The sequence below is a fragment of the Hemiscyllium ocellatum genome, chromosome 8 (genome assembly GCF_020745735.1).
Source record: "Hemiscyllium ocellatum isolate sHemOce1 chromosome 8, sHemOce1.pat.X.cur, whole genome shotgun sequence".
NCBI classification, from domain to species: Eukaryota; Metazoa; Chordata; class Chondrichthyes; order Orectolobiformes; family Hemiscylliidae; genus Hemiscyllium; species Hemiscyllium ocellatum.
In genome coordinates this window covers 104,334,058-104,448,202 of record NC_083408.1, presented here as the reverse complement: position 1 = coordinate 104,448,202, position 114,145 = coordinate 104,334,058, and the positions used below count along the sequence as shown (strand labels likewise).

At 40.3% G+C, this 114,145-nt stretch overlaps 1 protein-coding gene across 4 annotated transcripts; it reads right to left on the bottom strand.

Annotated features, from left to right (window-relative positions):
• Window positions 1-9,792: 9,792 nt before the first annotated feature.
• LOC132818412 (poly(A) polymerase type 3) lies at window positions 9,793-108,514 on the bottom strand. Of its 4 annotated transcripts, XM_060829420.1 has the most exons (23): window positions 108,163-108,514; window positions 82,035-82,205; window positions 78,969-79,035; window positions 76,180-76,261; window positions 67,677-67,786; window positions 67,535-67,588; window positions 66,438-66,549; window positions 65,181-65,270; window positions 53,901-54,039; window positions 51,525-51,597; window positions 50,627-50,747; window positions 50,322-50,406; window positions 38,707-38,760; window positions 37,566-37,685; window positions 37,264-37,373; window positions 32,627-32,748; window positions 31,469-31,590; window positions 26,850-26,959; window positions 25,640-25,845; window positions 24,523-24,624; window positions 20,472-20,546; window positions 20,185-20,241; window positions 9,793-14,484 (listed from the first exon to the last, which is right to left on the bottom strand). In XM_060829420.1, the coding sequence occupies exons 1-23, from the start codon at window positions 108,168-108,170 to the stop codon at window positions 14,389-14,391; spliced, it is 2,286 nt and encodes a 761-aa protein (XP_060685403.1). In that variant the 5' UTR covers window positions 108,171-108,514; the 3' UTR covers window positions 9,793-14,388. The 4 variants fall into 4 exon arrangements, with proteins under 4 accessions (XP_060685403.1, XP_060685404.1, XP_060685405.1 ...); XM_060829421.1 differs by lacking the exon at window positions 65,181-65,270; XM_060829422.1 differs by lacking the exons at window positions 9,793-14,484; window positions 20,185-20,241; window positions 20,472-20,546; ... (6 more) ...; window positions 37,566-37,685; window positions 38,707-38,760 and having other exon boundaries at window positions 49,947-50,406.
• Between the last annotated feature and the right edge of the window lie 5,631 nt (window positions 108,515-114,145).

The window sequence follows — 114,145 nt, the reverse complement described above, 5'->3', positions numbered from 1 at the left end:
TTGAACTTGTGCCTCACAAACCTGGACAAATAAGATCTATGAAATAAAAGCCTTTGAAATGTGGGTGCCAAGAGTATACTAAAAATTCGATATTCAAATCGTAACACAAAGTTGCTTTAGATTACTACAGCAATATAAAAACTATCCTTTCATCTTTCCGTTGTTTTGATTGCAAACTGAAATTGGAAAATAATGGTTTAAAAACAGAATTTAAGAATTAATTTTTAAAAGGAATAACCAATGCATCACTCATTCTAAGTGCTGTTTACACAGCCAATTGTTCTAATACAGGAAACCTATTTTGTAGGCATGTTAGAGCCAAGGACTGTGGACAAATGCAACTTTGGCTGGCAACAAGACTAGTGACCAGTTATTGATGACTGCTGCAAATGTGTTGAGGAGGAGCGCCTCATCTTCCGCCTGGGAACCCTCCAACCACAAGGTATGAATTCAGATTTCTCCAGCTTCCTCATTTCCCCTCCCCCCACCTTGTCTCAGTCGGTTCCCTCAACTCAGCACCGCCCTCCTAACCTGCAATCCTCTTCCTGACCTCTCCGCCCCCACCCCACTCCAGCCTATCACCCTCACCTTGACCTCCTTCCACCTATCCCACCTCCATCGCCCCTCCCCCTAGTCCCTCCTCCCTACCTTTTATCTCAGCCTGCTTGGCGCTCTCTCTCTCTTATTCCTGATGAAGGGCTTATGCTCGAAACGTCGAATTCTCTATTCCTGAGATGCTGCCTAACCTGCTGTGCTTTGACCAGCAACACATTTGCAGCTGTGATCTCCAGCATCTGCAGACCTCATTTTTTACTCGAAGTTATTGATGACTCCCAGCTAGCTGAACAGCTTGGGGATGTGAATTATTTTTGGCAGAAACCACCAGATGTCTGGAAGAGGAGGAGGAGTTGCTTTTAACTGTACAGCAAAAACAACTAAAACTGAAGATAACCAGTTTCACATTTCCCTCCCCTCAGTAGTTGCTGCAAGCTGTGGCTCCTCAACAATAAGCCAGAAATTCTAAGTATAAACCAGCCACATTGTGTCTTCTACAAGTGAAAGTATCTCGAGAACATTCAAGGACCAACATGTCTGACAAGCGAAAATAACCTCCTCAGTACACTCTATGAAAAGACGGCACAGCAGTTAGCACTGCTGCCTCACAGTGCCAGTGGGTTCAATTCCTGCCTCAGGCAACTGTCTGCGTGGAGTTTGCACATTCTCCCAGTGTCTGTGTGGGTTTCCTTTGGGTGCTCCGGTTTCCTCCCACAGTCCAAAAAATGTGCAGGTTAGGTGAATTGGCTATGCTAAATTACCCGTAGTTTTAGGTGAAGGGTAAATGTAGGGGTATGGGTCTGGGTGGGTTATTCTTCAGATGTTGGTGTGGACTGGTTGGGCCGAAGAGCCTGTTTCCACCCTGTAGGGAATCTAATCTATCAAGCAACCTTGCAAAAGTGTGGACTGCAGATGCTGGAGATGAGTCAAGATTAGAGTGGCGCTAGTAAAGCACAGCAGGTCAGGCAGCATTCAAGGAGCTGGAAAAATCGACGTTTCAGGCAAATGCCCTTCATCAGGAAGGACTGAAATGCTAACTGAAATGGGAAAACAATGATTTTTAAAAAATTAATACTTTTTAAAAACAAGTAACCTTCCTGATGAAGGGCTCCTGTCTGAAACGTCTATTTTCCTGCTCCATGGATGCTGCCTGACCTGCTGTCCTTTCCCAGCACCACTAATGCTATCAAACAACTTTCCCAGTCTTTTCCTCTGTCCATGACATTCCTTTTTCTTTTCTTCAGTTTGTGTCTATATAGAGGGGAAGTGTTGAAAAGGCATCATATTTTAACCAGTAGATTTATATGTCAAAGGTTCATAATTATTTAACTGTAGCTAGACTCTACTCACTTTAATAAAATGTCATTCTTATTAAGTACGGAAATTTTCTGGATGCTTTGCGAACTTGGATCTAAAAGTCAGGTAAATAAGGGATCCCATTCCCTCCTCTTCCTGGACAGCATTCAGAAAGAACCATTCCCTCCGGGACACCTTCACTCTTTCTCCATTCTGCTAACGAATGCAATCACAGGTGTAATAGCTAACCATCTACTGCCTGCCTCCTCAAGGCCCCAGAAACAGCATCTAGATGAAACTATGTTCATGGTGCGGTCTCCTCTCCACTAGGGAGAAGAACAGACTGGGTGACCTTTTTTGCAAAACACAGCAAAAATGACCTGAGCTATCAGGCTTCAAGAGAAGAACACTAATGAGATGTGGGGATTGTTCAAGGAGCAGCTACTGCGTGTCCTCGATAGGTATGTACCAGTCAGGCATGGTGTAAAGGGCCTTGTGAGGCAGCCGTGGTTTAGTAAGGAATTGGAGTCCCTTGTGAAAGGGAAGAAGGCGGCATATGTAAAGATGAGGCGTGAAGGTTCAGTAGGGGCGATTGAGAGTTATAAGGTAGCCAGGAAGGAGCTAAAGAGGGAGCTAAGAGAAGCGAGAAGGGGACATGAAAAGTCTTTAGCTGGTAGGATTAGGGAAAACCCAAAGGCTTTCTATAGGTATGTCAAGAATAAAAGGATGACTAGGGTAGGTATCGGTCCAGTCAAGGATAGTAGTGGGAAGTTGTGTGTGGAGGCGGAGGAGATTGGAGAGACATTAAATCAGTACTTTTCATCAGTATTCACTCAGGAACAGGACACTGTTGCTGATGTGAATATGGAATCACAAATAATTAGAATGGATGCCCTGGAAATATGCAGGGAAGAGGTTTTGGGAATATTGGAAAGGATGAATATAGACAAGTCTCCTGGGCCTGATGGCATTTACCCCAGGATCCTATGGGAAGCTAGGGAGGAGATAGCAGAGCCATTGGCCTGGATTTTTATGTTGTCATTGTCAACGGGAATAGTACCAGAGGACTGGAGGATAGCGAATGTGGTCCCATTGTTCAAGAAAGGGAGTAGGGATAGCCCTAGTAACTATAGGCCAGTGAGTCTGACTTCAGTGGTGGGCAAAGTCTTAGAGAGAATGGTAAGGGATAAGATTTATGAACATCTGGGTAGGAATAACGTGATCAGGGATAGCCAGCATGGTTTTGTGAAGGGCAGGTTGTGCCTCACAAACCTTATTGAGTTCTTTGAGAAGGTGACTAAGGAAGTGGACGAGGGTAAAGCAGTAGATGTTGTGTATATGGATTTTAGTAAGGCGTTCGATAAGGTTCCCCATGGTAGGCTAATGCTAAAACTACGGAGGTATGGCATTGAGGATACATTAGAGGTTTGGATTAGGAATTGGCTGGCTGGAAGGAGACAGAGGGTAGTAGTTGATGGATTATGTTCATCTTGGAGCGCAGTTACTAGCGGTGTACCACAAGGATCTGTTTTGGGACCATTGCTTTTTGTTATCTTTATAAATGATCTAGAGGAAGGACTTGAAAGCTGGGTAAGCAAGTTTGCGGATGACACAAAAGTCGGTGGAGTTGTGGATAGTGAGGAAGGAAGTGGTAGGTTACAGCGAGATATAGATAAGTTGCAGAGCTGGGCGGAAATGTGGCAAATGGAATTCAATGTAGCTAAGTGCGAAGTCGTTCACTTTGGTAGGAATAACAAGATGATGGATTACTGGGCTAATGGTAGGCTACTTGGTAGTGTGGATGAGCAGAGGGATCTTGGTGTCCATGTACACAGATCTCTGAAAGTTGCCACCCAGGTAAATAGTGCTGTGAGGAAGGCATATGGTGTACTGGGCTTTATTGGCAGAGGAATTGAGTTCCGGAGTCCTGAGGTCATGTTGCAGTTGTATAAGACTCTGGTGAGGCCTCATCTGGAGTATTGTGTGCAGTTTTGGTCGCCATACTATAGGAAGGATGTGGAAGCTTTAGAACGAGTGCAGAGGAGGTTTACCAGGATGTTGCCTGGAATGGTAGGAAAATCTTATGAGGAAAGGCTGAGGCACTTGGGGCTGTTCTCATTGGAGAAGAAAAGGTTTAGGGGAGATCTGATAGAAGTGTATAAGATGATTAGGGGTTTAGATAGGGTAGATACTAAGAACCTTTTACCGCTAATGGAGTCAGGTGTTACTAGGGGACATAGCTTTAAATTAAGGGGTGGTAGGTATAGGACAGATGTTAGGGGTAGATTCTTCACACAGCGGGTTGTGAGTTCATGGAATGCCCTGCCCGTATCAGTGGTGAACTCTCCTTCTTTATGGTCATTTAAGCGGGCATTGGATAGGCATTTGGAAGTTATTGGGCTAGTATAGGTTAGGTAGGATTCGGTCGGCGCAACATCGAGGGCCGAAGGGCCTGTACTGCGCTGTATCCTTCTATGTTCTATGTTCTAGTTGTCACCATTTCAATACACCACCATGCCCCTTGGCCAACATTTCTGTCACAGGGCTGATGCAGTGCTCCAACGAGCCTTGGTGCAAGCTTGAACATGTTTTCCACTTGGGGGACCTTGCAGCCTTTCAGATTCAAAATAGAGGTCAATAACTGGAGCCTGATTCCATCCTTCCATGTTATTTTTTTAAAAACCCATGCACACCCAGTCCTGTTATGACATGGGTTGCTTTTAGCACAGTCACCCATTCTTAAGTACACCATTATCACATTACATGGTTTGCATTTAGTACAGCCCACCCATTTTCTCTCACTCTTAGCTCATCACTTATTCAGCTTTTCTTCGGTCCTGGCCTGCTATCTGAAATCTCCTCCTTTACATGCCTCTTTCATCTCTCCCTGGTCTCCATCTCCACTTACCTGCTCACACACCACCACCTCTCATATCAGCTTCAACATAAATACCATTTTTTCCTAGCTGCCAACAGGTCTGAAGAGTCACCAGACTCAAATGTTAACTCTGCTCTCTCCAAGGATGCTACCACATCTGCTGCATTTCTACAGCAATTTGGTTTTGTGTCAAATCTCCAGCATCCGTGGTCCGCTATTTTGTTTTAGGTAAACACGGGATATTGAATACTTTTCAAAATCTTTAATGACAACACTGGGAACAGTAGGGCTTTATTTCCAGCACACTGCTCCAAGACGTATAACAGCAAGAACACTAATCAGAAAATATAGTATCAGCATTTCTGCTTTTAGATAACAGCTGAAAAACTAGCACTCTTAGAGCGCAAAAAAAAATGGAATAAGCACAGTTGGTGACTGATGTTACAGACAATGCACGGGGATGGCCCAAGACAAGTGCTGCTGCAAGCTGCAGTGAAATATAGCCAAGACCTTAGTGCTATAATGGTTCATACATTATGGGTAAACATGGACAAGAGGAGCTGGATGGTTCCCTTCTGCGGTGCATCATTCCTATGATTAGGCATGGCATATAGAACTAGATGCAAAGAAACACTGATTCCCAAATGTTTCAGAGTACCAAGATGGATTCTAAAAGTTTATTTTTGAAATGAAAGGGACATTTATATAAACAAGTTATATCACATTCTAACCACAACTCCGTCAGTCACATCATGCGTACCATCTACAAGATACACTGCAGAAATTCACCTAAGATCTTAGGCAGCACCTTCCAAACTCTAAATCACTTCCAATTAGAAGAATAAGCACAGCACCAGCTGCAAGTCTAGAGGGGAATGGTCAGAGGGTCAATGTAAACTCAATGGGCCAAATGGTCTCCTTGTACATTGGACAGCTTCTATAAGAGCGTAATACTGAGAACAATAGCCCTTCACTTGAATTTTGAATCAACCATATTTAAAGTTGACTAATAGTGAATTAGTTGTGTGTACTTTGTTGTGACCACTCAGAGAATACAAAATGAATTGGTTCAAGTCAAAACTTGCATTTCACAACCTCAGTATTTTTCAAAGCATCTTATCATTGTAATGTAGGTAACAGGGTAAAGACATCAGTAACCAGAATGACTGTAAATTGGGCATGCTCTTACTTGGGAAGAGTTTGTTCTTTACTCTTCCATGAGAAATGGATATCATGAACCAATCAAGCATTTTTTAAAAAGTCTTCAAAAACGGTGGTGACAGCTGACTTCCACCCAGCAAGAGTTAAGGTGGGGAGAGAGAATATGATTGTTGCTTAGGTTCTAAAGGGACAAAATCATGAAGACACTCCGAACTGAATTTGTTGCACCTATAGAAGCAGTAGAACTGAAGAAAACAATCCAAGCTTGAAGGTATAAAGAGAGCTCTTGTGAGCAATCTCTGTATCTGGCTGAGTCCCACAGAAGTAATAGGATTGATTTGTTCAAAAAGGTAGCATGCATAAATCAGCTGTGATAGCGGTGTCTCTTCACGATGACAATAAAAATAGCTTGCTTGAGGGGATCAGGTGCATTTGAGTGAAATCTATTCACCACGAGATTGATAAAGCAACCTCACATCTGGATTCATCATGAACTAACTGAGATTGGCCAAAAACCAATAGGAAATTAATTGCTGGGGAATAATGGAGGTGATAGCAATGTAGAATATTGTCTCTTTTGGGGAAGAACAAAATTAAAGGCTATCAAGGTAATCATAAAAACATTCAGAAAAAAACCAAGCAGCTAAATGGTGATAATATAGAACAATCTACAATAGAGGCAACTGTTGAAGAAATGATATTTTGTCGATTACAAGAAACTAAAACTAAGTAGACAAGCCAATGGAGAGGGTAGAATAGACTATTACAACGCCAGATTTATATGAGAAAAAAATATACAAAAGTGGCTCACACCAAGTATAAATACCGGAATGGATTGTTTTAGGCCAAATAGTCTATTTTTTGGGATCAGACTCTATAAAACCTGTTGCATCATGTACAACAGGGTGGTAAAGGACAAAAGATAGATTTTATCTTTGTCTTGCAACTACCATGTTCCCAATTAGTTTTTGTTTGACCTCTAATGCATTACAAGAGCTTCAAAGTACAACTGTGGCCCCTGGTGGTAGTGAATAAAAAGTACAGTGGACCTTTTCATTCCCTTGATTAATCTTCACACTGCTTAAAGAAAAATGCAGCCTCTATCTCAGCCAGTCAGAACAGCAAAGAGACTTGTCCGCCTACATTTAAACAGCAGATCTCAAAAGGTGAAAAAACACAATGAACAAGCTTCCAGGAATCTCAAGGTACAGCATGTGAGCACCAGATTGAAAACATTTAGTCCTATTTCAGAATGGGACAAATTCAAACAATTCAAAATCATAAAATACAATGGACTATGTTCTATAGGTAAACTCTTATCTGGAAGAAAAAGAAATTATTAGTTTGTAATGGATTAGATTCCCTACAGTGTGAAAACAGGCCCTTTGGCCCAAGTCCACATTGACCCTCCAAGGAGTAATCCACTCAGACCCATTCCCTTCTGACTAATGCATCTAACAGTACGGGCAATTTAGCACAGCCAACACACCTGACCTGCACATCGCTGGACTGTGGGAGGAAACCCACAAAGACCTGGGGAGAACATGCAAACTCCACACAGACCATTGCCTGAGGCTGGAATTGAACCAGGGTCCCTAGCACTGAAGGGCAACAGTGCGAACCACTGAGCTACTGTGCCACCCCAGAATCTGTATTTAAAAATATAGATTCTGGCAAACTCTATTGTAACTGAGATACCAAGAACTTGAGATGCTTATATTCAGTCATAAGAAATCGCAAGACTGCATAACAAAATAGATTCAAACACTAAGCAGAGAGAGTTTAACACTAATGAGCAGGATGTAACGTAATTCATCCATCTGTGGAAACCCTAGACTTAAGTGAAAATGAATTGTCCATCCACTTTTAAAATATGGACACTGTAGCGTATCTACAGACAGCAGACAAATTTATAATTTGGACACTGCTCACTGAATCTGAATGAAATACTGATGCCTCTTAACAGTCTACAGCAGATGGCTTCAACAAAATGTAACGGTGTGATTTAATTCAGGTGTTTAAAATTAAGGATTGACAAAGGTGGTGAAATGGTTTCCACTGGCTCAAGAGGTGGTAGCCACAGGGGACAGGTTTAAGCTAATTGGTAGAAGTGTACGGCCAGAGCTGGTAAACTCTACATAGGAGTTTGTAGGCTGTAAAGCAATGCCTCAATTGCAGAGTCAATGGTCATTTGTAAGAGAAATGAATAAAAACATGAAAAACCTGCAGAGCAATAGGGAAAGACAATGGCATGGGATTTTCAAACAGGCAGCACAAGGTTATGAAGGTTGACAAAGTATTTGGAAATTTGTGCTCTACCTTGGATAGAACTATGTTAAGCTCAAAGCGTTTTTGTATCATGTTTTAAGAGGGGGAAATATGGTCTTAATTAAACTTTCAGTGCGGAGTGTTATTTGGAAACATTTTTACATTCACATGCATGACTTTTTAAAACTCCGAGAATTAAACAGTTCAGTCCTTTGGAAGACAGACAGAAAAGAGTTGTTTAGAAAACGACGAGTATGCCAGTGAGGTTCCTTTCAGAGAGAAGCAGGTCATTCAGAGAGAAAAAAAAAGGTCCGTAATAGTAGCTGTGCAGTTTAAGTATCTAAACAGATACGTTAGGAAATAAAAATAACCATAATGACTTAAGGTGAGCAAGAAAAAAGGCCAGAAAAAGAATGGTGTGATGGGGAGTTTATGGAACTATGCTAAGAATACACCAGCTCTCTTAGCAGCTTGTTTAGTTAATGTCTCTTTCCCAGATATTTAAAGGGAAAGCATCAAGGGAAATCAAAGTTTGACAAAAATAAATCAATTAAAGGCAACTCCTTAGAGAGGAGTCATACTGGTGTTAAAACATGAAATATTCTCTCCATAGATGCTGCCAGACCTATTCATTTACTCCATTTTCGGTGGAGTTTCAGATTTCCAACATCTGCAGTATTTTACTTTTATTTGATTTGAAGATAGTTTGACACATTCGGTACAGAACACTCAGTCTTCAACTTAGTATTGAAAAAAGTCCCCACCTTGTTTCCTTTGAAGGTGTGTCATAACTGAAGTGTAGGAGGAAGTGAGGTCTGCAGATGCTGGAGATTGGAGTCAAAGGTGTGTTGTGGGAAAAGTACGGTCAGGCAGCATCAGAGGAGCAGGAGAATCGATGTTTCGGGTCGGAGCCCTTCATCAGGAATGAGCATAACTGAAGTGTAGAAGATCCTCGACAATGTAAATGTAGAAAATTTTTTTTTAATCTAATGACCAAGTCCAGAAATATTTGAAAATTAGAGGTCACCCTGTTCAGGTGAATGATAAGAATTTTTTCCCACAAGCATTTTGCAAATTTGATACATTGCTTAAAAATGATGGAAACTGTCACTGAACATTTTTAAAGCAATAGTGAAAAGACTCATTAGGCACAGAAAACAAATGTTAATAGGGAAATGTGGAACGCCAAATATAATAGCCATAATACTATTGAATGACGAGATACGCTCAAGGGGCAAAACAGCCCACTTCTGCTCTAATAGTTGTTATAATGACTTTAAACATAATTATATCAAAATGGAAAATATTCCTATTCAGTGGAATTAGGCAAATGAGAAACACCGCTTCCAGTTATAGTAATACAATGTTGACAAATTCCAACACAATTTAAGCCAGATGAAGCATGCCTGAATTAGTCACTGTCCAAATGCAGAAGTGACAGAAACTAAAATGCATATAGCAAGATTCCCCAAACGTCAGTTTACTACGTTGTATTTCTTTTAAAGTGCTGGACTTGGTGTGCGGATATAGATTGTGTGTTCAAATCTCTAGAATAGGGCTTAAATCCATAAACTCTCCCAAATAAGCCATGCTTGACACTACTGAATCTTGAACGCAAAACACATGTCACACAATTTTGTGCTGCATTTTTATTTTCTTTATTTTAAATGAAGAAATACATCTCTATACAAAATAGCTTCTGAAAATTACTAGTGTACAGACACTATGAAAAAAACAGAACTCCATCTGTGAGCCGCAGAGTACAGCCTGCGAAAGCAACAGTTAAACTGTGAGGAAGGGAAAACTATGACGAGTTCACCAACAGTGAAAAAATAAAATAGTTTAGCACTCATCTTGGCAGAATGATGTTGTATTCACATAGAAGCTTTTCCAATTCTTGCTTGTCCACAAATAACCCACCCAATTACAATTTGTGACAGTTTGATTTCACAGTCAGGCAGGTAAACAAATGTTTTGATTCCTGAAGAGTGACAACTGTGAAACCTTTTGATGTTTAAAAACTTTGATTCATTAAAAGCCAGTTAATGATTACCCTGCTAAATGGGAACAGGTCAGTCCAGCACCAATTCATTCAAATGAAATTTTTTTCTTTTTAAAAACGCTGGTTTATAGAAAGAACTGTTTCACAACCATTATTCATGCAGTGTGACAATGGAACCATCAGCAGACAAAAGCATTCAAAACAGAAGCAACACACGTACAAAGGTTTCATTAAACATAGTTGGCTTAAACACACTGAAACAGAGCACTCATGAAAGCCTGGGCAGATATTATATCTAGCACCACTGAAAACTTCCATATAATTTGTTGCTGCCATATTAAAAGGACCCAGTGTTACCAAATTTAATAGGCAATCTGCCACCTGGTCACCTACTGCAAACCTAAAAATGGGTTATGTCATCAGCACATACAAGAAATATTCTGGTTATCCAGGAAAGGCAGATATCTAACTAATATTTTCTTAGTAGGAATGTTTGGAAAAAATGTTGAAGTTATTTGGCCAGGGTTGGGGAGTATAGAAAGAGTTCCATTTGGCTCTATTTTAAACGCATCCAAGAGGGAGTAAACTTAAAAAGTATGTTATTAATGAATGGGAAGGGTAAATCAACCTTCTCTAATATCAATATATAAATCAGCAAGTACGAAAACTCGGTTCCTGGACCAGGCAATGCAAACACGCATATACATTGGAACTGCCACTCATAACTCAAATGGGGGGCGGGGGGGGGGGAAATGCATCAACTGCAAAATATTACTCCCTACTATATGCTGTATATCTTAGTTGTGTTGAAAGTGTTTCTTCCTCAACCCAATTTCTAAGAATATTGGCAATAAAATTCATAGTCTCCCCCAAAGCCTTAAAAATTGGCTTTACATAAAATTTATGGCAAAAAGTAACCCAAATCAGACATTATATATAGTACAGTCAACTATGCAAACACTTTCAAGGTCAGAGTATACATTTCATTTCTCCCATCTAAAATTTGGATAATTTCCTCTCTACTACAGACATGCAATTATTTCCTTGAATGGGAAAGGCCAGGATCAATATTTTTCCTTCCAATGCTCTAAAGCACGAAACCTCTGGATTTATTCTGTGTAAAATCCATTCAAAAGAATGGTTCCAATCTCTGCAATGGCAAAACTTCCATAACATTTAATAGTTTGTTGCAAAAAATCAAAACCACTGTAGTTCCCAGGACAATGATGAAAGAAAGACAAAAATTGAGGAACTCCATTTCACTGGAAGAGGGAATTGCAACTCTCTTTATCCTTCTCCCTACTTTTCTTTCTAACAGACTTATTGAAAAGGAATAAAACCTAAGATTTTTCTTTAAATGGTTAGCACTTTTTTTCAAACATGCAAGCAGAATAATTTATGAAGCTGAAGTTGAAGTGCTGGTCAGTAGACATATCCAATAATTTGATATCCAAATTTGTGAAAGCAAGGCACTCAAACTGCAAGCACATCTGTAGGTGGAGCCTACATTGGTGATCAGCACTTAAGTTTTAATGGTTCTTTCCCATTTTCCCTCGAGTGTCAAATATTTTGCTTTATTATGCATATCATACGTATCAAAAGTGTGTAAAAATCAGAAATTTACATGACAGCACAATTAAAAGTGAAAGCCTGGAACTTTCAGGGACATCCTCTTCAGAAAGGATTTGATAAGATGATTTGTTAACAGTCTTTTACCACTTGCAGTACACCTAAAATTAAAATACCTGAAAATAAACTCCTGTAAAACTTAACAGTGAGGACAGCCAACTGAATTTATGTATTTTACAAAGATACATAGTTAGCTGTGCGAGAGGGAGTCAACCACCTCAAATCAGAAATATTTCCTTGGCAGGAAAAAGTACAGGTTGCCGAAAGGACAAGGGAGAATTGAAGCATGCTTGTTCACTTCATCTAAAAAGTTATTTCAAATGAGGCTCTGCTCTTTTTCAAATTTCAACAGGTCACAGTTAGCAGATCCAATGACCATACTACAAACTAATAGAATTTGAAAATTTCACCTGTTCAGCTCATGGTAAAGTTTTAGACTGCCTGCAATGTTGTGTTTTGGAAGAGCATTTGGGAAGCAAACAATTTAAATCTAATAAATTAAAACTATAAAATACAATCTGTATGTTTGGAAGGACTTTCCCAATGCCAACAAGTTTACAATGTCACAATGCAACAGATGAAAAAAATACTGAGAAATTGTTTAAACTTATGCAAGCACAATTCACAGAGGAAATCCTCTGCTATCTCATTAAAAATTAACGACTGAAGTTATTCAATGGACAGCCACAAAATACTGATCCCTATCCACCAATAGCTGATATGCCTGATTTAGTTCTGGCTCCAAGTGAAATGGTCACGGACTGAGCCAACAGCCTGTTCATATTAACAAGCTCAGGTTCAAACACGGCAACACTTGAATCACGTTCTTTTTCTACATTTTCCTTTAAATAAATGCACATGACTGATTTACAGAACCTGCTTGCCCAGCCCAGAAAGTAGCTCCATAAGTTTGGTTCCGTAAGCAAGCACTAGCTGGACTGACCAAAAGGTTATGTAAAACTTATCATTTCTGACCTGGTCAAATGCATTAAATCTAAGGAAGAGTTTGCTTTTCAATCATGTTGCCAGATCATGCAGATCTCAGGTTGTCATAACACATCCCAAATCATAAAAGCAGCAATAAGATATTTCATCATTTAATTTGGTGGCAAAAGTGTACATTAGTTGGCTCGTTGTACAGAGATTTCAAGTTACTTGACATCACATACCTGGAGAATATTCATTTCACACATCTGTTCTAGAGGGATTGAGAAGTGACATATAGTGGAGGACCAGCAAACTAAAAAGTGCTTTTGCATTGATCCAAAGGAGGTTTTAGTTTTAAAATGTATTGCTAATAGTAGCATTTATGGAAAGGAACTTACTTGCTTGTGCACTGGGGATATTTGAATGAAAAATGTTAGCCCAATGAGAATGCCGATTTTCCAGGGTCAAATGGATTAATGTAGACAAAAGTGAAAGACAAACACCAGTTTCTTGGTTAAACAAGAGGGGGCACATGCTTCAGGGATGCATAACAGCCATGCAGTCTGCAAACCCATGAGCCATGCAAAGCACAAAAGCCTGCTTTTCCCAAGCAGGAGCAAATCACTATGGAGTTTCATTCATTGTAAATACAGATGAGTTCAATCAATGTCAAATATGGAGGAGTTTTACATGGTATTTCAAATTGACAAGGAACTGGTAAAGCAGTGACTCATCCCAGTGGCAGCAGATATTAAATCCCACCCACTAAGACTTGATTTGAAATCAACTCCAATAGGAAACATCCAGTGTCCAAATATGACATCCACCATCCTTAATTTAGCTGAAGCAAAATAAGTCCCAAACAGTCCCTGATAGTGGCATAAACAGGAATTAAATAGTCAAATTAATATCTAATTTGTCAAGAAAGCAGCACAAAAACAATGGAAGCAACTGGGGGGAAAAAAAACTCACAGAAGCTACCGCCCCCTTTCCAGGTCGTACGATGCCCCAGAAACAAAGTTCCGAATTTTTAGTTGCTACTAGGAAGAAAAGAAATAGGGGGATGATATAGAATAAGTGCCCTGAAATCAATAACAGCATGGTCTGATGCAAGAATCCATCAATATTAAATCTTTCTCAATACCATCACTAACCTAAATTCACAAATAATGCCCATATGACTAAACAATTGGTCAACAAAAAAATTAAAAACTTTTTCACAATTGCAAGGGCGTTTAAGAGCAAAGATAATAGGAAAAGAAAAAAGGTTTTCAGAAAAAGTTTCAACTAACGTAACTGTTGCCAACACATTAGCAGTACTCCGCCATGATGCACTCTCTGCATGACCAGTCAGCCCGCAGTGCATCGTTTTTACTGGTTGAGTTCTACTAGACTCCAGATTCAACAATGATCAAGTCTTATAGGACATGTTTTTAAAAAAAATCTACAGCCTTTATCGTCCAACTTCACCATTTATCACAATCACCTGCATTCAAAAAACTTTTAAAATGTTTCCATGGAGGAAGCTGTAGCCAGTGATCAGATGACTCTTCCTGTAGATGTTTTGTTTCCATGTATATGCGCATGTATGTCTGTGTCTGTGTTTCTGTCTGTCTGTCTTTGTCTGTCCTGGTTATTTTTTATTTCTATGGCCCCGGGAGTGGTAGCATGTCTACCGATTCAACCTCAGCTTTATCGAATTTTTAACTACTGGAACAGGATTTACAGGAAGGGAAGAGACATCAGAAAGTTCTGTGCTCGTTGGTTCCTATGTAAAAAGAAAGAATAATTTGCGTGTCAGTTTAAGAGAAAATTACGGATGACTGGACTACCACGAACTTTAAACATTGGCAACCAAGTATTCAAAAGGCATATAGTTAATGTATAGAACTGAATAAAACAAGCCTCATGGTATTACCTCTAGATTGTTAAACCATAAACCCAGTTACTATTCTGCAGACCTGGGTTCAAATCCTGCCATGGCAGATATTGCAATGTGAATTCAATAAAAAATTAAGAACTTGAGAATCAAGATTCTAATAATGACCATGAAGCCTTGTTGATTATCAGAAAAACCCAACCGGTTCACTAATGTCTTTAAGGAAGGAAACTGCCTTTATTAGCTGGTCTGGCCTACATGTGACTCAAGATCATAAGAAATAGGAGTGGAAGGAAGGCCATTCGGCCCACTGACTCCACTTCACCATTCAATCATGGATGATGGGTATTTCAACACCATTTACCTACACTCTCCTCATAGCCCTTAATTCCTTGCGAGATTAAGAATTTATCAATCCCTGCCTTGAAGACACTTAACGTCCTGACCTCCACTGCACTCTGTGGTAGTGAATTCCACAGGCCCACCACACTCTGACGGAAGAAATATCTCATTTCCTTTTTAAATTGAACCCCTCTAATTTTAAGGCTGTGCTCATGAGTCCTAGTATCCCCACCTGACAAATTTCCCAATGTCCACCCTTTCTCAGCCAAGCATTATCTTGTAAGGTTCTATTAGATCTCCTCTCAGCCTTCTGAACTCTAATGAATACAATCCCAGTATCCCCAGCCGCTCATCGTATGTTAGGCCTACCATTCCAGGGATCATTCATGTGAATCTCCACTTGACACGCTCTAGTGCCAGTATGTCCTTCATGAGCTGTGGGGCCCAAAACTGGACACAGTATTCTAAATGGGGCCTAACCAGAGCTTTATAAAGTCTTAGTAGCACCTCCCTGCTTTTACATTCCAGCTCTCTTCAAATAAATGACATTACATTTGCTTTCTTAACCACAGACTCAACTTGCAAGTCAACCTTCAGAGAATCCTGTACTAGCACTCCCAAGATCCCTTTATACTTTGGCATTAGGAATTTTCTCTGTTTATAAAATAGTCCATGCCTGTGTTCTTTTTTCCAAAGTGCAAGACCGCGCATTTGCTCACATTGAATTTCATAGGCCATTTCCTGGACCACTCTCCTAAACTGTCCAAATCTTTCTTTAGCCTCCCCGCCTCCTCAGAACTACCTGCCTGTCCATCTAACTTCGTATCATATCGTGCTCCTCCTGATTTGTATTTGTGAGATTTAGGTTTGCAGAATTTATCAAGAACAATGACTTTTCAAGAAGGCAGAAGGAGAAGGATGTAGTGGGAAAAAAGTTCATCTTGAAATGAATGGAAAATAGTAGAGGGTTTGTGCCTTATAGCATAGCACTGAAACAAAGGCTGACTTCAGTATTAAGAGCGGAATAGTACCAGTTAATGGTGTCAGTCAGAAGAGGACTAGGACAGCAGTGTAACATAACTCAGTCATAGAGATGTACAGCACAGAAACAGACTCTTTGGTCCAACTCGTCCATGCCGACCAGACATCGCAACCCAATCTAGTCCCACTTGCCATAACCCAGCCCATATCTCTCCAAATCCTTCCCATTCATATACCCATCTAGATGCCTTTTAAATGTTGCAAATGTTCCACCACCTCCTCTGGCAGCACATTCCATACATGTACCACTCTTTGCATGAAAAAGTTGCCCCTTAGGTCCCTTTTATATCTTTCCCCTCTCACCCTAAACCAAGACTTTGTCTATTTATCCTATCCAAGCCCCTCATGATTTTATAAACCTAAGGTCACACCTCAGCCTCTGACTCTCAAGGGAAAACATCCCCAGCCTAAGTCAACCTCTTCCTGTAGCTCAAATCCTTCAACCCTAGCAACATCCTCAAATCTTTTCTCAACCCTTTCAAGTTTCACGACATCTTTCTGATAGAAAGGAGACCAGAACTGCACACAATATTCTAAAAGTGGCCTAACCAATGTACTGTACAGCCACAACATGACCTCCCAACTCCTGTACTAAATGTTCTGACCAATAAAGGGAAGCATACCAAACGCCTTCTTCACTATCCTATCTACCTGCAACTCCACTTTCAAGGAGCTATGAACCTGCACTCCAAGGCCTCTCTGTTCAGCAACACTCCCTAGGACCTTACCATTAAGTGTATAAGTCCTGCTAAGACTTGCTTTCCCAAAATGCAGCACCTCGCATTTATCTGAATTAAACTCCATCTGCCACTCCTCAGCCCATTGGCCCATCTGATCAAGATCCCATTGTAATCTGAGGTAACCTTCTTCACTGTCCACTACACCTCCAATTTTGGTGTCATCTGCAAACTTAATCACTATACTTCTTATGCTCATATCCAAATCATTTATATAAATGATGAAAAGTTGTGGAGGCAGCACCAATCCTTGTGGCACTCCATTGGTCACAGGCCTCCAGTCTGAAAAACAACCCTCCACCACCACCCTTTGAGCCAGTTCTGAATCCAAATGGCGAGTGCTCTCTGTATTCCACGAGATCTAATTTTGCTAACCTGTCTCCCATAGGGAACCTTGTTGAATGCCTTACTGAAGTCCATATAGTTCACATCCACCGCTCTGCCCTCATCAATTGTCTTACTTGGTCAAAAAACTCAATCAAGTTTGTGAGACACGATTTCCCACGCACAAAGCCATGTTGAAAATCCTTAACCAGTCCTTGCCTCTCCCAATACATGTACATCCTGTCGCTAAGGATTCTCTCCAACAACTTGCCACTACCGATATCAGGCTCACCAGTCTATCGTTCCCTGGTTTGTCCTTTCCACCCTTCTTAAGCAGTGGCACCACGTTAGCCAGCCTCCAAGTCTTCTGGCACCTCACCTGTGACTACTGATGATACAAATATCTCAAAGGGACCAGCAATCACTTCCCTAACTTCCCAAAGAGCTCAAGGGTACACCTGATCAGATGCTAGGGATTTATCCACTTTTGTGTGTTCAAGACAGCCAGCACTTCCTCTAATATGGACATTTTTTCAAGATATCACAATCCATTTCCCTACATTCTATATCTTCCATGTCCTTTTCCATAGCAAACACTGATGCAGAATACTCGTTTAGTATCTCCCTCCCCCATCTCCTGCGATTCCACACAAGAGCAGCCTTGCTGATCTTTGAGGGGCCCTATTCTCTCCCCAGTTACCCTTTTGTCCTTAATGTATTTATAAAAATACTTTGGATTCTCCTTAACTCTATTTACTAAAGCTATCTTATGACCCCTTTTTGCCCTCCTGATTTCCTTAAGTTACTTCTACTGCCTTTATACTCAAATGATTCATTTAATTTCTTGTCTGTACCTGAAATATGTTTCCTTCTTTTTCTTAACCAAACCTTCAATTTCTTTAGTCATCCAGCATTCCCTACACCTACCAGCCTGCCTGCTGCCTTATTTCTCAAGAGTAGGTCAAGTCTTGCACCTTCTCTAGTGGGTACATCCACCTATTGAATCAGAAAAGTTTATTGTACACACTTAAATTCCTCTCCATCTAAACCCTTAACACAATGGCAGTTCCAGTCTATGTTTGGAAAGTTAAAATCCCCTACCAGAACTACCCTATTCTTCCTACAGATAATTGAGATGGCCTTACAAATTTGTTTCTCAATTTCCCTGACTATTAGGGGGTCTTAATACAATCCCAATAAGGTGATCATTCCTTTCTTATTTCTCAGTTCTACCCAAATAACTTCCCTGGATGTATTCCGGGAATATCCTCCCTCAGTACAGCTGTCATGGCATCCCTTATCAAAAACAACACTCCCCCTCCTCTCTTGCCTCCCTTTCTATCCTTCCTGTAACGTTTGTACCCTGGAACATTAAGCTGCCAGTCCTGGCTATCCATAAGCCAAATTTTTCTAATTGCTAAGATATTCCAGCCCCATGTTCCTAACCATACCCTGAGGTTCACCTGCCTGCCGTTAGGCCTCTTGCACTTAAATAAATGCAGTTTATCAGTCCTCTGCTTGGTCCCTGCCTGTCCTGTTTGACTCACTTCTTTTCTCAATTGTACCAGTCTCAGATTGATCTCCTTTCTCACTATCTTCCTGGGTCACACCCACCCACCTTAAATAATTTAAATCCTCCTGAACAGCTCTACCAAATCTCCCTGCCAGCATAATAGTCCCCTTCCTATACAGGTGCAATTCGTCCTTCTTCTCCCCCAAAAGAGATTCCAATGATCCAAAAATGTGAATCTTTCTCCCATACACTAGCTCCTCAGCCATACATTAATCCGCTCTATTCTCCTATTTCTACCCTTACTAGCTCGAAGCACGAGTAATCCAGATATGACTATTCCAGGGTCTCCTTTTTAAATTCCTTCCTAACTCTATATGACAAAATAGATAATCCACCAAACTGACTCCCTAAAATTTTGCTTCGCAACTAGCAACTATCTTAATCCTCGAGCAGAGGAGCCTATGCACTTCCAATGAATGTGAAAAGATAAAGCTCTGGACCACTGTTTCAGCAGTTGTAAAAGTCTCAAGCAAGGGTCTAGTTAGCAAGTAACCCACTATTTGACACTTGGTCAGAGTAAAGAGAGATTAAAAGAAAAATCATCTCCAAAGTTGAAGAATCTCTGCTTGGGTTGCTAGATTGACATCTGGCTTGACACTGTACAAATCAAGAACTTGGCAGCGCTGGGTTTGACTCTTGGTATGATCTCAGTTAGGATAGAAAATGACAATTGGCCTCCACATTCCTGAATTCTTCGTGGAGTTTATTATAAGAAAATGAGGACACCAGATGCTGGAGATCAGAGTAGAAGAGTGTGGTACTGGAAAAGCACAGCCAGTCAGGCAGTATCCGAAGAACAGGAGAATCAACGTTTCAGGCATAAGCCCTCCATCAGGAATAAGGCTTGTGCGCCAAGGGGGCTGAGAGATAGTTCGAGGAGAGTGGGGTGGGGTGGAGTTGGGTAAAGGTAGCTGGGAACGTGATAGTTTAGATGAAAGTGGCTTAAAGTGATAGGACAGAGGAGGGTGGACCGGATAGGTGGGAATGAAGATGCACAGGGATGACTGTTGAAGAGGGCAGTGCCAAATTGGAAGGTTGGGACTGGGATAAGGGGAGGGGAAATGGGGGAACTGGTGAAATTCACACTGATCCCTTGTGTTTGGAGGATATCAAGGCAGAAGATGAGGGGTCCTTCTTCCAGGGTCGGATGGTTAGGGTTTGGCGGTGGAGGCAGCCCCAGACCTGCATGCCCTTGGCAGAGTTGCAGGGGAAGTTGAAGGGTTTGGCCACAGGGCAGTGGGGTTGGTCAGTGTGGGTGTTCCACAGATGTTCTCTGAAACGATCTGCAAGTTGGCATCCTGTCTCCCCAATATAGAGGAGACCACATTGGGTGCTTAGTACTCAATGATAAATGAGCAGTTTATCTTTGTTTCAAAGCACGGCTGCGATTTTGCTCCCAAAGCCATGGATACCTATTGCATATAACCATAAATGAAGAACTGTCACTTATGAGATACCGATGGGTGGCCAGTAACTGTGGAGCTGTACTCCCAAGTGGAGAATCAGGAGAGATTCATTAAAGCAGGTGCTTATCTGATTGCAGCCCAGCTGGTACACATCACAAATACTTACCTGTGAGGCAGGAGCCTTAGATGTGACTGGCACCAGCTTTTCTTCAGACTCAACGTCCTGCACAAAAAGGAAAACCAAATGCAGATTACAATTTTACTCCATTAAAAATATATTATCACCTTGACCAGACTGCACAAGATTAAACTTTATTGCAAGATCCTTACATAACTGTCAAAGATGACGAAGAACTTCCATAAAACTTCCAAATTAATGCAGTTGAGAGAATTGTTTTCCACACACCTGGTACTAAAATTGAAATGCTGACAGCATACTCAAACATTTCTTACCTTCATATTTTCATCAATTTTTTTCTCATTAACAGGACTTGAACAGTCACCTTGTTCCTTCACACAACCGGATCCCTATTAAACAAGAAACATAACAAAGTTGCAGATTGTTTCATGGTTTTACCATGCACTCCAAATTTTATAAAGAGCCTAAAAATGAAATGGGGAACTAGGATTTTAAATATTGGACAATTTTTGTCTTTATTTAGTTTAAAAAATACATTTATATTTTGAAGCAGCCAAACAAGGAAATGTTCTCAAGGGGAGAATGAACAAAGTGCACTTGTCAATGGAAAAATGAGAGCTAGCAATGTCAGGTGACTTAAAGTTTCAAAGAGTAAGGGTGTATTGACTGTGTCAACGATAACAGAGAACCTGACAACAGGTAGGAGAGATGGTAGCCGAATAGTAACATTACTGGACTACTGATCCAAATACCTGGAGTCAAGTTGCCATAGTCTTACCAGACCAAAGGGCTATTCTTTCAGAGAGAGACGACAGATGGTGACTTAACTGGAGGGCCACCATACCAGAGGTGTGGGGAGAGGTTGAGAAGTGGAATCCTTTATGGTAACTTCCGCCAGCATGGGAACTGAACCCACTCTTTTTACATCATACTGCTTTGGAAACCAATCGTCCAACCAACCAAACTAAATCAACCAGAGTGCCCTACGGACGAGCACTCGAATTCCACACAGCAGCCAGGTGAATTTAAATTTATTTAACTAGTACACCTTGAGCAAATCATTAGTCTCATTCATGATCATGAAAGTGAATTTCAGGGAAAGAAATAAGCCCTCTGATCCAGTTCAGTCAATATGATTCTGGATCCACAGCAACTTTGCCATATTCTAAAACAGCCTAGCAAGCCTCTCAACAATATCAAAACACTACAGAAAAGTTAAGAAGAAAGCTGAATAGACCAATTAATGAACTTAAGATACCAAAACATGACAGGCCCAATCGACCATGCAAACCCTTCATTAACATTCAGCAGCTTTGTGCTAACATCGTGAGAAACATCCCAAAGATTAGTCAAGCAACAAGAGTCATTTTTACTGAATCAACCTTACCTAGACTTGTCCATCACTATCTCTGAGCATATCAAGACTGAGTTCGAGGATAGACTCACCAGGAATGATGGCACAATGGTTTACAGCTTGAAGGGAACCCTCAACCTGGACACCAGACCTCAAAGTCTCGTGGCATCAGGTCAAACTTGGTTTAGAAAGCTGCATGATAATCTACAGGCTTACTTTATCTTAGACACTGCTTGGAAGAAACACGCAGGGTAGCAAGGATGCTGTATGTATCCTGGATGGGAGGCTTCAACATGCATCCCCAGGAATAGCTCAGTATTACCATTAAAAGGCCAAAGTGGCCAAGTCACGAGGGCTGGAGTGGGCTTGTTGTGAGAACACCAACAAGAGGAGAAAACCTACTAGACCTTGTCCTTACCAATCTACCTGTCGCAGATGCCATCTGTTCATGATAGAATTGGTAGGAGTGAGCACCGGACAGTCCTCGTGGAGACAAAGTCCCGTCTTCACGCCGAGCACACCATCCGCCATGCAGTGTGGTACTATTACCTAAATGGGATAGATTTAGAAAGATCTAGCAGCTTAAAACTAGAAGTCTATGAGGTGCTGTGGTTCATTAAGAGAGCAGAATTGCATTCAACCACAATCTGTTTGTGGTTCAGCATATCCCTTAGTATACCATTTGCCTCAAATCAAGGGATCAACCCTGGCTCACAAGTAATGCTGGTGTACACAGTAGAAGCAGCATACCTAAAAATGAGCTTCCATCCTGTTAAAGCAACATTGCAGGAGTACATGCACGGTGGCTCAGTGGTTAGCACTGACGCCTCACGGTGCCAGGGACCCGGGTTCAATTCCCACCTCGGGCAACTGTCTGTGTGGAGTTTGCACATTCTCCCCATGTCAGTGTGGGTTTACTCCAGTTTCCTCCCACAGTCCAAAGATGTGCAGGTTAGGTGAACTGGCCATGCTAAACTGCCCGCATGTTAAGTGCATTAGTCAGGGGTGAATGTAGGGGAATGCGTCTGGGTGGGTTGATCTTCGGAGGGTCGGTGTGGACTTGCTGGGCCAAAGGGCCTGTTTCCACACTGTAGTGAATCTAATCCAAATCTAACCTAAATGGCAAAAGCAGAAAAGTGATTCCCACAATCAATGGACCAGATCATAGCTCTGCAGTCCTACTTGATTTGATCACGAATGGTGGTGAACAATTAACTAACCAGAGTACCCACTTCAGCACACAACTGACAAATGCAAAAGATGAGCATAGGGAGTATCTTCAGCCAGAAGTGCCAAGTGAATGATACGCACATCAGTGTCCTCCTGAGCTCCTAAGCATCACAGACAAATGAATTCACTTTGCACAAGAAAGGAAAGCAGCCGATAGTCAATGTTACAGGCCCTGACAACATCTCAGCAGTACTACTGAAGATTTGTTAGCTGCACACCTAGCCAAATTCCAAAAAACCAGAACACTGGACCTAACAGTGTGGAAACATGTCCAATCCAAAGTTCAAACCAACCAACAATTGCTCCATTTGTCTACTCTTCAATGTTAGCAAAGAAATGGAAGGTGTCACTGAAAGTACTATCAAGAGACACTTACATAACACAACCTGTTCAGCATGATCAGTTTGGGTCCAAATGTGGACACAAGAATAATTCTAGCAGGGATGGGAGAGTAACTGCACTTGACATCAAAGTTTGGGAGAAGATTTGTAGCTCGGGTGCTCGTTGTTGTGGTTCTGTTTGCCAAGCTGGGAATTTGTGTTCCAGACGTTTTGTCCCGTCTAGGTGACATCCTCTGTGCTTGGGAGCCACCTGTGAAGCTTCACAGGAGGCTCCCAAGCACCGACAGGGGACGAAACGCTTGCAACACAAATTCCCAGCTCGGCGAACAGAACCACAACAACTTGACATCAAGACAGCATTTAATGAAGCATGGCATCAGGAACCCAAGAAAAATTCAAGTCAATTTTGGGGATATTTTTCACTAGTTGAAGTCATACCTGGCACAAAAGAAGGTGCTACGGTTGTTGGAGATTGATAACCTCAGTCATAGGACATTATTGCAGACAGGGCAACATCATTTAGATGCTTCAATGACCTTGCTACCAGAGGGTCTGAGATAGTGATGTTCACTGATGACTACAGTGCTCAGTAAAATCCACAACGTCTTAAATACTAAATCAATCTGTGCACTCATTTGTCTGGACCTGAACAACATTCAGGCTTTAGTTAATTCACCACATTGGAGATGATCATCCCCTTGATCAATGAGAGAGAAACTTAACCACCTTCCCACATATCAGCCGCCCTTCCAACAATCTTGACAGTCAACACCAACCAGTAAGTTACTTGAAAAACATAAATTTTGTGGCTATATGAAGTCAGAAGCTAGGAATTCTGAAGTGTAACTCACCTATTGTTTGCTTGGTGCCTGTCCACCATCTACAAGTGGAAGTTAAGAATGCAATAGAACACTCTTCACAAACCTGGATGAGTACAGATGCAGCTCCAATATTCAAGGAGATCATCCAGGATAAAGTAGCCCATTTAATAGGTGCTCCATTCACCACCTTAAACATGCACCCCACCCTGCAATTCACAGACGTAGTCAATGCAGCAACTTGCTCAGGCTTTTTCAACAGTACCTTCCTAATCTGCAATTTCTACCATCTACAGCAGCAAAGGCAGCATACATATGGGAACTGCAACACCTGTATGTTCAAGTTACACACTATCTTGACTCGGAATTACATCTCTGTACCGTCACAACCAGTTCTTGATTCAAAAGCTGGAATTCCTTCCGTGACAATCCTGTGGGTGTCCCATAATCACTTGGACTGCAGCTGTTTATGAAGGTGGCTTACTATACTACTCAAACACAATTAGAAGTCGGCAATAAATGCTCAGTCAACCAGAAAAGTTGCCACCCCATAGCCAACTAAAAAAGGACAGAATATATGCGGATAAATTTAGTGACTTGTAACGAGAATCAGTTTACTTACATCTAGCTTCTTTCTCTTTGGTGAAATTTCAGATGTTGGTGTAGATACTCTCAAGTTTTGTGATGGATTTTGATCAATAGTCACACCATTTGTCGAAGGTTCCTGAGCAATTACCAGAAAACAAAGAGCAGTCTGTTGACTGTTATTCCTTTAAGAGCCACCATTTGTTGGTGGTCTTATATGTCAAAAAATAAAAATGTATGACTGATAACAAAATAGATATTCCTATGTTACAACAGTAGAATTAATTGCGTATAATCGGTACAATGGAGATCAAAACTAACAGTGGACGACCATTTGGTCCCTCAAGCCTAATGCATCATTCAATACAAGATAGGTGATCTGCTTCAACTCTATTTTCGCAAACATAAAAAAGCTATGCATCAAGAATTATGGTGAATCGAAATTAGAGGATACAGGGATCAGAAAATAAATGCAAATCTTAGAAATCACTGCCGCAACACACAAAGATTGGACACTATCATCTTGGCCTTTGGATTAACTTGCTAGCAGTATTGTCTCAGCAACGTAAATAAACCTCACTTTAACCACTGAAAAACGCAGAGAACAGCTTCATTTACAGTCAATGACCAGGCACTCTTTTCTTGGGGAACAAGATTTTATTTGGCATAGTCAAAGGGCTGCAAGAATCATGGTGCATGCACAGCCTGCATGAGTTTGCTGGACTAAATCCAAGGTTACAAACATATCACTAAAGTTCTCATTTTGCCAAACTCAATGATCCCATCCGTCAACATTTAAATGGAAAAAAAATCCTAGCTCCTACATAGTAATGTGACATGGAAGGTAGATTAAGTCCAATTAGGGGATTGTTCATTACCCAAACAGAAAACAATGTCCTCAACAGCACACTTCTGGAGGGTGTCCACCACTGACTACGTAAGAACCAGCTCAGTTTAACTTTTGTTAGAACTGCTTCCCTTTTCTTTTCATCCCTAAAAAGATGGCAAATTAAACTCCCTGCAAGTTAACCAGCAAAATGTCAAAAAAAAACACTAGAGCAGAAACAAATTTAAGTTATAATAATTGAAAAAGTACAGTTTTGAGATAGTCAACTATAGGAAACAGAAGAAACATGCACAAAAAGTTCACACACCTCCTTCTTTGCAGATTCATTTGTCGTTGGTGATGCTGGTCTCTTTCTCCCAGAGGTAACAGGGTTGGATTCTTTCGTGGGTGCATTTGGGGGCTGACTGCTGACACATGTAGACAAAAGCCGGCTGACTACTGACTTTGGTTGTGTGACAGAAGTAGGTACGGAAGAGGCCTGAGGAATGTGTTCACTGGTTGACGAAGATGAGCCTATAAAACATAAGAAAAAAAATCCACAAGTTATCTAGCAGTTCACATGAACAGACCTTAAATATTGCATAGTGGAACCATCAATTTTGATTTCTCTCACCCTGTCACAAAAGCTAAAAGTGAAGTAACCAGAGTTTCATGCCTTTCAGGTATGATCCTTCCTATCTTTATGCCAGTTCAATAGTCTATCACTATGATCATCTTTATTATTTGAAGCAAACCTCCACATACAATTAGGACAATGCTGCCCTCAGAAGGAAAAATCCTGTGCCTTTAAGCAATCACAGACAAATCAAGGAATTTGCTCCTCTCTGCATTCAAGATCTGATCTGAGATCCAAGTGTTCACTTACACCTTAGATGGAGAGCAACTTCCCTCAAAGTTGTGTAGATGTGCAGTCACCCAAGGAACAAACAGGCTGCATATAGGCATTTGCTTTCTGATTACCTAAGCTTCTCATCAAGAGAACAGCTCCTCTGACATATTATGGCCCTTTAAGATACATGCTTGCATGGCTGAGAGTCAAACTTAGAGGGAGCGTGCAATGCAACAACAAAGGCTCAGACAACAAAATGAAACCAGAGGGAACAATGGCTGAGATGGAATTTAATTCTGAGAGATTACCTACAATAATCAAAACTGCAAAATAGCTAGGTTACCATATATCACTTACTCCATTAATCAGAAAGTAGAAAATATAACATTATTTTATAAACCTGGAGACTACTGAAAAAACTATATTGAGGGGTGGGTCTAGACCGAAAGATAGCAACATAATTTTATTTCAAAATATACCTTGTAAATGCACTGAAAGACAAAGTTCAGAGTTATGGCAGACCCTACTGAGCCTAGGTAGAGCAAGGATAAGCAAAAGATGCGGCTTAAGTTAAAAAGTACTCCAGTAGAACAGTGGTATGTGCCCTTTTAAAAGAAAATTTAGACTCACTCCCAAGAACACATTCTTTCATTTAATTTCTACTCACCCTGAAAGGGTTGCTACTTACCCCCTGAGCTGGGAATGGAATTTCTTTTTGAAGGACTAGTCTCCGATTCCAGCTGTGTTTCTGAATTCTGAACAATGCTTGCATTCACTGACAATGCTGCAGCAACAGGACTATACCAAGAAAGAAAAGCAAAGTTAATGAACAGCACACTTACAGCGACTCTCAGAACTGTCACAGAACAAAGACAGCCATTTGGACTGGAATGTTTGCACCAACTCTCCAAATGAGCAAGTGCTAATTCAACATTTTTCATCCATCCATCCCTACAGTCTTCTTTCTGTACCATGTAAACTCTTTAACAGATGATATTCTAATTCCTCCTTCAAGGCCTTAATTGAATTGGTCATCAGCAAACAAAGTATGCTCGATCTGAATTGCATGAATGTATTTCTCACCACTCCATTTAACTACAATCTTTGTCCTATCATTTTTGATCTTTCCAACAGTTTTTCATTGCCTGCTTTATCCAAGCCCCTCATCTCCTTGGTCAAAAGGCAGCAAGAATAATTCATAAGGGATCACATGCTTTTAAAGCATCACTTCAGACTTAGTAAATTTCATGGATCTTAATTCAACCAGAAATTGTTATGTGGTGCTTCAGGAGGTAGAGGATTGGGTTATCCTACAAGATTTTCTTTTTAGAAATTTTCAATTACCATGTCTCCACGTTATCTTTTGAAACTCCAATAGAGTAATTGATCTTTCAGTCATGCATCCAACAGATCAATGCATCAGTGACAAGAATTAACATTTTTGCTCTCATGTAGTAATCTGCTCTTCGTTTCAGGCTGTAGCACTGGTTATCAGCAAAGCAAAAGAGAAAGTCAATAGGTATAAGCCTCTCCCAGTCAGTGTACACAACGTCATCCACAACTGTGCTCTGCCTCATGGAAATATACAGAAACAGGTTCTTTCATGGCCTCAGTCTACCTCAGAAGAGGTTGAGTCCTCAGACAGTGTGCAAGCCCACCAGAATGTGGACAAAGGTATTCTTGAAGTAAACCCACAGCTGCAGCACAACTCTGCCTGAAAGAGTTGAAAGCTGGAGAAAACTCTGCCAAGGAAAGTCTGAACTGGAGACCAAAGGGAGAGTGATATTGAAATCTGTCATCTTTCCAACAACTTTTGCAAGAGGTCAGCATCAGACGCAGTGCTTTGTATTTCTTTTGACTCAACTGGAGAGGTTGAGAAGGGGGCCTCACATTTAGACAATTAAAGATCTTGGTATATTTTGCACAGGTTTATCCCAAGGTCACTGCAGTTTCATTGCAGAACATTAACATATAGGATACAGGAAAATAATATGCCTGACTCGACTAATGTAGAGAATAGGGGTTCTGCCTGTCTTTGATGGTGGGAGAGATTAAGCACCATTGGTCAGCCACTGTACCAGAGTTTGACAACTCTTTAGTATGGTGCTGACCTGGATAGCCCAGCTTCTTCACTGGGTGCTTCAAGTGGATAGAATCCATTGCACTAGACAAATAAACCAACAAAAGAAAGATGCCAGCTATTTATCTGGCAGCTGGAAAGTCAGAAGCGCAGGTAAAGGATTGGTGGATAACTTGCAACTGGTGAACAATGCACAGAAAATAATGGTTTGTGCATCATGACAAATGGCTTTTCTGCCTTGGATCCAGACTCACAAATATAATGGAAGGGGCAGATACTCCTTGAAATTTGTTGCTGTGTGCTTTGTAATCTTTCAGGACAAGATTAACATAATAGGTCACTGGCAGCAGGATCATCAGACTTAACACTGATCAGACAACTTTCATATAGTGATATAAGGTAACACCCGGTGTACTTCAGGGTTAGGATGCAATCCTTAAAATTGTTTCAAAGCAAACATGAAGGTACAAAGTCAGCAACACTGCTTACCCAAAAACATGAAACAACTCCTTGATTCAACTTAACACGCACTTGTGACATTCCAATACTAGACTATGAAATTAAAATTAACATACTTCAGAACATCTACAATATTGTACTTTCAATATATGAGAAGCAAAAGCAGAACAATTCCAAGTGTTTCAAAAAGTTAACACCACAACAGAAACAAACAAACAAACAGTCATTGAAGCCAAACAGTCTACACCAATGACAACAGATCTGAGCAAGACAGTAGATGAAGAGCTGCTTCAAGTCCAACAGGCTGAATTCACCAAGCATTGGAAGCCACTACTCCTGCAGCATCATGTGAAGACTGTGGTCTTATAAACACAAACAAATACAAAAAATAGGGAATTTCCTGAGCATTACTGCAAAGGTATTTGCCCAGGCTGTCTTTGTTGACTGTAAATCCTAGCTGAACACAATTGCCTGAAAGCCTGCATGTTTTCAGAACTAGGTCTTCTCAGACTGGTAGCTGCAAGAGAAATACAAATTCCTCAATCTTATTATGGCATTACTTCTGAAATGATTCAATCTACTTAAAAGCTGGCTGACAGTCAAAACTGCTAAATGCAATCCCCTCATTACATGGATAAGGATAACTAAAATGGGAAACAGAATCCCTAAGTGTGGGAGCATCGAGTCCACACTGATCCTCCAACAAGCATCCAACCCAAATGCAAAACTCTATTTCTCTCTAGAGATGTTGCCAGCAAGTTCTGTTTTTATTTTAGATTTCCACCATCCACTGTTCCTTGGTTGGTTTTGAAATTACCACAACCTTAACTTTGCAAACACTGCGACTCTGAAGTTGTAGCAACAACCTAACGAAGTACCAAACTCCAGATCAGCTAAGCCTGATTTCTAAGCACATCTTATTTAAATATATTAGCCAAGAGAAAAGGTTCAACAGTTACCATTTTCATTGTCTGACACATTCTGGCATCGTAGGTCAAGGTCACAAGAGCGCAACTCCTGGATAATACTGATTTTATCAGCATATACCTATTGCTAAGCCAACAGCAACTGTATTGCCTTAACTGGGTCCACTGGATGGATGAAACAAAGACATTCTGTATGGTAAACTAGCCAGGGGGTCACAACCTTCTGGGTGTCCTTATCTGTGCGACAAGGACAGTTGTAAGCAACGGTTGTGGACATTGACAACTGGGAGACTTTAGCTACCAGCCATCATCTCTAGAAAGCTGACTGTTCAGAAAAACTTTGGAAGAAACAGGCAGAGACAACTCAGGAGGAGGATTGAGCAAACAGAGGCCAAAATTGTGCACCTTCTCATCCCTCAATCTTCCATTTCAATTAATGTTGCATAGAAAAGTATAGCACAGAACAGGCCCTTCAGCCCATGCTGGTGTGCCAAGGATTAATTTTAATCTAAAATAAAATAACCTAATCTACACACCCCTCAATTCACTGCTGTCTATTTGCATGCCCAGCAATCACACGTTTCCACCACCACTGCTGGCAACGCATTCCATGCATTCACAACCCACCTCTGCCATCTCCTCCACACCTTCCTCCTAACAACTTAAAAACTATGACCCCTCATGGCAGTCATTCTACCCTGGGGAAAAGTCTCTGGCTATCAACTCTACCTATGCCTCTCATTACTTGTACACCTCGGTCAGATCACTTCTCTTGCTCTGCAGCAAACCTCATGGCTCTTAAACTCGATCCCCCTCTTAATGAAAGCCAAAACACCATATGCTTTCTTAACAACCCTATCCACTTAGGTGGCAACTTTGAGAGATCTATGCACTTTAACATCAAGATCCTGCTATTCTTCCACACTGTCAAGAATCCTGCCTTTAATCTTATATTCAGCATTTAAGTTCAACCTGCCAAAATGCATCACTTCCCATTTATCCAGGTTGAACTCCATCTGCCATTTCTCAGCCAGCTCTGCATCCTGTCAATGTGCTGCAGCCTGCAACAGCCCTTGATACTACCAACTGCACCTACCTACTATCAAGCTTTGTGTCATCGACAAATTTACTAACCCACCCCTCAACTTCCTCATCCAAGTCATTTATAAAAACTAAAAAAATAGTAGAGGCCCAAGTTCAGAGCCCTGTGGGACACCACTCACCACTGACCTCCAGGCAGAATACTTTCCATCTACAAACACCCTCTGCCTTCTGTCAGCCAGACAGCCAAATCTCCCTGCATCCCATACCTCCTGACTATATGAATAAAGTACCATGGGTAGCCTTATCAAATGCCTTGCTTAAGTCCATATACACCACATCCATTGCTCGACCTTAGTCAACCTGTCTAGTCACCTCCTCAAACAATTCAATAAGATTCGTGAGGCATGACCCGCTCCTCACAAAGTCAGGCTGACCACCTTTAATCATGTTACACTTTTCCAAATAGTCATAATCCTATCCCTCAATTCTTGCCAAAACCTTGCTGACCAAGATATAAGACTGACTAGTGTATAATTGCCAGGGATTTCCTTATTACCCTCCTCACAATGAGGAACAACATTCGCCTCTCTCCAATCCTCCGGCACGACCCCCATGGAGAGTGAGGAAGCAAAGATCTTCGCCATCATTTGCTGATGCTATCTGGCTTGCTATGTTCTTCCAGCTTCCTGCCTGTCTATTTTAAATTGCAAAGCCATATTCCGGATATGATGCGAAGACAACAGATTTACAAAGAAACTTTTGTTTAAAAACAAATGCAAAAAACAACTTCTATGTTACCTCTGTGGGCTGTTGGCATTCTGTAGTGGACTAGAAGGCACTAGCAGGCTGTGGTCACTGTCCAGAGAAGCCTCCATGCTATTTTCATCGTCACAGTTGGCTTTGCTCCCCTCTAACGAATGCTTTGGATGAAAAAAATATTTGTGGCAAAGTTAGACAGCAAATTCAGAATCTGCATTTCTTGGTACATTTTGTGAAACACTACATTCATAGTGGTAAAAAAAATGTAAAGAAGAGAATTAAGTTTGATAACCTTGGCTTTACCAACACATCAACTTCCCTTTCAAAAAAGTGATAGAATTATCTGGCAAGATATATAAATAAAAACAAATTAAAAAGAAACTAAACCATAAGCCAGTTCTTACAACAAGACAACCAACTTCAAATCTGTTTTATTTGACTAGTATCATAATCTTAGCCAAGTCTATAAGAATATAACCATACATCCAATGATTCATAATAAGCCAAGGGATATGGTTGCTTCAACAATCAAAATTGTATCATAAAATTTGGTGCAATATCTGGGGAACTCTATTCCTCCCAGTGTTGAGACTTATGGGGCAGCAAATTCCTTGATACTTCCAATTTGCAACTGAAAGTTTTCATTCTTTATCCCTAATCACCTCTGCACGCTTTTTCCTCTTTCACTGTAAGGAAGAATCAGTGCTCTAGTGGAGCCTGATAATGCAACAGCAAATTCCATCAACGCAGAGAATTTAACATATCCTCCTGCTAGATACTTAAATAAATCTTAATCCTGCTCATAATTATAATTATCAAACACCAAAAAAAGAGAGCATATACTAACTGGCCAGTGGCTTGATAGACAGAACAGAAACAAAAATACACTAACTTCTAATAATGATCAATTAAAATAGAATCGTTTCCACAGCAGAACTACAGATAATAAGCATATCAATAGACAGAAATAAAAACTAATTATTATTGCAATTGAACAAAAGCACTATTTACAAAAGATGATAGAATATGAGAGCTAATAAATGCAACCCCGGCCAAAGATTTAATTTACCTCATTATTATTTGTTCTTTAACATGTGCACTAATTTAGCAGATGCTTTTTCCTAACTAACAGACAAAAGTCAAATTACTCAATTTACAGACCAGCTCGATTTCAAAATAGATTACATGATAGGTTACCTTTTTCTTTCTTTGCTGGACATAACTCGGTAAAAGCAGATGGAGCTGTTTCCTTTTCACGTGCATTGCGGCAATTCTCATATCTGCTTCAAACATTTTGCTGTTCATTGCTTGTCTATAAACTGTAATGGTAGGTGATATTAATTTTCTGCTACTAGATTATTTTACAATTAACACTGATCAAAAGGTCTCATCCTTGTCCAAGGTTCCTATGGAGAGGTACCAAAAGCATGATTTTTCTCTTAAATGTTTAAAAAGCAAATAGGAAAGTATAGGAACCATCACCACAGAAAATGGAGCTTAGTTGACATATGTTCAGGCATCGTTGAGATCATTATACCCACTTAACTATGTTTGGCAGGAAATGACATTTTAAACACATGGTACTGTGAATTTCTCTGCATGCAGCATCTTAACTAGGCTTACATGATAGATACAGTTGATAATAGTTGTCTTGTCACTCGGATGGAGAATTTCAAAACTAGCGGGCACATTTTTAAGATGAGAGGAGAAAGATTTTAAAAAGATTTACGCAGAGGATGGTTCATGTGTGGTATGAACATCCTGAGGAACTGGTGGATTCATTTACGATTACAATGTTTAAAAGACATTTGGATGAATTCATGAAGTGGAAAGGTTTGGAGGGATAGGGTTTCAAAGGAGCCAGGAGCAGGCAGTTGGGACTAGCTCAGTTTGGGATTATGTTTAGCATGGCTTGGTTGGACCAAAGGGTCTGTTTCAATGCTGTATGACTATCTATCTACGTGCTCATGAATATTTGGGCTCCTGTGCTATTAACATGAAACAGACACAAAAATCATGATAGCCATTGTTATGTCGCATTGGCATAACATGTGGACGTCAACCCAGGCTGTCACAAAAACTTTAAAAGTTTTAATCCAAATACACAAAATCCCCATTTCACTCAGGATAACAAAACAGTCTAAGTTTCTGTACTTAGCATGAACAGTTATTACAAGTCAATACATACTTTGATTAGGCCACAGTTGGATTACCTTGTACAGTTCTGGTCACCACACTACAGCGTGGATGTAATTGCACTGGAGGGGTGCAGAGGAGATTCACCAGGGGGTTACCTGGGATGGAGCATTTCAACAATAAAGATAAACTCAAGTTGTTTCTTTGCAGCAGAGAAGGTAGAGGGGGACCTGAGAGAGGCATATAAGATGACAGACATGAACAGAGTGAACAGAAAGTAGCTGTTCCTCTTAGTCGCTGGATCAATTCTAAAAAGCATAATTTTAAAATGAAAGGGAGAAGGTTGAGGGGGGAGTTGAGGAAGAAGAAGTTCTTTTTAAAACAGAGGGGGCCTGGAATGCACTGCCTAGGAGGGTAGTGGAGGCTGATAATCTTAGCTTTTAAAAAGTACTTCAATGAAGACTTGAAGTGTCATAACATTCAAGGCTATGTGCCTAGTGAGAGAAAATGGGACTCATTTCATAAGTGTATTTTTTGAATAGTAGAATAGACTCAAATGGGCCAAAAGACTTCTTCTGTGCAGTATGATGCTTACCACAGATAAACATATCAACATATAATTTGGATGGTTGATGTTTGAATAGTCAAGGTTCTACTTGTAAATTCTTTTTGAGCAAGCAAGGATGATGAAAGGAAAGCCAAGCCCCAAAACACACTGAAGGCGTCAGGTGTGCCTGTGACTAAGGATGCAGCTGCTGCTCCCTCAGCAGCCAAGAAAGAGGAACCTACGCAGCAGATCATCACTGAAGAACTCGGGGCGATCAGGGGGATGATCAAAGAGTTGATGAAGACAATCGTACTGGAGCTGGTTTTGGTCATGCTAGAAAAGCACGAGGAGGAGTTGGAAAGGTTCAGGAAGCAAGTTGAAGAGATTGAACAGTGGACCACGGCTTCAGAGACCAAGGTCGAGTCCTCGGTGGGGCTGATCCAGGCCCTCGACTAACAGGTCCAGGCCTTCTCTGAACAGGTTGATGACCTGGAAAATCGAGGTAGGAGGGAAAATATCCAGGTCGCTGGGCTGCAGGAGGGAGTGGAAGGTAGGCAGCTAGCAAGCGTTTTTGAAGACTGGCTGCCACAGTTCCTTGGCTGGTATATCGAAGTGGACCAAGCGAAGGTTGACAGAGTTCACTGGGTTGCAGTGCGCAGATCCAGTCTGGATCAGCACCCCCGCCTGGTCCTGGTATGATTTCAAAGCTGCAGGGACAAGCAGAGAATCCTGGAATCTTCTAGAAGGATGTGGAAAGATCCACAGAAAGATCCAACATATCAAGGAACTAAGATAAAGTTCCCCTAAGCCTAGACTGCGGTGGTGATCAGCAAAAGGAAATCAAAAAAAAAAGGACCTTGATATTCAATATTCAATGAGATATCCAGCAGTGCTTTGTATTGCTCATGAGGAGATGGCGCTGTCATCTGACTCCTCAGAACAAGTGAAAGATTTCTGTGACACTAGAATAATTTGGATGCATTTATATCCTAGACAATAATGTTTGTTTCTTTTTCTCTTGATAGGTTTCTTGTAATGGTACCCTTTTCTTAAAGCTGCTGCTGTTGGTGTATTTTTTCCTCCAATTAGGATTGGTGTTGGTATATAGTTGGGGGTAGACAGAGTGCTCATTATTTTGTCTGTTCCCTTCTCCTGCTAGAATCTGGGGTGTGGTTCGAGCTATAAAGGGGAACGGAGATGTGCATGGGAGGTGCAAGTGCCCTCTATAGGCATGGGGTAGATTCCCTCATTAAGTGCCTTTTGTGTTTTGTAGTTAGTTTAGTGTTTTGGTTTCTCGCAAACAGACTCCACAAGCCTTCTTTTGAATATGCCCAGTGTGCTGAAAATAGAATTCTTCCTTACGTCAGGTCAAAAGATAGTTGCAAAGCATCATGGCTAGCAGTGCTCTTAAATGGTGCACCTGGAATATTAGAGGGATCCATTTGCCAGTTAAAAGGTGTTGCTGAGCCTTAAAAAGGAGGGGGTGGATGTTGCCATGTTGCAGAAGACTCTGCTTAATGACAAGGAACACGAAGTTACAGCAGGGCAGGTTTGAATGAATGATTTTCTTGTCCTTTAACACTAAGAGCAGGGGGGTGACTCCATAAAACTCTTTCCTTTAATTTAATAGGTTGTGTCAAAGATGAATAAGGTCAGTTTGTTATCCTTCAAATCCTAACACATGGCAAGGAATATGGTATTTTGAATGTCTATTGTTCTCTGGCCCAACCCCTTGAAGTTTTTGACTGATGCACAAGCTGATGGCCTTTGCATTGTGGCATATTATTATTATTGGAGGGGGGGGGGTGAAAAACGGGACTTTAATTGCCTTATGGGTCCTGCGCTGGATAGAATGCTCAAAGGTCACCGTAAGCTTTCTCCACAATCTTAAAAAAAATAGCTGGCTTTATTGGAAAGGTACCTGTTAAGTTTAGCATGCCAACTTGATAGCCAAAGTTTATCTGGACTAAAACAAGGGCTGATTAATTGATGGGTCAATAGAGCCAGGCGAGACCCTGCTTATGAGCCCTCCCCCATCAGGAGCAGAGACAGAATAGGAACATGGGAATAGTGGACATTCAAACATTTAAATCCACTCTGCCAATTAGGATCATGACTGACCATCTACCTGTACTAGCCTCACATTCCATTATGCTAATATCTAGAAACCTACTGATGCATCTTAAACAGAGTAATACCTGAGGATGGCAAATTCAAAAGATTCACGACTGAAAAAAATCCTCAGTCCTAAAGCACTTGCTCCTTACTCAGACTGATTCCTGGTTCTAAACCCACAGCCCTGTAAGCATTTTGTAAGTTTCAATACAATGACCTCTCATTCTTCTAAACCCTAAAGAGTACAGGCTAGTTTCCTCAATTACTCCTCAAAAAGAATTTCCATCATCCCATCAAATAGATTTGTGAACCGGTTTCACTGAATGGCAGTTATGCCCTTCCTTGCATAAGGCAGCCAAGAACAGCACTCCATAATCCAGGTGCAGTCTCAACAAGATTCCACTTTATTCATATAGATATTTATTCATATTCACAAAACCATGCGCAATAAACGCCAACATATCATCTGTCTTAATAACTTGATGGATCAGTAAGTTACTGAAATCTGCTAAATCAATAAATAAAACTGCTGAGCAATAATTCAACTTCCCCACAATGCATTTATGTATAGATTTCTTAAATGAAACAATATTTGATAAGGATCATAAAGACCTTATGAAAAGAGGCTATTCATGCCATCAAGTTCACACAAACCCCTCAAAACATCATCCCACCCAAACCCAGCCCCAGACCCTATCCCGTAACCCTGCATTTACCACAGCTAATCTAACCTCCACTCCACATCCCTGGACAAATTTAGTACTATCGATCCACTTAGCCTGCACATCTTTGGACTGTGGGAGAAAAATAGAGCACCTGGAGGAAATCCACCCAGACAATGAGGAGAATGTACAAACTCCACGTAGACAGTCACCCAAGGCTAGAAATGAACCTGGGTCCCAGATGTGAAGGAACAGTACTAGCCACTGAGCTACCATGCCACCCATAATTCTGGTATTTATAATATTAAATTCTGGAAATTTATGAATTTATAGCATATTAACAATTGCAGCATAAGACTACAAACACCTCTCACCAGTATCTGTGAATGACTGAATGTCATAAGTGAGGTCAACACTCAGATTCTCAGCATTTTCCACTTTTTTAAAGACTATTCCAATGACCCACATTGTGCTGAATTCATCCCTGAAATAGAAAGTTCAGCATGAGATTCCTTTTAATCTTTTACAGTATTTATGTTGCAAAGCATGGCAAACCTCTCAAGAGGAGCCTAACATTTAACACGTAAGCATTCAATCTTTCATTTTTATTCTCATGTACAATAATTTTAAACAAACAAAACCATAAGCCTCAAAAAAGCCAAAACACATTACTTACTTATCAGGATTGTCTTTGGGAGCTGGAAATGACTGTGGATTAACGTGAGCCAGAGTAATGAACTCATTCTTTTCTAAGCTGCTAATAAGGATTCGGATTTTGGATTCCACCAAGCCCACCCTAAACAAAAACAACTGTTATTGAGTGAAGATCAGGAGCTCCAGCAAGCTACGTATGGCACTGCATTTTGTCAAAGCTCAACATAAAACCAGTTTCCATCCAATATGAAACAATGCTAGCATTCTAGGGTCGAGTAATACATCCAGACAAGTAAATGCAATTTTATATGGAAAACAAGCTTGCATTTCCACACTGGTTTAAACAATTCAACCCCTCCAAATCAGTTACTTCAGAATGCAGTAACTTCTGTAGATGAACAAAGCAATTGATAGATCTCAAAGAGGTCAAAACAATTGGCCTGATTTGGACAGACGTGGTAAAGGGTGGTATACTTATGAGGACATTAGAAAAGCTCCCTACTCATCTGCAAACAGTACCCTGGATGGGGGATGCTGATTTTTGTTTCATCAAAAACAGAGTAGTTCTCCTTCAACACATTAGCCTACATTGCTGTATTAAAGTTTCAAATGTGGTTTAAACACACTTTTACTGAATTACTCTGACACAACCTTTTTCTCTATAATACAAGGGGCAGAGGTAGCTAAACAAACCAACATTTTTCCATTATTTTGCAAACAGCTTTTATTCTTTGTCAGCTACTAATTTTTGACTGCATTATTCCCAGCATGGACTATGGTTCATTTAAAAAGCCATGCTCACCAAGGAACACAAGCAAATACATTCCACATATGTGTATTGTTGATGTGCACTCTTTTCCACCTGCCTGAATTACACAGGCACATGATTCAAGAGGTGCTAATAACCACTTGATATGTCACATTAGTGGTTATTTCACATGAAAATTTCAAATGTGACCAGGCGTATGTTAACAGGTATTCAACTGTTGGGAGTTATGAAACAAGGATTATTACATCACATCCAGAAATTTTGTAATTAAGCTATAATTAAGAAAGTGCCAAATTAACATATTAAAAAGTCCTTTTCATATGAACTGGGGATCCATATACAATAACAATCCAAATAACTGGAAATGCTTTTTGCAACAGGCTCCAGAACTTACCACTCTAAGTGCTGTTTTTCCGTTGGGGCACTTGCTAGCAGCACAATGTAATGCCTTTGAAAGGGAGGAAATAAATTACTTCGTGCATTCAGTTGACAAAACAGAGCACTTCAAACTTGCTGTGAAATATTTGCTCAAGCTTTTTGTTTTGAAAGTAAATGGAAATTGATCTTGCTTCTAGCCGACATATCTTCAGTCAACTTGACTCAGTTTCAGAGCTGAAACTCATCTGTATTTGATGACTCAATTATACATCAATTCTGGTTTATGCAGTATCGTAATTCCATAGGGAATGCCATTATCTTAAGATTTTTGGCAACTGGAAAATTTGAAAGACTGTGGACTGAAAACAATCAAGTCCAAGTAGGTGCATAAATATCATGAAATATATTAAGAGCCAATTTGTGTTAGATGAGTGTTATTTAGCTGCACTAGAAAATGCCTCTATCAAAACCTCCAAGCAATCGTACCAACAGGTTCTACGCTACTCATGGGACTGTGTATTTGGATGGAACGAGAGTGGTATTTTCATCTGAGGCCAGAGAAGGCAAAAGTTGTTGGAGACTTAAAATATCTGAGCAAGATTTCCAATGGTCTTCTGCACAGTACCTCTTAGCAAATCCTTCAACATGAGCAATACAAGGGAAAAAAAATCTGATGGCAAGGCTACATATAGCTGACATCATTTAGATGAGGTTCAGGAATGGGTCATTCAGCCATTGAGCCTCCTCACTGTTCAATAAGGTGATTCTATTGTGGTCTTAACTGCACATTCCCATCTGCCCTTGAACCCCTGTTCCTCAAGAGTTGACTTCCACCTTAAAAGGTAGTCAGTGACTATCACTGTTGATTTCGGAGGAAGCTGCGAAAATTCTCAAAACTCAAATAAATGCCATCTCATCTCCCATCTCATGTTTAAAGATATTTCCTCTCAAACAAGGGGGAAACATCCTTTCAGCATTAGGATCCCGTTTGTCTAACTAAGATCACATCTGATTCTTCTAAACTCTAATGAATACAGGCCAAGCCTGTCAAATCTTTCCTTAACATCCCCATCTGGGCATCAGTTAAGTGAACCTTCTTTGAACTGCTTCTAATGCACGTATGCGCTTTCTTGTTTTATTAGGAAAGCAAAACTGAACACAGTCGTCCAATGTGATTCCATCCAACATTTTAACTGTAGACAAAACTATACATTCCATTCCTCTTGCAATAAACATTCCATTTGCCTTTGTGATCATTTGCTCCATTTGCAAATATTTTATGATTCATATACCAGGACACCCAGATCCCTCTCTGCCTCAAGTTTGCAATCACTTAATTTATATGTGCTGCTGTCCTATTCTCCCTACCAAAGAGAATTGGTCTCCACATTTTCACACTACCAATTTTGGTAGTTAATCTATTCATTTCCCTCTACAGGCTACTTTACATTCTCAGAACATGCCCTTCAATTGTTATTCTACTTGCTACTAAAAAGTTAGCCGCATATTTATTATACCTTGTTTCATGTCATTGATAGAATTTTCATTAGTTGAGGCCCCAGCACTGACCTGTGGCACTCCACCCACCGCATCTTGCCAACACGAAAATGACACATTTATGCCTGTTTTGTTAGTAAACAATCCTCGAGTCACGCTATTACATTTCTGCTTAATGATGAGTTCTTATTTTATGTATCTTTCAATTTGGCACATTTTCAAATATCTTAATTAAATCCATGTACATCCACAGACTTCCTTTTATCTCCATAGTAACTTCCTCAATGAGAAAAGATCCAATGATTTAGATTTTTCACAAAACCATGTTGGCTCTGACGGTTAAGATTTTCCAAGTGACCTGCTATAACCTCCCTAACAATGAGATTCCAGAGTTCATATAGGGATTATAAAATACTTAGCTTGTAATCTCCTGCTTTCTGTGCTCCCCTTTTCTTGAATAGAGTTGCCAAATAAACTATTTTCTAATCTGATGAGACGTTATCAAGTTTATGGAATTTTGGAAAATTAAAACCAATGCATAATTGAGATCTCATGCTACGTATCACATATGTACACGCAAGTGATGATAGATGCATCCCCTTAACTCCATTACTAATTCAAATGTTAGCTTCACAGAATTTGGCTCCTAATCAGTCACAAGTGCCCATTTCTTAAAAGTAGCATCAACAAATAGAGTGAGTCACTTCAATTAAAAAAAAAGTGTTTATTTTAAAAATGCAATCCATACAGATTTTACAAATAGTCAACACTGATCAATAACTTGAGAAATTCAGGTAATAAAATGCAACGGTTTAAAATTAGTGATCCACATGCCTGTGAGCCCTCTTCATTCCCCCACTTGCACATCACTTAGTCTGGCATTTTGCCTATATCCTACAACAGAAAAGTCTGAAGGTGATGGCTTTGAGACATGTGGCCTATGTCTGTTGTTCAATACTAAACTGTTAACTAGCCATAGTAAGGGCTGCAGCAGCACCATTTTTGCCATGTATACTAATTGGAGTAGAAAACACAAGTAAACATGATTCAACTTTAAATACAGCACAGTTGTGTCGAGTTTGGATATTTTGCTAAGAATTTAATCTGATAGATCTTACAGCAGTTTGGGATTTCTGTCCGCAGTTGTACACAAAACTTAAACTTCAGAGGTTGCTGAGAATGTTGATGTGCCCTTGCTCTTATGCTCCATCTAAAGTACAGGTGAATGACGTCTGTCCTGTGGCATGCATGCTCATTGAAATTGCTCATTATTGGTTGGGATTGCTGCTGGCAGTTTTTCAGACTGATGAAGCTGACCATAATGTCAGCATACCCTGATAATTGTTGTTGTTTTCTTGGTATTGAGGTCTGAAATTTTCACCCATGTTGAGCACTATTTCAGTGAAAAATCAATAAGTAGCAACCAAAGACGTAAAGCACATAATGAAAAAAACACTCACGTCAATTTGCAATTTATCACTTCCAAATGCAGAGAAGTTAAAGTACATATCCTGTTAATGACAATTACTCTTACATATTCAAACATGCAATTAGCTGTATCAGTCATCATATATGACTTGTTCGCAATGAACACAGGTCTAATGTGGAATTCTTTAAAATCAAAAGGCAATTTTTATGTTTAGAAGGCACCTTGATTGACAAGTTGAGAGCATAACAAATTGAATAAACTGGAATGATATCACTAAGTAGGAGGGGAAACAAAAACAAAGACCAAAATGGTACAGGTTAGTCCCATCACTTGTGGAGGTGGTAGAGGAATTAGGAAAGATGAATCAGAAAATGGATGTAGTTAATGACTTGGCCATTGAATGCAAGTCTATGCCAACTTTTTGCCATAGTAATTCATCCAATTCTGCCTCCCTTTTCTGGTAGTCCTACAATTTACTTATCAGCGTACTTCGGATTTCTTTACAAATTATAAAAGTTTATACTCATCTACTGTAAACCTGACATCGAGTGAGACAGCTTAACAACAAAATTGGACCCAAATGAAGAACTCAAAGTTATCTGATCAAAAACAATGTGTGCATAACTTATAATGTAATTGCTCAGCTCTTTTGCCTATTGAAATCCAGTTAATTCTTTCTTAAACTGCAGTTTCTTTTTGTACAAAAAAGTTTTATAAAAGCACAAGCCTAGGTTAAGTTTTTAAATTCTGAAATAAAAACAAACTGCTGGAAAAGCTCAGCAGGTCTGGCAGAATCTGCAGAAAGAAACCCGAGATAACGTTTCAGGTCCAATGACCCTTGCAATCCGAGGAAGGGTCAGTCAATCCGAAACATTAACACTGATTTCCCTCCACAAAAACTTTTTCAGCAGTTTCTATTTTTTTTCTGATTTACAACAACTGCAGTTCTTTCAGTTTTGAAGTTTTAAATTCATGGCCAGAGATAGAAAAGAGATTTATACCCATTTTGAATAGGGAACAACATAGCCTTAAAAGGATGAGAAGGGAAAATTATGATTTGAGCATAGTCACTGAATTATCTAGTTACAGACATTGAGTGCATAAAGAATAATTCAACAAAATAATTAATTCACAAAATACTTAAACAAAATCCTCAAGACATTTAACACAAAATGAAGCATAACTTAACCCACGCATTGCATAACAAACTTAAGGGTTTAAAAACAGTTGAATGCCTTTGCAAGGATAGTCAACACCAAATGCAGTCAAAGGATTGGGGGAAACAGATGCATTCAATTCTCATTTTGAAGTCTCACATTTTTCCACTATAAGTTATGTGGTCCACATTTAGAATGGAAACTACTGAAGTAAAAAATCCTGCAGTTAAAAAAAGTCCGATAGTGATAGCATTGTGGTAATCCCATTATCAGGAGACCAATTAGAGCATACATTTTCATTGCAAATGCAGATGCAGAAATTCATAGAAAACCTGACTGGAAGTGGGCAAAAAAAAGCAAACATAACCGAAGTTTAACATTTTCGGCATCAACATCTATAATACAATTTACACTCTTTCCTTTGTGGTCAACTTATTTTTGCTTGCAAAAAAATCTTCAAAATTTGTTTGATTAGGAATTGGCCTGTAAATTTCTTAAAATTTGGTGACATGATTATCAATAAAGATACATAGTCTTATATATTTATCAAAGGTTTGCAATATTTCAGAACCATCTTGTGTTTTAAAGGAAATGCACAAATTAACAGAATTTACTTTGCACCCCTAAGCTCTCATTACCAAGCAAGCCATTTATTATTTAATGTCATGCACCTCATCTTCCTCCTGGGGACCTTCCAACCACATGGGACCAATGTGGATTTCACTAGTTTTCTCATTTCCGCTCCCCTCACCTTATCCCAGATCCAACCTTCCAACTAAGACCACCCTCTTGACCTGCACCACTTGTCTATCTTCCTTCCCATCTAGCTGCTCCAACCTCAACTTCATCTACTTATCACATGCTCAGCTACCTTGCCCTCAACCAGCCCCCCTTCCCATTTATCTCTCAGACCCCCAGCCTACAAATGTCATTCCTGATGAAGGGTTTATGCTCGTAATGTCAATTCTCCTGCTCCTTGGATGTTGCCTGACCAGCTGTGCTTTTCTAGTACCACACACTTTAGTATCATCCCCAGGGTCAAATAATTAATTTCCTTTAAAATCCAATAGTTTTCACATTTTACCCTCTTAATTCTTAATTTGCAATTTTAGATTGATAATTTGTTGATCCTTAAAAAAAAAGGTATTGAGCTCTCCCTATTTTTGGCATCATTTATTTAAAATCGCTACAACCACCTATCCAGTGGTAACAGTTCCAATATCTCATGACTGTTTATCCATTGTGTCATCCTAAGTAGTACACAAATGGTTTTAATATCTAAGACAATGTTACACCAAAATAGTAAACTATATTTGAAATATGGCCAAATCGATGTCAAAATACACCTATCAAAATTCTGGATAAATGTGCAACTGCATCCCTACATATGCCTCACTCAGCAATACACTTCAGACTTTCATTGTGGATATTCACATGCTTTTTCTTCCAAAAATGAAATATTACAATACTACACAAACCAATAGCCTGCTTTCTTTTGCCAAAAAGCTTCAATGTTGGGAAACAGAAATAAAATGTGAAAACGACTCCTCACAGCATGAATTGCTGTTCTGACTGAAAAAAAATTGTTGGAAAAACTCAGCAGTTCTGGCAACATCTGTGGAGAGAAAGCAGAGTTGCAGTTTTCTTTGGTAATGATTTTATAGTCTTCCTAATAATCAGTTATTATTAGAAATACAGAAAAGGAATATAGTTTCAACTCCATCTGAATGGTTCTGGAAGACTCTTGAAGGTTATTCAATCCCTCAAGACTAATCCACCATTTAATATGTCGTTCATGCCATGAACTCCAAACTATTAAAACACAAGATGCAATGAAGTTCTAGGATATTTTCTACTGTTTCATCTCCTGCAATGTAGTTCCACATAAACACAGAACTCAAAAGGTATGGCTGGCCAAAACCTGTGCCAATGTTAATGAAAATTAAAAGCGCAAACCTGTTATAGCTACTCAGCTGAAACTAATCTACACACCAGAACAAAAACAAAGTCATGGTCACAACCTTGAAGACTCCAGGTGACCAAAAACTCTGCAATTTCGAATCTAGCGTGTTGATTGTGTGAATGAGTCTATGGCAATACATATTGTAACTAGAGGTTGGTGGGATAAAAATGTAAACCAACCCAAGTTCTAGAGAACAAATTTTTATGTAAAAGCTCCCAAAGAGAAGCTCTGAAACCATTTCTATATTGTACCAAACTAGAAAAAATGAAATTATTGGTAACAGTAGGAAGAGGAGTACAAAATAGAAGATAGTTTAATGGTTCTATCTTGAGTCTTTATGTGATATGGGAAAGGGAGCAGGAAGATCACTCATCCAAGATGGCAGAACATAGAAAATCTTCCAATATTTCTCCTCCCCACAGGAGAGAAATTCATTGATATGTAAAAGGTTAAATTGAAATTTGAAATTTTAATTTGAAATGTCAACTCAGTTTCTATCTCCTGGCCTAAGCATTTCCAGTTTTATTCATTATTTCATACAACTGCCTTCATTCAGTTTTCAATATTTCTGAAGAACAGCAAACACCTTCAGAATTAAAAACAACTGATTTACCAAACTACCATTCAGAAGGAAATTACAAACTCAATTATCTTTGGTTCTCAACTGTTTCCTAACTTCACTCCTGAAAGATTTCTGAACTTAATTTTCAGACCATGTTCCTTCTTCCTAGATTCCCAACTATTTCTCCAACCAGACCCTGGTAATACCTTAACTTTGATCAAATAACCATTTACTTGTAATTGCAGAGTGTATAACTCTGTAAATTATACAGAAAAATTCAATACTTGAACTTAAAATATCATTCTATTAAATTCACACCATACCTCCATACCTTCCCTAAATACAGTACTTTGGATGCGTACTGTGACTTTGAACAGCATACATTTGTACTCTGAAGGCCAGAATTTCATAAATTTCTTTTATCTGTTCATGACATTTTAATGATCCACGAGCTTGGATCTCAAAGTCTCTTTGGGCCTTTAGTTTTCCCTTTTACTGGTGGTTAATTTAAAAATTTATTTTAGAATTTTTTTGTACCAGCTGAACCAATGTCTTATTAGTTCAGTAAATAAAGTGCCTTGATAACCCATGCCAATACGACCCAGTCTAGTGCCAACTGGTTTAAGTGCTGTACTCTACACCTCAGTACTGGCACCAGTAACTGAAAATGAAATCATCTTTTCCCACACCATTCTTTCAGCCATACCTTTACCCTCTTAATCTGCTTGCCCAATACCAGTTTGCAAGTTACTCAGATTAACACATCATTTCCTCAATTTAGCTCTTCATACTCTGAACAGGACCTCTCATTGTTCGGAGGCTGATCCTATCAACCAGATCTTGTCCCTTCCCAACGACCGGTATGAGAACTCCCTTTACCACAGCACCAGTTTGGCCACATACTGTAACTCTTGTATGAAATTCATTGTGACATCTTCTGGTTATTGCATTTCAGACATTATTATGCAACACCACCCTCTCGGCAAATCCCAGGTCTAACATGATATTTCTAGTTGGGTTCCTGACAGTCTTAATCTTCAGTTACACAGAACATTCATTTTAGATGTTGAATATTAAGTTACTGTGAATCCATGCCCAGAATTCCCAAATAAAGTATTGTATTTGTCACATCAATCTTATTCTGATCCTGTAGCCCTCTACATGGCAAGCTCAAAGCCTAGAATAAACTGCCCAAATACTCTTTTCTCTCACTTCACAGATCTGAATGCAACCAATTCACACACCAGCTCAACAACTGAGCTCTGCAAACAGGTCTGCTGTGCAGACTCACTGTCTCTACTACAGTTTGTGGATAACCTATTGCTCTTCTACTCGAGCTCTGATCTTAAAACTATGGCACAGAGGACAATCTGTTGCCATGTGGGATAAATGCAGGACAGTACTGACCAGAATCATGAGAAAAGCCCAACCACAAAGGGGGAAAAAGTGAATGAATTAACAGATAATATGCACGAGACAGGATTTAGAGTCATTAATTACATTGGTAAATTCAGACAAGCTTTTCTTTATGATGCTTTGATGGATGCTGAAGTACTAGTCATTCCAAGGTACTGGAAGAGTTTCGTCAAATTACATTCAATTCCAGGTCAGCCGCAAACAGTGAATGCAAGTCTAAATGCTACTGTGAAAACCCCCCCACAGCTAACTCAAGTTGTCTTTCCTTAACTTTAGCTCCACCACGAACCATTACGCTCAGTTCTGCAAATGATCACAGATCTACAATCAAAAAGACACCACACACCAAGGTTTCACAAGACAATGTTTTTACTATGCTCTGTAATCAAATGAACATGAAAAGAACATAAAAATGGCATAGAGAATGCAGCCCATCAAGTGTGCTCCAACACTCAATACAATCATAGCTGATCTTAGGTTTCAAATGTATTTTCCTGCTCAGTTGCCATATCCCAGGATTCCCTGAGAAAACAGAAACCTATTTACTCCAATCTTCCAAGGTATAAACACTGGAGTATCCACACTGCTTCAGAATTCTAAAGATACACAAAAACTTTTAATTAAGGAATTTCTGCTGATGGGAGTCTTCAATGATCAAAGCCTCAGCTTCAAATTGTTTCCTAGTCCAGTGGGAATCTCAGAGCATCTACCCCATCAAGATCCTCAGGATCCTATGCATCAATATCATTTCCCATTCTATCAAACTCCAGAGAATAAAGGCTTAAAATTTACTATCCCACAGAAGGTAACTCACTTTTAAGTATGGCCATCCATAAATATAGAGAACAAAACTCAAGTTTTCTGCAATTGCCTTGCAGAAATCTCAATTGTAGCAAGACAATTTTGTTAAATATAGTTATATATCCACTTTCCCTGCAATTCAGATCAAGAACTCTACCATTTGGGCCAACAGGTCCTGGGAGTTTAGTTGCTTATGTCTCAACTGTTTTTAGCGGTTTTAATTTCCTCACTCATTTTAGCCCCTGGGTTCCCCTTCATTTCTGGTCTTCAACGTGTTTTTGAACAATGATATTTGAACAATGCATCTATTTACTCACTTCCCATGATAATTTCTTCTGTGGCTGCTTTAAGGGACAAATGTATACTTAAGTTAGTCTATCCCCATTAAAAACACAATTTTACTAAATTAGCCTGAAATATAAAAGTCTTATTTTACATTTTAAAGTCAACATTCAGTGGTTTTTCTCTGGTTTCTACAATAGTCCTAAATCCTAAGACTTGCTACTATTACTTGTACTGTTAGAAGTCCCCTTTTCTTAATCTAATTCTATCCTTAACTTTTTTTGTTTTCCTAATGAAAAGTATTTTTGTTAAACATTTCCAACTGCTCCGTTAAACTTTTCTAACTATTAACCACTTCATCCTTTAATTTAGTTAGCTAGTTATTCGTGCATACCCAAGTAATTAGCTTTCAATGTACGATTCTTGTTTGTGATTGGAACCCATCACTTTCAAATTTAACAAGGTCATGACAATCACCACTTTGTGAATTTAGTTAATATATCACTTCAATCAGTCCAATAAATAGATCCAAGATAACATTAATCCTAGTTAATTCTGCATCATATTGCTCCAGGAAATGGTCACAAAATATTTTACAAACTCATCTTTTGAACGGTCACAGTTTGAAACATTAAACTTCCTATGAGCTGTCTTGCCATTCAGAATAGAAGAATCCTGGAGTAATCGGCCACAGATCTCTAAAGACAGCAAGATAAGCTGGTAGGGTAATTAAGGAAGCATACAGGCCTGGGTCTTTATCAATCGTGGCAGAGATTACAGGAGCTTGATGGTGCTGTACAGGACTTTGGTTAGGTCACAACTGAAGTACTGTGCACAGATCTGGTCATTGTCCGAGAGGACGGGTGTGATTGAACTAGAAGGAATGCAGAGATTCACCAGAATGCTGCCTGGGATGGAATGTTTTAGCTATGAATAGAGTCCAAATAGGTTAGGGTTGTTTTCTTTAGAGCAGTGAAGGCTGAGGGAGGGGGAAACCTGATTGAGGTGAATAATATTATGAGGGACCTAGACAAGGGGAAGAGGAAGCAGCTGTTCCCTTTAGTTGAAGGGTTAAAAGTAGGAATATAATTTTAAGAGGAGGGTAAGGTGATTTACAAGGGATTTGGAACATACAGCCAAAAGTGAAGAAGAAATGAGAAACTTCGCAACCTTGGGAAAGTACGTGGATGAGCACTTCAAATGTCCTAACATTCAACGCTACAAGACCATAAAATAGAAGAGCAGAATTAGGCTGCTTGGCCCATCAAGTCTGCTTGACTATTTGATCATGGGTGATAGGTTTCTCAATCCCATTCTCTTGTCTTCTTCCCCCTAACTCTTGATCCCCTTACTAAATCAAGAACCTGTCTTAAGTACACAATGACTTGGCTTCCATAGCCCTCTGCAACAATGAGTTCCACAGGTTCACTACCCTCTGATTGAAGACGAAATTTCTCCTCACAACAGTGCTAAAAGGTCACCCCTTCACGGAGGCTGTGCCCTCAGGTCCTAGTCTTCCCTACTTCATGTTCACTCTATCCAGGTGTCTCAGTATTCTCCAAATTTTAAATGAGATCCACCCTCCTCCATGGAGTTCCTCAGCCTTCAGCTCCCTAATCAATTGTGCCTTATTACCAATCAGTATATCCAGAATTTCCTGTTCCCCAAGAGGTTCTACTGTAAGAGACTCCAATAGGGAAGGTGTCCCGATAATACTAAGGTGATACAATTAAACGAGCATTTCAACATGGGCCATGGATCAACAAACAAACACAGTCTTAATGACAAAAGATAAGTTACCCACTCATTCATTAAGGTTTTGAAAGCAAGTTCATTTACCCAAGACTTCTAGCTGATATCAAAGTTTCCACTTTCACAATTCCTCACGTTTCAAAAAGTTTGTTCACTGACATTTTTATGGATAACTGAACAGACAGACAGACATTTCACCATTTTGCTAAGAAAAAACATTTTATTAGGAAAATGGATACAAAGTTATAACAGTTCAATCATTACTCTTAGTCTAGCATAAGGAAATGCCAAAATTTTGAAAATTAGCATGCCAGATCCTAAACATCAAAAATCTCACTTAGAATACAATATTCTTTTTGAAGAAACCCATCTTAATACTAGTTATAGGTTTCAGAAAAATATTTTAAAAGGAAAGAGGAAGTAAAAAGGCATTTTATAACACTAAATTAATTCACATTAATATTTATATTAAACAAATTTAAGAATTAAATAGTCTATCACAGTTGCATCATAATCACACTACAACGCCTGTGTTGCAGTCAGTTAATTACTGTAAATCAAACACTATCTAGTTAGAAATGTGTTATTCTGGCTCAGATGAAGCAACTTAGATGCTCAATGTTGGGTTGCAATCAAATCAATGTTTGTGCGAATTACTTCTTTTTTCTTGGGAGCAGAGCAGGAGAAGTTGCCTCCAGGTATGGGAACTGCAAGTGAAACACAAGCTAACCCCCTCAATCTTTGCCCCACTCATAAGTAATTGAATACATACTTGTACTTCTGAAAGAAGTTTGGAGCTTCAAAGAGTTTGGACCACTCCATTTTACCCATTAAAATTTCATCTGTGATCGAAAGACCTGTGAGGAAACAAAGTGGATTCCTTACCTCTATTTAATATTGTAATATCAGAAGGACTGAAAGGTACAACTGGAGGCTTAGAAAAAGTTTAATATAGTAGCTTCCAAAACAAGCCATAAAAATTACTGATGAAATTTAATTAATTGAGAAATCAATACATTTACATTCTCCACATATGCTATTATTGGCATTGTTTTTAGTTAAAAGAAAATTACTCACCCTGCTTAAACTCCTCCATCATCACTGCACGTGTAGATGCAGAGACGTTATATGTAGAGTTTTGCTGTGGATAAGCTGGCGTGATTATTGGCATGAGATGGTATCTATCACTTGGGTTAACCTATACGCAAGATAATGACAATTGCTACAGCTAAGTATACAATTCATCAAAATTAAGAGTCAATAGAATATTACTTTGTTAAATCTCTGAAAGCATATCTAATTTCAGATGGTTATTTTTAAAAATCTCCAAGATAATGGCAGGATAAATAATTGCATGCTTTTGACAGAATTACAAAGCAGACAGGCAATTTGGACTTACCAGGTTTATTCCCCATATGAACTTCTTCCCATCTTAAAATCATCACATCCTGTTAAGAGCTCCTGTATTACATACTAATTTTCCCTTCAAAAACATTGATGCTACGTTTCAATTGTTACAAGAACTAATTTTGCAAGTATAAACTGAAGAGTTAATAGTTGATGAAGCAGAGTTATTTTACACAAGTAAAACTGGTATTGGAAAGCATTTAGTACTACATATTCAAAATAAATTTATCCATCAATCCCCAATTTCCTACACTGGCTATTTAACTTTTACATACTCAATGTATTCTCACTAGAATGACATTTCTTAAAAAGCCAAGAATGAATGAAAAGAATGGTTCTAATGACCTTTAGGGAGAGAAATAAGCCTTCCTTACCTAGTCAGGTCTACATGCCACTTTGGACACACAATAATGTAGCCGATTCCTAATTACTCTCTAAGCAATTAGGGTAAGCAACAGCAGTGGAACCCACAACTCAAGAGCAAAAGATTCAAAGAAAAAGTGTCTACCTCCAACAACATCAAATCAACACTGCTGCATTCCAAGCTCCTAACTCACTATGAACATACCCGTGGATCCCACACTGGTAGATTCAGATTGCAGTCCTCTGGCTGTTTTAACAAGACAGGATTGGGCCATTCCCTGTCAAGAGAAAACAATAGTATTGATATTTCAGAATTCCCCTAAACACATTGCAATAGAGCAAAATCACACAGTTGACATCAGTTTTGTCTGAGTCACTGAAGTGCTGCTTGATAATCATTTCTGGTAGTAGTATTAATGCAATTTCACAATCGATTATTTCACCAATTTACGCTGGACCAATTGGTGGTTCTAAAGATTTGTTTTGTTATGTTAACAAGACAGCTGTGATGCAGAAGCCACCCTGAAACCGAATTCATTCTGATTTTTTGGATTACTTTGCTCACTTCACATCTAGCAAACAATGGTGTACAAAGAGTTTAAATCTACATTAAGTTACAATATTTGAACATTAAATTATTAAAGTTAATCTGTAGTCCTCACCAATCACTCCACCAGCATCCACTTGCAGAGGATCATTAGCTACCATTTCTGCCACCACCAGACATATTTCCCTCCCCCCTCCTTGTCAGCCTTACATAAGGACCATTCTCTCCAGGTCACCCTTGTCCACTCCCCCTTTCACTCCCAATAAACCATAACTCAGCACCCCCCCCAAAAGTCCCATCGTACCTTCCCCTGCAACTGTAGAAGATGCAACATTTGGATTGTGGCAGGAAACCAGAGCACCTGGAGAAAACCCATGCAGACACGGGAAGAATGTGCAAACTCCACACACACAGTCACCAGAGGCTGTAATCAAACCCAGGTCAATGGCACTGAGGCAACATTGCGAACCTCTGAGCCACTGCTGCCCCTGTTTTATGTTAAACAGTGTAAAGTGCTATTTTACTTCCTCCCTCCTCAGTATCCAAAGGCCCAAATACACTTTCCAGGTGAAGCAGCGCTACCTGCACTTCACTCAATTTGTTGCTCAATATTTTCTCCTCTACATTGGGTAAAACAAAGCATAGACTGGGTGACCACTTCACCTAACATATGCATTGAGCTTCCAGTTGCCTGTCACTACCTTGTTTTCCGACCAACATTTGTCTCAGGCTTGCTGCAGTGCTGTAGCAGAGTTTGGCACAAGCAGGAAGAGGAGCACCTTATTTTCTGCTTGGGAACTCCATAGCCTTCTGGACTCAATTTAAACTTTGAGGTACCTTCTCCCAAGTCTTTACCCCTACACCGGCTGTCATCACATGGACTGCTATCACACACAACCCATTGTTAGCCACTAATAGTCCCCATTAGTAGCTATTCCTAGAGGCTGTCGTTACACCTGTCCAACCAAACTGGCAAGTAAACTTCAATATAAAATAGCACTTTACACTGTTTAACATAAAACAGGGGCAGCAGTGGCTCAGAGGTTCGCAATGTTGCCTCAGTGCCATTGACCTGGGTTTGATTACAGCCTCTGGTGACTGTGTGTGTGGAGTTTGCACATTCTTCCCGTGTCTGCATGGGTTTTCTCCAGGTGCTCTGGTTTCCTGCCACAATCCAAATATGTACAGGTTAGGTGAATTTGCCATGCTAATTTGCCCATAGTGACCAGTGTAGGTGAGATGCATTAGTCAGGGGAAATATAAAGTAATAAGGTAAGGGAATGGGAATGGGATAGGGATACTCTATGGAGGGTCAGTGTGGACTTGTTGGGCCAAATGCATAAATTTGTTAGAAAAATAGGAGGAATGCAGGTGTAAAAGTGGACTAACAAAAGCAGATAAAACTTGTATAGACTACACTTGGAAATGACTGCCTTCATAATACTAAAAGGATATGGAAGTAATGGAAAAGACACAAACAAAAAAGTTTGCTACCATTGTGCCAGTATAAAGAAATCAGTAACCAGGAAAAATCCGAAAAGCCCAGAATCCTTTATTCTTAGGAAGGCTTTCGCTAGCCTGTTTCTCAACTTTACCAGTCTTAGCACTGCATGCCTGCTTACCTGTACACAAAAATGTACAATTGACCAGTCTCTACAGTCATTTCAGGACAATTTATGGGAGGATTTTGGGAGATGAGGGACAGAAGATGGCAGAAGACGGCAGAAGACTTGATACTTTGAGGTAAAAGGTTTGATTTCACACCTGAACTTCATAGCTCTAAAATTTGATGAAGTCCCTTTGTCTGGATTCCCTACTAGAGAAAATAATTGCCTTGTGGCAACTCTAATGGAATTTTAAAAATAATTTTTAACTACTGGTTTGATCACTCAATTTAAAAATGATGAGTACACAACCTGGAGACTATTACCTGTAAACAACCATACAAGTCGGAGCAGAAACGAACATGTGACAGGCATTATTTTATATTGCTAAATCACATTACAAATAAGATCCACAGAAAGCAATACTCACCATTTTGAAAATACCAAAAAGAACTTGTGTACAAGAGTGGAAGCAACTGCATTGGGGTACAGTTGACATGTTCTTGCCACCAACATGGCCCATGACACGCCACCCAGAAAGCCTAGTATGTTTGAGTAAATGTTGTGGCCTGTTTAAAAACATACAGAATCCTTTTTAACATAGAGTGTAAGGGTAAAGTAGGTCAGTCTCCTTTTTAAATTTACAATTGAACTTGACAAATTCTCAGCCGTCACTCCAACTGAGTTCAGTTGCATTGGCGATTCAGTATAAGCTAAATCCTCCCATCCAACGGGCAGCACAGTGGCTCAGTGATTAGCACTGTTGCCTCACAGCACCAGGGGCCCAGCTTTGACTCCCACCTCGGGCAACCGTGTGTGGAGTTTGCACATTCTCCCTTTGTCTGTGTGGGTTTCCTCCGGGTGCTCAGCTTTCCTCCCACAGTCCAAAGATGTGCAAGTTAGGTGAAGTGGCCATGCTAAATTGCCAATAGTGTTAGGTGCATAAGTCAGGGGTAAATATATAGAGTAGGGGAATGGGTCTGGGTGGGTTACTCTTTGGAGGGTCAGTGTGGACCTGTTGGACTTAAAGGCCCGTTTCCATACTGTAGGGAATCTAATCTAAAAAAATCTAACCTAAATAGCACACATGCTCTCTGGTAAGACACAGGTCAGAGCCTGACTTGCGAATAGGCTATACATGACATACACAGTGGAAAACTGAGGAAATGTGGGAAAGACTGGAGAGGTGAATAGAAAGGAAGATAGGTAAGTAAAAACCAGAACGCATGCTGGCTGTAAAATACAATAGCATTGTTACTCTCAAAAGGGCAAAGCAAAGTTGAACATGACCAAGTATCATATTCTCCAATTAACAAATGAAAGCATATATTACATTTTCACTAAATTGACTTAAGATGGATAAAGATTCAAGCATTTTAGTCTCAAATTGGTTTTCACTTAACCCTTCACAGAAAAACTCTACATCGCAAAATATTGATTACCCTATGGGAGTTAAACCTTTTCCAGTTCTGAAATTTGCTATTTTATATATATTTTACACGGATATAATAAATATAAATTTTTTTAGTATCATCATACTTTAGCTCCACAGTTTGTTCTTTTATAGACATCAGGGAGACCACTGTTTAGGGCTCAAAGTGCAGTGTTACTATGCCTACCTTTGAACCAGGAGGCCAGGGTTCATATACCACCTGGCCCAGAAGTGCATAATATCTCTGAACAGGCAGATTAGAAAATACTTGGATAGCACCTTTGTTGGCCACCTCCCAGTTAACTTAAAGGAAGTTTTCACTCAAGACTTCAGATAGTCATGGGTTCATCACTCCTGTTTTGTCAGTATCCAGGTAAAACAGGCATGCTGCACAAGCCTCAGGAACAACAAAGTCAGAGTTAAAAATGTTTCATCAGAAGTGGATGCCATTGCTTCTGTTGTTTTGTAAGCTACAATAGATGCACAACCTAAAAGTTAATGTAATTTAATACTAGTTTTAGAGAAATTTACCTAAACACTGCAAGTTATAAAATCTCAAAATTAACTCAATGCTTGGCTGAATCCTGCACACTGCAAAGTGATTTTGCATAAGCTGCCTCCAGCAACATAAACCTATGTTCTGCAGTTGGTTTTAAATAAAAGGTCTTCATAACACAAGATCATGTTACATAGGTGGTCATTTGGCCCAGATTCCGCTCTGCATTACATCACAACTGATCTGATAACCCACAACTTCACTTTCCTATCTTGTCCCCAAGCCCCTCAAATCCCTTAGCTGATTAGAAATCTCAGCCTTCAATATACTTAAACAATCTCGATAGCTCTGTGGTAAAGAATGCCACAAATTCACTATCAGCCCTAAATTGACAGCCCATTCTTGAGACTGTGTTCTCTGGTCCAAACTTCCCCTCAAATGGAAAACAATACCTCTGCATCTAACCTGTCAAGCACCCTAAGAAATATGATGTTTCAGTAACGCTATCCTTTATTCATCTGAATTTCAAATCAGTCAGTATTAATCAACATGCCAGCAAGAATAACTAGTCCTTCCACACCCAAGATCAATCTCCTGAATCTTCTGACTCCCTCTAATGTCAGTACATCTTTCCTTAGATAAAGGGTCCAAAACTTGTAAAAAGAGCATTGCCAGTGTGGTTTGATAAGAGCCTTCCATAGCAGGACCTCCATACTTTTTGTAATCGATTCCCTTTGCTTTTTGTTACCTGAACTTGTAAGCTAGCATCAAATTTATGCACAATTTCCAAAAACCCTCTGCTGCAGCCTTCTCCATTTTTAGGATATTAAGCTTCTCTATTCCAACTCCCATTAGATCTCACTTTCCTCCAGCAAAATGCAGTAGCCAAGGTTCTATCCACCTCACTTATCCTGTCTCTGTCTGCAGATCCATTACCTTTCCACTATTTTGTCACCTGAAAACTTGCCAATTGCATTTTTGTTTCCAAAATATATATTGTAAAGGGACCCTGATCCTATTACAGGGAGACAACTAGTGGTGATTTAACCAGAGGGTCATGTCTCAGGGAATGGGAAGAGATTGAGGTAACCTCACCCCGAGCCACTAGTCATGTCGCACACTGAATCAGAGACCAGCCCTGTGGTCCTTTGGAGCTACAGCTACTTTATTATGTATTGTCAAGAACTTGTGTCCCAGAACTAATCCCTGTGGCACTCCACTAATTACACACTGCCACACTCAAAACTCACCCATTATCTGGTCTTCAATTGGTCAGCAAATCCTCTTACCATGCTTATACACTTCCACAAGACCAAGGGTTCTTATCATAAGGCCTGATGAGCAATATCTTTTCAAAAGCATTTTGGAAATCTATTACTCCTATTTTGAATAAGGGTGTTAAAACTGGCAGCTTTTCAATCCTCTGGGACTGGTCCAGATTTTCATAAGATTACTACCAGTGCACTGTATTTTCTGCAGCTACTTCTATTAATATCCCAATCAGGTACAGGGGAATTATCAGCCTTTAGATCCATTAGTTTCCCTAGTACCATTGCTCTCACGATAGTTATCACATTTATTTCCTCCATAAATTTTGCCCATGTAAAAACTTTTGGAATGCTACCCCTACCCCTACCCCTACTGATGCAAATTATTTATTCATAATCCTCCCAACACTACGTTCATACAGGATATTAATCGGGTATGCAACTGGGAGGCTTGGACAAACAAACAACTCAGAACTTGCTGTGCACCCAAACACATTTCAGTGATCAGAGGAAAGAACTGGTTTTATGTGAACAAAGAGCTGCAGCAATCTTACCACCATCCAAGTGAACAAAGGTAAATCTCACTACAAATTATGAATTTAGCCTGATTAATTGCTTAGTTCCATACGCAGCAGTTCATCTACAAACTGAACAAGACCAGTGCATTAGTAAAACGACTCATTTCTGCTTAATGTGTGAGCTGAGTCAGTACAGAGGATGGATTTTTTGTGCTCATGAGTCCTTACCTGCCAATAGCACATTATCCAACATTAGATTAAGCTTAACACTATGAAGACATGGCAGAAACAAATCTTAGAATCAACCAGGGTCAAGTTGGGGGTGGAAATGCAGATGCATTCATCCCCATGTTTTGCTCCGCTACATTGATGACTGCATCACTGCCACCTCGTGCTCCCAGGAGGTCGAGCAGTTCGTTAAATTCACCAACACATCCTACACCGACCTTAAATTCACCTGGACCATCTCCGACACCTCTCCTCGACCTCTCAAATCTCCATCAATGGTGACTGACTCACTGACGTTTTCTACAAACCTGACTCCCATAGTTACCTGGATTATACCATCTCCCATCCTGCCTCCTGCAAAAATGCTATCCCGTATTCAGAATTCCTCCACCTCCACCGCATCTGCTCCCAATAGGACCAGTTCCATCACAGAACACACCAGATGGCCTCCTCCTTGAAAGGCTGCAATTCTCCACTGCAACCCCCCACCCCAAAAGTGGTTGATGATGCCCTCCAGCACATCTCATCCACATCCCGCACCTCTACTGTCAAATACCACACCTCCAACAGCAACAAGGAGACAACCTGCTAGTCCTCACTTTCCACCCCACCAACCTCCACACACATCGCATTATCCTCAACCATTTCCGCCACCTACAAACGGACCCCTGAGATATATTTCCCTCCTCATCCCATCTGCTTTTCCACGCCCCCAACAATCCACCCTCCCCTCCACACACCTTCCCCTGCCACTGCAGGAATTGCAAAACCTGTCCACACCCCTCTCCTCGCCTCCGTCCAAGGCCACAAAAGGAGTCTTCCACATCCAGCAAAAATTCACCTGTACTTTCACACTTCATTTACTGTATCCGTTGCTCCCAATGGGGTCTCCTCTACATTGGTGCGGGTGTCCTGTCTCCCCAATCAACCCCATCATCCCCTGGCCAAACACTTCAACTTCCCCTCCAAGGACATGCAGGTCCTGGGCCTCCTCCATCGCCACTCCCTTTCCACCCAACGCCTGGAGGAAGAATACCTCATCTTCTGCCTCGGGATCCTCCAACCCCATGGCATCAATGTAGGTTTCACCGGTTTCCTCATTTTCCCTCCCCCCACCTTGTCCCAGTTCCAAATTTCTAGCTCAGCACCATCCTCATGACCTGGCCCAACTGTTCATCTTCCTTCCCACCTATCTGCTCCACCCTCCCCTCCAACCTATCACCTTTACCCCTACCTCCATGCACTTATTGCACTCTCAGCTACCTTCCTCCCAGCCCCACCTCCCTCCCATTTATCTCTCCACCCCTGAGACTCCCAGCCTCATTGCCAAAGAGCTTTTGCCAGAAATGTAGATTTTCCTGCTCCTTGGATGCTGCCTGACCTGCTGTGCTTTTCCAGCACCACACTCTTGCCCCTCAACGATCAGCAAGGCAGCCTATGTGTGAAACCACAGGAGATGGGGGAAATACTAAGCAAGTATTTTACATCTGTTTACTGTGGAGAAGGGCTTGGAAGATATGAAATGTGGGGAAATAGATGGTGATTTTAAAAGAAATGTCTGTATTACAGAGGAGGAAGTGCTATAGGTCTTAAAACGCATAGAAGTGGATAAATCCTCAGGACCTGATCAGGCGTACCCTAGAACTCTGTGGGAAGCTGAGGAAGTGATTGTTGGGCCCCTTGCTGAGGTATTTTTATGATCAAGAGGTGCCGGAAGACTGGAGACTGGCTAACATGGCGCCAATATTTAAAGAATGGTGGTAAGGAGAAGCCAGGCAACTAAAGATCAATGAGCCTGACATCGGTGGTGGCAAGTTATTGGAGGGAATCCTGAGAGACAGGATGTACATGTATTTGGAAAGGGAAGAACTAATTAGGGACAGTCAACATGGTTTTGTGCGTAATAAATCACATCTCACTAACTTGATTGAGTTTTTTTTTGACGAAGCAAAAAAGAGGATTGAGGTGATCAGAGTGGCGATCTATATGGACTGCAGTCAGGCATTTGACAAAATTCCTTATGGTAGACTGGTTGGCAAAGTTTAATCACATGGAATACAGGGAGAACCAGCCATTTGGATACAGAACTGGTTTGAAGGTAGAAGACAGAGGGTGGTGTTCGAGGATTGCTTTCCAGACTGGAGGCTGGTGACCAATGGCGTGCCACAAAGATCGGTGCTGGATCCACTGCTTTTCGTCATTTATTTAAATGATATGAATGTGAACATAGGGGGTATAGTTACTAAGTTTGCAGATGACACCAAAATTGGAGGTGTAGTGGACAGCGAAGAGGGTTACCTCAGATTACTATGGGATCTTGATCAGATGGGTCAGTGGGTTGCAAAGAGGCAGATGGAGTTTAATTTAGATAAATGTGAGGGGCTGCATTTTCGGAAAGCACATCTTAGGACTTACACACTTAATGTAATTAATCCTTTTTTTAAAAAAAACAAATATCAAAGTAAAATATACAACAGAAAATCAGAAACTAATAGCTAAGGAAAGTTAAAAGTATTAGATCAAAGGAAGAGGCTTACAAAAACCTAAAAGCTGGAAGGAATTTAAAACTTGGCAAAAGGAAGATAAAAACTTTATAAAATTCTTAAATATGCTGTCTTTATAAAGACAAAGGTGAACTAGACAGCAATGGAAGAGCTTTTTACAATATGTAAAATGGAACAGATTAGCAAAGCCAAAACATGGGTCCAATAGAAGCATAGAATCAACAGTACAGAGGCCATTTGGCCTATCAAGTAAGCACTGACAGAAACCACTCACTCAGCCCCACTTTCTAGCATTTGAATGTTATGATATTTCAAGTGCCAAAATGCTTCTTTGGTTGAGGTTTCCTGCCTCAGTTTCCTCCCAGGCAGTGCATTCCAAATTCCCACCACCCTCTGACCAGAAGGCAGAAGTTTAAACCAAGCAGTAAGTGGCTTAGGTGGTCTGGGAAAATAAGTTTTCTACCAGAGCATGGTAGAAACATGGAACATGCTACGTGAGGGGGTGCGGGAAGCAGGTATTCTAGCAACATTTAAAAAGCATCTGTATGAGCACTTAAAATGCCAGGGTATGATAGGTCATGAACCAAGTACAGGTGAACATTATTAGTGTAGGTTGGTACCTGTTGGTCAACATAGACATTGCAGGCCAAATGGCCTGTTTGTATACTGTATGACTGACTGAATGAAACAAATTTTCCTCAAATCCTTAAATCTGTTGCCTTTCACCTTAAAAGCATGTCTCTTATCAATGAACATTTAACTAAGGCAAACAGTTGCTGTCCATCTGCTCTGTCCATGCCATTCAAATTTTATGCACCTCAAATCAGGTCCCTGTTTGATCTTCACTGCTCTAAAGAAAACAGCCCAAGTTTAACCAATAGAGACAGAAGAGTTTACATAGTACTTTTCTTTCTGTTGTGATGCAAGGTCTACAATATTTTAAATCAAAACAATGTATTTTACTAAATCCTGAGAAGGCATTATTTTTAAAAAGGTCGACATCATTTGAACAGAGATCCAAATGTTATTCGTAAGTAATGTGATTTCATTCAACTGAGAGGACGCCTGCAGGATGAATGGATAGTTTTTAAACTTTAACTGCTTTGTAATAAACAGAGCAAAAAAAATTAAGGCAATTTGTTTAGCTTTAACTTCAGAACTGACAGTTCAAGTTCATTTCAGATTTTCTTCCCTTGCAAAAGAATATTTTCCATTTCAATGCAAGGGAAGAAGTCACCTTAGCAGAAACAGTTGCTAATCTTCCCAACTGGCAGAAATGAGAAAGATTGACGTCTTCACAATTGTCAGAGATTCATGCCATCAGTCTCGAAGCAGAGTTGAAAAGATGTCTCAGCAATTTAAGATGGTAAAGCTAAGAGAGGAGTGGGACTGGTCTGGGAATGGGCATTGGTAAACAGGTTGAAACTTTGTTTCAATGCTTACATAATCTTAATATTAAACATATGACCTATCAAGCTACATTTCATTCAGATCTAATTTGTTCACTGTTATCAGCCGGGATCATAACAGAAAGAAAATAATTCGCTCGGAAATAAGAGATCCAAAGTTGGACTCAGTCAGAAAGTGGAATAAAATAATATTAGAAAAGACCTAAGAAATAGGAGTAGAACATTCATTCCTTCAAGCCTATCCAAACATTTTAAAACATCATGGCTAATCTGCACCTGGCCTCAACTCCATTAGTGCCAACTCCTCATAACCTTCAACTCCAGTACTTCAAAAGTCTTAACCACCTCTTAATGCTTCCAATTACCCAATCTGCATTACTGTGGTGGAAACTTCCAGACATTCACTACCCTCCGAGTATGCTTTGAGTAAACACCACCTTATTCTGGAATAGTTCCCTTAGTTTGAGAATCCCTACGAGCGGAAAAATCAACAGCTACCCTATCAAACCCCCTCAAAAATCTCCTAGGCTTCAAAACATCCTCCTTGTTTTTCTAACTGCTAATGAATAAAGGCTTAATTTGTTCAGCTATTCTTGTTAAATCACTCCAGAAATCAGCTTAGAGAATCCCTTTTGGATTGCCTTTGATGTCAGCACACTCTCTCTCAAATACAAGGGCCAAAAGTATATAAAATTTTCCAGGTGTGGCCTCACCAATACCCTGAACTATTCTAACAAGACTTAGCTATTTTTAACCCCCATGCCCCTCACAATAAAGGCCAAGATTCTATTTGCTTTCTTAACGACTTGCATTTGCATGTTGTGCTCCCAGATGAACACCCAGATTTTCCCTGTGCTGCACCATCTGACGTCTCTATTTAAATAACAATCTTTTTGACTCTTCCAATCAAATTGACGTTACACTTTCCTATATTAAACTCTACTCACCAAGACTTTGCCAAATCATAACAAACTCCGGTGTGACATAATTCGAAGAGAAACTGAGTTAGTGTTGCATGTCTGGTATGATCATTCTTCAGAACTGAAGCAGATTCCTGTTGAGAGGCAGTCTAGGACCAGACAGCATAATCTCAGAGCAAGAGGTGGCCCATCAAGACACAGATGGGGAGGATTCTTTTCTCAGTCAGTCATGAATCTGTGGAAATCTTTCCACGTAGGGCGGTTAAGGTTTGGTCAAGTATATTCAAGGTTGAACTGACAGATTTTTATATCAGTAACGGAATCGAGGGTTATGGAGAACAGGGAAGAAAGTGCAACTGAGGATTATCAGATCCACCACAATCTCACTGAATGATGAAGCAGAGTCAACACAATGTTTTACTGCTCTGACATTTTACAGTTTAATGGTTTCCTTAATGCCGCAGTGTCCAGAGTTCAGTCTCCATTTTATCAACTCTCTGGTGAAAATCCCTGAGCAGCCAATATGCAGCAAACATGTTCACTTTGGATTGAGTATACCTGCTGTACTACAGTTGTAGCACACTGTGCCCAGTTATCTCTATTCTACTTAATTTGGATATTTTAGAATAGATTTTATAACTGTACTCTTTGGCCATAACAATGTTACATGATTTAAACCACTTGGCCAAGAAACACACGAAAGAACACCAACCAACTGTTTGCAGTGATATAATACCTGCTCTGACAGGTAGAAACAGATCAAAAGGGACTTGTTGCCACATTTCAAAAACAATTTGCCACCGCTGCTGCTCTTCTCAAACTGGTCCACCCTCCCAATCTGCTTCACAAGGGAAACTGGCCTGCGACACACTTCCCAGTCAAAGTAATACTGGTAAAGTCAAAGGGGTTGAATTTTGACAAATCCCCAGGACTTAACAATGGTCATCCCAGAGCACTTAAAAGATGACTACAGACATTGAAATGAGCAACAATGTAGTAACAAAATTTGACTAATTCGGCAAAGGTTTGCCGATTGGAAGGTTTTAAGTACGTCACCACTGTTTAAAAAGAAAGAGAGACAGGGAACTCCAGACCTGTTAACCTTTCCCTACTGACATCAGCTTATTGCAAGATGTGATTACTGGACAACGAGAAAATAATTGACTAGACTGAGTCACTGATTTATGAAGGGGAAACCATGACTGACAAACCTGCTTGAGGATGTTACTAGCAGAGTCAATTAGGAGGAACCAGTGGATGCGGTGAATTTGGATTTACTTTTGATGAAGTCCCATACAAGAGAGTAGACTATTCTTATGAAATTAACCCACATGGAATTGAGAATATATATTAGCATAGATGGAGGATTTGTTACCTCAAGAAAGCAGTGCAAGAATGAATGACCCATTCTGAGGTTGGTAGGCTGTGACCAACGGGGTAGTGCAAGGATCAGTATTTAGATCCCAGCTGTTCTGAATCTTCAATGATTCAGATGTGGAGAAAATTTATAATACCAAAGTTTGTAGATGACAACTTGGCAGGAGTGAGAGTTTTGAGAGGAAAGCAAAGAGGTTTCAAAGTGATTTAGACAGGCTGAGTGATTTAGACAAGTTGAATAGAAAACATTTCACTTAACTACATTATATTTGATTTGCCATTTTTTGCTTAAGTGTGAGGATATCCACTTCGGCAGAAAGGAGTGCTAAATATTTCTTAAATGGAGAGAGATTGGAAAATATTGATGTCTGAGAGGACAGAGATGTTCTTCACAATATGCTGAAAGCCAGCAAGTGCAGCAAGGAATGAAGATAAATGGTATGCTTGCCATTAAATCAAAACATATTCCAGTGCAGGAACAAAGTCATGCTTTATTCATTTGAGATTGGTGAGACAACACCTGGAGTAGTGTGTGCAGCTCTAATTCCCTCGGCCAATCAAAAATATATTTGTCAGTGGGAGTGCAGCAAAAGTGCAGACTGAGATACCAGGATAATCCTACAAAGAAACTGAGTAGAGGGAGAGAGAAAGAAATGTGGGCCTATGTTCTCTCGAGTTCAGAAGAATGAATGATCATCTCAAAATTATACAAAGTTGAAGGGCAATACAGGTTACATACAGAAAGGATATCTTCCCCAGTTGTAGTGTCTAGAACTCTGAAGATTTGAAAGATTGTAAATAGGTAAACTAGCAGTGTGTAAAACTGGTTGCAACCCAGTACACAAAAACTAGGATTAAACACTTCAGCACAACTTCAAAAGCCCAGGTGCACACAGAGCTGAGACAAAACAGTCAGGGACTAAGACAGGATGTTTAGAAATTTAAGACAAAAAACAACACAAGTTGCAAGTAAAATTCAGATCCGGCAATATCTCTGGACAGAAAGTGGAGTTAACACTTCAAGCCCAGTGACCCAGAACCCCTGTTCTGAAGCAGGATCATTGGACCTGAAATGTCAATTCTGCTTTCTCCCCACAGATGCTTCCAGACCTACTGAGTTTCCTCACTAATTTCTGTCTGTGTTTTGGATTTCCAGTTCTTTGCCATTATATGTTAGATACTTAAGCTACCTTAGACAGGGAGATGGTTAGAAGTATTTTTTTAAAAAATTGAGTCATTCAAATAATAGCAAGGTAACAACTGGGTTAAATTGGTCTTGGTAGAATGTATTATATGAACAAAGTGTAAAAATGGATTTCCTGTGCAAAGATGGTTGAGATGTTATATATTGCACTGATAGATGCAGTATCTGGAGCATGACCTGCAACGAGCTATTCCCAGGAAATAACGGCAATGTTCCTGCACTTTGATGCCACTGTCAAGTCCTTGTGTGTCAAGTCCTAACACTGCTGAACAAAACTATAGCAACTGTCACTATAACAGATATCACTTGAAATAGTTTAACTCAAATCAATTAACACAATGAGTGCATACTTACGTTTGGCCCATAATTTAACTGCTCTCAACGTCAGCCTAAAATTTTCAATGTTTGGTACTAGATGTAATATTTCATCAGTGACTCTGCAACCTGTTGAACAGGAAACATAGCTCAGTTTAGCACACAGTCTAATAGCTATTTAGTCTATCCGCCTTGAAGTGAGATTTAGAAAAGGCTTAGGCTTGGAACATTTTCTTGCTCTATTAATGTCCTAAAAAAGTTTAGATGGATTAAATGGCTTGGCTATGGTGAATTTCTTAGTATTGGGGGATGTGCAGTCTAGATGGATTAGATATCATAAATATGGTGTTATTAGCATAGAGTGGTGGGCTGAGCCTGGGTGCGCTGCTCTTCGGAGGGTCGATACAGATTTCATATGCCAAATGGTCTCTTTCCGCATTGTAAAGGCTCTATGATTATTGACTATATCAACCCAATTACAAACAATACATGGACGCATCCAACTTTTTGAACCATTGGTCATCTAAACGCAGCTGTTAACCAACTTTCTGCAAAACCCTAAAGCCTTTTCACCACCTTAGGTTTTTCTGCAGAACAAGGAAAGAAAGACTTGAACTTTTACATAAAAGTTTGTTTTTGTTACATTGGGAGAGGCTGAGAAATGGATTCTTGATCAGTAGGGGATTTGAGGTTTATGGCGAATAAGCACAGGAATGTGGATGTGAAGAATGTCCAATCAACCATAATCTTATTGAATGGCAAAACAGGCTTGAGGGGCTAACTAGACTCCTCTTGTTCATATTTGTTATGGTCCCTCAACAAAATATGATAACCAGATAACACACAATTCCATTCATCATAGACAACGTGGGCATTTACTCTCAATAAGCAATACTTATTTTCCATAGAATCCCATTCAGTGCCGAAACAGGGCATTTGGCCCAACAAATCCACACCAGCATCTCACTCATACCCATCCCCTGACCCTTAACCTGTAACCCTACATGTCTCATGGAGAATGCACCTAACCTACACATGCTTGAAATTATGTGCAATTTTGCATGGCAAATGCAACTAACTTGCACATCTTTGGACTGTGGGGGGAAACCAATGCAGATGCAGGTAGAACATGCAAACTCCACACAGACAGAAGCCCAAGGGTGGAAGTTAAACCCAAGTCCCTGGTACCATGAGGTAACAATGCTAACCACTGAGCCATCCCTGATATTTCTGAATGGCAAAGTAATTTTTTACACTCAAGTTACCAAATACGCAATTACATTGAAAGTTATTTACCATTAAGACTTCTAATGCATCTCAAGTCCAAGTTTTTAAGTAGCACATCATCTCGAAGATCCAAATCTTCAGGGATTGTCTGAAGTGCCAATCTTGCAAATAAAATATCAATCTAAAACAGAAGAGTTCACACGTTGAACCAACTACAAAGTTATCTTTTAAGAAAATAAAGCAATTCAAATATCAGTTTCCAACACAGTTTACTTTTACAGTATGATTAGTTTAAGTTTTACTTAACTGTCTAAATTTCTGAATTTGACATGGAACATTTATTTTAGCTGAATGCATCTTACATTGTGAGGTTTTAATAATGTACAGAGTTTACTGATACCAAGTTTCATTAACAGCGATTATTGATTTACAGAACTGAAAGAGACATTGGCTTGATCTTCCAAACTGATTCGACTGCAAACAAATGCATTGTCAAGTATAAGCATCACGACCCCTCAGAGATTCAACCTGGAACTCCAACAGTTGTCGTCCAGTGAGTTTAAACTTCCTATGGTCTATTCTCCAATTCATTGGTACCCCGTGTAAATGCCTCCAACACTGATTTAGTTAGAAACTTGGAGAGATCTAACATATTAACCAGATAATTACCTATGAACGTCACAGTAAAACCACGTCAACATCCCAGGCAAGTTTACAGCTAATTAGCCACCTGTACCTAAGCCAAAGAACTGAACTCACCATCCTAGCCAATGGCCACCTTACCCACTGGCCCAGACATTAATATTCTTACTAACAAAGCTGCGACATGTAAATCGTTACTTACCACTTCACTGCAACTAGTGTTTTTTTTTAAATGAAAAAAGGCACAGCTTTTTTGGGCTGAAGGAATTAGGAAGAATCCTCCATTGGAAGGCTGGCCAGAAAAAAAGCAGAAGGCAGCAAGTGGGTAATGTTTTGTCTGGTCAGCATCAGAAAGAAGGCTCCAATGCTGCCTGGAAGATTTGAATCACTGCAGAATCACGTTAACCAATGACGATTTGATAAATTTCACCATGCAAGAATTATACTAAAATATTGTCTTATGCAAGTAGTTATAAACTTAATTGAAAAATAATGTGAATCAGTTAGCACTCGAGAAAAAATACCTCTATACCATCAAAAGATAGTTTAATTACTGGTACAAAAGCATCTTCAACAGCCTGCAAAATACAAAGACAGACAGAAGTCAATGCAGTGCATAAATGCAAGAAACTCTACACGTGAAAGTACAATATTTTCCATACTTACCCGTAAGTTCCTCACTTCATCTTGCTGCTTAAGCTTTTCACAAAAGGATGTGAAGAAATCAACTCTTTCAATGTGGCGAGGTGCAACACACAGAGCATCAATATCAGCACCTAAGAGAAAAAGATTCTGTTTTATCATGTATACTTAACATGCTCCTTCTCCAATATCTATCTCAAATTAAGACATTTTCTGATCATAGATCCTTTACTTAAGGATTTACCCTTTCTCGACACATCTCTGAAGGTCTAGATAAGGTCTAGATGGGGCCACCAGAACATGAAGCCCTCCAGCGAGTGTTCAACAAGTCCAAGAGGCAGCACATTGTATTCAGAATTAGTGGCAAACTTCTAGTACAAGCCAAATTGTCAGATTCACATATTAGGTCCAATTGCCTTCTCCATAAAGCAGAGTCAATTTTATTATGACACTCCAACAGCCTAGCTTAGCTAACGCACTGAGACATGGCTTTAACATCCCAGCAGTAACGAAGCACTAAAAATATTAACAACAAAGTACTTCGAAACAGGTTGGGACAAAAATCTTGATGTATCAAGGCAGTTTAATATTTAAACAGAATTCTTCTTCTCAGCTAGCCTCTCGGATAGCAAAGATAATAGAAGAATTGGCCAGTCAGCCCAGAGTCTGCTTCACCATTCAATATATTCATGGCTGATCCTCAAGCTAAACCCCCATTCCCTGCAAACCCCATTATGCCTTTAGTGCCAAGACGTATATTTCTTTCTTAAATACATTCAATAACTTGGTCTTCACGACATGTTCACCTTAAGTGGACACATTCACGTATCAGTTCTGAATGGCCTACACAACAGCCAAAGATTATTCCCAACCAGATGGAACGTTTTCCCCACATTGGCTATCAAGCCTTGTCAGAATTTTCTGTTTCAATAAGATCCCCCACATTCTACTAAACTCTTACTGAATAATTGTCTAATTGATCCAGTATCTCAAATGACAGTCAAAGAATCATCTGAACCTTTGCTGCACTCTGTCTCTGGCAAGCATATCATTTTAGCTAAGCAACAATTTGTGGGCATAACGGTGGTTAGCACTGCTGTCTCTCAGCGCCCGAGACCCGGGTTCAATTCCCGACTCAGGCGACTGACTGTGTGGAGTTTGCACGTTCTCCCCGTGTCTGCGTGGGTTTCCTCCGGGTGCTCCGGTTTCCTCCCACAGTCCAAAGATGTGCGGGTCAGGAATTGGCCATGCTAAATTGCCCGTAGTGTTAGGTATGGGGTAAATGTAGGGGTATGGGTGGGTTGCGCTTCAGCGGGTCGGTGTGGACTTGTAGGGCCGAAGAGCCTGTTTCCACACTAAGTAATCTAATCTAATCTAAAACCAAAACCACAATAATTGTAGCCTCACCACGGTCTGGTTGCAGTTGCAACCAATGTCCTGTGCTCACATACTCTTAACAAAAGTAAGCATTACAATTTCCTTCCTAACTGCTTATTGAACCTGCATGCCTGCTTTCAGTGTCTGGTGCTCAAAGATACCCAAGTCCCTTTGCAAATGTTGGTGTACAATTTGCAATCAAATAAAATTGTCATTCTTTTTCCCTACTAAATCAGAACTTCACATTTATCTATGTTATAATGCACTGATCATTTACCCACCCATCCAAGATTTTTTCCCCTGCTAGAAGTGGGCATCTCTGGCTAGGTCAGCATTTATTGCCCATTTGTAACTGACCAGTGAGTAGTTAAGAGTCAACCACACTGCTGTGGATCTGGAGTCACATGTAGGCTAGATCAGGTAGGCATGACATATTTCCTTTCCTGAAAGGACATTAGTAAACCAGATGGCTCATTAGACCCTTAATTTAAGATTCTTTATTGAATTCAAATTTCACCATCTGCCATGGGTCCCCAGAACATTAGCAGAGTTCCAGGATTAGTCTCGTGATAATACCTCTAGGCCACTGCCTCCCCATGTCTGAATTTCCTTGAAGTGTCTAGAGAGTCAGTCTAACAGCACGGAGACAGGCCCTTTGCCTCAAAGTAGTCCATGCTGACCAAACATGTCCGTCCACACTCACCCTTTTCCCTGCACTTGGCCCATATCCTTTTAATCCTCTCATCCATGTATTTGTCCAAATGCCTCTTAAATGTTATTACAGTAGCCACCTCAACCACTTCCGCTAGCAGTTCATTCCATGTGCGTACCACCCTGTGTAAAGAAAAAGTTGTTCCTCAGGTTCCCTTTTATTCTTCCCCCTTTAACCTTAAAGTGATATCTTCTAGCCCTCAATCTCCAACCCTGGGAAAAAGACAGTGCATTGTTTGGCATGGACTGAAGGGCCTGTTTCCATACTTTATGACTATGATTCACCCCATCCATGTCTCTCATAACTTCTATAAAGGTCTCCCTTAAGAGTCATAGTCAGAGTCATCGAGATGTACAGCATGGAAACAGACCCTTTGGTCCAACCCGTCCATGCCGACCAGATATCCCAACCCAATCTAGTCCCACTTGCCAGCACCTGGCCCATATCCCTCCAAACCCTTCCTATTCATATACTCATCCAAATGCCTCTTAAATGTTGCAATTGTGCCAGACTCCACTCTGGCAGCTCATTCCATACCCGTACTTTTTCTTAACTGAACCCTCAATTTCTTTAGTTATCCAGAATTCCCTACACCTACCAGTCTTTCCTTTCATCCTACCATGAATATACTGTCTACGGACTCTTGTTATCTCATGCTGTAAAGAACAAAGTCACAGTATGTTCAACCTCTCCTGATAATTCACTATTGAGTCCTGGCAACACCCCTGTGCATTTCTTTTGCATTCTTTTCAGTTTAATAACATCCTTCCTACAGCAAGGTGACCAAAACTGAATGCAATACTCCAAAAGCAGCCCCAATGTCTTGGAAAACTGCAACAGAACTTCCCAACTTCTAAAACTCAGTGCCCTGACTCATGAAGGCCAGTATACCAAAAACCTTCTTCACTGCCCTGTCTACCTGTGACTCCACTTTCAAAAGAACGGTGAACCTGAACTCCAAGATCCTGCTGTTCCACTACACTCCTTAATGCCTTACCATTCACCATGAAACCCCTACTTTGATTTGACTTTCCAAAATGTAAGACCTCACACTTAACTACATCTACAGCCTTGCCACTCAATTCATCCTAGCTGTCAGATAGGGACCAAACACCAATGGCTCTGGTATCCCACTTGTCACTGCCTCCCACTCCAAAGGGGATCAATTTATTCCTCCTGTTTCTTAGCTGCTGCTAACCAGTTCTCTATTCATGCGATATTAATACCATGATTTAAAATTCTGAAAACAAGCCTATGTGAGACTCAAGCTTTCTCAAAATCCAAATATCACAATTAATGGTTCTCTTATCTGTTCTACCAGGTACATGCTGAAAAATCTCATGGGTTGTCAAATATGATGTCTTTTTCACAAATCCACATCAACTTTCGTTGATCATTGGTAGTTTCTAAGTGTTTTGTTATTGGATCTTTGTAAACGTTGATGCATTCTTCACTTTGTGGATCCTGAGTTGACTGTAAAGATTTCAAAGCAGGATCAACCCACACTGCCACAGGTAAAGTTTGAGGTGGTGCATGGTACAATCACATTTTCTTTTGCATTGATGTTTAGCTTCCACCTGAATACTTGAAATACTCAATGGCTAGCAACTTCAGTTGTTTCCAGTTGGGATAGTCTCAGGCAAGAGATTTAAATGGCTTGTTGGGATGCTATTTCTTTTCTCCCAGGAAGGCTTTCAGGACATCCGAGAACTATTTTCTGTGCACTCTTGATAATCAGATCCTGTCAAAGCGCAGAATTATGTTTTGTGGATGATGCAGCCTGTAACTCAACATTACAGGATCTCATGCTTGTGTCGCTGGGCCTGAGAGCACACACTGATAGGATAGGGGCTCTGCCACTGTATTTGCAGGATTCTAGAGATATCGCTGGTGATATTTCTCTACGGTGTCTTGAAACAATCTGATTCACTCCATGTGACATCAGGGAATGGTCAAAGGTCAATGGGTACAACAAAGGCTGGGGGGGTCTACAACATCCCATTTGTCATACTGAAGACATGCTAGATTGAGATTACAGTTTGCAAAACTGCTCTAGTACAGCAGAATACTTGTATCCTCTGCCAAAAGTGATTAAGAGCCCTGGTATTCTCAGTCAACCAAAGTACAAAGCAAATCCAATTAGACCAATTGCTGTCCAAACATTTACTCAAATCATGGTGCAAAATGAAGAAAAATATTAATAGTGCCGTCAAATGACAAGAATCCACTGTGATGTTCAGTGTGGACTTGTTCACCAGTATTTAGCTCAGGTCTCATTACAACCTTGATCCAAACATGTTATCAAGGGAATTCAGTTGTATTTGACAGCATATGGCATCAACGAATCCTAACAAAATTAAAGTCAATGAGAATCAAGGGGAAAATTGCACACTGGATAGAGTCAAACCTAGCATAAAAATGATGCTGGTTTTGAAAAAGGGCTTTGCAAGGTAGTTTTGCCCTAGGGTCAACCACATTTAATTAGTTCAATGACCTTAAATGAACTTATCCTAAGTTCAGAGTGACATGTCATCAGATATTTGCACCATTCAGGAATATTTGCAACATCTCATATAATGAAGTAGTAATTCATGCCTGTATTCCGCAAAAAACTCTGGTCAACGTGCAAGCTGGACTGAAACTACCAAGAAATATTCATGTCACAGATACTAGCCAACATCCATCTAACCATCTTCCTTGGCACTGCCACAGAATCTCTTACCAACATCCTAGTGGTTACCATTGACAGGAAATATATAGCTGGACCAGTCTTACAAATATCATGGCTACAAAAACAGACCAGAATCCTACAGTGAGCAATTTAGACCTAGACTCCTCAAAGCCTGTCCACTATCTACAAGGCACAAATGTGATATAACACACTCCTTGCCTGGATGAGTGCAGCTCCAATTATGCTCAGAACTCAACCTACTGATATGCTCCCAATATACCAATTAACCCCACAATTGTAACAGTGCTTAAGTTTAGAATACTTTGGACCTGCTGGTTTAAATATTGAGTTAAAGATGGTGGTTCTACAATCAGCTCTCAGACTCATAACTGCCTGGACATTATGTTTGGCGAAGGCTAAAAAGGAAGTGCAAGTAGTTCATGCTTTGAGACAAGGGCTGCAGTCTGAGTACATAAGTCTCCCAAAGACCCAAAAAGGTAAAGGTTGTCAACAGTCATGCCGTAAACAGTCCACTTACTTCTAACGGCTAGAGACACCTTGGTTCAAGCATTGCTATCTAGATATAATGAACACGGCAGACGTAAATATTTTTGAGGTTAGGTGACAGATTGATTTGCAGGCAATAGAGATCACAGATGGCACAGATCCTGTGTGGTCAGTGAGTAAAAGGTTGCTTGACGTTACAAGTTACCAAGGTAAAAACAATGACTGCAGATGCAAATAACCATCAGATGTGGAAAAGGACATCATGTTGAAAGACATGCACTCTGTAGTCACCCAAGGATTGAGATTTATCTTATGGCCAGGGAAAGAATAATCTGAAAAGAAATTCACCATTTGTAGTCAAGTAAAAAAAAAGCTTTCCAAAAAAGTGGGGATAAAGCGAGTGGAAACTTTTAATCAAGAAATAACTTTGAACAGATGAGAATACAAGGGAAACTGGGAACCATGAACTGCCTCCAAAAATGACATTTCCATGAGAAATGCAATATGCACAAAACTTACTATAAGACAAATTTCCCTAATTATGCTTTAGAGCAAACAGGTGTCTAGAAGAACGAAGCAGCATTTAGCCAGTGCTTTTAGTTATTTGACACAGTAAAAATTTGAAGTTTCAGTGTGAAACCTTACTGTGTCATGCTTTCAATTAGTAACTGAAAGTTAGAAAGTTTTGAGAAGATTTGTAGCTCAGGCGGAGGTTCTGGATGTCAGTTTACTCGCTGAGCTGGAAGGTTCATTGCCAGAAGTTTCGTCACCCTACTAGGTAACATCTTCAGCGAGCCTCCAGACTAAGCACTGCTGGGTTTTCCTATATTTGGGTTTCCTTGGGTGGATGATGCCATTTCCTGTGGTAATGTCATTTCCTGTTCTTTTTTTCTTTAGAGGCTGGTTAATGGGATCCAAGTCAAAGTAAATGACATTAGTTTGGCTCGTTATCTGTATAGGGTCTTTCAAGTTCATTAAGTTGTTATTTTGATGTGTTGATGGGTTTGTGGGCTACCATGATGCCAAGGGGTCTGAATAGTCTAGCAGTCATTTCTGTGATGTCTTTCATGTAAGGGAGAGTGACTAGGATTTCTGGATGTGTTTTGTCTGCTTGTTTGGGTTTGTTGCTGAGAAATCAGCGGACTGTGCTCATTGGGTATCCATTCTTTTTGAATAGATTGATTTTCCTCTGCTCTGCTTCGTTCCTCTGTGCTGCAGTGTGGTGGCTTGTTGAAATAACATCCTGATGCAGCTTCATTTGTAGGTGTTGGGATGATTGCTTCTATAGTTCAATATTTGGTCGTATGAGTAGTTTGCCTGTAGATGCTGGTTTGAAGTTCCCCATTGACTGTTCGTTCTACAGTGACATCTAGAAATGGTTGTTTTCCTCCTCTTTAGTGAATTTTATGCCAGTAAGGGTATTATTGATGGTCTTGGAAGGTTTACTCTAACTTGTTTAGTTTAGTGATGACATCCATTTAGCAGATCCAGATTTTGGGATGGATGGTTGGCAGAACTGTTTGTTCCAGTCTCTGCATTATTACCTCTGCTAAGATTCCCGATATCAGAAATCCCATGGGTGTTCCGTTCATTTGTCTGTAGGTTTTGTTGTTGAGAATCTGGATTTTAAATGTTATTTTTCTCCAGAGCTCGTAACACACTACCTCTGCTACTAGACAAAGTGGCAGCAATGCATGCCATCTACAAACAACATGCCATGATTCCTTTAACAGGACCTTTCAAATCCACAGAGGAGGGGAAGGGTAGATGTTTGGGGAAACAGCACCACCTGGAGGTGGTCCTTTACATTATACACTACACTGGCTTGTAACACACCATTACTTCATTGTCACAGGGTAAAAAATATGAAACCTCCTCCATCAAAATACCTACACTAACTCAATTCCTACATTTTCAGAAGGCAGCTCACCATCTCAAAGCAATCACCTGTTTTGTAGAATGAAAAAAGCCTGAAGCAAATTACTAAAATCACATTTGATAATTTAATTCAGGAAAACAAAAAAAAATTCCAGCCTATGTATGCAAAGATCACCTGGAGCTCCCCAATCATACTAAAAATAAAAAATTTTACATGGAAACAAAAACCTTAAGCAGCTTAAAAAGCTTAACCCTTCTCATTTATTACTTGTCAACAACTTAAAAACTCTGCATTTCATTTTTTTGCTCCATGGACTGTTACACCACATGTATTCACTGAGGATACCCACTGCCAAATCAATCAATCATACTTTCCACAGGACACTGAATTTCCCTTTTTGCCCCCTCACTCACCCTCTGCCCTCATTTACAACCAGTTACATTAACTTCTGCTAGCTCTTATCAAAAAGGTCTAGAATCTGAAACATTTAGTTTTGTTTAATTCTTAATCCAGAGATGCTGCCTCAGCTGAGTACATCCAGTATTTTAGTATTCTAGTAAGTTGGCCCACTTACTACTATTTTTGCTGCCCCATGACTTAAAAAGTGAAATTTAAGTTTTCAAAATTTACCAGGACAAAAAGTTATTTTGAATTCATTCAAAATCCTGGTTCTTCATTGGTCTAAAATGAATCTAATGGAATCAAATCTTTCAATCTTTCAAACATGAGTAGTTTCAATGCTCAGTGGTCAAATCGAGCTGAGAACCAGACTGAAGGAATTTGCATGAAGATCCTGATCAGCTAGGCTTTAAACACTATTCGTTAAATATACCAATTAATCCAAAACTGGATTCTTGTTCCCTCTGCTGTACTTCCTACTGCTGCATTATTCATTCATGCAATTTTTAATGATACCCAGAAACAAGTTATTAAAGGCTTGAGCTTTAGCCAATACTGGTGGATCAACAGTAGCTTTGTCCAAAGGATTCGAGATAGTGCCAACACCAGACAACTCCATGCGAGCTCCATCCAGCAGACCTAACAAACATTTTTTAATCACTGTTCTACACCTTCCTAGATCTGTAAAAATTACTAATAATTTTTCTTGTTAATGCTGATCTTGCCTAACTCATCCTGTGCAGTGTAACCTTTATGCCTTACTCGATGATCTGTACGTCCTTACTTACTATGACCTGCCAGTACTGCTCGCAAACAAAACTCTTTGTACTTCGGTAGATGTGACAATAGAGAAAAAAAAAATCAGTTTGCTTTCATACATTCATGCCACTGTGGTAATAGGAATCCACAGCTGCAGAAATTCCACTTACTAAAATTATACACCTGCAGGTGTGCAATGACAACATTAATATATACAACGTACCTTTTGTATGCACCCCTAATCTGTAGGAACCAAATGTAAAGATTTTTCCACCAACATTCTCTATTACAGACGATGGAAGATTCTGGAAAGAAGTAAATGATGCTGTAAAGTCAATCAGTATTCACATGTTCAACAAAAGGACAAATTAACCTCACTACTTAAAGTACCTCAATAGGTCCTTCATGTCGTCACAAAATACTTCAATATCTGAAGCAAGCTAACTGCCGCTATACAGGTAGTCAAGGAGCTCCCGTAAATAAGAATTCCAATGAATCTTTTGGATGTAGGTTTGCTCACTAAGCTGAAAGGTTCACTTCCAGACATTATCCTACTGGGTAGCATCTTCAATGGGCCTCAGGCGAAGCAATGCTGAAAATTCCTGCTTTCCATTTATATATTTGGGTTGGTGATGTCATTTCCTGTGGTGAAGTCACTTCCTGTTCCTTTTCTCAGAGGGTGGTAAATGGGGTCTAATTCGATGTGTTTGTTGATAAGAGTGCCGGTCGGAATGCCATGCTTCTAGGAATTCACGTGTGTGTCTTTGTTTGGCTTGCCCTAGGATGGATGTGTTGTCAGTGTCGAAGTGATGTCCTTCCTCATCTGTACGTGAGGATACTTGTGAGAGAGGGTCATTTTTTTTGTGGCTAGTTGGTGTTCATGTATCCTGTTGGCTAGTTTCATTTTTAAAAACGTACAGATGAGGAAGGACACCACTTCGACTTGACAAGACATCCATCCTAGGGCAAGCGAAACTGACACGCATGAGAATTCCTAGAAGCCTGACATTCCGACCGGAACTCTACCAACAAACACATCGATTTAGATTCCATCTATCACCCCCGAGAAAAGAGACAGGAAGTGACTTCATCACAGGAAATAAAATCACCCAACCCAAAGAAATCCAAACATTTTAAATAGAAAGCAGGAATTTTCAACATTGCTTCGCCTGAGGCGTACTGAAGATATTATCTAGTAGGGTAACAAAATGTCCAGAAATGAACTTTGCAGCTCAGCTAGCAAACCTACATCCAAAACCTCAACCTGAGTTACAAATCTTCTCAAAACTCATTAAATGAATGAATCAGCCAATTCAAGGAGATGCAAGCTTAAGGATGCAGATAACCTTAGAGCTTTGCTTCAATTATTGCTATGGACATGTTAAGTCCATTTGAGCAAGACGACAGGGTGTCAAGTTACTAGCAAATTACTAGAATGTCAGCAAAATTATGGTACTCAAATCCTGAAGCAATGCTGGAACACTCATCCACAAATTGTTGGGGGGGGGGGGGGGGGGGGGCAGCAAGTTTGTTACCAATTGAAAAAATATAACAACATTCAACAGATGTAAAAATTTTCCTAAAATCAACAGCAAAGCTAGATTTATTCAGTATACCAAATTTGAGCTCACAGGTCGATGCCACCTCAATATAGGTTTGAGAGCGCTTACACTTCTAGGCATATCTATTGCTTAATCTGTAGTACTTTCCAGAAGTATAGTCTTAGTTTCCTTACCTGTGAATCCCCAAACCTACTGCATGTATTTAACACAACATGCTTTAAATATCTGGCAGTTACATAATTTTAAACATCTTGTCATTTGATTAATTCTCAGGCATGATTTCCAATTTCTTGGGAAGGATTACAAACTTTTTCCACTTGATTAACACAAGCAGCTTATTTACTAAATGGACAAAAATCACAACACCAGATTACAGTCCAATTGGTTTATTTTAAAATAATAGATTTTGGAGCATTGCTCCTTCATCAGGTGTTAAGAGGGACAGACCTTTGACACAATTTATCAGGTCTGTCATGAAACTCATGTGAATGAATTGAACACACAAGATGACTCAAATCTTCAGTGAGAATGGAGGTGCAGGTTTTGATCGATTATATGCAAACCCCAGACTTTTTTTTCCCCAAGTCACTGGCCTGAGCCAACTTCAATGTAATGGTGACACCGCTGCTCAATGTATTTTAGGCATGAGGTTTTATTAAGAGAATGTATCTTTTATTTCCAAAGTCGGAGTTTATAAAATGCCACATTGACTGGCTGTTTACACATTGTGTGTTGTTTGAACAAGACAATGTATCTATAAACAAATTCATTCTACAGATGCGTGTGTGAACGTGCATGCATGAGAGCACGGGAAAACGTGTGCACGCATGCGTATGCGAGAGAGAGAGACAGGGTGAGAGCGAATGTGCATGTGCACATGGTGGTAGTGGTGGGCCGGGGTGAGTGTGCGTGTGTGTTTGAGATGCACTGCAGGAAATAAAAGACAGATGCCAAACAAGACCTCACGCCTGAAATACACTGTCGGACCGGAGGAGTCACCTCCTTTATATTGATTACACCTCAAGTTGAATCAAGACAGTGACTTGAAAGAAATTCTAGGATTTGCATATTAATCAATCGAAACCTGCACCTTCATTCTAAAGTTTTAAGAGCCATCTTATGTGCATTCAATTCATTCACATGAGTTGTATGACCCTTTGATCATTTACTTATAAATTCTGTTCCTAAGGTTTTCCTTTTGCACATACACCCTGATGAATAAATAGCACAATAAAAGCTAGTATTTTCAAATAAACCTGATGGACTATAATCTAGTGTTGTAAGATTTTTGATCTTGTCTAACCCAGTCCAACTCCGGCTCCGCCACATCATTTCAGAAACATGGTTACAGCCTTCACGGAGAAATCTCATCTGTACGGTTTGTTCCAACTGGTAGCTGATACGATGTTGTACTGAACAAAACAAACCCCAGTTAAATCACTGCCCTTACCTTAATTTCACTGGTATCCCGGATCCACTCTTTAACTAAGCTATTAAGTTTTCCCAGAATTGCAATTCTGCAAGATAAGGAGGCAATTAAACTTTCAATAAATGTATCTCAAGTTTTCTTTTCAAAAAGAAAGATTGCTTCTCCTTTCATCATTTTACTTTATAATATTAAATACCTATAACAAGTGAAATTATTGTGGTCAATCCACATTTAATGAAAAATAAGTAGTGCTGTAAATGCTCAAGGGTTACAAACTATCACAGTCAACTTTTCACGCAGACCTGATCTCATCAATATTTGCAACAAGGCTTCCTTTAGTCACAAGCTTGTGATATCATTTGGAAATAAAGCTTTGAGAAAGCCAGTGCTCCAAATTAATTTTAAATCAAAACCTAATAGGGTCAGTCCATCCTGGATGGAGTCTGAAAGGATATCTACAGCTTATAGAGCACAGATCATAACATATAGCAGCAGAATTAAGTCATTCAGCCCACCGAGTCTTCTCTGCCGTCTGATCACGTTTCTCAACTCCATTCTACTGCCAGTGCTGGAACTTTTGATCCCTTACCAGTACAACTTGTGGTATAACGCTCCTTAGAACATGCTGATTCTTCCCAAGTTATAGCAATTTGGGCCAACATCCTCTCATTGCTACAATATGTACAATTAAATTGCACAGCTTTCACAAAGCAGAACACATTACATTAAGAATTTAAGAAAAGATCCAGTCAGTCAAACACAATCTTTCAAAAAGTAACCAACACCACAATCCACTTCTGGTTTGAAATCAATCTAACAGACTGATCTAAAGAAATTTTTGGCATTGGTATATTAGAGGGGAAAATCAGATTAAAAAAGTGAAAGCAATTATTCAGCTGGACATTTATTTTTAATTCCCTCAAAATACAGATATCAGTAGTAAGCCAAAACTTGCCCTAGCCTTGTAGCCAAAAAGAAAGTGTTCACAGAATCCCTAGTGAGGAAGGAGGCCCAACGAGTCTGCATTGACCCTCCAAAGAGCATCCCCATCTAGACTTAGCCCCCCCACCATATCCTGTAACCTCAGACTTAAACCACTTAACTTGCGCATTCCTGAACACTATGGAGAAATGTCAGCACAGTCAATCCACCTAACCTGCACATCTTTGGACTGTGGGAGAAAACCCATTCGAACACTATGCAAACTGCACACAGACTCTATGATCCAAGGCCGGAAACTAACCTGCGTCCCTGACATTGAGAGGCGGCAGTGCTAACCATTGAGCCATCAAGTGTTGGTAAACCATTATCTCAATTAAGAATGTCATTCCATTTCTCCCCATGCCCAACCCTCTCTCATTTATCTCTCCACTCTGCCTCTATTCCTGATGAAAGGCTTTTGCCCGAAACGCTGATTTTCCTGCTCTTCGGATGCTGCCTGACCTGCTGTGCTTTTCCAGAACCATTCTAATCTAGAATATAATCCCATTGTCTAGTCCAGTATTTTGACCCAGCGACAAGGAATGTTGTGAATGTCCAAGTCAGGACATTGCATGATTTGAAGGCAGAGTTCCAACGCACCCGCTACTTGGGAATTTATTGTTTTCAAGACATGGCAAGCTGCTTCAGGGCTCAGGTGGAAAAGACAGTATAAATAATAGATTAAAAGCAAAATGGCAAAACAAAGCACCCTCTAAAATGTTAAAAAAATCTAAGAGCATTAACTAACAAACAGGAATAACAACACTTTATCTGGTGGATTATTATTCTAGACTCAAGGGGACTAGAAAAGGTCAAGCTACAGCAATATAAAATCAGAGTAAAACCACACGGAATGTCAGCAGTTCTAAGCATTATACTTCAGCAGAGGTATACTTGCCTTGGATAAGGTGCAGTGAATAATCAACAGAATGTTGTTTTTTATTCTTTAGTTTGATATCAATATCGTTGCAAGGCCAGCATTAGTTGTCCATTTCCAATCGCTCTTGCAAAGGTTAAAATTACTTCTGAACTTTAAAAGTTAAATTATGATATTACAGTAACTCTGATTTTATACCCTGGAATTTAGAAGAGTCAATATTTGTTTCTTCCAAGTTTCTGTTGATGACATTTAAGAATTTGTGCATCTGGATTTCCACTGTTCTAACATTTCACCATGTACAAAGTACTTTGTTCTGCCCTTTTAGGTAGAAAGTAAATGACATCGTGCATCTGCTGACTGAAAATCATGTATACATTTGTCTACTTGCATCGTCTTCGAAATGACTTTTTGAATTTTACATTTCTATTCACCCAAGTCTTTATAGTTGGCAAATTCTGTCAATATGGCTTTTGGTTTGACATTTTGAAGATAAAGAGAAAAGGCTAGGCAGACAGCAAAAAAACACTATTCAGAATATCGGGAACCATAGAACAGAGTATAAAAGAGCCAGATCTTTCAAAGAAAAAGAGTCTCCAATGGCAATTCACACCAGATCAATTAGTACTTTTAAAACTGAGTGCAATGGCTTTGATCACCGAAAGTAATGGGGATAATAATTAGGTAACAAAGGAGCCACAATCTCATTAAAAAGGTACAAAAGGTGAGGGGCTAAATGCCTACTTCTATCTCATGTATCTAAACATCATATGCTGCAGTTACACAATACGGATACTGGAAGTAGATACCTCAAGCATTCTCATTTAAATTTGGAAAAGCCTACTTGGGAGCGGGAACAAAATACATGAATTAATCACTGATCAGATGCGCTCTGAAACTTTTAGTTAGTGTGGTGCTACAGGGAATGGAAGACCTAAGCACAGTACGTTTAGCAAACAACAACTTTAAAATGTGAGCCAAGAACTCCCACAATCTTCAAACTAGACAAGGCATCGCATTTCATGTGGAAATGACAAACTTACAATTAACAGACTCGCCTGTTCCTGGGAGGAGGGATTCATGAGCGCAAGAACTAAATTTGACTGGCTAAAGCAGCTGGTCAAGTAAACAGAAACTTAACTCAAAGTCAGGATAGCTGGGAAACCAAACTATTTCAAACTCTAAGACTGAAAGCTTCCCTATCACAGCTGATTCTTGGAAAAATTTACCTGTGCTGCAGCTCCTCTTCCTCTTCAAAGACTCCAAAAGGTTTCAATGCTTCAATGAGTTTCTGAGTAAGCACATAATCATTTTCTTTTGGTGAAGCCAAACTAATTGGAGATGTAATGCCATAATGTTTGTGAGTCTGGAGCTGCAGAGATCCTTGATTTGCAGCAGGGCTGTGGACCAAAATAGTATTAAATGTCAAATCATACAATGGTACTTACTATCTATAACAAGATTTCATGTTGGAGCATCATATTTATTAAAAGATTTCAAATACATTTAAACTCAAATGAGTGAAGCATGTTTATTCAAGCATTAGCACCTCACAAAATCACAACTGAAAGAAAGACATTGAAATCGAGTACATGGGACATGGGCTTTGCCAGCAATTGTCCATTCTAACTGCCAATGAGCAATGGTGACATGAGTTCTGCTGCCATTTGTGGGGTGACTACTCACATGGCCATTACATGAGAATTCCAGGAATTTGGCTCAGCAATGCTGAATGGACAACAGATTTTCAAGTCAAAATGGTAGGACTTGGAGGGGAACTTCAGGTGATATCCATACAAGCTTGCTACCCATAGCCTTCAAAATAGACACCATGCAGAGAAGATGCTGTTGATAAGGCCTTGGTGAGCTACTACAGTGCATTATGTGGATGATGCATATTGCTGTCACTTCCTTTGGAAGGAATGCCAATCGAGCAGGCTGTTCTGTCTCAGAGTTGGCTTGTGTTGTAAATGTCCTGACAAATACATAGTCTAAGTCACATTTTTAAGTTGGGCCTTGGGGTTCGTAGAAAAGGCTCTGGAGAGTCAGGTGAGCTACTTACTACAGAATACCCAGATCATGATCTATTCACAACGGTGCAGCTGGTCCAATTACATTTTGGCCAACGATGAAAAATTTGGCAATGTAATTGAACGTCAAGGAGTGGCAGTCAGATTTTAAATGACAGCATAGCATTACTGAGAATTCCCTCTTCCAGTCACTAGCAGTCAAATTTTGCAACAGGTTTGATAGAAGTTCAGCATTATGAAAGCTATGAGGTTATCATTTCAAGAATGTTGTACTAAGACGACATGTCTCAGACTGGCTTTGTTTCTGTTTATAGTCGCCATGGTTGACGCACGCAAATACAAATAGATTACCCAGAACACCCTTGGAGATTCAATTATTTACATTGTTTTCAACATAGAATAGATTCGTATTCTGACAAAAAGCCTATATTTGCTACATATATACTGTAGCTGGCAAACAGAATACAGATTGTCCTCAAAAGTCAACTTAACATTTAATTTTTCTTCTTTGCAAAACTGAGTAAATGTCAAGTTCAGTGCAGATTGGATGTTTCACAAGCATTAAAACAGGAATGACCAAAGAAAACTGTGATCTTTACGAACATTATCTAACTTGCAGGCACCAAGAAATTACATGATCTAATGGTGAACTAATTTTCCCATGACACAAAATCAGTCAACTTGGCACCAGCTGGCAAGATCGAGCAGGATAATAATAGGACTGCAGGTGAGGATGGAAGCACAATGGAAAACAAAGGGGAGGTGATGCATTACCACAAACAATGTTCCCAACAGCTAGCATAGCGTATTAGCAAATTAAAAGTAATTAATAAAAATTGTTTTGCATATGAGCTTTTTAAACCTACATTAAAAAGGTAAACATTTCAGCTGAGCTTAATGCACAACATTGTCTTTTCAGTAGGCTATATAATTTAGCTTAGATCTGAGACATTTCAACTCAGGAACAGAATTAATCTGAGCATCCTCAGAGACAGAACAGTGGCATGATGATGATAGCTCTTGCTTAAACTAGGCAAAAGAAATAACAGAAACAAGAAAATATTGACCACCTTTTCCATGAATTGTGCAGAGTTATGGAGTTTATACTCAGTGTATATGTAGAAGTTGAATTTGATTTTAATTTATTTTTGGTCAAATGTCAACGTGGACTTTTGCAGATACTTCTGAGATAGTTTAGTAGCTTGAATTGGCCCTCAAATTAATTCTGTTGCAATAGAATAAAGAAAAAACTGCTATCACTAAACATTAATTCAAACACAGTTTGTAATGTTAAGGAAACCATACAAATCAAAAGTAATTATAGGCTATGCATCAAAAATATAATAGATTACCCCAATAAAAATGGTGTTAAAATTTGAACTAAATGTTCATTGTTACTGTTGGTAGTTTCAGCAGCAGCATCATCCGACAGCAATCCTCAATTCAGTGGGGGATGTAATGGCCAAGTGGTATTATCACTTGAGTATTAATTCAGAAACTCAGCTAATGTTCTGGGGACCCAGGTTGAAATCCAGCTGGTAGAATTTGAATTCAACAAATTAAGGAGAAGTTGCTGGAAAGCGCTTGACAGGGTTTTTTTTGGGAGGTGGGGTAGCATTCGTTCAGAAGAATTGGGGACATCTGTTCTTAGTATCAACGGATCAGTGTAAATAAAGTGTCAACACTTGTTCACTTGTGCAACGTGTGCCAGTTCTTCCTTCTCATGCCAGAGGCATGCATATTTCAGTGGGATACTGGATAGTTAAATTGCTGGTTTATTTCAAAGACTCTTAAAACTCATACTCAATAGGAAAAGAACTTGTAATTTAATAAGCTGAATGGTATATGCACATAATAGAACAGTCCTGATACATTTAGATGTATACCACACTGAGCAGATTTGAATTTGTGAAACTCCGCTCCCTCATCTTGACTGTGAATGTCTCACTACCCTTGCAGCCTAGGAAAACACAAAGGCTGAAACTTGGAAGATGTTCATCTAAGTGAGAGAGAGAAAACATTCTTCTGTAAATTACATTCAATGACAGAAGGGTTCAAGGGACATAGACAGATAGACAGGACAGAAGCTGGTCAAAAGTTTAACTCTTCATGGTCTGATTTGAGTGTACACTGGCTTGTCATGGATTGAATGTTTGTGTGTTGTTCCCAGGAGTGCAAGACCCAGGAAAGTTATGAATTTAATTTGCATTCTGGGAATCTAGGATAACCAAAGAAACAGCTGCTTCATGGGATAATGATACTGGGCTCTCTTTATGATGTATGAGAAAGCAACTGACTATTTGGCCTGCCTGAATCAAGGTTTCCCACTTTGATGTGCATGTAGCTTAATTAGTCAAACATACACAGACCTATTAATGAGTTTCCCTTCCTCTGCAAACTTTTACCATTTTATTGCTGTTTATCTGATTAAGGACGTGGCTTTTTGTAACTTTAATACCAAATTCTGTATAAAGACAGCTTGTTTGCAGCAATAAGGGGAGTAGCCTGAGAGCGCTCTTGGGGGTAAGAGCTGGCGCCGCTACTCTGCTAAAGGCTTTAGAACCTTAGATCAAACCTGGCTTGTAGTTATCTATGTTATAGTGTAACATTGATGCCATTGGTAAATAAAAGATAATAATTTAAACTAAACTGCCTGTAAATGTTTTATATTCCAGCCTACCACAGAGTACGATTGCCTGGACGAACCAAGAGAGGCTAAAGGTAGAGTCCTTCAGGGATTCCAAGTGGTCTCGAACAGGTACTTTAGCATAACCACCAAATAACAATTACTGATTGTCAAAATAATCCATCTGACTCACTAATATTCTTCACGAAGAAAAGGTCATCCTTACCTGGTCTGATCTACATACGACTCCAGACCCACAGCAGTGTGGTTGACTTTTAACAGCCCTCTGGGCAATTAGGAATGGGCAATAAATGCTGGCCTAGCCAGTGACATTGACATCCCATGAGTAAATTTAAAAAAAAGTTAAGCACATTCAATATTCCATATTTTAGAATTTATTTTGACAATACTGGGATCAAAGTTAACTCCATGTGTTTCTGCCCATTAGTACAAAGCTGTTAATGAAAATACTTAATTTCTATCATCATGAATGTTTTATTCGCTTACCAATTGTTTGATTTTTTTGAATGATGTCTGAGTATTTATTTTTAAATGCAAAAAGGGTTTTAAAATACTTGTAAAACTGACAAGTCAGCACTGGCTGATTTCTATTAGAGTCATAGAGACATACAGCACGGAAACAGACCCTTGGGTCCAACCTGTCATGCCGACCAGATATCCCAACTCAATCTAGTCCCACCTGCCAGCTTCCTGCCCATATCCCTCCAAACCCTTTCTAGTAACATACCCATCCAGATGCCATTTAAATGCGGCATAAGTACCAGTCTCCATTACTTCCTCTGGCAACTCAACCCATACACGTACCACCCTCTGCGTGAAAAAGTTGCCCCTTAGGTCTCTTTTATATCTTTCTGCACCCCCCCCCACCCTAAACCTATGCCCTCTAGTTCTGGACTCACCCACCCCAGGGAAGAGTCTTTATCTAGTTTCCTATCCATATCCCTCAATTTTTATAGACCTCTATGAGGTCACCCATCAGCCTCCTACCCTCTAGGGAAAACAGCCCTAACCTATTCAATCTCTCCAGATAGCTCAAATCCTCCAACCCTGGCAACATCCTTGTAACTCTTTTCTGAACCCATATCATACTACACATTGTCAAAAGGTGAAATTTGAACACAAGAAATGAACAAACTTCTCTGTAAATAGTCCTCCTGGTCTTAAATTGCACACCACTGATTAATTTCTTGCAAATATCAATTGGGTATTCAGCATTTCTAGCTAACATGGGAACTAATGCCTTTACGAAGTTTTCCTTTCAGAAAAGCTTGACACTTGAATATCACCAATGGCTGTAAATTTTATGGCATCTGCCATGAATGATGAAACTACTAAAAAAAAACATATCTTAGAGGTCAGTTGCCAGTAATTTTCAAATTAAATCAAATTAACCAAAGCCTTGTTGCTGACATGGAGAATGGAGGAGTTAACAGAGTACATTACAACCTTTCAAAAAATGCCAGACCTGCTTAGATTTTCCACTTTGTTCTTTATGTCCCTATTTTTAACCATGGAGTTAAAAGCAGCTAAGGCAGCACAGTGGCTCAGTGGTTATCTCTGCTGCCCCTCAGCACCAGGAACCTGGATTCTATTCTGGACATGGGCGACGTGTGTGGGGTTTGCAAATTCTTCCCGTGTCTGCTTGGGTTTCCGCAGAGTGTTCTAGTTTCCTTCCGCAGTCCAAAGATAAGCAATTAGGTGAACTGGCCATGCTAAATGCCCATATAGTGTTCAATCACGTGTAGGTTAGGTGCATTCATCATGGGAAATGTAAGGGAATGGACATGGGTAGTATACTATTTGGAAGGTCGGTGTGGACCTGTTGGGCCAAATGGCCTGTTTCCATACTGTAGGGATTTTATGGAGCTGTTAAAGAGACCCAACAGAGCATTAGACTCAAGAGTAGAAGTAGGCCATTCGGCACATTGAGTCTGTTCCACCAACAATATCATAGCCGATCTAAAAGTGAGTGGAAGGAGAGTAGTGTGGCCCTTAGAACTACTCAAGTTTGAGGTCTTCCATTGGATTTTCTCTCTTCTACAGCAGAAAATATTTCATTTAGGATTGCTTTTGTAACTTTTAAGAGTCCAAAAAAATTAACAATTTAAATCAAATTAGGAGGAAGGAGAGCCAGGTAGTGTTCGGGAGTGAGCCTGTGACTATCGTTCCACATGGCTGTCGAGGGCTCTGGAGAGGAAACGTTCAGGAAGCAGTGGAGGGAAGTGGAATCACGGAGGGTTCCCAGGACTGTATTTGAAAGGCCAAAACCAGGAGACAGAGGGACCAGCATACAGTCGCTCACAGCCAGAGAGGGCTGAGTTGCACAGAGAATCACTGCCTGATACTGGATCTGCTGGGTAGGCTGTTTCAATTTCATTCCTGATTAGCAAGAGTTTTCAAAAATACTGGAAGTTAAGCTAAATATTTGAATTTCAGAATGTAAATCTTAAATGTTTTGCAAACTTCAAACCTAAAGCAGAGGGTAAAGTTAAGGTAGACTTTTTAAAAGGTTGTACTTAGAACTTAATAATGTAAAAGATCGGCGTTAACTTGTCTCAGCACACTGAACTGCAAGAGCGTGCAGATGCAGAGATTGGTTTGAAGTGTGGGTGTTTTTGGCAAGTCCTACTTCGTTAATTGTTAAAGGGGCAAAATGGCAAAGGAGTGGTATGATCCCCCTGTTAGATGGAGATCAGGGAACAGTTGACTGTCCATGGAGACTAAGTCTACAGGAAATATGTTTGGATGCAGCTCATATCAGACCTTTCAGATCATCTACCGGTGTATTTGAAGTCACTGAGTATACAGGAGGTACAGTGTGGATAGTAACTTCAGAGAGGTGGTCACACCACAGGTACAGACAGGTAGATAGGTGACTATCAGGAGAGGTACAGCAAGAGTCTCCTGCATGCTGGCAGGAGGGACTAGATTGGGTTAGCATATCTGGTCGGCACGGATGGGTTGGACCGAAGGGTATGTTTCCATGCTGCACATCTCAATGACTATTCTGTTCTCAAACAAATACATTGTTCTGGATATTGTTGCAAGCAATAGCCTCTCAGAAGAAGAACAGTGACAGTCAGGTCTTGGGCACCACAGCTGGATCTTCGAGGCAGGATGTGTCAGGGTTCAAATGAGCAATTGTGAAAGGGACTCTCCAGTTAGGAAGACAAACAGGTGATCCTGCAAACGTAAGCAAGACTTAAGGATAGTCTGTTGCCTCCCTGGTGCCAGGGTCAAGGACATCTTGCAGCAAATTCTCAAAAGGGGAGTGAATGCAGTCATGGTTTGGTACACATTAGTGCCGGACATGCACTTCATTGCCACAAATTGGCTTTAACGCGATGGATGAACTGGATAATGCTGCTTGGATAACACACACTTTCTACTCGATGGGTATAGCTGTTTTCTATTAGCAATCTTCTACAGTGTGATTTTCTATAGCAGTTTTCCATAACACAATTTTCTGGAGCATGAGGTTGCAGAAGAATGCAATTGTTGCATTGTAGCCAAACGACCTATACCAATGAAACAGATAGAGATGAGGTTCTGCAGAATTACTATAGTAAGCTAAACTGGAGGTTAAAATGTAGGACCTCGATAAGAGGGTCAGGGTGAACTTGAACTAGAGGTGGACTAATTTCAGAGTGTAAGATTTGCTGGGGCGACTTGGGAAGTTATACACTAATATGGAGGCAGGGTGAGGGGATCCTAAGCAGGAGCAAGGAAAGAGAAGGTTGAGGATAATTTCGAAGTTAAGGGAGCAAGTTAAATAGACAAGGCGCACAGTAGAGAATGAAGTAAACTGGAGAATTAAACTGTATTTATTTCAATGCAAGAGGACTCTGGATAATCCAAGATGGAGGACGGGAAAATATTTTTTGGTTGCAACAAGCAGCTCCTTGGAGGTATTTTAGGTTTGGAGGCGATTTCCTTGAATTTCAGGAGCAGCAATTACTGTTTTATATGCTACTGCATAGTTTTAGAACTTGAGAAAAAAAACGTTGGGAAAATTAAACAGTGAAATTCACAACTAATCTTGGAGGAACCTGTTTAGTGAATAGATAAGTGAATATTTTAAGTGTGGTCTTACACTAAGGCTGCAGTAGTGAGTACAGTGGGTTCTTTCTTTATTACATGTTATATTGAGATATTTCTCTTGATTAAACTTTAAAATATAAGCCCTGAATATTAAGTTAGCCTGGAGCAGTGTTTTGTAGAGAAATAAGAGTGAAATTTTCTGGGTCTGTAGACTGAAAGAAACAAAATAGGCTTTTAGTAAAGTGATATGCTCTTCTTGACGTGTGTGCGTGTGCGCACGTGCGCGTGTGTGTGTGACTGAGGATTATATCAGCAATAAATACCATTGATAAATTCGCAACCGGATCGAATGGATCAGTTGAAGAGAGAGGCAGTGAGGAATTTACAAGAGCAAGGGGATGTGATGGATGGCAGTTACAGGAAGGGAGAAAAGTTGCAGATACAGTCACATAGATGGGTTGAGTTCAGGAAAAGTAGAGGGGTACGCAGGTAGTGCAGGAGTCTTCTGTGACTACCCCCATTTCAAACATTTCAAGCTGTTTTGGAAAATGGAATCTCTTCTTGGATAGACGTGACTTGTACAAAAAAGGACAGACTGCACTTGAATTGGAAGGGGACTAATATACTGGCCAGGAGATTTGCTCAAGCTGCTCAGGAGAATTTAAACTAGGAAGATGGGAGGTGGGACCCAGGGAAATAGTGAAGAGAGAGATCAATCTGAGACTGGTGCAGTTGAGAACAGAAACAAGTCAAACAGGCAGGGACAAAGCAGAGAACAAAGGTAGGACTGATAAATTAAACGGCATTTATTTCAATGCAAGTGGCCTAACGGGGAAGGCAGATGAACTCAGGGTATGGTTAGGAACATGGGACTGGGATATCATAGCAATTGCAGAAACATGGCTCAGGGATGAACAGGACTGGCAGCTCAATGTCCCAGGATACGAGTGCTACAGGAAGGACGAAAAAGGAGGCAAGAGAGGAGGGGGAGTGGCATTTTTGATAAAGGATAGCTTTACATCCAGGGAAGTTATTTGGATGGAATTAAGAAATAAGAAAGGGATGATCACCTTATTGGGATTGCATTATAGATTCCCTGATAGTCAGAGGGAAATTGAGAAACAAGTTTGAAAGGAGATCTGAGTTATCTATAAGAATAATAGGGTGGTTATGGTAGGGTATTTTAACTTTCCAAACATAGACTGGGACTGCCATAGTGTTAACAAATTCCTTTTCATCTAAACCCTTAGGTGTGCACAAGAACATTTTCTGATTCAGTATGTGGATGTACCTACGAGAGAAGGTGCAAAACAGGACCTACTGTTGGGAAATAAGGCAGGGCAGGTGACTGAGGTGTCAATGGGGGAGCACTTTGGGGCCACGACCATAATTCTATTAGTTTTAATATAGTGATGGAAAAGGATAAACTAGACCTAAAAGTTGAAGTTCTAAATTGGAGGAAGGCAAATTTTGATGGTATTAGGCAAAAATTTCCAAAATCTGATTGAGGGCAGGTAAAGGGATAGCTGGAAAATGGGAAGCCTTCAGAAATTAGATAGAGATTCCAGTGACAGTATATTCCTGTGAGGGTGAAAGGAAACACTTGTAGGTGTAGGGAATGCTAGATGAGTAAAGACATTGAGGGTTTGGTTAAGAAAAAGAAGGAAGCATATGTCAGGTATAGATCTATCCTGTCAAGGGAATCCTTAGAGTATAAAGGCAGTAGGAGTATACTTAAGGAGGAAATCAGGACGGCAAAAAGGGGACATGAGATAGCTTTGGCAAATAGAATTAAGGAGAATCCAAAAGGTTTTTACAAATACATTAAGGGCAAAAGGGTAACTAGGGAGAGAACAGGGTCTGTCAAAAATCAGCAAGTTGGCCTTTGTGTGGAGCCACAGAAAATGGGGGAGATACTAAATGGGTATTTTGCATCAGTATTTACAGTGGAAAATAGAATGTAGGGAAACAGATTATTACATTTTAAAATGTCCATATTACAGAGGAAGAAGTGCTGGATATCTTGAAACACAAAAGTGGATAAATCTCCAGGACCTGATCAGGTGCATCGGAAACTCAATGGGAAGCTAGGGAAGTGACTGCTGGGCCTCTTACTGAGATATCTGGATCATCAATAGACAGCTGTGCCAAAGACCGGAGGTTGGCTAACGTGGTGCCACTGTTTCAGAAGGGTGATAAGGACAAGGTAGGGAATCATAGACCAGTAAGCCTGACATTGGTGGTGGGCAAGTTGTTGGAGGGAATCCTCAGGGATAGGATGTACATGTATTTGGAAAAGCAAGGACTGATTTGTGCTTGGTAAATCATGTCTCACAAACTTGAGTTTTTTTAATAAAGTAGAGTCATAGAGATGTACAGCATGGAAACAGACCCTTCGGTCCAACTTGTGAGGGCAGAGCAGTGGATGCAATCTATATGGACTTCAGTAAGGAGTTTGACAAGGTTCCTTATGGGAGACTGGTTAGCAAGGTTAGATCTCATGGTATATAGGAAGAACTAGCCATTTGGATACAGAACTGGCTCAAAGGTAGAAGACAGAGGGTCGGGGCAGAGGGTTGTTTTTCAGATTGGAGGCCTGTGACCAGTGCAGTGCCACAAGGATCGGTGCTGGGTTCATGATTTTTCATCATTTATATATATGATTTGGATTTGGAGGTATAGTTGATGAAGGAGCGTTGCTCCGAAAGCTAGTGTGCTTCCAATTAAACCTGTTGGACTATAACCTGGTGTTGAGAGATTTTTAACGAGGTATAGTTTGTACGTTTGCAGGTGACACCAGAATTGGAGGTGTAGTGGACAGTGAAGAGGGTTACCTCCGATTACAACAGGATCTTGATCAGTTGGGCTAATGGGCTGAGAATTGACAGATGGAGTTTAATTCAGATAAACATGAGGTGCTGCATTTTGGGAAAGCAAATTTTAGCAGGACTTATACACTTAATGGTAAGGTCCGAGAGAGTGTTACTGAACAAAGCGACCTTGGAGTGCAGGTTCATAGCTCCTTGAAAGTGAAGTCGCAGGTTGATAGGATAGTGAAGAAAGCATTTGGTATGCTTTCCTTTGCAGGTCAGAGAATTGAGTACAGGAGTTGGGAGGGCATGTTGCGGCTGTACATGTTAGGCCACTTTTGGGATATCGTATGCAATTCCGGTCTCTTTCCTATCAGAAAGATGTTGTAAACTTAAAAGGGCTCAGAAAAGATTTACAAGAATGTTGACAGGGTGGGATGATTTGAGCTATAGGGTGATGTTGAATAGGCTGAGGCTGTTTTCCCTGGAGCATCAGAGGTTGACATGTGGCCTTATAGAGGTTTATAAAATCACGAGGGGCATGGATAGAATAAAAAGACAAAGTCTCTTCCCTGGAGTGGGAGAGTCCAGATCTAGAGGGCATAGTTTTAGGGTGAGGGGGGAAAGATATGGGAAAGATCTAAAGGGCAATGTTTATACGCAGAGGATGATACATGTATGGAATGTGCTGCCAGAGGAAGTGGTGGAGGCTGGTACAATTGCAACATTTAAAAGGAATCTGGATGGGTATGTTATTAAGAAGGGTTTGGAAGGATATGGGCTGGGTGTTCTCAGGTGGGACTAGGCTGGGTCCGGATATCTGGTTGGCATGGACAAGTTGGTCCGAAAGGGTCTATATGTGTGTTGGACACGTCTATGACTCTATGGCTGACAGACAAGGCAGTTAAACCCAGGGCACAGATGGGATCATGAGACTGTAATATTATCACAAGTTCTGCCTTGATTGCCTTGTAATTACCCTCAAATTTAACTCAGTTGTTTCTGACCCAAGTTTCAAACAGAATGCTAAATTCTACTGATTATACTGACTACATCCCCAAAGGATATTTTCTGCTGACATGATTTAATAAACCTGCCTCATTACACATCAGGTCCACATTCGTCAGAGCAGTGATTGAACACAACATTCTTCTAGGAAATTGTTCAGTATCCTTCCTCATGACTATCTTTTTGCCAATCTTCCTATCCCAACTTACATGAAGATTGAAGTCACTTGTGATTAATGTACTGCTTTTATGGCATGGACTCTATCTTCTAATTCTATGTCCTACTATACAATTACTTTATAGGGCCTGTAAAACTAGGGGTTTTCCCCCCTCTTTATAGATCTCACTTCCACCTACAGGGAATCTACATATTCCAATCAAAAGGTAATTTCTTGCTATCCTACTTATTCAATACTGTACCAATAATGTTAACCTATCTTTTCCTTCCATCTCCTTTCAAAGTAAAAAAAATCCCTATCAATATTTAGTTCATAATGCTGACATCTTTGTAACTATATGTAGGTAATGGCTAGAAGAGAATACCCATTAATCTGTATTTGTACCCAGTAATACATTTTGTTCTGAATACTGTGCATATTTAAGAACTTCTTTAAAAACCTTTTGCACTTTTTTCCCTCTGACACTATTTACTGCTGTCCCTTCCTGTCACACTTTGGTATCATTATTCAAACATTTGCTCTTTAAGTCTACATTTCCCCCCTCAATCTTGTCCGAATCACCCCCCATCCCATTAGTTTAAAGCCCTCGCAAAGAACCTCACTTTAATCATTTCAGTACTCTGATGTGCTAGCCTTAAAATCTGTTAGCAGTTAAAAAAGGAGGAAATTTATATTTGCAAAAGGATTTGAACAGAAGCAATGGAGCCTTTTTGAGATGAAGAGGGCCTTGGTGAGATCACATCTATAATTATGCATCGTTGGAGTCTCCTTATCTAGGAAATAGGAATTTCAGTAAAGATTCACCAGACTCATTCCCAGGATGACAGCTTTGTCATACAAAGGAAGACAGATTGATTAAGCTGGTTTTCAAAGTTTAGAAGAATGAGTGTGGATCTGAATAAAACAAAATTCAGACAGATGGATGCAGGGATGATGATCCACCCGAATGATTGTCTAGAATAAGTGGTGAGTCTCAAGACATAAGTGCTGTGGACCAGAGCAGACCTCCCCCTCAAAAATATATGAAGGCAGCCTAAATTGTAACTTTTCTTATTTAAAGGCAAATGTCAGGTGCTAAGTTCCAGATGCAACTTGGATCAAGCTACTTAACACTAAACAAAACAATTTATATTTAACATACAATGAATTTGAAACAACTTAACTCTACAGGAAAAAAAACTTAGTAGATACAGTAATTTTACCAATTAACTGTTCCAATATACTAACACCCATATACATACCCTTAGCAAGAAGGCAAATTCAGAAAACAGATTTTGTCTCATGTAATTCTGCAGTCCAGGAAGAGAACCCCTACCTTTTGGCTATAATTGAGGGAAGGAAAACTAGCTTCCACTACAAGAATCTAATAGCAACTGCTGCTGAAAACTAAAGGTCAAGCTCTGTGGGTGGGAGTTTGACCACATCCAATCAGGCTGCTTCTATTGTTTCACCTTGTTAAAAATAAATACCCAAAACTTCACAAGTTGTTTATCTTCAGACTACTCGACACCTGTTCCCTTAATCTCTCTCTCTCACTCAAGGAAACAAAGACAAAACATATTTTTAAAGCCACAGCATTGTCATAATGACTTAATCCATTTAGGGCCATGAAGAACTTTTTTTCACTTGGGGTGAAACTCTTCACTCTGGAATATTCTACCACGGAAAGAGTAGTGGAAATAAATTACTGAATGGGTTTAAGGAATAAATAGATAGCTTGCTCAAGGCTAAAGACATCAAGGGGTATCGGAACAGAGAAAGAATCTAATGTTGAGGTAGAGAACTAGACATGATCGTACCGAATGCCAGATCAGGTAAAATGGGTCAAATGGGCTACTCTTATTACCTATGTTTTTGCAAGGTTTGTAGCTCAGGTTGAGGTTTAGGGTGTAGGTTTGCTCACTGAGCTGTAGGTTTGATAACCAGACGTTTCATTACCTGGCTAGTGGTGGCCTCTAAGTGAAGCGAAGCTGTTATCTCCTGCTTTCTATTTATATCTTTCTCCTGGATGGGGTTCCTGGGGTTTGTGGTGATGTCATTTCCTGTTCGTTTTCGGAGGGGTTGATAGATGGTATCTAGATCTATGCATTTGTTTATGGCATTATGGTTGGAGTGCCAGGCCTCTAGGAATTCTCTGGCATGTCTTTGCTTAGCCTGTCCCAGGATAGATGTGTTGTCCCAGTTGAAATGATATTTTTTTTCCTCCATGTGTAAGGCTACGAGGGAGAGAGGGTCATGTCTTTTTGTGGCTAGCTGGTGTTCGTGTATCCTGGTGGCTAACTTTCTTTCCGTTTGTCCTATGTAGTGTTTGTGGCAGTCCTTGCATAGAATTTTGTAGATGACATTGGTTTTGTCCATGGGTTGTACTGGGTCTTTTAAGTTTGTTAGTTTTTGTTTGAGAGTGTTGCTGGGTTTGTGTGCTACTAGGATTCCGAGGGGTCTTAGTAGTCTGCTGTCGTTTCTGAAACTTCTTTGATGTATGGTAAGGTGGTTAGGGTTTCTGGCTGTGTTTGGTCTGCTTGTCATGGTTTGTTCTTGAGGAACCTGCGGTCTGTATTTTGAGTATCTGTGCTTCTTGAACCCATTGTACAGGTGGTTCTCCTCTATTTTCCGAAGTTCGTCTGTGCTGCAGACAACACCTTCACAGGTATAAAGTTCACCAAGGAGGAAGAAACCGACAACAAACTTGCATTCCTGGACGTCACAGTCGAACGAACGGACAAGGGAGAACTACAAACTTGCGTATACAGAAAACTGACAAACACTGACCAAATACTTAACTACACCAGCAACCATCCCAACACACACAAACAAAGCTGTATCAGAACATTATTCCAATGAGCCACATCACACTGCAGCACAGACGAACTTCGGAAAACAGAGGAGAATCACTTATACAACATATTCAAGAAGAACGGATACTCAAAAAAAATACAGTCTGCAGATTCCTCAAGAACAAATCACGACAAGCAGACCAAACACAGCCAGAATTCCTAGAGGCCTGGCACTCCAACCACAATGCCATAAACAAACACAGATATAGATACCATCTATCAGTCCCTCAGAAAACGAACAGGAAATTACATCACCACAAAGCCCAGGAACCCCATCCAGGACAAACATATAAATAGAAAGCAGGAGACAACAGCTTCACTTCACTTGGAGGTCACCACTGATGATGTTACCTAGCCAGGTAGTGAAATGTCTGGATATCAAACCTACAGCTCAGCGAGCAAACCTACACCCTAAACCTATGTTTTTATGAAACAGTAATTTCTCTGGAATAGTCAGCAGTGTGAATTAATCTGTACAAAAGAACCTCATTTAATTTCTGGAGATTAAACACATTTAACAAAGCACAGCTTTGTCACCATTCACTGAGCACAGCTGACAAACAAAAACTCATGAAATTCTAGTCATGTAGAATGCCTTGCATTAACATGGGCAAATGAACCCAAACATGTTTTTTTTAAAAAGTACCCAAGAGTATTGCATCAAGTATAATTAAACCTTCTGCTGAGGTGAGTCAGAAAATAGAAACATGTCACTATTGCAACAAGGGTGCATAAGAACATCTCAAAAAAAAAACTGCCTAGCATTTATCATGCCCAATAAGCTTCTAAAAATATGGTGAAATGATAAAATTTGACATTCAAACGAACAGACTATTTATGAGCATGTGCAATCCCAATAATTGAAAGTGCGACCTCCATAATGAACAAAACCCCAAAAAGAAATGTTAACTTCCTGCTAATACCTCAAAGAACTACCTCAGTGTTGCATGTTTTAAAGTGCTTATTGCAACATGTGATTAAAAGCATGTTTTACAAAACTTTCAAAGCAAGTAGAAGTTATATGAAGTGATCCTTGTTTATCAATGATGACACGATGGAATTACAGCCCTGATTGCAAACAATGCTGGCAGCTTTCAATGACTTCCCATAGATGCTTCACCAAGTAGTAACTTTGACTGCCTACAAGTAATTTTCCTGTATTTTCGAAAAGTTCCTTAAATCCACCACAAAGTAAATCTGACTCCCCAGATAATTCTCTCTGCTCATGCCAGAACACCTCACCTAGAATCCATAAAAGACTGCAAGCTGTATCTTTGAAAATAAAGATCTCCTTCCTCTCAGTCGGCTGTGTTAACTGGCAAAGTCAAACAGCCTTTTCTCTCTCCTGTCCACACAAAAAGAAACTAAAATGGATCTCAGCCAAGTTGCAAATCAGGAACGAAGATGCTGATGTTTTTCTTGACAGAAATTTTATTCTATTGCATGCAGTATTCTCAGTGCTCCAGTTTTCCCTTTCTTATACTCTTGAAAAAGAACAAAATCAGGTCTTAGTGCTCAAAAATAATTAAACTACCTAATTGACAAGACAATAACTTATTTCAGATATCCAGATTTGTAGATCACTCTTCAGCCTGGCAACATGAAATATTAGGAGAAAGTGAGGACCGCAGATGCTGAAGATCAGAGTCAAATGTGCTGGAAAAGCACAACAGGTCAGATAACATCCGATGAGCAGGAGAATCGATGTTTCAGACATAAGCCCTTCATCAGGGATGCTGAAGGGATTATGTCCAAAACATCAATTTTCCCACTCCTTTCAACTGACCAGCTGTGCTTTTCTAGCACCACACTTTTCAACGGTGAAATATTAACTTCGCCTCCTGGTAGAAATACTAACTAGTTATGATTAGATTAGATTCCCTACAGTATGGAAACAGGCCTTTCACCCAACAAGTCCACACTGACCCTATGACGAGTAACCAACAAGACCCATTTCCTACTTTATATTTTACCCCTGAATAAAGCACCTAACACAATGGGCAACTTAGCATGGCCAATTCACCTGCCATGCACATCTTTGGATTGAGAGTGGAAACTCACACCAACACAGGGAGAATATGCAAAATCCAGATAGACAGCTGCCCGAGGTGGGAATCAAACCCTGGTTCCAGGCACTGTGAGGCAGCAGTGCTAGCCACTGAGCCACCAAGCCACCTTAACCTCAGCTCCCTTTCATCCTACAGAAGGGAATGGATGGCATATAGTACAATTATTTAGAAGTCAACTAAAAACACACAAACAGCATCTGTGGGAACTCTAGAGACTCACTAAATCCAGGTTGTTGCCACATTCTTCAGTAAATCAAAGCCTTTCGTCAAGGAATTAAACACACGCAGAATATCAGATAGATTTTATAGTGGGTTACATCATCACCCTACATTGACCCTCATGGGGAGGCGATGGCCTTGTGCTATTACCACTAGATTATTAATTCAGAAACACAACTGACGGTCTGGGAACTTGAACTTGAATCCTACCATGGCAGATGGCAGAACTTGAGTTGAATAAATGCCTGCAATTAAGAATCTAATGACCATGAAAACACTGCCAAGGGACAAATTCACTTTTTCTACTCATTTCCTTCAGGGAAGGAAATCTGCCACCTCGCTTGGTGTGGCTCACATATGACCCCAAACTCTCAGCAATGTGGTCAACATAACTGCTCCCAAATGCCCTAAGGCCACTAAGTTGTATCAATCACTACAAAGTATCCAAGAAATGAAACCAGACAGACCACCTGGCATTAACCTACAAAACAAAGATAGTTCTATCGACTCTCCTTATGAAGATTTTGAGGCTTGTGCCAATATTGGAAGACCTGTCTCACAGACCAGTCAAGCGACAGCCTGATATTATACTCTCAGAATCACACCTTATAATTTCCCAACTAACACCACTGTGTCCTGTCCCACTGGCACAGACACATTGGATGTGGTGTACAGAAGGGAGTTGTCCTGGATGCCCTTAACAGACTCTAGACCTCATGATGATTCATGGCATCTGGTTAAACATGGGTAAGGAAACCTCCTACTGATTACCATATACAATCTATCTTCGGCTGGTGAATCAGCTCCAAATTGAACACTTGGAGGAAGCACTAACAGTTGTAAGGGTGTATATTAGACTCTGTGTTGGTAAGGTAGGGATTTCAACATCCAGATTGGCTCAGCAGAAGCTGGTCAGGTCCTAACACATATAGCTGCTTGGCTACCTGCAACAGGTAACAAGGGAAATGAGAAAAACATATTTGACCTCATCCCCACCAACCGGCCTGTTGCAGAAGCAGTCATCCGTGGTTATCAGTAACACAATGACCATCGCACAATCTTCATGCAGATGAATTCCCACTTTGATATTCAGAATTACCCATCATGATATCATATAACAATGACAGTATATACATGAGAACACCACCACCTGCAAGCTCCCCTCCAAGCCACTCACCATCCTGACTTGGAAATATTTTGCCATTCCTTTCACTGTCACTGATTAAAATTCCTGGAATTCTCTCCCTCATGACATTGTGCGCTACATGCAGGACATGGACTAGAGTGATTTAAGAAGTCAGCTCAAAAGGCAATAAATGCTGGCCAGCCAGCAATGCCATATCCCACAAGTTAAATCACCTGCCATAAAATCATCTTACAAATCTCATTTCTACCAAAGGCTCAACTTTTGATTTACTTCAGCTTTATTCAAGATCCTTTAATGCAAAATTCTCAGGTCAAAAGCTTAAGTTTTTGATCAACAATTGCAATTTTTTTCTGGCAGTTTCCAAGGCTCTTGTAGAAATAAAAAGGTTCTGGTCCACACTGCGCAGCACCATAAAAGTCATTATTTTGTAACTGTAAAACTAACTCTCGTCATACCTCATTTGAGTGTAAGACAGCCAACTTATTGCTCCTAACTCAATTGAAGCTGTGAAACCCTAGAGTCCAAAGAAACAAGGCAGCTCCCTGTACCTTATTCACCTATTTTATATGCACAAGGAACTCTGGCAGGTAAGTTGCACATGTCAAGCACCAGAACCAAGTTCAATTATATCCATTAGGTTAAGCTAGTCTTGAAAAGCAGGAATCCAAAGGCAATTTTACTTGGTCAAGGTATGCACTTGCAGCTTTCCTACCCAACTTAGTTCAGGAACAAATTCAACCTAGAATCACAAAACTGGCATATGCTTAACCCATATGAAATAACGGATCAATGAATAACATCCTAAAGAAAGCAGCTTTTTCATATTTTCACTTTTTCCACAATTAAGATTGTCTCTCAAGACTGTTATAAGCCATGTACAATTCCACTGGGGTGTTTAAGTCTTTGCATATAAATTTCATTTAAGCACTGTTTGAAGGAGTAAACAATGCTGTGCTGATAGTCAAAATTTGCATATGGCACTACAATAGGCAAGGTGGTAAGTTGCAATGAACAAATAAACTTACAAATCGAAATGTATAGGTTCAATGAATGGGTCAAATATGGCAGAAGTTGTTTAACACAGATAAGTGAGAGATTATTCATTTTGATCAAAGGAACAGAAAGACAACGTATCTAAAATGAGGAGAAACTTCAGTGCATATCAATCTGGACACCGTGGTGCACAAATCACATAACTAGCATGCAGGAGCAGATGGAAATAAAGGGACGTAAATGGAAGTTATTGCTAAAGAAAGTGTATAAAAGTAGTGAACTGATGCTGCAACCATGTAAGGCATTACTCAGACTAGATCTGAGCTACTGCATACAACTTTGGTTCCAGTACCGGAGGAAAGACGTAATTATATTGGACGCAGTTCAGAGGCAGTTCACTAGATTGATTCCAGAGATGAGAGACTTTTGTCTTAAGAGAATTGAGCGACTCAGGTCAAACTTTCTCTACAAACAGAATATTAAGGTATATAAAACACTTTAAGGAATTGACAAAGTAAATGCAGAAAGGATGTGTCTTCATGTGAGACAGGCTGGAACAAGGAGGTCATAACTTTGGAATAAAAAGCTAACAGATTTAAAATTGAGAGGAGGGGAAATTACTACTTAAAGGGTCGTAAATATATGTAATTCACTACCCTAGAATGTGATGCATGTTGGGACATTTGAGGACAAAAGCAGAGAGGAGATCAGCCAGAGTCATATCAAAAAGCAGAGCAGGCTCAATGTGCTGAATTACCTACATCTGCTCCTAGTCCTTAGGTTTCTAAGAACTGTACTTTTCTTGAAGGACACACACAGTTAATGCCAATGAACACACAAGCTCTGAGAATTTCAAAATATTAAAGTCATAAACAGGCAAGGAAAAAAGTACATGATTCCTTCTTCCTATCCCCACTTTTCAAAGTAACAGATCAATACAAACCCTGACTCAAACCTGAATGCATAGCCATGGTGTAATGATTTGCACAGAACCATATTCACACAATTCTTCAAAGTATAAGAATAATGTGGAGAAAATCAGACCTCATTCACACAAATTGCTATATTAAACTGGTACCATTGAACTGGTGCTTCCTCTAACAGCACAGAAAATCCATACCACACACACAAGAAAATATTTGCTGGAAAAATTAGAAAGATTTAACAATACCAGGAAATAACTCTCCTAGTAAATGGGAGATGTTTTTAAAATCAAATGAACAGTTGAAAACACCCATATATCAAATTTCCCCAAGTGACTTGCAAATACAGTAAATTCATAATTAAGTCTTTTATTATAGTTTCAGGCTACATTAACTTGAAGACCATTCACTCCAATTTTATAGCCCTGAGATTTGATTTTTTTTTATTATGTCCATTTGTGTCCAGTGGATCGACAAGTTTCCATTTATTATTTGGTCATCAGCATATCAGTGATGATTTAGGTGTAAAAATTATTTCACATTTTGAAAATCTGTTTTAGTGAACAAAAAGACTGCTTATGTATTCCACTCTGTGCACTCCATCTGTAATGCCCAAAGTTCAAGTCTGCACTAAACATATCTGATGCAGAACTAACTTGGTCAATATTCTCACATCTATCTGGACTATAATGAGCACTAGTCCCTGATTAGTCCCCAAAAACCACCTCCGCTACAATCCATTTCCTCAAATACTGTGCTATCCCTGTCCACCAAGCACAAAGAGATCATGGACACCTTTATCACTAATTGTGAGCAGTTTTGGCTCCTGTATCTAAAAGACATGCTAGCATTGGAGGTGATCTACAGGATGTTTCCAAGGAGGATCCAGGGGTGAAGGGCTTATCAAGTGAGCAGGTGAGGACTCTGAGTCTGTACTCATAATTTAGACAAATGGAGGGGGGGGGTGGGGGGAGCTGATTGAAACTTACAGAATATCAAAAGGACATGATCGAACGTACTTGGGCAAGATATATCAGCTAGGAGAGACCACAACCTTAATGCACAGCCTTAGAGTGAAGTGACAACCTTTTAGAACAGATGAGGAAGAATTTCTTCAGCCAGAGTGTGGTGACACCGTGGAACTTATGGCAATGAGTGCCTAGAGGACAGGAATAGACAGGTTCTTGATTAATAAGGGAATTAAGTGTTACAGGGAAACTTTTTTGAAGAGGTGACAAAGATAATTGTTGGGGGAGGGGCTGTGAATGTAATTTATATGGACATTAGTGAGGCATTTATTGAAGTCACAAATGGCAACTTGGTACAAAAACTAAAATCTCACAGGATTCAGGATAGGCTGGCTAGATGAATCAAAACTAGCTTGATCATAGCAGACAGGAACAGTCTTGTTTCAGACCAGAGAGTGGCAACTAGTGGTGTTCCACAGGGATCACTCTTAGATCCTCTGTTGTTTGTAGTATATATAAAAGTGATCTGGAGGAAAATGAGGGTGGTCCAATTAGTGGGCTTGCAGATGACACAAAAATTGGAGGAATTATCGACAATGCCAATGATTGTGAAAAGTTACTAGAGGATATACAATCGACAGCTTGGTCACAGAAATAGCAGATGGAGTTTAATCCAGACATATGTATGATGATGCATTTTGGAGGATCACATTTAGGTTGAATTATACTGCAAATGACAGAACCCTGAGGAACATTAACATACAGACAGATCTAGGTGTGCAGGTCCACAATTTCTTAAAAGTGGTAACAAAGTCGGTCAAGGAGATTGAGGCGGCATACGGCATGCTTGAGCGACCAGGACATGGAGTACAAGAGTTGGCAAGCCATGTTGAGTTGTATAAACCCCTTGTTCAGCTGCATTTGGAATACGTTGTACAGTTTTGGTCATCACAGTGCCAGAAGGATACAGAAACTTTGGAGAGTGTACAGAAAATGTTTACTGGGATGGTGTCTGGTCTCAAGGGCATTGACTAAGAGGAAAGGTTAAAAAGCTAGGATAGTTTTCACTGGTAAGATTGTGGCTGAGGGGAGACCTGATAGAGGTCTATAAAATTGAGAGGCATAGATAGGTGGATAGTCAGAGACTTTTTGCCAGGGTTGAAGTTTCAGTGGGGGCACAGGTTCAAGGTGAGGGGGGCAAGTTTAAGGGAGATCTGTGAGGGATGTTTTTTTTAGGAGCCTGGAAGGAACTGCTAGAAATGGGGGTGGAGGTAGCAGGCACACTGGTGACATTTAAGAGGCATCTGGATGGTTACGTGAACCAGAGAGAATAGAGGGACATGGATTGAATAAGGGCAGGTGTGCTTTTCAGTTTAGTTAGGGCATGATGATTAGTACAGGCTCAGAGGGCTGAAGGCCTGTTCCTGTGCTGTATTTCTCTTTTGATCTTTGTTCTTCAAGCAAAAAAGTGACATTTGGACCTCACAGACTCCAAGACAATTTTTACAACCCCCATAAACTTGGGCTCCAAATCTGCAGCATCTCCATCCCAACCTTCAGTTCCCAAACCACCATCACCCTTGCTCTCAGAAAATATTTCAGATTTAAAACTTGAAGATTCCATGACGATTCCACCCTACCCCCCCCAACCCACAGTCATAAACCATCCAGGAGGTCTTCTAAATCTGGTCTTTTGTATATTAAGCAATCATGTTGAGCATCTTGCATTTCGCAGTCATCATATTCAACAGGGGAAAGTGGACACCAAGGTTATACCTATTAAACAAAATAGAACATGACAGAACATTTTACCTACACTTACTTGGCCATATCTATCTATCTATCTATATAACTCATCTTTCTCCATCAAACAGCCATCCAAGTTTCCTTTGGAGGTTATTGCCAAACATGTTTCCACCACTTTTTCATGCACTGTATTCCACATTACAAGTCACCATTTAGAACAGTTCTTTTTCATGGTGAGTAAGCTCTTTGAGGGGATTCTGACAGATAGGATATGCATGCATCTAGAAAGGTAAGGCCTGATCAAGGATAGTCAGCATGGTATTATGCACAGGCGGTCATGTCTCAAATGTGATTGAGTTTTTTTTTTGAGATGGCCAAGACGACAGATGAAGGCAGAGCAAATAGAGATTGTCTACATGAACTTTAGCAATGCCTTCGACAAGGCTCCACGTGACAGACTGATTAGTAAGGTTAGGTCACATAGAATCTGGGGAAAGCTAGCCACTTGGAGGATGGAGCTAGACAGTGTTGCTGTTCAGTCTGACAGTCTGTGACCAGTGTAGTTCAAGGCTTGGTTATAAATCCATTGCTTACCTAAATGACAAAAAGCAAATTGGATGAGAACATAGGAGACATGGTTGGTAAGTTTGTGGATGGCACCAAAGGTGGGGACATAGTGGACATTGAACTAATTTGTCTCAGAGTACAACAGGATCATGATCAACTGGGTCAGTGAGCCGAGGAATGCCAGATGGAGCTTAAGTCAGACAAATGCGAGGTAGTGCATTTTGTTAAGACAAATCTGGGCAGTACTTAAACAGTTAATGGTAGAGTCAAGATTAATCAGCCCTCCTTTCCTCATGAAGGGGTCCTCCCGTAATGCCGATTTTCCTGCTCCTTGGATGCTGCCTGACCTGCTGTGCTTTTCCAGCACCACTCTAATCTTGACTGATCTCCAGTATCTGCAGTCCTTACTTTCGCCTAGTTAATGGTAGAGACATAGGGAATGTAGATAAACAGAAAAACCGAGGTGGTTCAGGTACATCATTCATTCAAAGTGGCACCACAGATAGGGTGGCAAAAGCAGTATTCAGCACACTTGCATTCATCGGTCAAAGCTCGAGTACAGGAGTTTGAACATGTTACAACTGCACAAGAGATTGATGAGGCCACATTTGGAGTACTGTGTACAATTCTAGTCACCTTGCTAGAGGATGGATGTTACTAAATTGGAATGGGTACAGAAAAGATGTACAAACATGTTACAAAGACTGGAAGATGAGTTTAAGGAGAGGCTGAATAGGCTGGGGCTTTTTTTCCCCCTTATAGTAGTGTAAAGGCTTAGGGGTGATCTTATGAAGGTTTAAATGGTCATGAGGGACACAAATAAGGTGAATAGCTATGGTCTTTTTCCCAGGGTATGGGAGTTTAAAACTAGAGGGCACAGGTTTAAGCAAGAGGAGAAAGATTTAAAAGGGACCTGAGGGGCAAATTTTTCAGAGGGTGGCATCAATATGGAACAAGTTGCTGGAGTTAGTAGTAGAGGCAGATACAATTAGAACATTTAAAAAGACATTTAAAAAGAAAGATTTAAAGATCAAATGCAGGCAAATGGGACTATTTCAGTTTAAGAAACCTGGTTGTGCTCAAGTTACTGTTTCTGTGATCTCCAGTTCTTTTGCAAATTATCTTAAAATTGTGTTCTCGGGTGACTGTGTACTCTGCCACTGAAAGTAGTCATTCGATATTATCCTCTGAACACCGCTATCAAATCATTTAATCTCATTTTAAATAAAACATACCCCTGATCTCCCCACAACAAAAGTCTCTCATTCCTTATATCATTTTAGTCTATCTCTTTTACATCTTCTTCAAGGCTTTGGCATTCTTCCTAAAGTGTGGTGTTTAAAATTAAGTAATTCTGCAGTGAGGCTAAAACACTTTGTTGCTTTGCAGTCTGTGACTTTTCAGACTGGAAGTCTGAGGCCAGTGGTGCACCACAAGGATCAGTGCTGCGTCCACTGCTTTTTGTAATTTATGTAAATGATTCGGATATATAGGGAGGTATAGTTAGTATGCATGCAGATGACACCAAAATTGGAGGTGCAGTGAATAATGAAGGTTACCTCAGAGTACAATGGGATCTTGATCAGATGAGCCAACGGGCTGAGGAATGGCAGATGGAGTTTAATTCAGATAAACTTGAGGTGCTGCATTTTGGAAAGGGGGGGCGTGATGGAGATGTGATAGGTGGAAGGAGGCTAAGGTGGGGGTGATAGGCCAGAGTGGGGTGGGGCGGAGAGGTCAGGAAGAAAATTGCAGGTTAGGAGGGCGGTGCTGGGGTAAATAGACAAGGTCTTTTCCCTGGGGTGGGGAGTCCGAGACTAAAGGGCATAGGTTTAGGGTGGGAGGGGAAAGATATAAAAGGGACCTAAGGGGCAACTTTTTCACACAGAGGGTGGTATGTGTATGGAATCAGCTGCCAGAGGAAGTGGTGGAGGCTGGTACAATTGCAGCATTTAAAAGACATCTGGATGGGTATATGAATAGGAAGGTTTTAGAGGGATATTGGCCAAGTGCTGGAAATGGGACTAGATTAGATTAGGATACCTAGTCAGCATGGATGAGTTCAACCAAAAGGAATGATTCCATGCTGTACATCTCTATGATTCAAGGTTTTCAAATACTAGTTTCACAACCTTTTATGCCCACCTGGTTCAGTTCAGTTGACTGGACAGCTGATTTGTGATGCAGTCTGACGCCAATAGCAAGTGTTCAAGTCCTACACTAACTGACTATGAGGAAGTCTCCTTTTCAATCTCTCCCCTCACCTGCAGTGGTGACCCTGAGATTAAGCCAGACCTGACGCCTCTATCAAATAAGAGTATACACCTATGGGCTGGTATGACTAGGACTCTTCACTTTTATTGCTTCAAAACAAACTAATACTGGAAAATTAGTTATTTTCAGAATAAAAATAGCGACATGGATTAAAAGGGGGACAAATGCTCTCCTGCTGCATGTCAAATTTCCTTAAAGGCAGCATGCCCACTTATACAGAGTTTTTGCAGCAAGAACAGAGCGGTGCACATCACTGCCCGTTCTACTGGTTTCAATTAAGATTGCTTCCAAAGGTCATCATTTTAACTTGCCAGGACATGGACATACCCTTTCGATTATATTATCAAATACACGAAGAGTGTGTGTTTTAGAACAAAGAATGTGTTTGGGAAGGAAACAGCGTTTCAACAAGCAGAATTTTGGCAACTCGGTGTTTTAAAATAACCAACCCGGTGATTTAAAACGGGCTCAGTCCGAATAGAAATCGCGGCCGACAAAGATTGTAAATCCGAACCAGTCATAGGAAATGCCGTCTATAACCGAGGGATAAAGCGTTTCAAATACTAAAAGGAAACGTAAAGAGACTGGAAACTAAAACCACATCGCCCCCTCCCCCCCAATAACACACACGAGCGAATAAAACATCCAGTTAGTGACAGATTCTGCTCGTTATACAACGGCAAATTAAAATCGAAGACCAAGTATCCGGCGTTGCGGCGGGTGAAAGGCCTGATCGCGGGCTTTGGGGGGAGGGAGGTGGGTGAGGGCAAAGGGCCTGAACTCCGGTGGGTTTTAAAAGGCCTGGACGCGGGGGCGGCCTACCGGCTCCTGGGGGAGGGGCGGGTGAATGATTGCAGTCGCCTCCAGCAGCGGGCCCTCTCTCTCCCCGATCACGGTACTCACTATGGCATGGCTCGGCCCGGCTCCGTTCCACTTCCACTATCCCTAACGGTCGCCGAGGTTCACTTTCATCCTTGCGCCCCCGTGATTGATTCTTTTCTTGCCTTTTACTGAGCGGGAAAATAAAATCGCTCCTTCGGATGTTGAAGGAATTTCCCCCCCCCCACTACCGTTATGTCTTTGATTTTAAACTCGCCCCTCCTTTTGTTGTGTCCCCAACGCCGACGGCACCCTCTTCTCCCTCCCTTGCTCCTCCTTTACAACAAAGCGGCCGGTCCCAACATGGCGACAGACAGACAAAAACAACAAACCCGCCGCAGCCAGCACCAGCCGGCTCGGCGACCTCGGCGCCGCCTTCCCCCTACCGTCAGCGCGCACACGACGCCATGCGCGCCGCGTCCATACGTCGCTGGACGCTCTCCCCTCCCAGCACGCATGCGCACTTACACGTAAGGCTGTCGGGAAATTCTGTACATCGCCAACACCAAGGAGCTTGCGCATTTTCAGCCCTTTTGCGCAAGCTCCTTAGTGCTTTTCAGCTGCACAGTCTCGTTGATACTGCGCATGCTCCCTCGTGTCTGAACGAACCGCCTCTTTGATAGTGAGCATGCTCCCTATTGTCCATAAGCACAGCCTCGTTGTTAGTGCGCATGCCCGTGTATCTGGAAGCACAACCTGATAGCGAAAATATTGTTAAGCGTTACTGGGTTCGAGGCGTTAACTTTGTTTTTTCTCCACCGATATCGTTAGATATGCTGAATTTCTTCAGCAATTTCTGTTTTAGTTCCAGCCTTGTTCATAACGCACATGCTCTTTGGTGTCAGCAAGAGAGCTGCGAATGCTGGAAATCTGAAACAAAAGTCTTTTTCCTGGGGTCGGGGGTCCAGTACTAGAGGGCATAGGTTTAGGGTGAGAGGGAAAAGGTATAAAAGAGACCTAAGGGGCAACTTTTTCATTCAGAGGGTGGTACATGTATGGAATGAGCTGCCAGAGGATGTGGTGGAGGCTGGTACAATTGCAACATTTAAGAGGCGTTTGGATGGGCAAAAGAATAGGAAGGGTTTGGAGGGATATGGGCTGGGTGCTGGCAGGTGGGACTAGATTGGGTTGGGATATCTGGTCAGCATGGACAGGTTGGACTGAAGGGTCTGTTTCCATGCTGTATGACTCTACAAATATGAATTGCTGAAGAAACTTGGCAGGTCTAGCAGCATCTGTGGAGAGAAAACAGAGCTAAGGTTTTGAGTTCAGTGACCCTTATTCAGAACTCTTTACTGACTGAAAATTAACTTTGCTTTCTTTCCAGAGATGTTGCCAGACTTAAGTTTCACTAGCAATCTTTGCTTTAGTTTCATTCATTTTTCCTATTATTTCAATAATGATTTGAAACTTACTCTTTGACTCTAAGAGTTGAAGAATAACTTAAGGCTTAAACCTGAAATTGGTTCAACAAGCGCTCTCTCCTCTGAGTTCATTATCCTCTTTTGAACTAACCTCTAAGTAAATGTCCCACTTTCAGGACCTTTGACATTGCCAGCTAATCAGAAACAAAAACAAATTACTGGAAATGCTCAGCAGCATCCGTGTGGAGAAATCAGAGTTAACATTTGAGTACGGTGACCCTTCCTCAGACTTGATGATAGCTAGGAAAATGTCGATTTTTATGCAGAACACAATCGTGGAGGGTGGGGATAAGGAGTAAATGATAGGTGGGGATTGAGCCCAAAAAGAGAGAGAACAGTTGGACAGACAAAAGAGTAGATAACGATCTGGCTAGGACGGTGAATAGCTGTTAATGGAGACGGTTAGTGGCTTACAATGGGTAATAGACTATGATAATAAGAAGAAAGTGAGCATTGCAGATGCTGGAGACAAAACGTTTGGTGCTAGAAAAGCACAGCTGGTCAGGCAGCATCTGAGGAACAGGAATGCTCAAAATGTTGACTCTCCTGCTCCTAGGATGCTGCTTGACCGGCTGTGGTGTTCCAGCACCACACTTTTTTACTCTTTATGTGATAACAAGGCATGATGTGTGGGGTCTAGGACATAGAAGAGTTCAAGCTCTCACGTTCATGAACTCGATATTGAGTCCAGAAGGCTGCAGGCCTCCCAAGTGGAAAATGAAGTATTGTTCTTCCAGATTATGTTGAGCTTCACTGAAGCACTGCAGCAAGCCTGAGGCAGAGATATTGGGCATGGAAGAGGCTGACGTGTTGAAATGGCAGGCAACTGGAAGCGCAGAGTCGTTTTTGCAGGCAGAATGTGAGTGTTCTGTGAAGTGGTCACCCAGTCTGTGCTTCATTTCTCCAATGTAGAGATCACATTGTGAGCACCAAATGCAGTACACTAGATTGTGTGAAGTGCAGTTAAGCGCTGGCTCACCATGAAAGATATCTTTGGGCCCTTGGATACTGAGGACGGAGGAGGTAAATGGGCAAGTATCTCAGGTTTGTTGTAGTGGTCCAATGAAGCTCAGCCTAAACTGGAAGAACAACATCTCATTCTCCACTTGGGGAGCCTGCAACCTTCTAGACTCAATATTGAGTTCAATACCTTTAAGGTTTTAAAACTCCTACGTCCTAGACTCAACCCCACACATCAGGCCTTGTTATCACATTGTCTGCTATTATACACAAGCCATTGTTAGCCAGTAACAGTCTCCATTAATAACTATTTACTCTCTGAGCCAGACCATTATCCACTCCTACCTGTTCTTCTCCCTCTTTGGGCTCTATCTCCACCTATCATTTACTCCTTACCTCTTTCCCCCCACCCCATGTCCTGCATAAAAATTGACATTTTGCTTGCTATAATCAGTTCTGAGGAAGGGTCATCAGATTCTGATTCTGATTTCTCCTCACAAGTGCTGCCAGACCTGCTGAGCGTTTCCAGCAATTTCTGTTTCTAATTTTGTTTCTGATTTAAGCATCTGCAATTCTTTTGGTCTTAGTGACCTCAAAATCCTTGTAATGTCAATCACAAATAAGGTACTCTGATCACTTATTGTCACTTTTTGCACCTCCTTTGGTACTTGCCCCTTGAAAAAAAATTCCTCATTTCAATTAGAACTACCTCGCATGAAGCCACTGTTTGAAAGGAGTGGCAAGGACCTGATGAAGGGCTTTTGCCCGAAACGTCAAATTTCCTGTTCCTTGGATGCTGCCTGACCTGCTGCGCCTTAACCAGCAACACATTTTCAGCTCTGATCTCCAGTATCTGCAGACCTCACTTTTTACTGGCAAGGACAAGCTAGGGAACTGTAAGCCAGTGAGCCTGATGTCGGTGATGGGTACGTTGTTGGAGGGAATCCTGAGGGACAGGATGTACGTGTATTTGGAAAGGCAAGGACTGATTACGGATAGATTAGAGTAGTGCTGGAAAAGCACAGCAGGTCAGGCAGCATCCAAGGAGCAGGAAAAGGGACGTTTCGGCAAAAGACCTTCATCAGGAATGGAGGCTAGTCAACATGGGTCTGTGCATGGGAAATCATGTCTGACAAACTTGACAGCGTTTTTTGAAGAAGTAACAAAGAGGATTGATGAGGGCAGAGCAGTGGACATGATCTATATGGTCTTCAGTAAGGCATTCAACAAGGTTCCCCGTGGGAGACTGGTTAGCAAGATTAGATCTCATGGAATACAGGACGAATTCGCCATTTGGATACGGAACTGGCTCAAAGATAGAAGACAGAGGGTCAGGGTGGAGGTTGTTTTTCAGACTGGAGGGTTGTGACCAGTGGAGTGCCACAAGGATCGGTGCTGGGTCCACTACATTTCATCATTTATATAAATAATTTGGATGTGAGCATAAGAAGTATAGTTAATAAGTTTGCAGATGACACCAAAATTGGAAGTGTAGTGGACAGCAAAGAAGGTTACCTCAGATTACAATGGGATTTCGATCAGATGGGCCAGTGGGCTGAGAAGTAGCAGATGGAGTTTAATTTAGATAAATGCGAGGTGCTGCATTTAGGAAAAGCAAATCTTAACAGGACTTTTACACTTAATGGTAAGGTCCGAGGAGAGGACAGAGACCTTGGAGTGCAAGTTCATAGCTCCTTGAAAGTGGGGTTGCAGGTTTATAGAGTGGTGAAGAAGGCGTTTGGTATGCTTTCCTTTATTGGTCAGAATACTGAGTACAGGAGTTGGGAAGTCATGTTGTGGCTGTACAGGGCATTGGTTAGGCCACTTTTGGAATATTGCATGCACATTCTGGTCTCCTTCCTATCGGAAGGATGTTATGAAACATGAAAGGGTTCAGAAAAGGTTTACAAGGGTGTTGACAGGGTTGGACAATTTGAGCTTTAGAGAGAGGTTGAATAGGCGAGGACTGTTTTCCCTGGAGCATCACAGGTTGAGGGGTGACTTTATAGAGGTTTATAAAATCATGAGAGGCATGGATAGGATAAATAGACAAGGTTTCTTCCCTGGGGTGAGGGAGTCCAGAACTAGAGAGCATAGGCTTAGGGTGGGAGGGGAAAGAAACAAGAAAGATCAAAGGCGCAACTTTTTCGTGCAGAGGCTGGTATGTGTACAGAATGAGCTGCCAGAGGAAGTGGTGGAGGTTAGTATGATTTCAACATTTAAAAGGCATCTGGATGGGATTATGAATAGGAAGGGTTTGGAGGGATTTTGGCCGGGTGCTGGCAGAATAGATTGGGTTGGGATATCTGATCAGCACGGACGAGTTGGACTAAAGGATCTTTTTCCATGCTGTACATCTCTATGACCTCTATGACTCTACCTTTCAAGCCTCAAGTGATCAGCATTTAGACTCCATTCACCATAACATTGTTTTCATTACAAATTGCTCAACCGGTTATGGGTTATGTTTCAGTGTATTATGAGTCTTTATCGGGGATACAGTGCACTATATTGGTCCTTATTTAAGAAAGGATATGTATGCATTGAAGCAGTTCAGACAAGATTTACTAAACTAACACCTAGAATGAATGGGTTTTCTTAAGAGGAAATGTTAAACATGCTAGTCTTCTATCTACTTAAGTTCAAAAAAGTAAGAGGTGACGAGTAAGATATACAAATCTCGAAGAGTCTACATGAGAGATATGGAAAGTGCTTCCTGTTGTGGGAAAATTTATAATTCAGAATCACTGCTTAGAATTAAGACAATGTTAAAGAGAGTACTTTTTCTTCAGGTGGTTTGTGAGTCATTGGAACTCTTCTCAAAACGCAGTGGTAGGGATGTTTATATTTTCAAGGTAGAAGTAAATAAATTCAAGATATTCTATGGTGTGAATGATTTCTGGGAATCAATAAAAATGTAGTATAATCAAATTAACCATTATCTTGTTAAATGACAGAGCAGGTTCACTTGGCCAAGTGACCTATGCCTACTCCCAATTTGTATATTTATATTTAGAATCATGGAACTACACAGATGGAAACAGACTGTTTGGTTCAACGTACCCATGCTGACCAGATATCTTAAACTGATCTAACCCCATTGGCTAGTATTTGGTCCATTTTCCTCCAAATCCTTCCTATTCATGTATCCATCTAGATGCCTTTTAAATATTTTAAATATCATTCCATACATGATCCGACTTCTATGTGAAAAATTTACCCTTTAGGTCTCTTTTAAACTTTCCCCTCTCACCTTAATTCCCCTATTCTGGGGAAAAGACCTTGACTGTTCACCTTATCCATGCCCTTCATGATTTTATAAACTTCTATATGGTCACCCCACAGCCTCCGAGTCTCCAGGGAAAAAAGTCCCAACGTATTCAGCCCCTCACTATAGCTCAAACCCTCCAATACCAGCAACAACCTTGTAAAACCTCTCTGAACAACATCTCTTCCATACTAGGGAAACCAGAATTTAATTTTAAAAGTGGCTTCACAAATGTCCTGTACAGCCATAACAATCATCCCAACTTCTCTACTCAATGCACTGACCAATGAATGCAATATGCCAAGTGCCTTCTTCACCACCCTATTTGCAACTCCACTTTCAAGGAACTATGCAT

What these genes read in the sequence shown, in the direction of transcription:
- LOC132818412 (XM_060829420.1), bottom strand. An exon ending in ATGAAGTGAGGAACTTACGG is followed by an intron (nt 67,589 to 67,676) that starts GTAAGTATGGAA and finishes TGTATTTTGCAG; the next exon opens with GCTGTTGAAGATGCTTTTGT. An exon ending in ATGCATTAGAAGTCTTAATG is followed by an intron (nt 65,271 to 66,437) that starts GTAAATAACTTT and finishes CCTGTTCAACAG; the next exon opens with GTTGCAGAGTCACTGATGAA.